Genomic DNA, 144179 nt, shown 5'->3' on the forward strand with positions numbered 1-144179 from the left:
GCATTTTTTCCCCCCTTTTCTTCCACCTAGCTGAAAATCCACCAAGCATAAACTTGTATTTCTTTTCATGTACTCATACTCAGCATATACTCAAGTAAGGATTATGTTTCTAATCACAAACAGGTACCTTGCTGAGACTTGACCATCATGAGTGCCATAATTCACAAGGAAGGAGTGCTCTCCATGGGGGAAAGTCAATTGGACATGGAAAGGGGGTGCGGTGGGCAGACCACTTAAGTTTACGAGAGAACATATGCTGGTGAGGTACAGAAATGGTGCACCCTCCCCAAAGAATTGGGCGGTCCCAACTGTGGAAAGTTGAAAATTTATGATTGTGGTTAATAGTAATTCTATCTGAGAATAGGTAGTGTCTATCTATGATCTGCATTGATTGATTGATCCATTTGTGCACATGAAGAGGTTCAACAAATCAAGAATGTGGCAATATACATTTCTTTGCTCAATTACCATTTTAAGGTACAGTGGAATTATGGGTGACATACACTCTACTATTTAATCCCACTCAGAGTAATTTTCTAACTCTCATCCAAATTGTCCCATACAACTGCAAGATTCACAAAAGAAGAAGAAAAAAGAAATAAAGAAACATCCTCTTAAGGAACAATGAGCTTCCGATTGAAATCCTCAACAAAGGAATTCCCATCATGATCATGATCATGATCATGAAACAAAAGCGTCAACACTCCAACAAGACAAAGCACTGAACCCACTAAAAGCTTGTCATACCGCTCCACCCAATGAAACTTGAGTTGGCTAGCGCCGTAGAATGAGAGCGCCACCAGTGAGGTCATCACAGTTATAGTGCTGTAGATACAAGAACACACCACCAAAATAAGTCAAGTAATATGTAGGTGAGACTTGAGAGAATACAGAATGGAGAAAAAAATGGGACAATTTCTAATTTACTCTTAAGAAGCAATTTAATCCACACAATTTTGACACGACTAAATATGGTTGAGTGTGATCTATGGTGCAACCATGAAATAAGAGTCAAAAACAACCAAAAATAAAATAAAATAATCCTTCTATATCCAAGATCACACTGTCTGACAGCATCATCTCCTCTCTAAGATGACCATTTTTCAAATTTTCAATAAGTACATACAAAGTGGATCAAACGGTTAGAGACAAACAATAATCAGCAAATTAATATTAATGTGACCATTTACCTGAATAGCAGCACTATGATGGCAAGTACCATCATGGAAGAAGAGTTTCCAACAGCAAGAAAGACTGGAAGTGTGGTCGCACATGGAGACAATGCAGGAACAAGGACAAGACCTGCAACAGCCATCTTCTCCATGGGCTGGTTGTGAGCATGACTATGACCACCTTTTCCAAGCAAAAACAGCAGAACATAACTAACCCCGAGAATTATGAGAAGCAGTGAAGCAAGTTTATGCACTGTTTCTTCACCAGCAATGGTGTTTGCCATGGTGATTGCTGTTATACCAAGGAGTGACGTTGACACTACATGCAGAACTGCTCCAAATGCAGCTGCAAAAAGGAAATTACACAAATGTCAAATCTGAAAATAAAACTAACTGGGCCAAAAGATCAAGTCCAAATGTTTCAAGAACATTGATGACAGTTTGAAACTGGTCAAGTTTCTGAGTTCTACTTGGCTAACCAGTGAAAATAATTTTCAATTCATAGAAGGTTGATTGAGCTTATCATAAAAATCCCCCAACTTCCCCAGATTTGAAGTTTGCACTTGGTATTTGGATGCCTGGCCGATGTGTGGTAACTATAGAAACTAGATTTAGTTACAAAACAATCAGCAGGCTTTTGAAAGTTCATGAAAGCAACTATTGTTGTAAACATCTCAGATAAGCCTATGAAAATTAAAGCCATCTATACAATAAAACAGGATAGTTGTCCTTCCCCCACAAAGAGGGGTTGGGATTTACTGTCTCCACAATCTCGAGGATAACTTACAACTTTATTCCTTTTTTCTTCTCCCCTTTCCAAGAATACCCTTCCAACTTTATTGCCTTTCCTCTCATACCCCCTTTCCAAGATACCCTTCCAACTTTATTGCCTTTCCTCTCATACCCCCTTTCCAAGATACCCTTCAAGTAGTAGATCAAGATGGCCTATGAAGGGAAAAAAAACAAGAAAGCACAAAAAGCAACAAAGAGCTACTTCTCCGAAAGAAGCAAAGGATCTGTCTATTACAGCTTCCAGCTTCTACTTCAGGCTTCTGTGTCTGGGAGAAGCAGAAGCCCAGAGCTTGGAAGCTGCGTCTGGAAGAATCTTGTTTGTTACAGAAGCTACAAAAGTACTGGGCTTCGCACAGAAGCCTAAAAAGACTGTTTGTTTCATAGCTTTTATTTGCTAGATTTTGAAAAAATGACTAGAATGCCTTTACATGTAAAAAAACTGTAATATGCAGTATTTTGACAAAAAATTGATAATTGTTCATACAAATATAAGATAATATATAACATAAACCTGTCATCAACATGTTTTAGTTAATACATACCTTCAATCAAAGATGAAGTAAAAATTCTACTATTAAAACAGTAATCAAAATAAAAACAAACATTAAAAGTATAATATGGAGCAAAAAGCAAATATATAGCAATCAATTCTATCTAAGCAAGTATATAGCAATCATTGAACCCAAAATCAAAGTGAAGCCAAACCCATTAATAGAAGTGACCCAATTTTGCTCTATCAAAATACATGAATGCAAACAAAGCCATAAAAAGAAGGCCTAGAAAAAGTTTGATGATTTGGGTTTATTCTCTTGTTCGTATCAAATTGGTTGGATTGGTTTGATTTATAGTAAATTAGGTGAATTTTGCTTAATGGATCTTCAAATTGTTGCTTGGTTGTTATGACTTTAGGATAACAAGTGGTCGGTGGACATGTTCTGTTCTTTTCAAGTGCCATCTAATTAACCTAAAAGATCGACTCCCAGCTCATAAATTGGGTTACTAGACCTTGATTATCAAATATATCCATACAGATTATGTTCTTGTTGGTTTTTCAAGTGCACTCTTACTGGTTTTAGTGTTGTAGATTCATCACCCCACCACTTAAAAAATACTTTTTTACATAGAAGCAAAGTCTAATTCAAAGCATGGAATGCTCTTACAGCTGGTAAAAAAAGAAAAAATTCAATAAATTACACACACACGAAAAAGAAAACAATGCAAGATAACAAATGGTAAGAAAGAAAAAAACAAAATAAATATAACCATTTGATTGGGCAATGGAGACGATTTCTGGGTTGATCAAACAAGTTGAACGGTGGAAGATCAGCTCAACCTTCACTGAAAATAGAGATGGAGCTTTGATTCGGCAAGATCAAACAGACCTTAGACAGAGAGAGCAATCAGACCTTTGATAGAGGAAAACCAAAGAGAATGGGGGAGTCGATTCAAGCTGTAGCCCTAACCCCTCTCATGTCTCTAACTTTTTGTAGGGGAAAACCAAAAAGAAGAGGGTATTTTAAAAAATAGAAGAGAGCATATAGGTAATTTCCATTGAGCCGTTTTTCAGTGATGGCTTCCCGCAAGGGCTTTGGCGCAAAAGCAACCTTGGACCTGCTTCTATAAAACTCGGCTTTTTTGCTTCAAAAGAAAGTCGTGGAAGTAGAAGCTAGCCTAACAAACATGTCTAAAAGCAGCGAAAAGCTTTAAAAGCTCAAAAAGCCTGCAAAAAAAGCCGCAACAAACAAGCCCTAAGACTCTGAAATGTTACAAACAAAATCCTAACAGACTAGAAAGTCCTCGAAAAAGACCTTCTGAACTCCTTGAAGATCTTACACTCAAAAAACAAAAACCCCATAATCGACAAAAATAACTCTTGGGTTGATTGAGCCTTCCCCTCAAATGTTCTAGCATTTCTTTCCTTCCAACTTTATTGCCTTTCCTCTTCTACCCCCTTAATCCTAAAGTGGATGCTCGTGCCAGTAGACAAGGGCAACTCTAGTAACTTTTATAATACAAAACAGACACCATAAAGAAAAATGGTGTCTCTTGTGATGACTATCCAAAAATAGTAATCGTGAAGAACTACACAATAAATACATCACATGTAGCTTTGAATCAATCATCTATATTTTGCACTATAGTTGAAGCTTATCCTACTCCTCCACTCCACATGGTTAGAACCCCTAGCGTGTGCAAGTCTACAACATGGCTCAGGCATACCATTAATTAAAAATATCTCAATTTTCAACTTTAGCTCATATTAGTATCTTAATAAAATAACACCATATCTTAATATGAGTTAATATATAGTTTAGGTTCCTCACTGAGATGACCAAGGAATGAGCCAAGAGCTTTTGTTTTCAGTGGGAGTAATATAATACAGTTATCACTGTGATTATTCTTTTTGTTTGTGATGTCAACAACTTATGCGATACTACCATTTGAACCCATGGCCTTGAAGTTGCATTGCAACATGTTAACAAGGTCTAAGACTTATTCATTCAACGAATTACTAAAATAGTCTCACCAATAGAATGCCTTGTTGCTTAGGGGCACTTGTTCCTCACCTATAGGATGGGATCTTTGACTACAATGATAGATTAGAACATATAAAATTAATAAGAAATACAACAATGCTTACTGATGATTTAGATCAAGTGATACCCAAGTGTGCCACACAACAATCATCCATGTAACAAATAAATAATAATTAAAAAAAAAAAAAAAAAACAATATTGAGAAGAGAGAAGATAGGGATTTGTTAGGAATCAACATTGCACAAGTCTAGGTAGAATCAACACTACCAAGTAAAGCCTGATGGCATCAACACCACTAGTAACAAAGCTATGAAATTTCTATTAATCATCAAAATCATTGGTAGGTTCCCCCTTAAGGAACAATTGCAATCCTATAGGATAGGTACTCTTAAGATTTCACTAAGACCCTAACTCATCATCATCAAGCCTTAACCCAAAAGTTTAGGACCGGTCAAACCAATCTCATTCATCAATTCAATTCAATTCCATTTAAAGCCATGTCTTACGTTAATTCAAGACATGAGAATCTTATCACATAGCACCCTAGCAGTGACCATCAACCTCTAATTGTCTGAAAATTTTAAAACAACTAACATTAGCAACAAAATAAACTAAAGATAATTAATCTCAAAGAGGATACTATAATAAGCAAGTTGTGGGAAAGGCCCCACTTATTTCTAGCCAATGGCAGCATGGTATAAATTTTCCTGAGCTGAGATGAACTCGACTTTGTCGAGTTGGAAGACATGTACTGCCCCATACAAGTTTAGGTTAATATGTTATAAATTTATATCTCTCTTCCCAACAGTCTTGGCAATATCTTTCTTTTGGATGTCCAAATGAACCTTTTACTAAGATTATGTGACAAATTTCACTTTGGTCCCCATCGATTAGATTCCCAAGTAACCATTTTCTTTTTTACTAATTTTATTTTAAATTGATCAAAAGAAAATAAATAAAGGGTTTGTGTAGATGGTTTTGACAAATAAATAGAAGTATAATTCCTTGTTAGTTTCTAATTTGTTTTAAATTCATTTTTATTATTTAGGTTATAATTAGAAGTGCTTAAAAGTGTCCAATTTGAGTTCTAATAGGATTAGAAAGTAAATATTAAATTATAGATAATTTTTAGTATTTTAGTAGGATTCTAAGTTGTTATGATAGAGTTATCTATATAAAGAGCTTCAAATCTGAAAATTAATAATAATCAATCAATTCAATTATCTTTTCTCTCTTAATTACATTTTAGCTTTATGCTTTATTTTCTTTTAAGTTATTGTTTGTTTATCAATTGAATCTACTGATTCAAATTGATTTTGAGAGTTCTAATGAACGTAATATATTAATTCCAATTGGATCTATTGCTTCACACACTTCCGCAACCTCATAAATCAAGAGGTGAATACAAAAAAAAAAATTGTTTTTTTTTTTTAAATTATTTTGTGGTGGGGGTGGGGCAAGGATTCCTAACTAATACTACAATTTCCTACAGATGAACATGAATAATATACAGAATGAAATAGAAAATCAACTGGATGATTCTAGCATGCATGTTGTCCATCCCATTACATTGCAGATCTCATAAAAAAAAGAAAAGAGAGAAAAAAATAAGCACATAGAGAAGAAATGCTTACTGACTAGAAGAGTCCTAGAAAGCGTCCATTTCTGGGCGCGACCGACAATGGAGAACGGCAGCCAATGAGTTGGAATGAACGAGTGGAGAAGAGAAACGGTCGCGATTCCTCCAATCGTTGACAGATCTTTCGCGCTGAAACTCTCCATTTGTTCTATAAGAAAAAAAAAAATCATTAGAGATCTGATGAAAACAACGGTACAGTTTATAGGGTTTGGACTTCGGAGAGATGAATCAAACAACTTACTTCTTTGGTGGTGAAAGGGAACTAATTTTCACACCATTGGCATTGATTACTAAATACTATTTGCTATTTGCTAATGGAGAGTTAGAGAAAAGAGATCTAAAGCATTTGAAATAAAACAATTGGCAAAATCCCTGGAGAGAAACCTTCAGTTTCACTTCACCTCCACAGCCCCCTTTCACTTTCACCTCAAAAGTTAACAGGAAAACACTATCATCATCCCCCACATCAAACAGATGCTTCAGATGCTTAGTAATACCCGATCCCTATAAATACTGATAATCTGACTTAGGCACGTGGCAATTTAATCGACTTACATGATTGGACAGGCTGATGTGCTCTCCTTAAAATACAGAACTACGATTCCTCGTAAAAAAGTACAGTCTTGTATCCTAAGAAAAGCAGATCTATGATTTTCGAGCTTATCACATCAAATAAGTAGATTAATTATACTATGCACCTAAGTCAGATTACCGTGGACTCTTTTCCAAAATAAAGGATGCATGGCATTCTTCAGTGGCACCACTTAAACCTAAGCTCAATCGAAGTAGTAATCATTAACTTGAGCTCAACTCAATTCGATCATTCGGCTTTGAGCTCACTAACTCAATATCAACTAGAACTTGATCTTTTAAACTCGGGTTGAGCTCAATTTAGCTTGAGTTAAATAATTTTTGATGACAATATTAATTTTATTTTGATTATCAAATAAATTATATATCTTAAAAGAGAAATATAACATCGAAACTAAATCACTAATAAATAAAATTGTATACAACCTTCAAATTGGTCATAGAAAGAATACTTAGACAAATCATACTAAAGCAAAGCTCACATTAATAATATCCATTTTTTTTCAAACCATTGTAATAAGAAGGAATTAAATAAGAGATATACTATTGCCACACCAAATTTTAGTAATGCCATATCAACTGTGTTCAATTCTTTGGGGATTTACATATGGATTGGTGTGGCATTAGTAAAAGTTGGTGGGTAGTAACAACTCTCTTAAATAAAGGGACCTGCCAATTGCACATCACCTAGTATATAGATTGCACTCCTAATTACATATAATAAAAAAAACTCATTTCAACTTCTTTTTATTTTTCAAATTTTCATTGAACCCTTCTTGCTACTCTATTAAGAAGGAATTTTACTCTAATACCAAAGATAAAGAATCCATCGTAAGCAAGAGCTCCTACAAATTTTACACCAAATTTGCCATTAGTAGAAACATGAAAATTGAATTAAAAGTTTGCAAAGCTTCAGCGATGAGATTCCTCTTTGATTTTCAAGTAGAAAAAAAGCGATGCAAGTTTTTATTTTCGGAATGCAATGGTAATAGTGGAGTTTATGTGGTTTTTTCAAAATGATAAAGTGCAATTGGTACTGAGTGACATGCAACTAGTCGGTCCCTAAATAAAAAGTCGATGTAGGAAGAAATAATTTAAAATATATATAACTAGGATAAACTTTTTTATATATTAGTATATAACATCGAGTTCGTGTTGAGTTGGATTGCCCGATACCTCAACCCGAATTGAGGTCAAGTTGAAGTATTTTAACCCAGACTAACTCATCTTCTACATAATTCAGCCCAGATTCGTCTATTAATTGGGTTGAGCTCAGGTTGAGTTTGGGTCTGCCCACCCAGATTGCAGCCCTTACTTTAACCATTGTAAGTTTCTAAGCTATCAAATGTTTAAATTCATCATACATAGATTAAGATACACAAGATATGAATCCCTTTAAATATATTTATTCAAACTCTGCTACTTAGCCATGTGTTTTCTTAGTATGTTTGTTCAAATAAATTCCCAACTTACTTTTGTACAAAAACTAATAAGTATTTTCAACGATATCTGAGGTGAATTTGTGGTACATCAAGGGCTATGGTAACTATAGACGCTCCATTTTTGTCTAAGTTGAGTTCGAGAGTATTAAAAACTTTTCAAAAATGAACCTGATCTAAGGAATTTTTCAAAAAATTTGAAAACCCAACTTTCGAGAAATGAGATGGTCCGAAGGACATTTTCAGAGGAATTTTTAAGCATGGCCGAACCTTACCTTTGGTCTGGTTATTTAATCCTAAACTGACCTTACCCATGTCAAAGGCAATTTTTGGTATGATCGAACCTAAAGTTCAAGCAAACTTAATTTTTGCTAAACTATCCATGTGTGCTTGAATTTTATTAGGAAAAATGACCCCCTAACCCCCTTTTTTAGGAATTTTTTCCTCAAGAAATCTCTCATTTTTACTCTTTTACCCCTTTTCAACTTTCCAATAAACTCCACCAATTTGGTCTTCTCGTAATTTTTCAAATATCTTAATAAAGACTTTGTCTTGCTTGGTCCATATCCAAGGATAATTACCTTCTTTCCCACTTTTACTCATATGATATTCTTCAATATTCTAAGAGTTTTCATGGAATTCAATGTAAATTGACTATCTTCTAAAATCAATGATCATTTTTGTCCACCCTAGAGAATTCTCTAGAATCTGGGCCTAATGACCCTTTAATCCCTAGTTCATTAGAAATTCTATTAAGGGAAGTGACCAAAGAGGTCAAAAACTTATCATCTAATTACATGTCATTTTGATTGATTTCCTCATAATTGATTCAAATCCAAAGTCTTAAGACCACTTTACCCCTCCCAAAGAATTTTCTAGAAATCATTGGATTTTTACTAATCTATCCCTTGTGTAGATACGTGGATTTCGAAATCTTTGAGGATGTTTGAGCCCATCTACATGGATTTAGGAGTCGTCTCATTCAATTAAAGTATGAATGGATACTAAAAAAGGAATTTTTTTTAATTTTATTTTTTGTTTGTAGTGACTAACATATCTAAAAAATAAGGAAAAATAGTCTACTTAAAAATTTAAGATAAAGAGGTTCAATTGAAAGACAAGGAAGGTGTTAGGCACATTGTCCCTCCCATCCTAAGATGATTACCAATATATTGATTATAGGTAAAGATTAGAAACTTTTTTTAGATTTTAAAAATAAAGAAAATTATAGAGAAAATTAAAAGGTGAAAGAACTATAGTCTAACTTTAAAAAATTAAGAATTTGAATTAATAAGCAAGCTAAAATATAAATGTTACTTATTAGAATTTTTGTAAACTTAGGATTTTGGTGGAAATCTATATAGATTTCACTTTCTTAGATCCCTATTTTAGAGGGTTATGTGCTCACTTGGGAGCATCTTTTTATTGATTTAGCTCTTAGGAGGTATTCATGAGTTGAATACCACTATAAAAATATTAGGGACCTTATGCATGAGTTGTGTCCTCTTTGAGACTATTTTTTGTTAGCTTAAAGAGTTAGGAGTAAATCTAGGAAGATTTCTACCTTTAACCCATAGTCATTTTAGATAAGTATATTGCGATATTTGTACACATAGTATATACTTGTAATGGACTTAGAAAAAGAAGATTATCTCTAAGGAGGGATTACTCTATCTTAAGTCATTAGGAAAGAAAGTAATAAAATCTCTATTCTAAGAATTTTGATTTGCAAGGAAAGAAAATCACATCTAATATAGGAATAAAAACTTGTAAAGAAAGTAAATAAACAATAACTAACTACTTTAATGCTCTTGATGAGAGCTTCTAAGACGAGATTACTTCTAGGAGGTTTTAGTTTCTACCTCCAAGCTTCAAAATAAAACAAACTAAAATATACATTGCTTAAACAAAGAAATCATAAACATAAACTAGCTTAAATATAAATAGGTCAATAGGTAAAAGACGGAGGTTTAGAGGAGGATAACATGGGAAAAATCTGAAAATTATAACTACATCCCACGTTGGCCTCTTTTTCTTTTTCTTCTTGGTTAAAAGTTTATTGGGTAATTGGGAAGAGATTTGATCAAAGTTTTGGTAGGCTAAAGGGTTTTGAGGAAAGACTTAGACATAATTTTAGATTACTTGAGCTCTTCTTTTTTTTCGTCTTGGATGGGGGTCCTATTTATAGGGTTTTGGGAGATCCTTGGGGATAAACTTATCTTAAATCTTAGGGTTCTCAATATTTTCAATAGAAGCTTAATAAAAATCCAAATTACCTATCCTCTCATTTGTCTGGACGGTCTTTCACTCACTTATAAATCTCACCAATCATAATAATTAAGAGGATAAGATATTGTAAAAGCAACAAGTTCTAGAGAATTTTATGAAAGGATTAAAAATGTCTTAAGAGACTGGCTTTAGGTCAATCAAAAAGGAATTGGATTAGATGACATGTCAATATGAATTTAGATTTTGGACATTAAGATCATCTAGCCTAGCTAACTCTCTAAGAACCTAGGGTTAAGAGTGTCTTTGCTCACATGTTCTACAAAATTCTAACGATTGGTCAAAATTATCAAAACCTCTGAAACTTGATTAATTTACATTAACCTTCTAAGATTGAGGATAGACTTAAGGGGCATAAGGGTAATTTACCTAACTTTGATTCTAACAAGATAAGGTTATGATAGTAATTATACTCATGTAGGGGCCACTTTGACCAATGAGTCTTTGTTAGAATAAATAACTAATTATAAGAAAATCAAAGTGATGGGATTATTGGACAATTAAAGGAATGACAAAAAAGTAAAAAGTGAGGGATTTCTTAGGAAAAATTTATTAAGAAGGGGGTTTAAAAGGCTAATTATCCCTGATAAAATTCAAGCTCACATGGACTTGTAACTGCCTAATAGAATTGTTCTTGGGTGAATCAAGGCTTGAATAAAAATAAGTCTGGTCGTGGGTCACACTTGGACTAGGTAAAAAATGCTCCTAACCATAGGTCACCCTTGGCCAGGCAAAAAATAAGCGAGGCCAAGGTTGAGGTATGGCCATGCTTAAATTTGAGCTTGGCCAAGGTTGATGTATGGCCAAGCTTAAATCCAAAGTTTGAAAAATGGCCTTCAGGCCTTATAGTTATTTGAAAATTGGGTCTTTGAATCCTTTTGAAATACACATTGGGTCAAGTCCTTTCTCAGAAGATTTTTGGTACTCTCGAGCTCAGCCTAGGTAAAAATGAAGTGTCTACACCTTAATCATTATGATTGGTGAAACTCATAGGTGAGTGAAAAACCATCAAAACCAAGGGGAAGATTAGTAATTATGATTTTTCATAAAGATTTTAGTGAAATTATTGAGAACTTGAAGATTTATGACCAATTTATCCCCAAGGATTTTCCAAAATCTTATAAATAAAAGACATTTCCAAGGCAAATGAAGGAGCTCATTTAGTGACTCAAAATTTAGCCCAAAAATCTCCCTAATCTCTTTAGCCTCCCATGCTCTCAAACCCCTAGAAGAAAAATCTAAGAAGAAGAAGAAGTAAGAGGAAAAAGAATACTAAGGTGGGGTGAAACCCTCCATTTTCCCCATTTAACCTTATCTTTTTCTTTTTATTTTAAGCACTTTCATAAATCTTTAGTCTAGAGGCTTATGGAAAGGAAGTAATTCCTCTTTGATGTAATCTCTCCCAATAAGTCCTCAATAAATTTTTTGAAAACATTATATTAAGATGCTTTAATTTCATTTACTTTATGCAATTTAAATTTCATAGTGTAGATGCTTTACTTTTTTTTTAATTACTTTTCTTGCACTTTAAATTTCCTAGAGTAATAGTTCTTTATTTTATTTTTCCTTAGATGATAATAAAGTTAGAGAGTAAACCCTCTTGAGAAGTAATCTTTTCTTGTTAAGTCTATCCCGTACATACACTTTGCACACACCTACTTTAAAAATGATTACAAACAAGAATATAAGTCCCTATGACCATATATTCAACTTTTAGAGCCAACAAAAATAGTTAAAAAATGAACAAAAATTTTATGCATAATTTTTGGTTTCATTATGTTTTTGTTCAATCCATGAACATCACTTAAGGACCAAACTGACAAATAAAGTATTCTTAGAGAGCCTATAAACTTGTTTTGAAGCTTTAGGACGTTAAATGTTGAAATCAATGTGGATTTTCGTCAAAGTTCTAGGCTAAAAAAAAAATCCAGCAAGCATACACTTTGATGTATAGCTCGTTCATTAACTTAATTTTTCTAGTTTGTAAATTGAACTATAACTCTTTTATTTTTTAATTCTTCTCTATAATTTTTTCTACCTTCAAAACCTAAAAAATGAGTTTCTAATTTCACCTTTGGTCAATCTATTGGTAACCACCTTAAAATGGGAGGGACAAGATGCCTAACACCTTCCTTACCCCTCAATTGAACCTCCTAACCTTAAATTTTCTAGGTAGACCTTTCCCCTCTTATCTTTGGATATGTGAGTCACTATAAGTCAAGAAAAATAAAATTTCAAAACTCTTTTATGGTGTCCATTCACACTTTAATTGAATGGTAGCGACTCATAAATCCGTGTAGATAAGCTCAAACTCCCAAAGGTTTCAAAGCCCACGTATTTACAATAACCACACAAGTATATACACTTTGGGCCAGGCCAGACTGAGTTTTGAGTCATAGGACACGCCAATGGGTCCATATTTGGGGTTCATCCAATAACAAAAAGGTTCTTTTTGAACAAAATATCGACACATTATTTCTTAAAATACCATTTAAGTCCTAATATTTTAATTCTATCACATGGTATTGATCCCTGGTGTAACCATTGGAAAATTGGGAACATATCCTTTTTATCATATTTTCTTCTAGCCTTGTGTAACACTTTTTCTATAGTTGAGAGAAAATAACACCACAACACTCTTGAAATTCATGCTTTAGATCAAATTTAAGGAGGTGGGGGTGGCTAGGTGGGTGGGAGGCGCTTTTTTAGGCCTAGTGGAGAGCTTTGAAAATCGATAACCACTAAACTCTCTAATTTTTATTTGTTTCAATTTAAGTTTCCAAAATATGGAACATTTGAACTTTGGGTATCTCTTTGGAACTTCCCAAAAATATTAAGGAATCCATTTTTATTATATTTGTTTCATTAATGTTTTCAGAGTTTAATTCTTACTATTTTGTTATAAGGAGTCTTGGCCATGGTTTTAAAACTTGTTATGACATCTCATCTCGTCCATGAACAAGACCAAGTCTTCTCGGACGAATTTTTCGATACGTTTGAGCCGTCTTGTTCAACAATGAGAAAAATGAATTGTGATTTTAAATCTCATCTGATACGTTTGACTTGTCTGTCTGTCTCGTTGGTGGATGATACCAAGAAGTATCAGACGAGTTGTCTTGGTCTCGGACGAGATTTAAAACCATAGTTTTGGCTGAGTACTTCAGTGAAAATACTACTAAATTGTGTGATTTAGTACAACTAACAAAAGAGAGTTTTTTGTAAGTAGGTGATGAGTTGGCTGAGAACCTTCTTGGAGGAAGCAGATCCTCTATAGCACTCTCTCCACTAATGAGAAAGCCATAGTATGAAAAAGAATAATGATTTTCTGATGCCCACTTTGACATACACCCCCACCACAGAATCGTAGATCATTTTCATCGGGATACTTAGAATCATAAATCTTTTTTCTTGTGTTCCCGAGGCAAATGATCTACAGTTCTATGATGGGGGTGTATGTCAGAGAGGGGACGTTAGATATCATGACTCTATGAAAAACTAACATCACAACTATCTTGTGATCATGGTTTTGATCTAATTTAAAAAAAAAAAATTCAAAAAAGAAGTTATTTTTTGCTAGATCCACGCCTTTAAAAATGAACGGCTATTGAACTCTCAATTTTTTCAGGTTGGGTTTTTATCATATTGCTGATGTGGCACTCTTTCAACCGTCTAAACATTGCTACAGGATAGTTGTGCTACTGAGGATCCACTTCCTTTCTTAGAAAGCAAGGTAGGATATTGCGCTTGGAATCAATAGCGACGTCCACTACAATTGCGAAGATTGTCATGATGGACCTATTATGCACCTTTATGTTAGTTTCTCATACTTTCTCGCACATTCAATTCGCCCATGGTTGCTCTACTAGGGTAAGTCTAGAACCAAACCGAGGTTATAGATTGAAAACATGGTTTTAAAACTAAATGAGTAAGATTCATTTTGATTTGAGTGAGTTGAGTTTTGTGTTTTCAAACAGTGACTAATAAGTATTTCTTGGATCTTATTGCTCAAAACTTGCTGAATTCGGATGTGATACTGAGGTTTATAAGACATCGAAAGGAAATTGACGATTTTTACATTTTGTTGCTGTTGTACATGAATGTCTATTGTAATAGAATTTGGTTAGTATTTGGTTTTCAGGTATAGGATTACTATAGTGAAATAATCAAAAATGGAAACAAGAGTTTCACGGTTTGGATGTTTGAGAGAGTTATAATAGAAATCCTGCACTGTAATTTCTTTCTCAAGAATAATGAATCGCATTCATCTCATCCATGGACGTAAGTATTTCCAAATCACTTTAAATCTTGCTATGTTTTGTGTAATTTTTTTTTTCCTTTATCTTTGTCGCTTTCATTATTGAACTTGAGAAGATGTTGGCTGTCATTTCGAGGTGGGACATCCCATTGTTGAATTATCTAATCAAGATTTACCTATTGTTTTATTTTAAATTGTGAAGCAATGAAACATAATTTGATAGATTTGCAAATTTTACAGCTGATATTATAAAACAATAGAGCAACAAACTTCATTTATTTACCCTTTTTTTTTTTGTTTTTTTGGGTGGGGGTGGGAGGGGCTTATGACCATTTAATATAGTTAAGAATAATGATGAATGCATGTGGTCTTTCTACGTGGCTGATGTGGCGAGGGTAGAGAACCGCACATCTTTTTCCTGTGCATCCCGATGAAAATGATCTATGGTTCTGTGTCCTTGCCACGTCAGCCGCATACTCAACCATGTGCATTCATCACTATTCTATAGTTAATTAGGTTTCCTACTTACACCATCTCTACAAAAAAAAAAAAAAAAAGAGTAATGCTGGCATGGGGTGACAATGGGATTTACTGCGATTCTCACATTTCTGACGTGGAGGTGCATACAAAACCATAGATGATTTTTACTCATATCTTGAGGAAACAATCTATGGTTTTCACATCAACGCAGAGAAAAAACAAAGTCCCCACAGGATTTTCCAAATAAATTATATATAAAAAAAAAAAAAAGATGCTCACTTACTCTCAATAAACGTTATTTTCTTTCTTGGTTTTTCTTTCCTTTTCTATAAAAGAGAAGTCTTATCATTCATGATAAAAACAAGTGCCCCACTCCTAATATAGTATAAGCTAGCTAAATGTCCCTCAAACTCCAGTAGATTATACAAAATACAAGCACCTTGTTTGCCAATAAAACCAAGTCAGTTGTACTCACAGGCCATGAGATGTTCTTCTGTTGCATGAAGAGTAGGAACCTTGGTTCTAGCAGGTTTATCTGAGCTGTAAGAGTTCTCAACATAGAAAACTATGTACAAAATTCCATTAGGGTCAGTCTCTAAATGGTATAAATGCTTCCCAGCAGCAAAGGTACCAAGTAATTGGTATGATCGATGATCTGATCCATCCATTGTTAGGCATAAATCATCAGTACCTGTGAAACCCCACCCCACAAAATTAGATGCAGATAATCAAAGAATCTAGGATTCTTTTTTACAAGCACTATGCCCCCACATGGACCCTGTTCACTCATTTTATGAGTACTAAGAGTAGTCTCATGGACTAGATGGCTACAATCATCCAGTCTGGCTGATTTTTCACATAAAATATATGACTGAAGAAGTAAAAGTTTTTGACATAACGTGAATTACCATTTTGTGAGTTGAATTTGAAAAATTTACGGCTCACGGTTCATTTTAATTACCAAAACATGAACAATAACAAAAATTCAGAGGTTTAGTCACTTTAAAACCTTCAAATTTGTTACCATTCACATTTTGGTAATTTAAATGAACAGTGAGCCGAAATGGAAAACTCGTCAAAAGTTAATCACTTATTCGTAAATATCCATTGAATATTGTGTTTGTGTCCTCGGAAAGTTAGAGACGTGTCAACTTATAGTGCATGGACTTTTCTCGAAAACTATCAAATTCCAACACTCCACGGAATCTAGTGGGACAATGTTGATTTTTTAAAGTTTCCTATACAATAATTTAGTAAGTGTTTATCATAAATTATGGGTGAGCAGTCCATTATAAATAGAGATGTGGCCTTAATATCAGGAGAAGAAAATAGTGATTGTTCTTATTGTGATCCGTGAAAAACTTTGAAGTGAGCAGGCCGCTTCAAAATTTGAAGGAACCCTCTCCATGGGATCTCATGTGGCATTTCCAAGGAAGTATTTTAAATTTTGGCAGAAATGTAAGTAGTAAGGGTGTCAATGGGTTGGTTCCGGTTCGGTTCCTATGAATGTAAGAACCATAATCACTATATTTTATCAGTTTCGGTTCTGATTCCAATTTTAAAATAAGTGGAATCGAAATCAAAACCGAAACTGTCAAAATGAGGGTTCCTTAGTCTTTTGAAGCAGGCTGCCCATTTCAAAGTCGGAGTCTTCTGACCCATGGGCGAACCACATAAATTCTTATTTTTCGCGTGTTTATTCGTATGGGGATGTGCAGTTGTGTATCCCAAGGAAAAAGAAGCATGATTCCATGTGAAGATTTTCTAATTAGAAAATCAAGACTCATGTTCAACCAAAACGAGTGAAAATAAAACAGGGTGGGTGAATTAGACTCACATGCTGCTAGTTCCAATTGTGTTTGATAAATAAAATCCAGAGAAGCAGAAATCTGTTGCTCGAATTCATGAAAAGGTCCGCTATCGAAATTCATCTTCCGTAGCTTACACAGTCCTTCTCCCAACTCCATCATCGCTCCTCGATGGTTCTGATTAAAGAGATGATGAAATCCAACGGCGCACTGTAAAATTCCATGAATGAGTGTTCTTCTAGGTTCTTCTGCTTCGTTCCAAAGATCTTCGAGGAAGTCGTGACACCTGTGATAATCTCTGTTATTAAACAGAAACACCGCTGCATTGAAGCAACAATCATGATCAGATTCATTGTCTTCCTCAAAGAAATCTTCACTTCCTGAAAACCGATATGAGAGATTATTATTATTGTGATATTTGTTGAAATCTTGTTTGTAAATATGTATATTTCGAGAACCAAAAGAGAATGATTGTGGACGAGAATTTTGTGGTTTTAAAAGGATTTTTGAAGAATAATAAAATGAAGATGGAAGTTGCAGACCAATGGATGAAAACGCCATTGATAAATGATAAGGGAGTAGTAGGGTCATTGATCAAGTCTAGTGGTTACTACTGCTTAGCTATAGTGCCTATTGGGTAAGGTTGCAAAACGCCAACAAGAGTTGAGTATATGGTGGGGACAAAATATTTAGGGGTGATTTCATGGTTTTAAAACTCAGTTTCGCGTCGTGTCTCGTCTTGTCTAGGCCCAATACCGAATCGTCTCGGATGAGTTTTCTGATACGTTTGAGACGTCTCGTTCGAAAAATCAAAAAATTGAACGTGAGGTATTAAATCTTGGTAAAAACAGTGACTTGTGAGTTAGTCTCATTCAACTCCAATACTGAGTTAATTTGAGTGATATGTCTCGGTCTCGGACGAGTTTTAAAATCATGGGTGATTTTCTTGAATCTTAGAGATACCCCTATATTTTCAAACTTTGATGACATAGCCATTGACCTTGGTCTTCTCTAATAAATTAATGACATGACCAAAATACCCTTAACTTCGACGTTAAAAACTCTCCAAGGTCATCTTCAATCTTTTAAGAGACATTCTAACACTACACTAATGTGGCAATGTGTACATAACCATAGATTTATTTCCTCGAGATACATGGGAAAAAATCTACAATTACATGTACACTCCCCACATCAACGACAATATTGTCGTAGGAAGTTAGTCTAGGATTTTTTTATTTTTAATCTCATCTTCAATTATAATGTTCAATGCCATAAAGGATTAAAGTATAAGAATAGGGAGTAAGAATAAAGTGTCACAATATCAAATAACAACCAAGACTTATCTCAAATATTTGAGGTTAGCTAAATGGATATTTATCATCCATTTCATTACATCCAAAGTTAAGTCTTATGTTATTACAACTTCAACATTTTGAATAAGATAGACCACAATGATGAATCTAATAGATAAATTGCTGATTAGGATTAGGATTGATTTACATTTTTCTCATACGATATGTCTCCCAATGTTTCAAATTTGCACAAATTCAAAAGATTTTGATTATCTTGATCCCTTGGTGTGGGTCTCAAATCATTATTAGATTTGTACCAACTTATGGAATATTCCTAAATCAATATGAAGCAAACTAGTTCATGCTAAGATTTGTATCGGGTTCATGAGATATAATGAATCTGTACTAAATAATTGTGAAACCAACCATTCTCATTTTATTAATTTCATCATTGGATTTGCCAAACCAAAGGATGAAGATACTGGTAAGAGTATTAGGATTTAATGCATTGTAATAAGGTGTAATGTGATACACCATATCATCTTATTTAGACTATGATTTAGATAGAAATTGGTAGTGTTGATCTTGGGTGAGTTTGTCCATTCATATTTGAGGTGATTTGATTTGTTTCAAACTATGTGATCATTGGGAGATCTTCTTCGACAACGTGCATTTGGCTCTGGCGACTCTTCTTCGACATCTTGTTCTATGAGGCAATCGATTTCAGCAAACTCACATTGATTGTTGATCCCCAATCACAATGAGTTTGAGAAAGGGTGTTAAGAGTATTAGGATTTTATGCATTATAATAAGGTGTAATGTGATACACCATATCATCTCATTTAGATTATGATTTAGATAGATATGGTTAGATTAGATTTTCTTAGATTTTGATTTTATTTAGGATTTTCTATGATTTCTATATAAACCCTATTAGGATTCTTATAATCACTATGAAGAAAATCAATCTAACATCTAATCTTTTTAGATACATCGTATGCTTCGAAAAATTCAATTATGCATTGTCATCTTCTTTCTTCTTCATGTATCTATAAAAGAGAAACAAATCTATATTTTTTTTTTCTTTCTACGATAACTCATAGAACATTTATCATTATATTCGTACTTGAATATATATATGTTTGAATTTTATACATGCATAAACAAATCAAACTAGCACCAAGAAACAATTTATCCCTACCTACCCCTATAAATCAGGTTCATTATAAAGTGATGAATTGTGAACCCAAAATCTAATCAGAGGAAATCCACCAACCAGGTGACATGGGTTCACTCCCCTAAGTGATCTCCTCCCACACATGCCATGTCAAAAACAAATTAAGGGTTATGACCATCTAATTAGACAAATATTTGACCTGACTAACTCAATTTTTTTTCCTTATCATGTGTATCCCCACCCTTTCGATGAGACTAATCACACAGTCACATGCACCTCCCCCTCGGAAAGTCCTACGTGTAACATCAGACGTTGGAGGGTAGCCCCAAGGAATTCATAGATTCGTGAGGTTTTGACCTACCCTTCCTTAGGACCTTATCACGGCTCGGCTTACCACTAGACCAACCTCTTGGGGTTGATTAAAGCAGATAGGACACGTATTTTAGTGTGACAAGACAAGATAACAGAGATTGGAGGAGATCCACTGTTTTTTTTTTATCTTTTTCTTAAAGTGGGGAACATAACATGTTAATAAAGTTTAAAACACACAGTAATCAGATTTCATTAATAATATGAAGAGAGAATAAAGTGCAAATACTATTTAAATCATTTCAGTGTATCACTTGGTATATTCATGATTCTCATCACGACCAACATAACACTTAAACTTTCTAAGATGTGATCAAATTAGTCCAGCTTTTTCTTCTTCTTTTTTCCTTCACTCCATGTGTACGTTAGCAATGGCCCATGTGGTAGTGACTCATCACCTTGATTCCTTGTAAGCTGTCTGAGTGTTTTTTATTTAATACTTCCAACTAAACCAAGCCCCTTGTCTACTTTGTGTCAAGCATATAAAGAGAGAAACTTTACTACTTTGAAGCTTAATGGTCCACTCATCCTTCTTTCCTTCAATTCTTTCTGCCCTTTCTGTGAATTTGGTTCAGATTCCACGTTCACTCGTGTTGAGTCGTCCCTATCCGAAAGAAAAATAAATGAAAAAGAATCGTGATAAAATCACACGCTAGCACATACACGATTTATATGTGGTTGACATGGCAAATGCACAAAATCATAGAACTTTTTTTTTGGGACATACAAGGAAAAAGATCTACAGTTCTATGCACTTGCCACATCAATCTGCATGTGTCAATGCGTCATTTTATCATAAGTGCTGATTTTTTAATTCAATTTGAAAGGGTGACTCAAAAACTCATCGACGTGGCATGGGCAAAGAACCGTACATTCTATCCCTTGGGATACATAACCGACCTGCCAAGTTGTGTACAAAAATCATTAGTCTTTTATCATTAATCAATGAAAAATGGCATTGAAAGTTATTTTTGGCAAATAACTATTGGTAGGCACTATGCCAAGGTTTTAAAATGGGTACCAACCTACTTGACATGGATGATCAATCATCTCAACTGAATTTGATAAAATACATAACAATAATAATAATAATAATTTATTTTTATTATGAATTAAATTAAAAATTAATCAGAAAATCTCATTTTAATTAGATAAATCACTAATATTTAAATTCATAAAAAAAAAGAGAGTCTCAGGTGAGAATGACTCAAATTTTGGATGAATCATTGAAGCCACTGATTCATCACTATTGAAAAAATGCTGATGTGCCTTTATGGTGACAAAACCATCCACTTAAAAATTTTAATTAAAAGAGGGATCTTTTATCTTTTCCTTTCCAAATAAAAAATTATGTGAACAACTTTCAAGATTCTTGATCTGCCTTAATGAGCTTATTCTATAATTTTTTATTTGTTTATTTTATTTTTTTAAAAGTATTTGGGCATCCATGTAAGAATTAAGTTGGGGTCCCATCCTTAAAATTAAATATAATGGTTATGGAAAAAAAAAAAAAAAAGAGGAACTAAAGGCAACACTCCCAACTCCTTTCAATCTCACAAAGTAATACCATAATAAAAGGTAGGGTGATCAGGCTGATCTAAAAGTGCCTTTACTGTGATTCTTGAAAAGACCAAAGTACCCTTCTACTATTTTATATATATATATGTATGGACTTTGACCATACCAAGCCTTGGAGGAGAAGTTTTCATGGTCAGATTTGTGATTTTTTTTTACCACACCTTTTTCTCTTAAAATTGTTATTGTAATCTCAACTCATTATATTATATATATCATTAATATCTATGTAGAAGGTTAACTTAAATCAACTATATGAACAGATAGTCTAATTTTTTCAAACTCAAAGCACTATTTAATTATGTTAAGTACGTCATGATGGATTGAAACATTTGATGAGGGTGGGTTGTTTCTTACAATGAAGAGTAGGAATATTGTATAAAACCTCAAGTTCTGTCACTCCTTCCATTATTTTTCCTTTTTGTTTTTTTCTTATTGCCCTTGTCCTCTCATCTTTGTAAAGGGCCATTGACTTGATTTGAATGGATGATTGGGATTACTCACATTTCACCAACTCACAAAGCCTTATTCATACTTCTTTCAACAATAGAATTATATTAATATAGAGTCGTGCAGTAGTGACCTCAAGATTGGACCTCACATCGCACATCTCGAAGAAAAGCATCTATGATGATTCTTGCACACTTTCATGCCAAGGTGTGCGATGTGAGGTTTAACCTTGAGGCCACTTTCAACATTATTCATTAATATATATCATAGTGTCTCTTGTTTCATCTTATGTATTGGTATACCTTGAAATTGTATTGCTAGAAAGTTTACACAGATGCTCGATCCGTTTTTATCCTTCAAAAATATATATAAACCCATATGAAAGTATGTTATAATTGATTTAGAAAGTTGTTTTTCTTTAATTTTATGAATAAAAAATTAATGATGATATATAACCAAATGTATAGTTGCTCAACCTATTCATTTATTTTTTAAACAAATATATTTTTATTAACTTTATCATTAAAAAAACATCCTTGATAATTTAACAAACTTCTATTGGTAAGAATATAAATTAAGCAATGCGCGTGTCACAAATGCAATCCATAAAAAAACTTTCTTAAGTTTCATAATCTTTTTTCTCTAGTGCACAATCTTTATTATTTGGCATTGGCAACATTAATTAAAATAGGATAGCGTAAGAGATTGACAACAATAAAAATTCTTGTAATTTCTAGAAGCTATGATATTATGACCATAACATTTATTTATTTATTTAAAAGAAAAAAATCTTTTATCCAAAATCATTTCCTAAATAATATATTTTTATTAGAATATTTTATCAAGAATACTAATTTTGTAACTCAACCTAACAAAGTAATGCAAAAACTCACTAACGTGACAAGTGCAAGAATCGTAAAGGGATACACAATTGCACATGGGATGTGCAGTCGTGTATCTCGAGGGAACAAATCTACGCTTCTTGTAAGGTACACATCAGTTGAGTTTTTGAGTTATCATGTGAGGTTCAATAACAAATTCATTACACTTTTATCAATCACATAATATACTTTCTAAGAAAGTTCTCATTAAAATGTTTCAAAGCAATTATATTCTAACAAAGCAAACTCCTCTATATACCAAGTCAAGTGAGATAAGCCTTTTTTTCATCGAGTTATGCTGGAGTGACCTCAAGATTGTACTTCATATCGCACTTTCTTAACGTGGGAGTGTGTAGAACCATAGATGCCTTTTCACTCTTATCTGTGATTTACATGCTTCCACGTCAAGAAAGTGTGATATGCAACACAATCTTTTGGTCACGTTAGCATTATTTTTATTATTATTTTTTGTTGTCAAAGATAAAAAAAAATTGTATTGCTAAATGCCATACATACAGGGCGTATAGTTCTATAATTATATTCCAATTCTTATTCTACATTGTGTGGTACCATTTACAAACTACTTATTTAAAGTAGACAAAGTTAAAAATATTACTAAACGACACTCAAGACCATATGAATATGGGGTTGGATTTACGTCTCACATCGGTCCCATTGAATTTGATATTAAATAGATTAATTTATAGTAAAATGTATTTAAATAAAATACCCAACAATAAAATAATGTCCACTCCATTCGGGTTCGATACTTGTAGGCCAAGGGCAAAATAGTAGAAGTCAATAATATAATTTAAAAAGTGATTGAATAGAGACTAAATAAAGAGCATCTTATAAAAAAAGAAGCTGTATGGTATGGGTCCAATGAAGGGAAATTTATAGACCTCAAACATTGAAATTGCAGAGAAAGTATAGATTTCCTAGGGATCAATAAAGTTTTGTTATTTTAGTAATCGAATCAATTTCATGAAGATCCTTAGAGCTATCTTCTCATCTCAACTGTCAGTAAATTTGATGTCATAATATAATTTGGGTAAATTACACTTTAACCCCTTAGAGTTTGGCATAATTTTATTGAGATCCCTCTTATATTTTGATAATTACACTTACCTCCCTTATAATTATCTAAAGGTTTTACTTACCCCGTCCTGCTCTTTGTCAAATTGTCGTCAACTTAAGTCATACATATTAAATGAATAAAAGTGATTGATCATCAAGAGAAAATTTTCAAAGAAAAATTGAGTGTTGTTTAAGTGTTTTATTTTTAGTAATCTTTTTCAGTACACAAGATCTCATGCCATTGGTTTATCAGCTTAGCACGTATCTTTCAAAACAACAAATCTTTGTTTTCAGAGAAATGTAAGTGTAATTATCAATATGTTACAAGATTAAAATGGAATTATCTTAAATTATAGGGGTCAAAGTGTAATTTTCAGAAAAAAAACATAAATTTCTTTGAGTTTTGCCTATATGAAAGTGCCAAATAATAAAAAATAAAAAATAATTAAAGGGTAGTTTCGTGAGATTTGGCTTTTGATAAGGGTAAAAGAGGAAGAAGGGAATTTTCGAGATGGATTCGTCCAAAGATGGTCTAATGAAGAGAGAGAGAGGGCTCCACATTTCACACATGACATGATATGAAATGAAATGAGATGTATGTGTAAGAAAAGTCGATTTTATCTTTCATAGGGAGGGGTCTTAAGTAAGAAGTTGCTATTCTTGTTTTTGCATGATAGAGATAGACAGCCAGCCATGCCGAATTCCATCTGAAAACTACTTCCACTTGTTCTATGAAATTCTCTCTCTCTCTCTCTCTCTCTCCTCATCACCACCGACTCTACCAATTGTTGCATGTGGGGGGGTCTTCTCTGAAATCCATGACTCCCTTCGTACACCTTTACGTTTAATTTCCTTCAGGTACCGCAAATTACTCTACAAGTGAATAGTTTTACAGAGTTGGCTTTGTTTAGTTTAATTTGATTTATCTTAATTAGATTCATCACAAAGGTCAGTTTATTTATTTTTTAATTTTTAATTTTCTTCTGAGGTTAGCTTCAATTTTCCAGAATTCCGAAACAAAAAAAAAAAATCTTTCTATTTTGGTTCTGTTTCCGAGAAATTCTTTTTATTATACTGATCTGGACTGGACTTCGAATTTTGCGGATTTTAAGATTAAATTGCTTTGGAATTTTCTGAGATGTCTATTTTTCGTTTTTTGATATATATATATATATATTTCCTTTATTTGTTATTTTGATGGTTTTTTTTTTTTTTTTGGAATCGGAATTTAATAGTTTGTGGCACTTTTCATAGACTCGTCGAGTTTTGATCTTTATGATTTTGCTTTTTAAGTTTCCGGCGATGAAAATTTATGGTACTTGTTTTGTATTATTATTTTTTTTAAATTTGTTCTGCCTTTTAGTTCTTTTGGGGTCTCACACTGGTCTCACGGCTCTTCTGTACTGATAAAAAATTCTCAAATTTGGGTTTTCTTTACTTACTACGTGAAAAATCCTTTTTTTTTTTTTTAATTTTTAATTTTTTTTTTTAAATTCATAGATTTTATGTTTTTTTATTTTATTTTATAGATGGGATCTTGATTGGAACTTCCATGGTTTTCTTTGAATTTCTGAGATTCTTCAAGTAGTTTATTTTTCTTGTGTTTCTCCATGTGGGATGAATTTGGAAATATTCTCTTCTCTTCTCTCTCTTTGCTTTGGCAATAACTTGATTGATTTTAAAAATTGAGATTTTGATTCTGTTCTGGGATGAGTTTGTGTTTATGTTGTTTCTGTAATTAGCTTCATTGTTTTCATTTGGGTATAAACTAGTTATTGCTTTTGAATTTCTATAAGTAATTTTCTGCATTGATGTTTGTTGAATTTCTTTATTTTTTTCTTGTCTCTAGCTTCTGGAGACTGATATTTCTGACCATGATTCCAATTTTTTCTTTTTTTAATATGGGTTTGTGAAAATAAGGCATAAAGGTGATAGCTTTTCAGTAGATTTGGATTTTATTTCTGTTGATTCGGATGCTTATGGAAAATAATGTTGAGATGGGATCTATACCTTCTTACAGATCTGGATGCTTGAAGAAAAGGGGAAAGTGAGAATTGTGCTAGTGATTGTAATTCTATCTTTGGTTTGTTAGAACTTAGAACTATCAATTTAAATAGATAGTTTCATGGGAATTTCTTTTGGAACGAAGAGATTGATGGAGATTTAATTTCATTTTGTTTCTTTCCCAAATCTTAGTACAGTATTATTGGATGTTAATTTTCTGAATTTATATTTGTTTTTGAATGACTTCGACTCTTGGAGAAATGTAGTTCTGAATTTTTTTCGATAAGTTTAATTACTTAGTCCCGTAGTTTAGCTAGAGAGGCCTTTTGTTTCTTTCTGTATCAGTTGAGCCACTATTCAGTTGAGCCTTTCTCATTTCAGGAAGAAATCTCAGCCATAATCACTTCATTGAAGGAATCTCTATTAACTATTAGTGTGGTATTAGAAATGGGAAACTCAAGCTCTAGAATAGAAGAAGACAAGGTCATGCAATTATGTCGTGAAAGGAAACGGTTTGTTAGACAAGCACTTGATGGAAGGTGTTCACTCGCTGCTGCACATGTTGCTTACATTCAGTGTTTGAAAAATACCGGGACTGCACTTGCAAAGTTTGTTGAACCCGAAGCTACATCTGTGTCTTCCTTGTATACTTCCACAACCGCTACCCCTGAGCCGCTTGCTTTGACTGAAAATTCTCTTTCTCATTTCTCTTTTTCATCTCCGTCCCTTTCACAACACGTGGATGCTGCTGAGACCCTTTCTCTTACCCCTTCTCCCAACTCTGCTCAATTCCACACAAACTATGCGAAAACCGGTGTTAGCTCTTCTGAAACAGTTGAAGAGAGACCTCCTTTATCAGTAACCCGGACCTTAAGGTCCTCTTCGACTACTCCCCAAAATCTCACACCTCGATCCACTGAACGACCCGAAACCTCACAATTTGAAGATCCTCTTCCCCCTCAGACACCACCTTGGGATTATTTTGGTTTTCTTCATCCGATAGACAGTCAGTTTTCTTTTAATGAAGGGAGGGACCATGTTGATGATCTAAGGCAACTTAGAGAAGAGGAGGGAATACCTGAATTGGAAGAGGAAGGCGAGAAAGTTGCTTTTATTGGAAGTGTAGAGTCCGAAGATGAATTTGATGAACCTTCAAGGGATAATCTTGTTCGGAGTTTTGAGAATCGTAGGATATTGGATTCATACTCTAGTATGCCCACTAACATGCCATCTACAAGAAATATTGCTTCGGAAACCAAGTTCTTGAATGGAGGGAAAATCAATTCCCCTGATTTGACACCATTGAAAACTACAGATTCAATAGTTACACCTACTATTGAAAAGAAAACAGCAGAAAAAGAATCTGGTTCTTCTAATAAGCTTCAACCTAAGGACTTCTTATCAAGCATAAAAGAAATCGAGTATCTCTTTCTGAAAGCTTCTGAATCTGGCAAAGAAGTTCCAAGGATGCTTGAAGCAAATAAATTGCATTTTCGTCCAATATTCCCTGGGAAAGACGGTGAGACATCTTATCCCATGGTTTCATATATTTTGTGTCAAGTGGAACTTGTTATTGCATGTATCTATGTTTTTTCCTATAAATTTCAACTGAGTTTCTAAAGTTTGTGCCTAAAATGTCTAAATTCTCCATTTTTGGCCGAAGTTTAAGAATATTATTTAATATATCGAATCAATTTTTTATGTACTCATTACCAAATGCCTCTTTAAGAAATCCTTTATCTTAACTATATGTCCTTTTACTCTTGAAAATTCTGACGTGGAGGTGGAAAGATAACTTCTAACAAGAGTATCTCTAATGTCGCAGATGGATCACGGGCAGCAATGTTTTTTAAAGCATGCTTTTCTTGTGGGGACGATCCGATCCATGTTCCTGAAGGTAGGTTTCCCAGTTCAGGTTATTTTGTTACTTTTGGTGTTTTTTTAAAATCAATCTAAGTCATCAAAAACTTGCTACGACTGAAATAGTGTAGGTTAAATACCCCAAGTGTAGGGTTGTAGCGAACTAATAAAATCTCAAGAGTCCGAAGTCGATCTACGGGGATTGCGTAAAAATTGAAATAAAACATGGATGAGCTGAAAGAAGACATGACTTAAACTATGAAAAAGATGATTTTCCACACTTCCGTATGGAGCAAAAATTAAAGGATTTAAAACAAGAATTTAAAAAACACTAAGGCATCGGGGATCCACTAAAAAATCACAATTTTATTCATTCAACCTTTTTTTTTTTGTTAGGTTCGAATAAAGATTCTCCCTAATCGGATGATATAATAAGTAAACCAAAACTATTTTCTAAAATATTTTGGAAAATACAAGTTTGCTATGTGTAGGAAAACAAAACCCCAAAACTAGACTTAAGACCTAAGAAACAAAGCCTAATCATTCATCTAAAGTAACGTAATTATTTTTCCAATAATACTTAAGTACTATCACAATTGTCATTGAAAAACCTAATTATGTGAAGAAGATGAGAAAAGGGTATTTCAAAGACATTGTATACATGAGATGAAGTCCAGGGACCATAAAGAAAATAAAAATTTACTAAATAGACTATTAAGAGATCGCCCAAAACTTAGGGATTATTTAGAAAAAAATCCCTCCACCAAGGTCCTTTAAATAATTTTTCCTATTTTTTATTGTTTAAGTATTTTGTACTTATTACCACCATTATCATCATCATAAATATTCAAAAAATAATCAATGATTGATCAAATCTTGTTTCTCCATTCATTATGTCTACATCCTTCATCGTCCTCAATGTGCCTAAACTTTCAATATATTTTTGACATCCAAAATATTAAAATATGCACAAAATTCATGAAATAGTTGTATATCTCTGAATGTGCTTTACAAGGCATCTAACGGCTTCTCAATCAGACAGTTAAGCCTAGTGAGATTTGATAATCTGGACCTCTTTTCCTGGCATCCAGTAGTCCTGGCTGTTGATGATTATGCTCTATGATCTTTGCATAGGATCAAGATTTTGGACCACTTCTGCAATAAACCATATAAATTAGTGTATGGATGTGTTGAAGTTAACATTATATACAACCTCTTTTTCTAATACAAACCTGAATTCATGTTTAAGACATGTTAGCGTATATGTGTCATGTACACTGTGGCACACTCATTTGTCAACTAGTATTTGTACACTACTACATGCACATGGTATCTATGTGTACAGTAATTTGAAAAGAAGGGTGAGTGCTCATTATTACACTTTGGGTTCCCTCATTGAATGATTCTGTGCAACGAAGACAACATCTTTTTACTGACATGAAAAATAATAATCCCTTAATCAATACTAAGACAACTAATTACTGAAGCTCCTTTTATTCACGTTTTCAATCCTAAAGAAAAATAATTATCCCTTAATCAATACACAGTTCGCTTTTTTTCTTTTTTTCTTTTCTTGCAATCATTCAATGTCTGGATTTAATCTTGGATGTGTTTGGAAGCTAATTGAATCAGATCAAAATGAAGCCTCCAGACTACATAACAAAGCCATAGAAAAAAGCTAGGTAGTTTCATCACGTAAGACTGTAAAAGTATAAGGTTAATTCAGGTCTTATTGTGTCTTCTTTTGCTATGAAAATAAACTTCTTCATCTGGATTGATAAAAATCATATATCCAAGTGAATGTCATAACACATTTTAGGGTTTTGATTATTCAACTAATCCCTTGCTTATGTGTACTTAGAGCCTGCTCCAACTGCGATGAAGTACTTAACTTGGCATAGGACAGAATCATCCCGTTCCTCCTCATCCAGGAATCCTCTTGGTCCAACTTCAAAAGAAGATGTCGAGGATATTGGCAGTAATATCTTTGAAAATTTCTGCATGAACTCAGGCAGTCATGCCTCAACCTTAGATCGGCTATATGCGTGGGAGAGAAAGCTTTACGATGAAGTCAAGGTAATAACTTTTTCAAATATTGTCATTATTTAGGGCTTTTTACCAAAAATATGAAACTTTATGAAAATCCCGAAACTGAAAGTCTGGTGTGGGTGCCACATTAAAGATATTTACCGTTCAGATATTCAGACCCGACTGGCTAGATTTTCTCCACTGGAAAATGATGGAAATACCCCCAACACATGCTCTATGATGATTTCATCTTAAGGCCGATGTCTGAGATTTCTAAGTCTGAGATCATTTAGTATTTTAGTTAATGGATTTCAAAACTATACTTCTCATTTAAAGTTTTTAATTGTGAATGTAGCAATCTTTATTGTTATTCATAGACTCAACTGTTGACTTTTGAAATCTCATATACCACATGTATTGGAGAACCTGTTTATTTTTGTCCCCTGAAAATAACCTGTTGTTTTAAATTGTTTCATTTCGAGAAGGCTGATCAAGAGGTTTGATCCACAGAGAATATTAGGAATTCATGGAGGACTATGACCTACTGACTTTGGATGAGAGGCTTGTGGTGCTTGGTCCAGATGCACCAATTGAATGTTGCAACACTTCAAGAAGACCTGAATTTTTGTTTTGATAAAATTTTTTATACTGTGAGGCATTTAGTGAATGCAACAATTGCCTCTTTGTTACTGCCATTTATAGCATAATTGAATATAATAGCCCTTATAGAAAAGTGTGTCTTTGCATTTTGTGGCAAGAAAATCCTAAGAAAGCCAGCCCTTTGTAAACCCATCTGTTAAAACTTTAGTTCGATCTTTTCTATTTGTATCTTTAATGTCAAGTATTAAAACTATTTGTGCTAATAACACTAAGTATATATAATTACTTTTTCAAATATTTTTTATTATGAAACACTCACTTTTCCTTATTTCTTCCTCCCCTTCTTTTTTCCGGGCTTGCGACCAGTAATGCAGCGTAAAAAGACTACGCAGGCGAAGATTAGTTTCTACAAGTCTAGTCTAGAAAATAAAAATGTATTTAATTGGATATATGACCTATAAAAATGGATATATGCATTAAAAAATATGTAAATATTACATCAATGCCACCATTGAACAAAAAATTGGGTGCCTATCTGTGTTGTCTGGCTACTGTTTTGGTGTACATTTGATCCACTTGTCAGACATTGGATTTATTTAAAAGTGGATCATCCAACTTTCGCAGACATGTAGGGATTTTGTTTTCCAATGACAGACTGCATGGTTTCAGGCTGTAACACCTTTTGAGCTTTCTTGATTTCAGGCTAGTGAGATTATCAGAAGGGAGTATGACATGAAATGTAAATTGCTAAGACAACAAGAGTCTGGAGAAAATCCCAACAGGGTTGATAAAACTCGTGCGGTTGTCAAGGATCTACACTCGAGAATTCGAGTCGCAATACACAGAATTGATTCTATATCAAAGAGGATCGAGGAGCTAAGGGACAAAGAGCTCCAGCCACAACTTGAGGAATTGATTGAAGGGTATGTCTTCCTAGTGCCTTCTCATCATGCTTGATACATACAGCACATAAGTTGAAGGCTAGATAACATGGACATGAACAAATTTATCGGGCTAGAAACAGATCTACGATATTTGATAGGACAACCAAATGGTGTACTATCAAAAGATGTGGGATTAAACCTCTGACCTCTAGGTTGTGTGACAAAGCATCATGCAAATTGAGCTAGTATTTCTACTTCATATGTGCATATAATGTATTTAAGAAAGATTCGGTTCACCAAAAGAAAAAAAATGATAGAATTTTTTTGATTAATATACAAAATTACATAGGTTTTAAATATTAAAAAATAAAATCTTGTTTATTTCCTGAAAGAGGTGTGCTGTCCTCATATTTTCCCATGAGGGGCATGTGTAGTGGGTATGGTTCAAAATTCCGTGCCACTTTGGAATGTTTCTGTGGAATATTCTGATTTTGGCTAAAACCAAAATGAAACACTGAATGTTTCTGGAATGTCTCAATATGTTTTAGAATGTTTCAGGTTTTCTCTCAATTGAAACATTGCTTCAGAATGAAATTTAAACCTTGGGTGAGATTAATCATGTCAAATGACATTTAGGAGATCTCAAGTGGCATTTTTTTTTCCTTTTGTGGAATATAAAATATATTATGCAAGTAGGTCAAGAAGACCTACCTCATACAAATAAAAGAAAAAGAATGAAAACTGAGAAATTAGTTCAACACACAAAACGAACCCACCCCAAAGCTACTAAAGAGAAAGTATCCAAAATATACACCTTTAAAAAAGACCTTGAATTGATTGTACCAAAAGGACATGAACCCAAGAATAGAGATGATGACCCCATGAAGATCATGCTTTTTTCCATTGAAGACTCAACTATTTCTTTCCTTCCATAATGTCCAAAAAATAACGAAAGGGTTCAGTGACCAAAGGACCTTTTCCATGTGAGAAAAAGCCGTCGACTACCAAGACTGAAAAAATGATTTGATAGTACTAGGGATAATCCAAATAATGTGGAAAAGGGGAAGAGAGATGCTTGTCAACTTGCCTACTAACATTTTTTTTATTAAAAAAAATGCCTATTGAGACAAAAGATTTCCTCATATTTTCTTATTTTTATTGCTCAAGTTGTAGATGAGCTCATATTCAAGAACACGTACCTTGGTATATGTTATTTGCAGATGTAGTATTAGTCAACGAGCGTAAAGTGGGAGTCTGCAAAACTAGAATTATGGATAAATTTGTTGGAGTCCAAGGGCTTTAATATAAGTAGAACCAAGACTGAGTACGTGGAGTGTAAATTTAGTACTAACATACATGAAAAGGAATGTCCAATAAAAATTGATGGTTTAGAAGTTCCCTGAAATTACCATTTTTGTTACCTCAAGTCTGTTATACATAAGGATGGAGGGGTTGAGGAAGATGTTGCCCATAAAATCAAAGCTGGGTTGTTAAAGTGCATGTGTTTCTGAAATGCCATGACCAAATATCGGGTTTCAGCACAAGAAGCCTCTCCATGTTTTTGGAGGGGGAGGGGGAAGAGGGCATGTTATCTTTTTCAAAAATTTTCAATTTAAATAGTTGGGACTATGCCTCTTGCAACATGATTTCTTAAATGTGTTGGTTGAAGTGGCAAGCCCAGAAAGGTCCACTAGTGAGTGCAAACACGGATTAAGAATAGGGAGTGCAAACTGGTAGGTCCTACCGACTCATGAATGTTTAACCAATTTTTGGTCAACCTACACCCTAAAATCAAACTGATGGGTGATTCCTAGTGGTTGGATTTAGGTTTTTATTCATCACCGGCTTGGACTCAATGTTATCTGTCCGTGGGTTTACTCACATTTGAAAACATACACATATTCACTGTTACATTTTATATGTAATGCCTATACTTATAAATGCCTGTGTGTGTGAGTGCACGTGCATGTGCACGTGGGGGGGGGGGGGGGTGCTTGTGTGGTGAATTATTTATTATTTTATTAGTGCAAAATATGATTCTTCTATCTTTACTGTAACAGGTTAAGTAGAATGTGGCAAATGATGTTTGAATGTCACAAACTTCAGCTCGACATAATCTCGATAACATATAACAATGGTAGCACCAAAGTGTCCATACATTCAGAATCACATCGGCAGGCTACCCTCCATCTTGAATATGAATTGAGCTCTCTATCTTCAAGCTTCATGAAATGGATCATTGCTCAGAAGTCTTATGTGCAAGCCATAGATGGATGGCTCCACAAATGCGTCTTGCTTAAACAGAAATCGAAGAGGAAAAGGAAATCGCCAGACATACCCTTAAGGGATATAGGCCCGCCCATATATGTGACTTGTGGTGTCTGGTTGGATAAACTTGAGGTCTTGCCTGCAAAGGAAGTGGTAGACTCTATAAAGGTGTTGGTGGCTGAGACCAACCGTTTCTTACCACATCAAGAGAAAAACCGGGTTAAGAGCTTGGCCCAGTCATTCTCGTCATCATGGAAGGCTGTCAACAGTAGCGAAGGAGCAGCCAGTGCACCAAGAGATGAAGCGCCTGAGGATTGGACTTCGGGTTTCGACAGTTTTCGATCAAGCTTGGTGGGTTTTATTGATAGCTTGAATACCTTTGCATTTTGGTCGGTGAATATGTATGGAGATCTTGACGATGCCATTCAACTAGCTAAGAAAAGAGAAGAGCATCAAAATTCACAGAAGTCCCATTCATAATACAATGAGGATTGAGGAAAAAAGGAAATATAAAGGCAAGAAAAGAAGTTGGGCAGCAATTAATCACACCAGTAATGGGGTTGAACGTGTTTGAACCCATGAAAGATATCAAATGGAATGTTCAGTAGGCTGTTGCATTTGTAAATTGGAGAAGGAATAAGAGGTTATATTTCATTGGGCTATATGTTCTAGACATATTAAATTATTGCAAAGTTGGGAATAAATAAACCAGTTGAAGAGTGGTTCTGTTTTATGTAAAATTTTTGGGAGAGAAGTTAGTTATAGATTAAGCTGTGATCATTTGCGTAAGAGTTGAAGATGCTTGCAGACATGTGGAGTTGGTAGAGCTCGCCCTTTCTTTCCCCCACCAAAAATGTCTGAATTATGATCATTATAGTATATTACACCCTCTGTCCCTCATGTTTATGTAGGTGTAGATTCAAAAACAGGTGTATAAATTGGGGCATAAAAGTGAATGTACATTGGAGATTTATGAAGGAGCTGTGTGTTTATTTTGTTCAAATTCAAATAATTAATGCTCATACATTCTCTCTCTATTCTCTATTGGTTGATCAGCAAAAAGAGAGAATGTTTTACTGATTGACCGAAGAGGGAATCAAATGTGTTAATTCAATCAATTTGAAATTTGAAGAGGTCTTGCTGGAAAAATTATTTTCATTTGATTGGATTTTGTTAAATTTTCTTGAATGCCTCGAAACAAAAAGCTGCTTAATCATCTTAACATTTAGGATTTAATGCAAAATACAGGAAAAATGAAAAGACTTAATGATAAACTGACTCGCTAAATTGATACTTTCGAGATGGCATGTTCACGTAACTGTAAATCTTTTTTCTTTGTGTATCCCGAATAAAAAATCTATGGTTTTGAGCACTGCTACGCCAAGAGTCCGTTTAGCCCTCTAAGGGTTTCAAATACCAATACATTGGGCATTCATTGCTAATTACTCATTCTCGTATGTGTTAATTTAGGCCAATTTTCTCATGAAAAAAATGTCTATAATCCTGCTGTTGTGAACCATATTGGATACGTGTAGATAATAATCTTCATGGTTCTATCCCAAAAATTTGAAATCTATGAAACCGACAAGAAGTGCTATTTACAATTACTTGTCCCTGATATTGTCAAACCAAATAATGCCACGATGAATCTTCTAATAATAATAAATAAATAAAAATTGATTATATGATGTCCCCCTTGGACATACACCCTCATCACAGAATCATAGATCATTTGCCTTGGGATATACAAAGAAAAAAATTTATGATTATGCATATCCCAAGACAAATGATCTACAATTCTGTGATGGGGGGTGTGTCAAAACATTATTACAAAAAAAAATAAGAATAATGATTGATTTCCATGACTTGGGTTGGAGTATGTTTTCGTCGCGGCCTTAAAACCTTAATGCCATTTTACACATGCCTTTATTTCTTAGGTATCAAAAATTTATGAGTAGTGATAATCTGACTAACCTCACGTGGCAAACTCAATCGACTACTTGATGTGATAAGTTTAGAAAGTGTAAATCTGTGCTTCTCGAGATACATATTTTTATGGGAACTGCAGCCACATATCCTGAGGAGCGAAGATCTACGGTCGCCTAACTTGTCACGTCAGGTAATCGATCGAGTTTACCACGTGGGGTAGTCAGATTATCCTGATTCAAAATTTATGTTGTGACGTGGCAAGCAATATTTGCCTTGACCAATACGAGGGACAGGACTTTGTGGTCAACATCTAAGATTGACGTGAGATCCGATTAAATGAAACAATTGATTCCTCCAAAAATAGAATTAACTAACAAACAGGACCCTTTATAAGCAAATACAAGACCTCGAATTCTCAGTTGGCGACATATTAATGGAAGAGGAGGATCGAAGAAAACCCTAGAGTACTGTAGATTGATTTTTATTGGAAGAAACAGAGATGGAGATTCTAAACAAGCTGAGAAATCTAGACGCCTATCCGAAGATCAACGAGGATTTCTACAGTAGAACCCTCTCTGGAGGTCTCATTACTCTCGTTTCTTCAATTGCGATCCTCTTTCTCTTCTTCTCCGAGCTCAGTAAGTTCTCCTTCTTCTTTCCTTTTTTATTTCATGATTTTTGATTTTTGATTTTCGATTTGATCTTCCACAAAATCTCACTAATTTATATATAATTGGGTGCAGACTTGTATGTCCACGTTGTTACCGAGTCTAAGCTGACTGTAGATACTTCAAGAGGAGAAACTCTGCGAGTTAATGTCAGTAAGCATGCCTTCAAATTATAGTCAATTTTGTTGTTTAATTTCACTTCTTACTTCATTTAATCAATTAAAAAATTCCTCAAAACCCTACTTGTTTGAATTTCATACCAGGATTTTAGATCTTATACTTGACCTTGTTTGTTCGCCTTTAAATGGATTACTAGCCTTTTTTCGTGCTGGAAATTTGATCTTATGATGTCTACTCTGAGAAACTTAAATTTAATTCTATCGATCAATTCCTATCCTTATCAATGCTATCATAAAGTGAATTAACTAAAAGATTTCAAAATTTTCCATGTAGATTCGGGAACCAGTTATATAATTGAATGAGATAGTTTTAATGAGATCCTAAGATCATCTCCAATGGAGCCCTTAAAAATCTCACACTAAAATGTGCCACCAAGGCACCTTTAACATAGTCTAACAAACAAGCATCTCCATAGTACATGTTATTGTACAAAACAGGCATCTGTATTGGCATCAAAACTTTTACTTATTTTCAACCATTTACTTGTTTTCTTTATTGTTAATTGAGGAGTAATAAGTAAAAGTCGGGGGGTGTAATGGTGGCGTGGCTAGCTAAAGAGTTAGCCATAGTTAACGTATTCTCTAACATCTGACAAGCTAACAACAGTATATAGCCAGTCTGTTGGAGGGATGAACTCATTTAAAGTTAGCGGGTTTAACACAAGTAGACCCACTAACATGTCCATTATAAATGCTCTAAGAGGCATTTTTTTTTGTCTTCTAGTAAATTTGTTTTCTTTTATGATTTTGCAGTTTGACGTGACTTTTCCAGCCCTTGCATGTTCACTTGTTAGCATCGATGCCATGGATATCAGTGGAGAGCAGCATTATGATATAGTATGTTTTGTAAATTTGGGCCTTTAACTGTATCTTATTTTCCTTTCAGTTTCACTATTTGGATCCAACTCATTATATATGTTCTGAATTTTACTGCAGAGACATGATATAATCAAGAAAAGAATAGATCATGATGGTACTGTAATCGAATCAAAATCCGATGGCATTGGTGCACCCAAGGTCTGTATCTCGTCATACTTTTGATGTTCAACTTTTTGGAGATCATTGAAAATTTTATTTTATATTTTTGTAAGCATTGTCTGTTCTTTTAGGCGGCTATGGTCCTGGTTTTATAGTTTCTGTTTGGTTCTCTGAACTGTAATTTGCATTTTTTACTTGGAACTTGGAATCATGAGTATTGATATTCTTATGAAACATATCAATCTCAAGATTTTAACCTTCATTCTTTCGGATGAGATATGTGAAAAGCTGGGTTTCGACCCATAGTTCAGTTGGTTTGACACTTTGCAAAGAAACTTTGAGGTCGTGGGTTCAAGTCAGGTTTACTCATAAAAAAAGGGATATTTGAAAGGCCCCTGCCTAGATTTGTGAGCCAATGCCAATTATGTGATCATTGGCTCATTGCCACATGGCTTTGTTTAAAGCTTTGATTTGGATATTAAAATGCAAGCTCTCTTACAAGTGATCGAGTTATATGTTTGAACAAGATCAGGCTAGAGCTAATTTAATTCTCTCTGCCACTTCCTTTTTGTGTTCCATTATTGCTTCTGTTAAGCTTTAGGTATATTCGGAGATGTTTAGAGTGTTAGAATGGAATCTTCACTGGCTTATGTACTGATAATTCTGTAATCTGATTACTTTTAATGTGATTTAAGAACTGGTGTACTTATATTTGAAATGGAGAACCTAAACAAGCAGAGATTGTTGCTTATCCCACTCATAGTGGGAATTTTTGAGTGTGGGTTTTACATTATATTTACTCAAGTCCTGGAAAAGCAATCATTCAGATTGATAATGGAAATAATAGAGACTAAGTTGTGGATTTTAGTATGATCTGAAATTGTTGGTTATGCTCATCTAGAGCATCATCATGCATGTTTTAGCACTATCTGGGATAATCGGCACGCTGTAACATGACCCTTTTTTTGGAGTATAAAGGAGAAAGATAGGTTGTTTAAATTTGAAACAAAATTCTGGATCTGTTTGTCTTTTCTTGTTTGCTAATTCGTGTGGTCTTTGTTGCTGTTGTCTCGTCTGGAGAGCAGTGTTTTTTTCTTTTCCCTATGAAAGTGGAACGTGAGAAATATTTGTATAGAACTGTTGGAAACTCTGTGTACATAATGGTCTCCACTCCATTTTGAAAGTTCTTTCATATAGCATGAGGGTTGGACTTTTGTCATTAGATATTGAGTGCACACCTTTTATTTTTCTTGATGCTCAATTGCTTACTAAGTGCAATCTTTGTCCAGAATTATAAAAATGCTCAACCTAATCCTGATGGAGGTACAATGTACATAGGTTAGATAGTTAGAAATAATTTGTAACTGCAGTTACCTGTGCCATAGATTCTATATACGTAGTGTAGAGTATTTGATGGTTTCATAATGCTTAACATTAAACAAAAAAAAAAGTATGTTTTCGTTTTAGATCTGAATCTTTTACCGATCAAAAAAACAAAAAGATCTGAATCTTTTAATTCCTCTGTATTTTTTTTTCCAGATTGATTTACCTCTACAGAAGCATGGCGGAAGGCTTGATCACAATGAGACTTACTGTGGGTCTTGTTTTGGAGCAGAAGTGGTATTTTCTCTCTCGGACAGTACCTTTAGTCAAATATGCCTTTCTCTTACCTTTTGAAAATGCTTATATATATATACTAGTGGATGCCCATGCCTACGGCATGGATGATCATGCATGCATGTGTTTCTAGTCACACATGAGTGGGGAACCTATTCTCACACCCTTAATAAATGTCCAACTTCCTCTAGTCAACCATTGTCTTTAACCACTTGGCAAACCCCATTCTCAGACCCTTCAATATTTTGAACGGCTTTTCGTCTAAGTAACCGAACAAATGTCAAGAAGTTATATTAAAAAAAGACTCATTTATACTACAACACTTCTCACTTACATTTACATGATGCACTTGCAACTACTATATTTAAAGATTGGTGGCAACAACAATCAAGAATAAACCAAAAAGGGGTAAAAGAGGAAAGACAATAAAATTTTAGGAGTATTATTGGAAAAAAGGGTAAAAGGGTGAAGGCAATACAATTGGAGTGGGATAAAGGGGAAGAAGAAAAAGAATAGAGTTGGAGTGGTATTATTGGAAATGAGTATAAGAGAAAAGCCAATAAAGTAGAAGGGGTATTCTTGAAAAGGGAGGAGAGAAAGGGGAATAAAGTTGAAATTGTTCCTCAGAGAGTTTGAGAATGGAAAGTGATGAATCGAAGTATCCCTATTAACAATTTTTTTTTTTTGGGTATGGTGACAACCATTAAAGCATTTTTGGGAATAAAAATACTATGATCCTACCAACTTTAACAAAACATCAGAATAGAAGTCAGTCAAAATAATGAATTCTCAGACTTCATTAATAGATTAATAGAAACTAAAAAAAATGCTGATTTACCTATCAGTTAAAGTAGCGCAATTTGCATCAAGAATTAGTTTTCAAAATTTGAAGTTCTGATATTAGAAAAGATATAAGATAACGAGACCAATAAATATTCCATGAGATTAAAACAACCTCTAAGTACTATTAATTTAAAAAACCATCATTAAAAAAACACTACGACCATCAAAATTCAACAACCTCTAAAACTACATTAGTTTTCTAAAATATCCTTTTATCATATTATCTTAAAAATCACCTTAATATTTTAAATTACAAAAAGACACTTGCAATGAAAACAATCTCTCTTATAGATTTTCAAAAGAAAACTTTGACATTATATCATGTGAATAATTTTCAAAAGGAAAGCAATTAAGTGTCTTCCATTAATTGTCTAGGAAGAAAGACATACAAACAACATGTAGCTAATGACCAAATGGTTTGGAGCAAAAGCATAAAACCATGGTAATAGACTAACACAAGCCAACCACAATATGCATCCATAGATCAACATATATATATATATGATAAGATCTAGAAACCCAAGTTAAAAATTTACTTCTAAAAAGATATATTCATATTGTGCTCCTCTAGAGAGCAAGCAAATTATTAGAAAAGAAATCAAAAAGGACAAAAGATAAGGCAATTAATGTGAATATTCACGGTGTACAAAAAATATGTTACAATAACTATTTTATCTTAGTCTGATAACCAGATTACATCGCTGCCAAGGATTTGCTCTCTTCTAGCAAAATCGGCAAGCTCTTAAAATGTATTCATATCTATTATAAAGCCCATTCATCATGGATAAACAGAAAGTAATTACATACAATTCCATTAGAATTCAAGCCCTGATTTAACCATACAACTCCATTAGAATTCAAGAAATTAGATACATTGTAATAGCATAAAATAAACAAAAATAGAAACAATTAACTTTAAAGAGAGAGAGAGAGAGAGAGGGAAACATAGTAAAATTTGCATTTTAGTAACATTTGAAAAGAAATTGGAAGCCTAACCCAACCACAACTTTTTTCCCTTTTGGCACGTAAATGCACTCATAATCTTTTCTCACTTTTCAACCTTAATTGCAACAATAAAAAATATTGATCAAAACAAAAACACATTCTTTCAAATTTGATTGACGAAAAACCAACATACTCTAATTGAAACAAACTTGGCCTTCGTCGTTATGAAACTAATCAAAAAATCTGGTTTGCACCATCTAAGCCATAAACTCTAGTGAGGAACTCCTATGAATAATACTCTCCCATTTTCTTAGGTCATTCTAATTTTCTTAACCATCTCAGTAATATCTCAGCATAGAATTGTTGTTCACTACTGTTAAAACTTTTACCGTTTTCTTCACCCTAGGACTGGAGGAATCGATTATAGACATAAAGACTATGTAGTGAGTCTTTCTTTGAAACTGAAGAGAAAGTCTCAGTGTAATTGATACCTTCCTTCTGAGTAAAACCTTTGGCTAACAGTTTGGCTTTAAATCGTTCGATATTGTCTTTTGCGTCTTGTTTGGTCTTGAAGACCCATTTAGAGCCGACTTTCTTACTTTTAGGAGGCAATTCGACGAGACCCCAAACATGGTTTTGGTCTATAGATTTTAACTCTTCTTTCATGACATTCATCCACTTAGTAGAATCATTCCTTTTTCATTACTTGTGAAAATGTAATTGGATATTTATTTATCTTAATATCGAAATAAGATTCCTATAGATATACCACGTAATCATCTGAAATAGTAGGTCTTCTTGTTTGGAGAAATCTTATCAGAACTACCGATGGTGAATCTTCAATTACAATGGTTGAGTCCTCATGGAGTGATGAACCAACTTTCTCTAATTGTTGTCCATTCTTCTCAAGATTAAGAGGTGGTAGGATATCCATTCTTACTTCTTCAAAAGTTATTTTACGTGGTTTTGCATTCCTACTAATCTCACCATTTTTCAGGAATTTGGTATTTTCGATTTCAACTATTCTCATACTGTGATTAGGGCAATAGAATTTGTATCCTTTGGACTTTTTTAGATAACCTATGAAATATCTAAAAATAGTCTTGGGATCCAATTTCCTCTCCTATAGATTGTAAATCCTTGCTTCCGTTAGATAATCCCAAACATGTAAATGTCTTAAACTAGGTTTCCTACTAGTCCATAACTCAAAAGAAGTTTTAGGAACTGCCTTACTAGAAACCATGCTTAAGATATACATTTAGGTCTTTAATGCTTCTCCCTACAAGAACTCTGGAACTATTGAGTGACTCAACATATTCCTAACCATATCCATAAGTGTACATTTACGCCTTTCAGCTATACCATTCTGTTGAGGCGTGTTAGGCATTGTATACTGTGCACAAATACTTAATTTTTTTAAGAGGTTAGCAAAAGAGCCAGGATTCTAGCATGATTCATTAAATTTACCATAGTATTCATCTTTTCTATCTGATCTAAACTATTTTAACCTTTCTATTTAATTGTCTTTCTACCTCAATATGGATTGTAAATCCCACATTATAGAATGGACAGTCTAAAACAGTGAGGAAGGTTATAAGGGCCTTCGAATGCACACCTGCATAAGAAACCCCCTTGAGTATCCAATCTCTTTCAAGTATGTTATTTGTGAAGATAGTTCTAAATCACTTAGACCTAAAATTGTAGTGACAATAACACTCTAGATTAGTTGCCATTGTGATGATAGTTGTTCCCATTTTACATATTGATGTAGCGGGAGCGTGTGAATCAATAGATTCAATTGATAAATAAGCAATAACTTGAAACAAAAATAAAGCATAAAGCTAAAAAGTAATTAAAAGAGAAAAGATAATTAAATTGATTGATTGATTATTATTAATTTTCGGATTTGAATCTCCTTAGATAGATAACTCCATCATAACAATTTAGAATCCTACTAAAATACTAAAAATTAACATTTCTAACATATCTATTACATAATTCTAACTTTCTAGAACTCAAATTGGACACTTCTAATTATAGTTTAAATAAAAACGAATTTAAAACAAATTAAAACTATCAAGGAATTGCACTCTTAACATTACTATGAAATAGAAATCTTACTAGAACTAGAAATAGAAAAACCTAATAGAATTAGAAAACTGCTAAGAGTTGTAGATGTCCTACATCAGGCCCCCTTTCTTTGAAAAAAACTCATCCTCGAGTTGTTCTTGAAGGTCTTTTTTTTTCTATTTATCTCTCATTCTAATCCACTTCAGTGATATCCGTTCTTCAGACTTTGTTTAGAAAATTTAATTGACTATAGCATATCATCAGGTAAATCCATCACATAAGCATTATTGTTTATCTTCTTTAAGATATGAAGGGGTTCAATTTTCTTCAACTTGGTACTAAGATAAGCCATGACCAAGTCTCCTTTTTCATACTTCTTGAATCTTCAATCAACACTGATTTTGTACTTGTTAGGAGAAGTTTCAAGGTTCTTTTTCGGTTGTTCTTTCAATATGTCATGTTCTTTTAAACTCATCCCGTAACGGGGCCGATTTGGGAGACTTGTATCAGACACCAAATCGGTGTGTTGTATATTTCTCATACGAGACAATGAATTTGACATTTCTGAAGGAAGAACACAAGAAAATTCGTCAAGGAGAGGGATTGCACTTGATGAAAAACTTGAGTAGGAGGGTTGAAAGGTTGCACTACCATCGGGAACACTTGGCTTGTTTCCTTTAAGTCGTCATTGATGTTGGTAGAAACAAAGCATAATCCATTCTGTTTGGCTGGTTGGGTAACCTTGGATTTTGAATGGGAAGGGTGTAAGATCACTTTGACATTATTATGCATGAAAGAATAGGTGTTGGCTTTGCCTCAGTAGGTGACATCATTATCATAAGCCAAAGCCTTCCTAAGAGGATGTGGCATGCTCGCATTGAGACAATGTCACAAATAACCTCATCTTTATATTGCCCAATGCTAAAAGAAATGGAGCATTGTCTTGTTACATTCTTCTTGCATTCATCTTCCACCCAACTTATAGAATAAGGTGTAGGGTGTTGTGTAGTGGGTACCTTGAGCGCATTGATCATGTGACTTGAAATTATATTTTCTGAACTTTCACTGTCTATAATTAATTGGCACAACTTACCTTGAACCTTGCATGTAGTCTAGAAAAGACTATGTCGAGTTGAAGGATCAACATGTACTGATAATAAGTTGTGGATAATACAACTAAGATGTTCACCTTCTTCAAACTTCTCGAATTGGGCTTCCAATTCAGTTTTAGTGATGAATTATTTTCCACCAGCTATGAATGTGGATCATAACAAAAGTTTTGATACCACTTGACGTAGCGGAAACGTGTGAATCGATAGATTCGATAGGTTATGTTCAATGGAACACTCTAAATCAATTTGAATCAATAGATTCAATTGATAAACAAGCAATAACTTGAAAGAAAATAAAGCATAAGGCTAAAAAGTAATTAAAAAAGAAAAGATAATTAGATTGATTGATTGATTATTATTAATTTTCTGATTTAGAACTCTTTATATAGATAACTCTATCATAACAATTTAAAATCCTACTAAAATACTAAAAATTAACATTCCTAACATATCTATAACATAATACTAACTTTCTAATCCTATTAGAACTCAAATTGGACACTTCTAAACACTACTAATTATAGTCTAAATAATAAAAACGAATTTAAAATAAATTAGAAACTAATAAGGAATTGTACTCCTAACAGAACTATGAAATAGAAATCCTACTAGAACTAGAAATAAAAATAAAACCTAATAGAATTTAGAAAATGCTAAGAGTTGTAGATGTCCGATATCACATACCTCCCAACTCCCAACTCAAATGCAAGTAAATTTCTAATAAATGCTTGTGAAAAGAATCACTCAAGAGTAATGAGGCCACAAAAATCACCAAACTTTTAGCTAGTACATGAGACAAATACCGTATGGATATAACATTTACAATGAAAATTTGAAGGATTTTGGCAACATAAACTATAATGAAGGATACGAGCACATGCTACTCATAGAAGTTCAAGAACCTGACCAAGATCCCATGTATTATTCTTCTATATAGCATTATGAAAACATGTTTAACATGGTAACTATTTTCACTTCATCTTCATCAAAATTTTATCCCTAAGATTTGGGGTCGGCTAAATGATTAAATAAATTTTGATAGAACATCAACAGAAGAAAGATTGATTGGAAAAGGGTACAATTGAGTGTTTTTTAGAAACATAATGAGAAGATGATGATATGTGTAAGAGAATTTGGATATTTCAAATCACCTCCCGTGTATATTATTGGCTATTTGCAATGACTACAACATCCATTTCTTATGCATAACTCAGAGATCTAGGTTTCTTGATGCCACCATGTTTCACAAAGGAAGGTGAATTGACCAAGAAATGAGAAATTTTTATATATTTGAGTGGGCATCCAAAATGGGTGTCATAGACTTAAGGAATCACCAAATACACATGGGGAACTCCATGCATATATATTTGGCTACTTGTGAATGCTTAAACCATTTTGGAAGTTGCACTTAGGCATCTGTGCTTTTCCCTAATAATTGCAATGTATCAAAGCATCACCTAAAAATGTACATGCACAGAAATAAGATTTCACCTTTCAACCATCTTTTTGTAAATAAAATTGAGTATGAATCATATTTGATTACATATAGAGGTGCCTATGAAAAAAATGAAAGTTGTCAAACCTTAAGTTTTTGTAGGATTAACTTTTGGTCCTACCCATTAGGAAAATATAACTTACAAAAAAAATTAATTGAGGCTTGTAGACTCATGTAATATTAGTGGGATTCCAAATCTTCATAATGATCATTATTAAAAGTGTCAACACAATAGGTACACGTTTTGTATGACTCTTTTTACAAATATTTCAAAACAATGCCAACACCTAACAATAACCACATCCAACAAACTGATGCACGATATTTTTACCTGAAAAATATAATAAAACAGAACAATCAATTTAAAAGTCACAAAATACTAAAGTTTACAACACCTACACTACTCTCCACTGTATTTTCAAACTTGCAAGAGCTGGAATCCAAGATCAAAATGCCAAATATGTTGAAAATCTTAAAATTCACTATAAAACATCAGAAATGAAATCAATTTGAGGAAGAACAATGAATAATGTACATTAATTTGATTTAAATTTTGAGGTGTGCATGTAATAATCTGTTTAATGTTAACCTGGCTTGGTTAAAATGTTAAAAATCTGCAAATTCACAGTAACAAATCATTTAAAAATCTATAAATTTTATCCGAACCAATCATACACAAAATCTATTGTCAACTAAAACAAAAAAAAAGCAATTTTGGGGTGTAGCTTGAATTTAAATTTGTTAGTAACGTTAGGGTATAGGTGGTTGAATTTCATAGTTGAAGGGGGTTCACCAACCATGAGAACATATCTTGTCCCAATTTGGGGGTTGCTGGAAACCACGGAGAGAGTTCAAGACAATAGAGTAAAAAAATGAAGATCCGTATGAGATAAAAAAGAGAAATGGGTGGCAATAATGGGCAAGAGATTGGAATTTTTTAAATTTTTACATCTACAAAACTATAGCTGAGCTGCTGAGGGGACATTTATCCTGAACTCAAAAATACAAACTGCTCCAACTCAGTTGTGTTTTATAATATATATATATTACCTCTTGTTGTGTGCTAGCCTTCTGATGAGTCATTGAATGTCATAGAAAAAGTGAATAATAGCATAGATATTTGATTATGTTCTTTAAATTTGCATAAATATTTTAATGTCATTTTGGAGTATTTGATACTGCATAATGATTGTTCTTCACCCACTAATCAAAAAAAGAAAAACTCCATCACGTTGTTTTATTCATGTAAGGGTGGGTTGGTAGAAGTATGTGTACCATAGTTTTATCTGAATTTTATGGCTCGGTATGAAGATCTAGAGTGGTTAGAACATAGTTCGACTCTAACCATTTATTGGAAATGGATGTTTTGGTAAGTTGCATATGATTTTCCACAGACTTGGGTTCAATTCCCACTGTCATCGAGTTACTGGTCTCATTAAAGACAGGCTTACCAATCAATATAAAAGAAGTTGCATACAATTTTACCAAACCCATCAATTGATCAGACGCATGACCTGTATATAACTCAGCTTTGTTTAATTGGTCGATTGCTAATCATAGTTGTTCATATAAGAATGTAGATCATAAATTGGTTCATCCATGTTAATTGTTGTTCATTTCTTCCTCAAGGCTTTGGATTCATTTTTGTGGCTAACCATGAAATCAGAACAAATTTTACACCTGTCACCCCCAATGATTCAAACTTGGTTTAATACTAAAAATTGATGCAAGATGACATGGGAAGCTTCAAAATCCTTGTTGTACCCAATGATACAGTATCAATACTAGTATTGGATGCTTTATGGGGACTCATAACGTCTCATTTAATACTGTGAGAATTAAATTGGACCCTAAAACCATAAGGAGAAGGATTCGGATCAACTTAGGAACTTGGGATTCAAATAGTTGGATTGTAATATTAATAAAGATTTCTCGTAGAGAGTTAAAAAAGAAATGAAAAAATATTGAAAATTCAATATATGTATGAATGATGCATGTAGGTTAAGTGATGTTCTGTTATTGAAAATACAACTTTCAAAAATGTGTTTAAATCCATCTAGACAGCTTCCTTATTGTTCCTTGGAAACACTTTTTTCCTTAATCATTTGTTTAAGAGGATCCTTTTATGATGAGGGAGGCAAGATTCATGTGTAACTACTCCATAATCCATTATCTAATGACAATGTTTTGTACAAAAAATTAAAAGTAATTACAAGGAACTTGTCCTAGCAATCTTTATACGAAATATATAAACACAATCCTAAATTCATATTTATAAAACAAAAATCTTTCTCAGAAATAATAATCAAAATCATGTGTCACCACTTCATTGTGAAATGAAAATTATTTTTCCCTTCATTGAAAATCCAATTCTCTATATATCGAATTTCATGTATGGACGTGCATTTCTTATCATGTGTTAAGTAATCAGTAAAAGCACTCACCGATTTTTCATTTTTGCAGAGCTTTACCCTCTCTCTCTCTCTCTCTCTCACTTTTTTTGGAGAGGGGGGATACAACATAGGGCTCATTGTTTCCACTTAAAAATGTATTCCATGTTTTATATTATTCAAATTGTAAGATTTGATTCATTCAATAACAGAAGTTGTGGCCTTGGACATAATTGAATGGAGGAATAGGATTCATCTAGCTGAACCCCAAATCTTTGGGATTAGGTTTTGGTGATGATGATGATGATGTACGATTTGATTCATGAATGGTATTGAATTTTTAGATTCACAAAGAAACTGTAGGATTTTTGTCGAGAGGGATTTAGAAATAATATTCAAATAATTTAGTTTGAGGTTTGATTTGAATAGTAGGATTCAAATCATACATTATATATTTTTTAATAATATTTTGTTTAGTATTGTACAGATGCTGTTTCTATTTATTTTATATCTCGTATGACAGTTTCCTAGTGGTATTAATATGTACACTGGCATCTATATTGCTGCTGTAAATTTCTGAAAGAAATATTCTTCTTTCTGCTTCTTGCATCCATGTCCATGACCTTATCCATACCAGGCCATATTGGAGGATGGCTGTGGTGTTAATGAAAATAAGAAATTAATATGAAATTCAAGAATGAAGATGAGTCTATTTGAAACCAAACATTCCCAATTTCTGCTGAATCACTTCCTAGGCCAACGAAGAACCACTATTCTATCAAGAAACCAATCCTATTCCAAAGTTCAACAGTACTTGAAAGCAAATCCATAACAAGTAACTCTTGTATGGATGTGAACATATTCATATTACAGGCATAACTCACTCAGCTCATATTCAAATTTTTAATGTTGATCTCATTTGATAGCTAGATGAATAAGCTTACAAATTGAAGCATTAAGAGTGGGAAAAAATGATATTAGGCCCTGCTAGGGATGACCACAAAGCATCATAAATTGTTGTAAAACAAAATCTGCAGGTGTCGAAACTTGGTTGCATCTTCAAATTTTCTTCGGGTGCTTGGTTGCCTTCCATCGACTGCAAATTGCTTTAATTTTTATGTGTCTATCCAGTTCCCTTAAGAAATCACTGAAAGTTTTACTCCACTATTGAAATCAGTGCAAACTATTGCAAAGGTTTGGGCTGCAAAACTTTACAAAATTATGACAATTTGAGGGCATACCAGACAGGTTCTAAGTGAGGTGTTGGGAGTATATTGCATCCATTCCTGCCACGAGAAAGAAATTTTCCTTTCTTTGACTCTAGCAGACACTACTCTATTAAGCTCCCAATCTTTGTAATAAATTTAAATGCAAGCCTTGTTCTACTATTTATGTCAGGGCTATGGAAATCAATGCTACTTCTTTAGATATTCGTTGTTAATGTTGTCGTCTACCTTAAAAACTGGTTTAATTCTACAAGTCAGATTTCTCTTGACTTCGCCTTTGTGAGAAGAGCCAGTACATAAGTCATGGTTTTTAGATATTAATAATGTTTTCTTACTAAACTTAATATTCTGCAAATTGAATGGATGGTTTAGTTGCATTTTATGTTGTGACATGTTCTTGGATATTGATTTGGTTGGGTTGATAAGCATACCTTGAAAAGGAGCAACTAGATTGTGGGCTAGGAAAGAAATAGTTCTTTGGTGAAAATGTGTCTCCAGGCCAACATTCTTTTCGGATCCAATGACCTAATGCCATGCACTTGTTACCATACCAAGTCAGTTCTCATATTTTGTTTTTATTGCAGTCAGATGATGACTGTTGTAACTCATGTGAAGAAGTCCGTGAAGCATACCAGAAGAAAGGATGGGCAGTGACAAATCCTGATTTGATTGATCAGGTTTATTAAAAATACTCTCGTTACCTTTTATTTTCTGCAATATACATGGATTGGTATTGAACTTCATCAAATTTTTTACACATGGATCATGTAGGTCCTATTATTGTCAAGTTTTATTGTCCGTAACTGGATTTGGCACTAAGGGTTGGTCTGTTTCAGTGCAAGAGGGAGGGCTTCATTCAAAAAGTTCAGGAGCAAGAAGGTGAAGGATGCAACATCCATGGATTTTTGGAAGTCAATAAAGTTGCTGGAAATTTTCATTTTTCTCCTGGGAAAAGTTTTCACCAAGCAAACCTTCATCTGTTTGATTTACTGCCATTTCAAACAGAAAGTTTCAATGTAAGGATATGAGCTGATTTGTGCTATATATGAATTGAGGTCTTACATTTTATTTATTTATTTTTTGATAGGCTATTTGTAGATTTTATGGAAATGTAATAGATCATGAATTTATCTCCTTCCTTTCCATTACTCCAGATAAGCCACAAAATAAACCACCTGTCTTTTGGTGCGGAGTATCCTGGCATTATCAATCCTCTTGATGGGTAAGATCATTATAATGTCATATATTCAAATTTAGCCTACTAATTGGATAAAAGTTGCACCGATGTCTTTAAATTACTAGTTAGGGTCCTGTAAGTTCTGATCCACTTTAGGGCTCACTTGACCTGATTTTTTTTATTCCGTTCTCATCACTGCAACAAAATTTCTAACCTGCTTTAGTTTTTCTGAGAAAATTTCAGTGTTCACTGGGCGCAGCAAACATCTTCTGGGATGTACCAGTATTTCATTAAGGTGAACATTTCAGTCTGTTGAAGTGGTTTTCTCTACTTGATTCATTGTTATAATCTGCCTAGCCAAAAAAAAAATTCCTCGTTATAATCTGAAATACTAGGGCCAAAAACATAATTCTTTTCAGTGCAACTCTGTCGGAGGTTCTGTTGTAACTGATTTCTTTTATTCACATATTTACCACATATTCTATTTGCCTTTGTACTATTTCGCTATTTTTATTATTTTTATGCCATGTAAATTCTGCTGTAATCATGACTTCCTTTATTGGTTCAGGTTGTCCCAACAATCTACACTGACATAAAGGGCCGCAAAATCAATTCAAACCAGGTAAATAATAGTGCTTGAATAGCCCTTCCCATATCTGTTACCTTTCTATGTCAAGGTGATGCTTACTCCTAATATGTCCATGCAGTTTTCTGTGACGGAGCATTTCAAAAGTGCAGATGGTTATTCTAGACCACCTCTTGGAGTTTTCTTCTTTTATGATTTTTCTCCAATTAAGGTGTGAACTACTAAAATCTGCCCTCAGAATTGCAGCAAGCACAAACATGTTTGCTTCTTGTGCATTACCATGGAGACTGTACTAGTCTTTTATAGAAATGAGGAAACTTAGTTATCGAATATATATTTTGGTAATGCATAGATTAGATCGATCTACGTATTTACGCATAAATTTTTTTTTGCTCCTGTACCATGTTGTAATCTCTTCATTTTCATTTACTTGAATAGATCTTTTCATGGCCTACAAAATGGGTTGGCGAAGTAGTTGGGCCTTTTTTTAATAAGTCAAATTTTCTTAAAGAAAAGCTGGTGGTCAAGATAACCAAGACCAAAACAGAGTGAAACATATAATAGGGAAAACCAGGAAACATACAGAAAGAAAGAAAGGAAATTAGACCCAAAATTATAACTACAGATCTCTGATGTTACAAATTAAGTCCCATCTAAAAAGAAAGTCTTTGAAGCAAATTCCTTGGAGATTTTGCTCTAGAAGTTCAAGGAAGCACACGATAAATATAATTATCTCTTGAAGAGAGTGTTTACATCCCTCAAACACCTGACAATTAATCTCCTTCAAAATGATCCAACATATGGCAAAGGGAGTTATGATCAAAAGAGTCATTTTTGAAGCCGCAAAGGAGAAACTAAATGATGCCCTTCCTCAAACAATGCAGAGATGGAATTTGGGAAACAGCATAAAATGTTAAAACGAGACAAAAAGTGAGCCCTAATAGTAGGGCCATCCATTGATGTATAAGTGCATATCTGTAGTGCAACACATGGAATTTCTTGCGGAAGATTGAGCGCCGAGTGCATGCATGCCCTTTGGCACGTTTGAGTAACTAAAATGTTAATTCAGTCCCACTATAGTTTTTATCTCATTTGTCGAGTGACTTTTGTGACTATGGAAGGTGGAGCTACTCAGCCTATCAATTTAACAAGGATGTTCTCTTTTTCTGAGAATTTCCATGTCATGTTTACATCTGATGCATTTACACATTTTGATACACAAATTACAAACTACCACAAGTCATCATTATTCTTATTATTTAGTATATTTATGATTCAAATCTCATCTTTTAAATCTAATTTCCTTGTTCTGCTAATCTGCATATTACATCTTTATGAAATATTATTGTGTGGGACAAGATTTTTCATATTGTCATGTCACAACAATGCATGGCATTTAACCTTAAATAACTTATTTGATTATCGCCGTCCGTGGTCATCTAGAAGGATGTCAGCTAGTTTCTTAGAAGCCATGACAAAAAGGATGCTGCACAAACAAAAAAAATGTGAGGTATCAGCAGGTTGGATGTGCAAAAATTTACGTCGTCAAACAGTTATTTCCAAATAAAATGGAGCTGATCAATTTGGATTGGATGTTCCCATCTTAACCAAATGAAGTTAACATTTTTTAATCCTGTCAGTGGTTAACTTAAGTTCATATCTTGGTTCGTCATCTATGTATACTATACACTAATTGTCCTCTAAAGGTCCTCCATAGAGATTTGATTGTAGTAGTCTATCTATGTATACTATACGTTTCTGAATTGTTCTGTAATGGGGTTTCTTTGGATATTGATTTTAATTCTTATATTAACAATTTTGCAGGTGACCTTCACGGAGGAAAAGGTATCACTATTGCACTTCCTGACGAATATCTGTGCTATTGTTGGAGGTAAAGCTGCTATCGGTGTGAAATTTCTAATTTATTTATTTTGGTTTAATTCATTTAGCAATACAAAGGATGAGAAAAGTTAGTTTTTCTTTAGGTGGTTGGAAATTACCATTACCCTTGGTTAATGTAAATAAGGAGTCTTTGCATTAGGATCTGAGAGCAATAGCTGTCCTCCCTGCCTGCTGTGCGCATGGCAACATTTCCAAGCCTTGTTGAGTCCCATCAAGGATGCATTTTATTAGGTTGAAAACCAACTAGGTTAGATGGTACTGAACCAGTTGATCTCATATACATTTATTTAGGCCGTCGGAAAAGAATGTCGATTCACCTAGATAAATGGTTTTAGGTTGTATGGGTACAATCATCTGATTAGCTCGACACTCAAACCTGAAGATCTTGGTAGAATCCAGAGTGGTGGGTCATAGTCCTCTAAATGCAAATTCATTGCGAGAGAATAAAAGTAGTGTAATGATTTTCTAACACTCCCCCTCTGACACAAAGCCCCCATCACAGAACCATTGATCATTTGCCTCGGGATACGCAGAAGCATAAATCTTTTTCTTGTGTGTCTTGCGGCAAATGATCTACGGTTCTGTGATGAGGGCGTGTGTCAGAGGGGGGCGTTATATTATCACGACTCATAAAAATATATGCCTAACAAGTCTTTTTTTCTTCATATTTTTGGGGTTTTAGGCATATTCACAATTTCTGGGATCATTGATGCTTTTGTATATCATGGGCAACGTGCAATCAAGAAGAAGATGGAGATTGGGAAGTATGGGTGATCCAGTTTGGAAGAAGCCTATACATTTTCTGGTTCGAAGTAGAGAAGATGGAGTTCAAGTTGTCGTCGGATCAAGTAGATGCACACTAGCAGACAGTTTGTTGGGTGGATTACAAAAAAAAAAAAAGATTTTTTATTTTTACCAATCTTTATAGTTTTTCTAATTGTCCTTTTTTATTCTGTACAATTAAAAAGTGATGATTATAGTGAAATTGTTGAACAGCCAGACTATTTTCCTCACGAGAACACCCTCTACAACTCGCTAAGTTGATAGTCTTCACCCACTAATTACTAACTACTACTAACCTTCTTTAAATATAATATGAGTTGAACTAAGTGACGAGAGTCATCTTCTTGACAAAAATAGACTGGAGTTACCGTTTTGAGTCAGGTGGACCAGTCGGAAATTGGGTTGGTAGTCATCAAGGCAATTCCCACAATTAATTTGTGGGGACTGCATTCACACAACTTAACCTAACTTTGAGGCCTAGAAAGAAAGTTGATCATGAGTTTCAATTGGTAAAGTCTGTGTTTTCTTGTAATATTAGGTGTCAGCCTTCAATACAATGTTGTGAAACCCTTTCCTTACTAACATAGTAAGATTTTCCGCCTTACTAAGCGTTGTTTGCTCGAATGAATTACAACATCAGAAATTCAACACCACGGCCCTCTTGAGGGTTTTTTTTTTAAAAACAAAAAACCTTATTTTGAACTAGATCAAAGGTTTTGAAAATTTCCTTCTCTACAACCCTGGCTCATTAAGAACCCGTGGTAAGGGTGAAATCCTTACTTAGTAAGCTAGTGGACTCTACAATATTCCATCGTAATTAATAAAGCAAGGTATAACTTGGCACTCAATCAGCTATGGTCTATCTAAAATTTAATGTCTTATACACGGTTACAGGGTCTTTAATCTGTTATCTCACTTCATTGAGATATTACATAAATTACTAATCGATAAATTGATACATTTTTATTTTTTCCCTGATAAAAATGTTGATAATTAAAATATAAATCATTATTTTACTTTTACCTAAAATGCATGTAAGATTCATCAAGTTCTGTAAAAATGGGATTTCACTGAATTTTTCAAGATTGAAAAGTTCAATTCCCCAAAAATTTATGGAACAATGCAATTTATGACTTTAATTTACAATCTCCAAACAAATAATGTTCAAGAGAGAACTTTTAAATTGAATATTTATTTTGAAGAAAATCTTAGAAGAACCATCGATATTAGTTTCAAGGAAAGAAAATACTATGAAACATTTAATATCTCAAGATGGTGTAATCAACTAACTCGAAGGAGGAAATCGGTGCATCATCCACAAAATACACTTTTAAGCAACAATTTGGTGGCAAGCACACCTCAAAATGCAAAGAGAATACCGCCTCACATTTACCTGAACCATCACTAAACCCAAAACACAAGTAGATTCATGCATTAGTATAAACCAAGAACGTTAAAAAATTTATTAAGTTTAGTACTCTTTATGGAAAAAAAAAAAAACACAACCCAAGCAACTTTTACAACATATACAAAAATAGAAGCACTAGATGGGAGCCGGAAACAACTGATCCTAACAGCTCTAGTTGCAAACTTGCACCTCTTCATAACACTTAAAATATCTCGCTTTTAATGAAAATTCAGGTCACTTATCACTTAATTGATCAAAAACAAAGTATATTGTCCACTATGAAGAAGCAAGGTACCAAATGCCCGTGACTCTAGAAACCATTCATTTCCAAAAGATAAGTCCGCCGCTTCACCAATGCCTTCGCAGCTGCCTTGAAGGGTCCCTCAAACGCCCCACAGACAAATGCTTCCACCTCTTTCTTACTCCCCCCATTGCCTTCCCCGGAGGGCTTAATTGCCACAAGTGTTGCCCCTTGCATGCCCATCCCTTCTGGGAGCTCCAGATACGGTGCATATCTCAACTTCATGTTTGACGCTGGCACCTGAGTCCGTCTCGAAGACGCTGAAGTAGCAAATGGTTTCTCCCTGAACTCCTTCAGCTGTTCACCACCCATGCTTAGAGTCCCCTGTCCATCTGCATCGGTCAAAATTACAGTCTCCAATGTAGGATGATCTTTGATTATTGGTTGCAATAAATAATGTCTCGTGGCAGCAGCAATCAACGAGCTAATTGTCCATACAACTCGCAATTTCAATCCCCCATTTGTGTAAAATGATTCGGGTATGCTCCCGTTGTCCTCAACTGATCCTTGATCGGTAACTGGTCTCTTGTCGATTTGGGTACCACCCAAAATAACACAAGTCTGAAGTGAACTTCCAAATTCAGCTTTCCACTTTAGAAGAACCCCATCTTCAGTGCCAACATCCCCAGACGGTAATTCGATCCATAGGTTATGGATGTGATGGAAATTCTTGAGGACTTGGTCAGGGGTGTGTGAGGTGTGTTGCGAAACTTGGGGGAGAAGGGTTTTGTTTGTGTTGTTACTATTGTGGGGATGGTGGAAGGGTTTAAGAAGAGTGAAGAAGAGCTTGACAAGGTTGGAGAAGAGACTACGTGGTTTATGGGAAGAAGAGTATGGGTTCTCATTGTTTCCATCGATGGTAACGACCTTGTCAATCTTGACATAGATATCTTGGACAAGGGGTACAAGGGAGTTGAAGCGCTTGGAGACAGTGGAACAGCGGCCAAGAGACCTAATGTCGGCGAGCTTATTGAGGATTATGAGTAGTATGGAATCAGGAATTCCATCGAAGTGGTCTGGATAGAGATCTGCATCATGAATTTGGATTTTTGACTGCATTTTCTGTTTTGTAGCTACAAATTGACGGTATCAATTTCAACAAATTGAATGTTGGAACACTTGCTTTCTCAGATTTTAATTAGTAAACCAGCAAATGAAGAAGATAAAGAAGCAAATGTTCAGATATTCAACCTCTACCGCCTTCAAGTGAGAAGTTTTTGAGACCAAATTTGCTTCGAAATTTGATGATCTGAAGAATTACAAAAATAAAACCAAATTAAAAGATTATGTATGTTAGGATTAAAGCAGACTAAAATTTTCCAAATCCGGAGGCCAACAGAAGCAGAGATTTTCCGAATAAGAACACAGGAACTCCTAATGAAATTTCCAACCGGTTCAATTAGAAAACCATAAAAATTCCAAAATTTTCCCCAATTTGTTCATGAACAAAGCCTCAAGAAACTATAATGATAATCCTTTACATCATCACTAACATTTTTTTTTCAAAGCATCCAATGGAAACCCTAAAACATGAACAAAGCCTCAACTTCCACCCACAGAAACAAGAAAAAGGAGATCATTTGATCTAAAAAACAACAGATTAACTAAGAGAACGAAAGAACAATACCTATAAATCACGCATGCACTTGGAATCGTCGAAAGTGCTTCGTTCTACCCCAAAACAAAAACCATTTTTTTCCAGAACGTTGCAGACATCTAAAAGGAAATTTCTCTCCAAATCTTGTCGAATATCAACAAATTCTGATGAAATCTTCAATTTTTGTGAAAACTTCCGAAGAGAAATCTCGTCTGGTGAAATCAAACAGGACATTAGAGGGAAACTTAGGTTTTTTTTTTAATAAGAAACAGAAGACAAATACAGGAAATTTCTTATACGCGCTTTCGAAACAAATCTCAACAGCAAACCTCAAAGACTCCTTCCTCTCTTTCTGAAAGATTTTATTTAATTAAAACTCGCTTCGAACGGAGAGACAACGGCACCGTTACATAGACGTCTGGTGCTACGCTGCGGCGCATTAACTCAGTTAAAGATTGTGAGGGTGGTGGTATGACGCCGTTAAGTCACCTAACTCATATAGGTCGACAAGTGGGACATAGGTGCGTGAGATATTTTATTTTCTTTTATGATGAGGAGAGGAGAGGAGAGGAGTGGAGGTACTCGAAAGAAAAGAAGTTTGGGATAAACCTCCTTCGCTTTTTGTGCAGTGGATGGGATTAGAATTTGGTGTTTCTAGGGGAGATGTAAGTCTATGTGTCACACACACATGTCATTCTTCAATTGGGTGAGGATCTTTCTCCATATCAATCTTTGAGATTTGTGTGGTGGTGTTGATTTTGAATAGTAAAATCAAGCCTTCTTTCTTTGACTTTTGACTTTGATGAATTCTACAAGAATTAAGAGACATTGGATGTATTATTTGTATGAGTCGTGATAATCTGACATTTTTTATTGTTCTTCAGAAGTCCTTTCTATGCTCTCATCACAGAATCGTATATCCTTTGCTTCAGGATATATAAGAAAATGATTTATAATTCTATAACGACGAGGTTAAGGACTGTACGGAGGTGTTTGAAAAAAGAGCGTTAGATTATCATTAATCTATTTATATTGTAGGTATACCTTGGAACTTCAATTCTTGCATCACTTAAATAGAAGAGTGGAAGAGGGGAAGAGGGGTTGGTGGCATGTCACATCCTTTCGTCGTGTATGGCATCTTTACTCTCTTTAACTCTTTACTTTATTAGATATACATACCTCCACTATCTGCATGCGTTTTTTAGGAAAGATTTCATATGCTATAGTCTAGCATGTGTTATTGTCTATAGTTGTTTTATGTGAAAAGACATGTCAAAGATTTAAACTACACTTCTAAAATTGGCAAATATCATTTCATCTTCGATGTTTGAGTAGGATTGATTAAGTATAAGGTAACATGGAGTGAATTCTACTTACCCTTTAAGGAGGATTAGATATTGGTGTAGCTCTTACAAAATCATGAGGAGGGAAGAAGAGAGTCATCCCATCCCATACCACATGTCTGCCAAAGGATAATCCTACATTATATAGCTAAGGTGGTGCCACTTGATGCATGGCCACAGGAACCAAAAGTGTTAGGAGGATCAAAATGGGCATGATATCTCCTTCACTAAATAATGAGATGTTGTGTACAAGGAATGAGGCATGGAATGTTCTGAATCTTCCCTCCACGTCCAATCTCTATATGTCAAATTGTTTCCTTGCCAGGTAGGTGGTGCTATGTCCCTAATGTTACATTACAAGGGAACATCTTTTATTCTCTCTCTCCAAATCAAAGAGGGCAGATGTGTAATGTCCATCATGTGTTTACATATATACAAGCAAAGAAATATTCTGCTTTATCCTACAGATTTTCCAGATATGTTTGCCAGGCCAGCATGTTAATAATGAAACTGGGAGTTGTGTATAATGTGGATTGTAAGTACATTAATGAACCCTCACCCTCCCAAGTGCTATTTTGGAGACCCCCATAAACTCCACCTTCCCATTGGGCCATAACTCCAATGTATAGAAAAAGAGTCTTGATATTCTGACTCGAGAATTTTCACTCGGTATGTACTTGGTCGACATGGAAAGTGCACAGAACCATATATATTTTTTCTTCGAGAGACAAGGAAAAAGATCTACGATTTTGTGCACTTGCCACATCAACCAAGTGAAATTTTGAGTCGGAAAATAATTATTAGTCATAGAAAAATATCTCGACATGATACGACACTGATATTTTTGTAAATTAATCATACCATAATGATGTAGTAATATCACAACCCTTTAAAAGTTCACCTCCCGAATTTGGTGAAAACTCAAAATCCAGTACAGAGTGATTTTTTGCTCATAGAATTTTCTGTCATAATGCTCACAGAGTCTCCAGTGATTGGTGGACTCTCGGATTTTTGTGAGCACCTTGAGCAAAATTCTGTGAGCAATTTTTTTTTTTCATCTAGTAAGGTGTCCCATTCCTATAAAATAGGAATAGTGTCTATGCGGCATGCTTTTATTGGACTTTAAAATGCCTCAGACTCCTAACTAAGTTGTCCAATCAAAATGTGCCAAGTAGACACCGTCACGACTCTTTGGTGAATACTTGAGACACCTACTTTCTTTCTAAACTATGACATATTCTCCTATTGCTCTCTTCTAAAAAAATAAAGTAATTAAATGCTTTCATTTTCAACCGTTTAGAAAAGTCATTTGATGGTTACCAAAATTCATTCCTTTTAAAATTCAAGGAAAAACACTTGGATTTTTCTTTGTAAAACCCATCATCTTCAACCTCTATTAACTTCACGATTTGACCTATACTTCCAACCTTAGGCGCAAAATAAAATTTTCCAGGAAATTAAAGATGATGATTATTTGGCAATAAAAATAAAGGATTTTCAGCAAAGAGTGGAGATAGATGGACTTGGTTAAAAGAATTTATGGGAGGTGAGTAATGGGTATCTCAAATATTCACCTAAAAGGGGTGTATATGTCTAAATCAGCCTATTGGTTGGTTTTATTGACTTGAATGACACTCCGATCCAAGGTGCTTTCTTACCCCAAAAAATACGAAAATACACAATAGTTTGAAAAATATAGAAATTAGTTAAGAGTCTTCTACCTAACCCTTTGATACGTTACACCATCAACTACCAAATACTTCTTTCCATTAAACAAATCAACAACTATGCTGCTTTCCTAACAATTTCTCTCTTTAATTTTGAAATTATTGGTTCAAATTTAGTTTGAATGTGTGATGGGTATAGATCCAACACCTTTTCCAAGAAACTAACACACAAAAAAATGATTAATTTGCTGAGTGTTTGTTGGCAATCATGAAGATATTATGAATTAGGTGAACCATAATTTTGATGACCTTTTAGTCTGGTGTTAGGGTAGAGTTTTAGTTGATCATCATAATTCTTTGTTGCTTGCTTCTCTAAACAGATAAATCCACAACACCATCCATAATGCAACTACAACAAACAAAAAAAAAAAAAACAACTTTGCAAGCCCTTGAATTCAAAATTTTTCCTAAGTTTTCTCTTTTTTCTACGTTTTTTTTTCCCTGAGTGTATAGTAGTTGATCCACGCGGGTATGGATTTAGCTGCATATACCTTGGGCTGGGCTAATTGTACATAGTCAACTTGAGGCTTGAGCCTACGGTTCTAAAGGAGGATGAGGAAGGTCCAAAATAATGGGGATTGAGGCAATAAGAAAAGATCAGAAGAAGCATACCTTCGTGAAAGTGGAATGGAGGAAAAAGATTCATATTGTGGAAAAGATCTGAATATGCATGCCCTCAGAGAATTTGAATGATCGATAATATAGGATTCATGTTTTCGACCGCAATACTTGCAATAAGGAAAAAGATGTGATGGTAGTACACAAAATAATTGAGTCGTGATAATCTGACTTAGGCACGTGGCATACTCAATCGACTTACCTGACGTGACAGGCTCGGGAACCGTAGATGTGCTCTCCTCAGGATAGAAAACTGCACCTTTTATGGGGAACTGTAGGGGCATCGATTGAGTATGCCAAATGGGGTAGTCAGATTATCACGATTCAATAATTATATTCAAATGACTTTCTGCGCATTTCGCATGTGTCATGAACAATCCATGCACTCATCTAGGATTGTTTATGGCACTACGGTACTATCCTTGTTCACTCTACCCTTGGCATAATGAAATATTACGGAGAGTTTCGGTGAAGCAGCCATCCTACACATAGAACAAAATATTCTTTTTGACATTCTCTAATGTAATTTTGTTCAAATATGTTCAGAAAAACGAAGATCACACACTATTTGCTTGTCCATTTGCAATTAGCATCTAGGCTTGTAAGTTCATTTATCGGCGAAAAAAGAAAGTTCCAAGACGCAATTTACATATATATTGGAAGAGAGAGATTAAAATTCATCAACAATGTTAAAATGCATCATCATCATGTGGCAACATACATCTTTTTAGTTTACATTTTTTTTTTCTTCTATTATATTTTTGTTTACACCTTTTTAATGGATGCAACAACCATGATCTCACTAACTATTGTTTGCTTCATAAACGTGGAAGTGATACTTCGTTCATTTTGACCTCCTTATGTGCTAATATAGGAAATTTTGCCAATCATACATCCTCTACATGTGATATTTAGTTGGTGAAGATTAATTGAGATTCTCATTTTGTCCTTGAGGAGGAACATTGGCAATCTAGAATCTTTTAAGAGCTTATATACCTTTGCTCTTCTATAGCTTGAGAATCACCAAAAGGACTTGCATCTACGAGAACAATTTCTCGTAGCTATGAGAGATGATAATTATGAATTGGCTATCTTGGTTTAACTTAATTATCGGATTCTAACATTTTTATAGTCATTTGTCTCTACAGATTAGTTTAGTTATGAGTAAAATGGATCAAGAGATCATATCACTTTTTTTTTTCTTCAATTTAAATTCTTTCAGTACATATTATTTCGAGACCAAAGCTTATTATAGATTCGGCGATGTGTGGTGAAGATTTTGAGTTGATTTTGCTGAATGAAACTGTGATAGTTCCCTATTGGTAAGTCTTACTTATTGCTCAAAAACATACATTGTTTCCCACTTTTGACAAGTTAAATATTTATCTACTCCTCCAATTTGAGGTTTTTTGTTTTTTATTATAAGGAAATTCTGAATAAATGAATATAGTCATCAAAGTTCACCCTACTCTCTTTTATCTGAAATACTTAAGATGAAAAGAAGAGGTGGAAGCCTTATAGGATTCTCTTGAAATTTTGCATTGGAGATGATTGTTTACAAATGTTACAGCAAACAAACTTTTGCTGTTCTACAAGTCATCCCTTATGTGAAGGTTGTAGTTAACTCAACATATTTCTTTGAAACATCTATTGATGTTTGTTTCATCTTAATGACAGATTACTTTAATCCTTAAAGTTTAGGATCTTTATAAAACTTCAAATGTTTGTGGATAATGAAAATTTTCTTTTGGCCCAGTCCGGACACTCGCTGCCTTGTCTCCCTCCTAATAAGCTCTTGGGCTATTCCACTCATTGCCAATTGGTTTTGAGTTGGACCTTCGAACTTATCATGGTATTAGAGCGGGTCTTTCTCTCTTTTACATCACCCATTTCATATCTTCATGTGTTTTGACTAAGTCCGGCCCACACATGTAGGGGCGTGTTGAGTTTATTCCCCCACATCAACACTCATTGCCTTGTCTCTCTCTCCTAATAAGTTACTAGGCCTCTCCACTCACTGCCAATTGATTTTTATTATCATGGTATCAGAGGGCCTTTCTCTCCTCCACATCACCCAGTTCATATCCTCATGTGTGCTTTGGCCTAGTCCGGCCCACACATGCTGGGGCGTGTTGACACTCATTGCCATGTTTCTCTCCTTATAAGCTTACGGGCCTCTCCACTCATTGGTAATTGGTTTTGAATTGAACCCCCAAACTTATCAACGAAATTCCAATTCTGTCTCACTGTTGAGTTTAGTTCCCAAAACAAGAAGTGCGAGATCACTGATATTTTTTTCTAAGTGACAATCTCGATATGGTTTATGTAGTAATGATCTTGCTATTTTACAGCAAACCTGCAAGATCGTCACTTTTATAATCAGCGAGATTGTCACTTTGAAAAAATAAAATAAAAAATCAGCGATCTTCCTATTTTATACCAACGAGATTGTCACTTTAAAAACCTGCCATCTTGCATTTTATGTTTTTGGAATTTAAATGAATAGTAAGCCAGAATGGGAATTTCGTCAAAAGTTGATCACGATTTGGAAAATTTATCTCTTAAAAAAAAAAAAAAAACACCCTTGCTTGAAAGTTATTTTTCTCACAGGAATATTTCCAGAATGGTCCAATATGTATTTTATGAGCTAAAGACACCAAAAAGACTAGTATATGGGGGTATTCTCCCTAATCTGAAAAAAAAAAAAAAATTAAGAAATCAAATTATTTCAAGTGCACGTGTGTGCAGGGGTGGATTTAGAGTGGGGGCACTTGCCCCCACAAGAATTTTCAAAATCTATGAATTGCGACGGCTTTTAACGGCCAATAAAAAAATGGCCACCAATGCCCCCACAAGTGTTTTTTTTTTCCAATCTTAGTTGCCCCACAACTTTTTTTTTTATTCACTCTTAGTTGTTCCCACACAAAAATTTCTACTCAAGATTGCCCCACACGGGCAAAATCCTGGCTCCACCCTTGCGTGTGTGTTACCTTTCTGTGAGTGGTGTCGTAGTTTCACAGTCCAAGGTGCAACCTAAGAATTTTCCATTACCAAACCATGAGCAAGTTGAAGTGTTCCAGAAAGTCTTGAAAATATGTACAAGGTTCTCAAAAAGAGTATAATATTTTAGAAGACTCTTTAATATCTTATTAAGAATTGTATGTAATCTTGCACACTTTTGAAGTTTTATAAGATAATGATGTTTTATGGTAGGTCTAGGATAATAATAGATGTATCTTACGGAGATAGTGGAAATGTAATTAGTGACATAGTTCTCTAGAAAAATAACATTCAACTCTATTTAAAAGGGAGAAGCCCTTATTTGTAATCATCCCCTTTAAGATCATCCAAATCACTTAATGTAAGTAAAATAACTTTTCTTCTTGAATCATTTGTATTCTCTTGAGTGGGTGAGTTTTTGGGAGTTGAGAGAAGATTTATTGGGTTAAGGATGACTTGATCTCAAGGGCAAAGATTTTTTTTATAAAGAAGATAACGTTTCTGAATTAGGTGTACGTACGGAAAGAGAGGGATTCAAACCCTCGATAAACAAAAGCCTACATAGCAGTTTCAATGCTACGCCTTGAACAACTCGGCCATCTCTCCTATAGAATCTTATGGTATAGAGCAATCCATCATTTGCAACATTACCTTAATCTCTAGTAGAAATCCATTTCTTTTTTTATTCAAATTTCCGTTAATAAAAAAATATCATTTTTTTAAAATTAAATTTGTACTTTTATTATTTACAATAATTTTTATAAACCTTTAAAATAAATTTATAAAAATAAAGGAATTTGGATTGTGTAAAGTAAATGCATTTTATTTGTATATGTATTTCTATTATATGGTGAATTAGTAATACTAGAAAATGTTTTTATACATCACTTACATTTCAATCAATAAAAATTAATTATTTTACATAAAATCTCCAAACCCAATTGACTCAACCAAGATTTTCAAAATATTGATTTAGTCATCTTTAATCTCAAACAATTCAATCATGTGATGGATAATTCTCATTGACCATCTAGCTCATTGGTTCTCACATGAACCACTGACATTATGTATTAGTTCATGCGTTCATTCCTGCATTAATCACTCACATTTATTTATAATTCTAAATCTCAACATTTAATCTTATCTTATTCCCCATTAATATCAAGTTGACTTGTTATTTCATCTCGGATGAGATATATTGTTTAATCAAAATATAATTATTTAAATATATGTTATAATAATTTATTAATTTATATTATACTCAAATATTATATTTTTCTAACAAAATGAGGTGAAATTAGAAGATGCTTAGTCACAACACAATTATAAAGATTATTAGTCAATCATTATTTGCAATGACGGGCTCAATATTGACGTAGAAGGAAAATACGACTATTAGTCGACCATCTTTACCACTTAGCCCCCACTGACATAAAATTCTGGCTACGCCCTTGTGTGTTTGTGACTGGAAAAAAAAATTATAGGGGCAATAGTGATGGATTTTTTTATAAAGTTTTATTAACGTATGTCTTAAAGGCAAACATTATAAAGTGCAATAAATACACTTTGAAAATTAGAATATGAAGGTATTTTGGTACAATAACTTTTTTTAAGAACATTATGTATACAAAATCGAATTTTCAAAGTGTAGTTATTACACTTTAACGTGCACCCTTACGGCACACATTAACGAAATCCTTTTTTATATGTCGATATCTGTGGCAATGGCTCATTATTCATGGACTTTGAAAATTCTTGTGTGTGTGTGTGCGTCTGTGTGTGTGGTGGGGGTGGGGGGCAAATGCCCCCACTGTAAATCTGCCCTTGAAATGAGCATGACTATGACATCTGACTCACACAGAGAACAATCCTCACAAACACCCAAATCGAAGAAAACAAAAGATCTTTAAGATAAGAGAGAAAAGTGTGAAATGAGGTTATATCTTGAGGTCACTTGAGCATTATTCTTGTCTAAATAGAGATAGTCATTCAAGAAGCAGACCCATCACATATATACATATATATATATATATATATGTTAAAGATGTCAAATATATTGAATATTTCCAATTTTGAGGAGTGGAAACAGTAAAAGAGAGGTTGGAAGAACAGTATAAAGCTGACGCACGCAACCGTGCCGTGCCTTCACGAGTATCCTTTCATTTAATCAAACCCCAATCCAATCAGTTCCGTGTGGACCCTACACATTCTACTTCATTACCTTTAATGTGAGAGGGCCCACATTTCCTTCTGCGGTAAGCACTGGCCGCTCGAGCACTCATCATCCTATTGCCGGCCCACCATTTAGGTCCGGATCAAATTAACAATCGAATCAAACTCATAATTTTTTATTCATTTGACTTGATTTGTATATAAAGAAATAATTATGCAGTGATTTAAGTCGTATATATGTCCAAATCGATTAAGTGATATTATGCGTAAATCAGTATACGAGCGTTATCCTTCAAGCAGGGCAGGTCAAGGCAGAGACCTCTCTAACCTGTCTGAAAGGGCAACACAACATTAAATAAAATCAAGCTAGATAAGTAAAGCATGTCAGGTCATAAAATAACTGCAAATCTGATAAACGAACGTCAATCTCAAAGATCTCAAAGGAGATCTATGCAGAATAGTACAATCAATCCAAAAGATCCTCGTTATGTAAACAATCCCGCAGAGTCAAGAGAGATCTCAGGGATTGTCGTCCGAAAATGGAGAAATCCTGATTCATCGTCAGGAATTATCAATAGCACAATAAGCATTATTGAAGGATCAGATATCTAATCAGTTTTTTTAGACTATTCTTTACTTCTATAACTTAAGCATCGGAGTGATTTTGACAGGTACTACCTCGCCGCGGGGAGGGAAGTGTTAGGAACGACTTCGAATCAGTGAGGTAGGGTCTATCAGAGTCATCCATTGGATTCTGACCACACAATTTGGAATAAGTTGTAGTTCAATTCAGAGTTTAAAAAATGAAGAATCGATCAATTTGATTTGATTCAGTTCGAGATCATGAACGTTTACATTCTGTGTTGTAATGTTAAATTGACAAATATTTAGATCAACGGTCTGAATTTTTGAAATAAGACACAATCAATATCAATTTATCATTTAAACTATTTTGATTTGATTGGTGGGGCCATACGATGATGGACCTGTATTCGAGTCTATCCATCCAACAAATTAACAAAGCTTTTGTCTTTAGAGGAGAACCGTTCAATAACTAGGTGCAATGGCCTATCGAAGGAAAGATGGAGTCATGATAACTTGACTCGAAGAAAGATACTCAAATGACATGGCATGTGCATAGAGGCATAGATTTTCCTCGAGATGCATGAGGAAAAATATCTTGGTTCTGTGCAATTTCGAGTGACCTTTTCCAAGTCATTTTATCACAATTCTAATAATAATGCCACCTATATAATTCCAAGCCAAACAACAAATGGTGGTATGTGGTAGAATTTTTCTAATCTCATATTCAATTGTTTCTAATGTAAACAAACACAACATGTGCTGAGCAATTTATATGTGCATTTTCAAACTAAAGTTTAGGCCTTTTGTTGTGGCTTTTCCTTTTTGTGACAATTTGCCAATCTCAATTGACTTTGAGCCCAACCACGTATGAACAAGAATTTTTTTGCTCATAAATTTTTTCTTAAAGATGGAATTTAGAGGGCTCTACACTACGTGACACGTGAAGCCTAGCGAGGAATTTTTTTTTAAAATTGGGGATGCCCTCTCAATACACGAGAGCTCATGTGATTGATCAATCTATGAGAAAAAAAATCTATGAGCAAATTTTTTTACCTATAAACTTTATGCTTGTGGAGGGTCAAATCTATAGGTCCCAAGATATTGACACATGTCACATAGAGATATGTGATAGGTGATCTAACAAAAGGCACCGAACTCTAAACTCTATGAAAGGATAGATCAAAGCTCGAGGAAGATGATAAAACTAGAAGGCATAAGATCAGAGGGTTACCCAAAACGATGTGCCAGCGTAGATAACCCCAAACCCTTGATTTTTAGGAATTTGGGCTTTTTATCGTTAGATAATTAAAAGGATTCTAATTGTATAAGGTTTCTAAAAGGATAAATCTTAATTAAGCCAGGATGATTTAATTAGGATGATGATAGAATCAAAAACATCTAAAATGCAGGATCCTTTTCCTATTCTCTTTATAAAAGGGATATGCATATTTAAAGAGTGTTGATTTTTTAACTCAACTTGATAAGGGGATGCAAAATTCACCATTATGGCATGGGCAAAGAATCGTAGATTCTATCTCTCGGGATACACAACCGATATGATCGACCTGCCATCCACAATTGTGTATCTCGAGGGTACAATTGTGTATCCCGAAGAAAGAATCTATGGTTCTTTACGCATGACACATTAGTGAGTTATTGAATCCAAATGTCAAGTTGACTTCAAAAATCATTATTCATATATAAATCAAGGATAAACAATTTTCTTACACTGAAACATGGTGCAAGCACACCTAAGAGGATTCAAAGGAACAAAAGAGCACCAACAAGAATTAGTACAAGATTTTTACTTTTACAAGGCCCTTTATGTTTATGGTTTATACACATGGGCATGTTTGCTTAACCATAACTTCTAATATTACATTTTGTTTATTACAAATAAATTAAGAGATACTAATTCCACGCCAATTTTTACTAATCCCATGCCAATTCCTATATAAATCATTGAAGAATTAAGCGCAATTGGTGTGGCGTTAGTAAAAGTTGGTGCGGCAATAGCAACTCTCTAAATAAAATAACTCTAAATTTTGATACATTAAAAAAATGGAAGTTCAGTCGTAAGAAAGGGAAAAAAAGAGTACGGAAGAAGAGACATATGTAAAATATGGTTGGTGGTAATAAAATAATTTGATAATATTATAAATTTAGAAAATTCAAGGGATTGTATCAAGTTATCTTCCATAAAATAAAAAATTAACTGGAGTCGGTAAAAGTGGCTTAGAAAAACACAAAAATCCAACAAGTTGGGTTAAATACTGACGTATGGGCAAATTAAAGTATTTTTATTCCAATATTTGGATTACTAGTCAGTTTTAGTTTTACAGAGTCAAATCAGAATATGGGTGCTTTTGAAAACAATCCAGATTGGTGAGTTGGGGCTTAAGAAGAACATATTATTTTTAAGGGAAAATCACTTAAAAGACCTTGGTGGAGGGACTTAAATGTCCTAACCATTCGAACAAATTGTTTTTATTTAAAAAAAAAAAAAGAAAAAAAATAGAAAATAGATTTTTGATATTTCAATCGAATTTTAGAGATTTCATTCCATCGAAAAGTATTTAAGAAGAAACTATTTTCAAGGGGTTTTTTTCACTTTTATATCTTAGTTTTTGGATGAATCAATCAAGAATGATTTTTTTTTATTTGAAATCATCCAAACAAATCGTTATTTCAAGTTTTTAGTTGATCTTTCCATGTATGTTAGTCTAAAAACTAGAAAATAAAAAAATGGGTGGGTTTTACTAGTGTTAGACAATAAGTTAAAGAGCCGTGTTGGAGTAACATTGAAATTGGCATGATTTCATACATTGGTGTGCGATGATTTTGTACACACATCTACGTCAGCAATGTGTGAAATGATGTCAATTTCAGTGATAGTTCAGCATCTTTCTAAATAAACAGAGGTGACTTCACCTGTAACAAAGGGCCATTAAGAAAATAAAAAAAATTTACTAAATAACCTACCAAACTATCATCCAAAACTTAGGGATTATTTAGAAATAAATCCCTAGCCAAGGTCCTCCAAGTAATTTTCACTTTTTAAAGTATAATAGTTTGGCCATTTATAGAAGAAATACAAGACTTTAAAAAAAAAAAAAAAACTGTAAGGGCCAACAGAGTAGAGCATAAAATGGGTTGTACTCAAGTTGGATCTAAGTATATCCATATTCAAATTAAGATTTGACTCAAATCGTGGTTACACTAATTAAGACCACATCCAAACCCATCGGGTGTCAATCAATCGAGTTGGTTTTAATTAGCATTTCACATCATGGCTTTTAAACTCGGTATTGCGTCTTGTCTGGTTCAGTTTCGATATCGAGTCGTCTCAGACAAGTTTTTCAATACGTTTGAGACGTCTCGTGAGACAAAACAATAAATTGAACTGTAACTCGTAAATCTCGATCAAAAAATGATTTGGTGAGTTGGTCTCGTTCAACTCTGATATCGAGTTAACTCGAACGATACATCTCTATCTCAGATGAGTTTAAAAACCATGTTTCACATTGAGAAATCATCCCTCCTCGGGTCATCAAATCAAGTGGAGACGTTTAATCATATTCGAACCCATTTCTATTTGGATCTAATCTAAGGATCCAAACCCGTTAAATTCGATTTTTAGATGGCTCAGATTTCGGGTCAAGCTGGACTCATTTCATGCCTTAATGTCTTATTAATTAGGTACATTTCCACACACGCACACGTTTGTTGTGTTTAGGGTTTAGGGGTGTTGTTTGTCTCTAGGAGAGACCGCGTCCGCGGTCCGCGTCGGCTGTCGTAGTCGCCAACTAGGTGTGTTCTGTAATCCTTAGAAGAAGAACATATTTCATACTATATAGACAAAACATATTTCATATCTTACTCTTCCAAGACTCATTCTTACCAAAACAAAAACCCTTTCTCACATCTCCAACAAACATAAATAATCAAAAAAAAAGGAATTCGATTCAGAAACTTTCTCATTTCTTCTTCTTCTTCTGCTACAGAGGATTTCCATTTGAAGTTCATTTCAGGTTCGTTTTCTTTAATTAGTTTCTGGGTATCTCTCTATCAGAAACAGAGCATTTTAAATCTCCAAAATTTAAGTTTGATTTCACTGTATGATTCTAACAGACAAGTTTTCTATACTTCTCTATCCATTACAAATAGTTTGATTGATTGATTTTTAGCCCTTATATATCGTTATCCATGTTAGTCAAGTCTTTGAAACCTGCGTGATTGGTGCGCACGTTTTTAGTGACACGTACACGTTCTCTTGTTCTCTCTTCTCTGATCTCTCTTCTCTATTTCTAATCTCTCTGTTCATTCTTCTTCTTTACTACAGCTCGCCATGGCAGACCGGATTCACCCAAGTCACTCGCCGCCCAGTGAAGAGAACCTCATCACTAAACCATCGGAAAACAGTTCACTCCCGGCCAAACCAACCCTTCCGATGCCTGAAAAACCCATTCCTCCGCCAGGTACTTACGTGGTCCAGATCCCCAAAGACCAAATCTACCGTCGCCCACCGCCGGAAAATGCTCTCCAATACAAAAAATACACTCGCCAGAAAGTACGCCGGAACCGCTGCTGTGGTTGTCTCTGCTGGATTATCGGTATCATAACTCTCCTCATCATCCTCATTGCCATCACCGCCGGTGTCTTATACCTAGTGTTCCGTCCCAAAGTTCCAAGTTATTCCGTCGAGAAGCTCTCCATTAAAGGCTTCAACCTCACCTCCTCCTCAGATCCGATACTCTCTCCTGAATTTGACGTCACCATCAGAGCAAAAAACCCTAACAAGAAGATCGGAATTTATTACCAGAAAGGAAGCTCCGTCTCCGTTTCTCACTCCAACGTCAAGTTATGTACCGGGGTCTTGCCTGCATTCTACCAGCCTAGCAAAAATGTGACGGTTTTTCAAACGGCGTTAACTGGTTCCGGGGTACAACTAACGACTGCGATTTATCAAAAGTTAACGGAAGAGCAGAAGAGTCGGGCGATCCCGTTAGACTTGGATTTGAAGGTCCCTGTTAGAATTAAGTTTGGGTCCGTTAAGACTTGGACGATTACCGTTAAGGTTCACTGTCATGTAACGGTGGATAAATTAGCGTTGGACACTTCGATCGTATCGAAGAAGTGCGACGTCGATGTGAAACCTTGGAAAGACTAAATTAAATTATACAGAAATACAGATTGTAGAATAATGAATGAACAGTGGTGAAATATATTTTGCTTAGTTTTCAATTTTTTTTTTTCTCTCTCTTTTATTGTTTAATTAATAATACTTTTTTTTTAATGAAATAGATATTAAAAATATCAAACAAAAATAGAATTAATTTTAAAGAGTTTAAAACTCATTTCGAACGATCAACAATGAGAAAAATGAATGTGGGGTTTTAAATCTCATCCGATACATTGATTTTTTTACTTGTCCGTCTCCTTGCTGGGCAATACCGAGACGACTCGGGTCATACGTATTGGTCTTGGTATCGGACGAGTTTTGAAATCATGGACGCAAGACTATATGTAATGAGAATTCAATATACATACAATGAGAAAGTATAAATTCAATTTTAGAAAACCAGATACTATGAGAGCTATTGAATCAATAATTTCAATATGCAACCATGTCTAATGTCCATTCTAGTTATTTTTTAAGGTGTGATATACAATGAAAGCCAGAATAAACTCCTCGAATTATCGGCCAATCATTTTAGAGAAGAAATATTTTGCAGTTTTGTGAGGATTTACAGATATATTGGGCGAGTATCAGAAGCGATCGGTTAAACAACAAAAGAAAGTGGTATATGCCACCCATGAGAATAAAAATCAAGAGAAACATCATTTAATAAAAAAAAACAAATCAACAAACAAGCAAATTAAAGAACATCATCAAAAAACCATGTCCTTACCTTCAACAATTCTCAACTACTCAAAAGAAACAAAAACCCAAGTTTTAATAAGCTAATAACATAAATATTGATGAAAAGAGCAAGAACAAATCCCACTGGCCTGAAATTGCAGCTTCATGGTCTGAAAATCTGAGACAGGAACGTTTAGTTGAAACCAACAAATTGACCTTCGCACTATCCTTTTGCCTGAGTTTCATAGAGAAATGGTGAGGCTATCATCCATACCTGACCAGGACATGTAAACAGAAGAAAAGCGAGGAATAAGGTGAGAATTTTAGGAGGCTCGTAATCATATCTCATCAAAGGCTTTATTCGGTCTCTTGATTTCCCCAAAGAAAAATATAACAGAAAAAAGTGTTTTAAGTTTGTGAATTAAACATCATTGTCATCATTCTTCAACACTCAAATCACAAATTCTCATTGAAAAATATAATTTACAATATGCATGCATAAAACCATGTTCTCTCCCAAGAAGCTCAAACTACAACTCTCAAAATATGGAAGGAAAAAAAAAGAACCCACATACTTCAAGGAACCTAATAACCACCACCCAATCCTTGAAGGAATCAATCAGCCAGAAAAATTACTCAAAATGATACCTACAAAGAACACAACTATCACTGCCACACACAAAAAAAACCCATAACCAGCCACCCAAACTGGAAAAGCAGAAAACTCATCACCTTGCTTCTCATGGAAATAACAGAGGAACAAAGAAATAACTTTTGTTTCCCTCCTCATTTTTTTTTTCTTTTAAATTCCTCCGCTCAATCAGAATCACTAGAGCTGGAGCTGGAACTGGAGCTCGAGCTCGACTTACTGGATTTCACTTTCTTCTTTTTAACACATGTTGTGTTCGAACTTGAACCCTTGTATGTCCCTTCACCTTCAGGATTTAATTCACCAACATTAGTAGTCTCTTGAGTAAAGGATTCTTCAAAACCTGAAGTGCTCTTGTCGGCCGATTCCAATGCCTTCGTTAAAACTTCAGACGTCCCAACTTCAGATTCAATTGGTTTTGGCAGATTTTCCATCGTATCTTCTGCAAGAACTTCCATTGAATCTTGGGATTCTACAACTCTTGGCATCTTGTCAACAGATTCAGGAATGGTGGGTTTTTCATGATCATCACCTCCTTCACTGAGCAGCTTAAAAGCCAAATCAATGTCATCAAGAGACCTTGCTTCAAGCATTGGGAGCTCCAGATTGAAGTCAACCAAATTCGCATTACTTCCTGTTGGACTGAGATCAGTAGACTGAACTTTAGCTTCCTCCGATATTGACCCCTCGTGGATTGATTCAAGAACTATAGACTTCTCAACTTCTCCATCACGGAGTTTCTCAGAGGCTGAATCAATACCATGGAGAGATCTTTCTTCAATAACCGGCACCTCTAAATTAGAGTCTACCAGATTTTCATCTTGGTTTTGTAGCTTGAATTCGGCAGACCCAGCCTTACTTTTCTCTGGTATTGACTCATTGTGGATTAATTCAAGAACAAGAAGCTTATCGATTTCTCCCTCATGGATTTGCGTCAAGGCTGAACCATCGTTTTCGAGAGATGTCGCTTCGAGAACTGGCAGCTTCAAATCTGTCTCCATTGACTCCTTATGGATTTGCTCGAGAAGAGAAGCATCCCCAATTTCTCCCTCATGGGATTGCATCAAAGCTGAACCATCATTTTCGAGAGAAGTTGCATCAAGAACCGGCAGCTTCAAATCTGTCTCTATTGACTCCTTATGGATTGGTTCGAGAAGAGTAGCGTCCCCAATTTCTCCTTCATGGGGTTGCATCAAAGCTGAACCGTCATTTTCAAGAGATGTTGCTTCAAGAACTGGAAGCTTCAAATCTGTCTCTTTTGACTCCTTATGGATTGGTTCAAGAAGAGTAGCGTCCCCAATTTCTCCCTCATGGGGTTGCATCAAAGCTGAACCATCATTTTTGAGAGATGTTCCTTCAAGAACCGGTAGCTTCAAATCTGTCTCTATTGACTCCTTATGGCTTGGCTCAAGAAGAGTAGCACCCCCAATTTCTCCCTCATGGGATTGCATCAAAGCTGAACCATCATTTTCGAGAGATGTTGCTTCAAGAACTGGCAGCTTCAAATCTGTCTCTATTGACTCCTTACGGATTGGTTTGAGAAGAGTAGCATCCCCAATTTCTCCCTCATGGGGTTGCATCAAAGCTGAACCATCATTTTCGAGAGATGTTGCTTCCAGAACCGGCAGCTTCAAATCTGTCTCTATTGACTCCTTATGGATTGGTTCGAGAAGAGTAGCGTCCCCAATTTCTCCCTCATGGGGTTGCATCAAAGCTGAACCATCATTTTCGAGAGATGTTGCTTCAAGAACCGGCAGCTTCAAATCTGTCTCTATTGACTCCTTATGGATTGGTTCGAGAAGAGTAGCGTCCCCAACTTCTCCCTCACGAATTTGCTCAATAAAGGAATCAATATCTTTGGGAGACCTTGCTTCGAGAACCAGTAGCTCCTCTAAACCAGTCTTCATTGGATTTGAATCTTGGCTGGATACCTCAAACACGGCATATCCAACCTCAGTTTCCTTCGTTGGTGGCCCATCATGGATCGATTCAAGAATGCTAAATTTCTCAATCTTTTGGTGGAGTTCATCAGAAGTGGTGCTTGCTTCATGAACTTGTGATTCCGAAATACGTTCCTTCACTTCTGGATATCCATCACCCGCCTCAACATCAGCAGACCCATCCCCCGATTCCAGAGGTTTCTGCGAGCCCACAACTTCGATCAATTGGTGGGGTTCCTCTTGAACATTTTTAGTAGCCTCAGATTTAAGACCATGTAGCCCCAACATAATGTCTTGCACGCCCACTACCCACTGCTCTTCAATTTCGTCTGTGTTTGCTTCCAATTCATCAACATTGAAGTCACCAACTGCATCCAGTTCAATCAGTAACCTTTCATCAATCTCTTTGATTCCCTCAGCCACCTCACTGAATTCTTCCCCAGTGACTTTGGTCCCAGATGATTCCTGTGAAACATCAAGATGCCCCAAAACCAGTGATTTTCTATCGTTTTGGATTCCGTCATGGACGTCGTCTTCCAAAACCATTTGATCTGTAGTGAGATAATTCTCAGAAACCTTAGATGGGATAGTAGAGGGAACGGAAATTAAGGGAGAGAGATCCGAAATATCCTTATTATGCTCATTTAAATTGTTAATGACAGCCGCCTCTTCAATAGATGCCAGAAGAAAAGATGGTACCTGGTTAAAATAAGAAGCAAGCATTGTTAGTCACTCCTAGTTATCTTTTTTCCTCTACATATGATGGACATAGATTCTGATATTTGAAGTGGATGGCTAACACCAATAAAGACAATTCAAATTTTACAGCAATCTGGAATGACCATATTAGCTCAAATATGCCTATAGATCGAAATATCATTACTATCCAATTAAGAGCCATCATAGGAACAATCATAAACCCATATAGGCCACAGTCCGGATAAGGGGATAAAATTAAAAGGAATGAACAACGTATTTTAGGACAGCTGCCTTACAATTGGGCATTGTCTAGATTGATGAGCAGCCGAAGGCAAGACTACCTCATAACTTCCAAGTGAAACAAATAGAACATGAGAAAATTAGAAATGTTATGGGAAATATAATGATTCAATAGTAAGATGAGAAGGGTGGGCCAGTAATGTTTTCTCTTCCAGAAAAAGATTCTTATGGGCTATTCTTCCCTTGGCTATTGCTTGGGGGGTGTGGAATGAGAGAAATAACAGGGTGTTCAATAGTAAGATGAGAAGCTCTCACAGCATTTTCTTGGAGACCTTGGGTTTGTTATATCTTTGGGCGAAACAGAACATTGATTTCATGGGGATTACTTTTGATGATTTTGTTTTTAGATGGAACTATTTATGTAGTCTTTGATGCTTTACTTTTTCTTTGCTTTGTTGCTCTTTAAGAGGCCTCCTCGGCCTCCTTGTACTTTATTTTATTGCCTTCAATAGATTACACTTATCAAATATATATATATATATATATATATATATATATATATATATATATATATATAGATATATATATATATATATATATATATATATAATGATTCAATGACATGAAAGAATGTTCATAGAAATCATAACATACATGTGTTAATAATTCAGAAATATATATATATATATATATATCAAAAATATATATATATATATATATAATGATTCAATGACATGAAAGAATGTTCATAGAAATCATAACATACATGTGTTAATAATTCAGAAAATCATCAAATAGTAGGAAAAGGGAAAACAAAAGCTAGATTAGCAATAAAGTTTTTCTAAACCTACTTTGTCCAATTGAAAATATCTTCTTTTTTTAATGAACTCACAATCTTATATTTGCTTATTTTTCTTACTCATTTGTACTCTATATTTTTAATGTGTTATTTATACTTCTATCATCTTTGAGTGGATGCCTTAGATCCTCTCTATAATAAAATTAGTACTACTGACCTGAGACTCTTCATGATCACCATTAGAGGATAACTGACCAATTGATTTCTCCAGCAAGGGTGGGGACTTCTCTAACATAAAGTGAGTTAAATCTTCAGATGACAACTCATCTGAATAAATAGAAGCCTTAGGGTCCACCTCATCTACATTAAACTGGGGAAACCCAACATTGATATCTGGATCCAAACTTGATGAAGGGGCTGGATGCTGATCATACTGAAGATTTGCTTTCTCACTCATTGGAACCTCATCTACTGATTCAGTATCTAACACAGATGAACTTGAGTCAAACAAAAGTTGCTCAACCACTCTTACATCATGCTTACTAATCATGGTTACTTCCCTCGACCTTGATTCATTCTCGCCAACTGCACACAACTGAGACGAGGCTAACATCAGCCCTTCATTGCCAGAGGTTGTCTCCTTTTCTAAGCTTCCCACATGAAGTGAAGATTGTCCATCTGTTTGTAAAATGGCTCTTTCATCTGATGCTGGAGTCGAACCCTCTCCCAAGATGTCTACTTGCATGTTAGACACTATGGAGGGAACAGAGGTAAGAACACCTTTATCCACATAACATAAAGCCTCTTCAATAATTGTCATGCCAGAGAGTGTCTTCTCCATAGCTGATGGACTCCCATCATAAATGGGTTCCTTTGTTTCACTTTCATCCACTCCTTTGATCCCATGCCTAAGACCGGAATCCACGACTGATGTTTGCAAGGAATTGTTGGAGTCATCTGTAATGTCATCAATTGTTGGCTCTGTATTTCTCAATCCTTCTTCAGTGTTCAAATGAAAAATGCCTTCATTCACTTCTGACGATGAGGATGAGCTCAACCCGGTATTTTTCTCTTTGAATACTTCTGATTTCACGTAACAATCCATTGCTTTGGATCCCATATGTGAAGCTACGGATTCCATATCGGGCAAAGTTGATTCTCTTCCTTGGGCATGTTCCTCGTCTGCTCCTTTCTTCTCATCCCTACTGAGATCAGCATCTCTTCTGTATTGATCAATTTCCACCGATTCTAGTTCTGCATAGGATTGGCTTTCTTGTTTAGCATGATCGACAAGGGAGATCCGTTGACCCTCTTGAGATATTTCTTGTTCAATGAGATTCTTGTGATTATCTTGATCCACAACCGATGAAAGTGATTCAGTCTCAGTAATGGAACTCAGCTTGGAATCACTCCTCTCACTCATTTGTCTTTGAAATTCGGGATAATCCATCCCTTTTGATGCCTCTCGTTCAGGTACGAAATGGGGTCTGGAAATATTTTCATGTTTATCTTGCTTGAATTCTCCAAAATATGAAGATCCCAAGCTAAAGCTCTCATGCCTTCTGAAGTACATATCATCATGACTAGTCACGAACTCTTCCTCAAAGCTTCCTCCCGTGAGATTGGGTCTCTCTTCAAATGGATCGTAAGGAAGATCAAAAGGGTTTCGTCTTGCTAACAAAACAGAAGGAGCTGAATCAGGAATAGGTGGTAACCCCATGGCCTCATTGGAATCATAATGAAGATCAAAAGGGTTGTGCCTTGCCGTTGATATGGGTGCAATTTGAAAAGGAGGATCACTACCATCCAAGTCTATTAGGTTTTTCTCAGCCACTATCACTCTGAAGTTTTTCCTGGCTCTTCGCCTTGCTATTAAACTCTCCAACCGCCGGTTTCTTTCTAGCTCAGAATTCCCAAGATCCATGACATTTTTTTCATCGTCCCTTGTCCATTTGACTACTTCTTTGGTACCATCATCTTGCTCCCCCAGCTGCTCTTCATCATCATCGTCATCGTCGTCGTCATCATCATCATCGTCATCGTCATCTTTTTCATGGTTTTCAACCTCCTCTCCCGACCCGGAATTGGATTCTTGGGACCTCTCTGAAGCAGCATCAGAGTCATCAAGGGTTATATGAGCAGGCTCAGATGGTTCTGTATCTAAGAGTGGGTGGAGCTCATCCAGCATTGGAATGATATCGGCCATGGAAGCATCTGGAGAGGAACTCTCCGCTCGATCAGAACTAGAGTCGGAAGACTCGTCACTGTCTTCAATTTCTTTCCAGAGCGAAGAATCTTGATCAGTCTCCACTTTGAGCCCACCATGGGAAGATTCACCTCCGACGACATCATCACAAACAATGGACGGTTTCTCCTCAATGAATTCTCTCTTCTCGATGAATCCGTGATTATGCATTTTTGTCTCCTCTTCAATCCCATCCTTCTGGGTGTCAAATTGTGTTCCTTCTTCCTCGATCTTAACAGTCCTATTACTGATCAAACCATCATCATGGGTTCCCGCGAAGACCAAATCATTCTCATCTACTTCCTTCTCTTCGATGTCTCCTCTCATCTCGACATGGGTTTCTATAGAAAAACTCTCATCTTTCTTAAAAACAAGGTCACCTTCAACAGGCCCAGATTTGAGAGAAGAGGTTTCATGGTGAACCCCCATTGTCTTCTCCCCTTCTCCTTCTCCTTCTCCTTCTCCTTGTCCTTCGACTTCGACTTCGGGGATATTCGGTTGCCCAAAACTCAATAAAGTGCCGAGAAGAACAAATGTACAAACAATAACAGGGGAAGCAGAGACCAAGAAACCAAACACAGAAGGAAGAAATCTATAAAGAAAAAAGAAGAATAACACAAGACCCATAACAAAAGGATGATTACAAGCCGATTTATAACAAGTCCTGGTAGTAAAAATCAAACCTTTTCTCATATAAACTCCAATCTCCATTGCATCAACACCCATTTCTTTTCTCAATTTTGATCTTAAGGAACAAAAGGAGAAGAAAACTAATTATTTGAAGATAAATTCACACAACTCAACTCCTCAAAAAAACAATAAAAATCAGATCTTTGATGATAAAACAAAATCAGGATGATCAGTTTCACACTTCTGTAACTCAAAAAGGAAGGAAGGACACAAATAATATTTAAACTTGAAACTAAAAAGAAGCAATAAGAGAGATTGAGAATTGACTTACTTCAATCAAGATCAAACCAGAGAGAGAGAGAATAAAGAAGAAGAAGAAGAAGAAGAAGAAAAAAAACAGTCCAAGCTCCAAAGTTTTCCTCTTGTGTTTCCTTTTTCTCTTGTCTCTGCTGTTGGTATCTGATTTGATCTCAGAGAGCTTTTGAGATCCTCTAATGAAGGGACCCTTTCATTTGGCTCACTGAGTTTCCCATTAACTCAGTGAGTTATTATTGAGGGTGAATATTTGAGATACCCCTAAAATAAACATTATCCTTGACCTGAGTCTACTCAAAAGGACTAATAGAAAATGACCAAAAATCCCTTGAGGTTGAACAAGAAGGCAGAAAATTTTACCATAAAGAATGAAAATGGATGGTTTATTTTAGAGGTAAAATATCAATGACTTTTGGCTTAGCCAGAAGATGAGTCCTTTTAGGCCATTTTATGCTAATCTTCCTAAATATATTGAGGTGAAGGGGTATGGCATCAGTTTTAAAATATTGAGGTGAAGTGGTATGTTTAAAAAGTTTATTAATTGGACAATCAAATTACTGTAGAGTAGTTAAGGTTTGTGTCTATCCATGAGGGTTCATTAAGTAATTTTCCTTAAAAATAATAAGTTTAACAACACAACCCCATAGACTGAAATGATGGCTGTAATAATAATCAGTATTTAAGAAAGGTGAGAGGGCCTACCACTCAAATTAAGGTTATAATTATTATTTAGGACCTTAGATTAGGACCTGCTTTGTTAACCACAAAGAAAGGTCCAGCTAAGGCTACTTTTACTTTATATTCAGTTATTTAAAAGACGTGTTTGGGTACATGGCTCCACGTTAAAGTAGGTTGGATGTTAGTTTTTTTTAACAATGAACTTATAACTTCTATGTCAAACCTCTCTCTATCACAATGTCTCAATATGAACGTTATTGAAGGGCAATTCTATCATTTAGAAAATGGTTTTAGTTTGGAAGAAAAGAACATATGCCCTTATAATATCTTATTTGGTATTTATTTTATTGACAATGTTACTCACCAAAAAATCAAAGTAAGAATGAGAGGAAGACTTGTTAAAATACTTCATCCACCAAGCCAAGCCGGGTGCCGACCCACCAAGGAAATACAATTTTAGAGCTTTGTAGGTCATCTTGAAGAAATCCTGTCCGTTCAAAATGGAGGATAAAGGGGGTGTCTCCCTCTTTATTTTCAAGCAAAGCTTCATAATATCTTGGGATTGAAGTTTTTTCGATTACATATATCCACTCTGATATTGTGACTAATGGCAACGCTCACCACATTTTTGTGTCCCTTCTCGGTAGTTTGTGCTTATCCATAATCCATAGATGATTTTGTAGCTTTTATGAACATATGGGATTTTTTTGTACATGATGTTCAACATGTCTCAGAGGCTGATAGATACCACCAGATATTACTCCCTCTCAAGTGCCATCTTGTTCAGTTTTGATTCCTATAGGCAGAACCTGTATTATACAAGACGAACTCGATAGATCATGCTTTGAGGGAAATATGAGCATTGTTGTCATCATGTGCACAGATCGCTTCCACTTTGACACACTGCACAAAATTAAAAGAATTCATATCTAGAGACCTGTTTAAGAAGAAATTAAACAACTAAATCCATCTAAGGATCTTTATTTCCTTCCCCAACTGTTCCAAGGCAATATTCTCAAGATCAGTTGAGAACTAAAGGTTAGACCCAAACAATCAATCAAAGGGGAAAAAAACACAATGAAAGAAAGAAAAATTAGGTGACAAAAGGTGATCAATCAATGGTGTTAGTACCAAAGACAACTTCTGTTAGGACTTTTGGGTAAATCAGTGATGAATACAGATTTACAAGTGGGACCCACTTCAGTTCTTCTACAACACTATCGAGGAAAGAACTTCAAAGATCGTTCTCATATCAGGTCTCTCTGATGCAGGAAGAGTACACCTTAGAGCCACCTGCAGCATGTCGCAGAGACCTCCCGGTGGACTATCCACACCGGGAATCAGCCTGTCAAAGCACTCAGTCAAACGATTCTCCTCCGCCAACAATCTCACCCAATCTGTCAAATCAACCACCCCACGATTCCCAGAAACTATCTCCCCGGCACTTTTTCCGGTCAGGAGTTCCAGCAATATCACCCCAAAAGCATAGACATCACTCTTTAATGAAGGGCATGGCTTACTTGAGCTGGCAAATTCTGGTGGTCTATATCCAAGAGCACCAGCATTTAAAACCTGTTCGGCCGTGCCAGCCGGAGTCATTATTCGGTGGAGACTATAATCAGTAAGGAGAGCATTCAGGTCAGGAGGTTGTAATAAAATGTTGGTTGATTTGAGGTTGCCATGAGGGATTGCTTTTTCATTATGCAGGAAATTTAGACAGCGAGCCACATCTATGGCGACCTTGAGCCGCTGATCGCTAGATAGTGGTGGGAGTTTTCTTGGCTCATTCTCTGCGAATGACATTGAAAGTTTCAATTGAGCAGAATAATTATGTATAACCATAGTATTAAATCTCAAGACATTTTCCATGAAATATTTCAATTTGTACAAGGCTTGACACAAAATTTAACCAACAATTTCTTTTTGTATATACTTTGGTAGATATCACTATTTATTTCGCTATATATTTCGACAAAAAGTAAATTTTGACAGAGAAACAGGTTTTATAAAAATGCAAGAGTGGTTTGATATATTTTGATAAACAGTAAAAGCCGACAAAAATTTATTTTGAAAAATAAAAAATAAAAATATTGATAAAATTTAGTACATTTCAAAAATTACAATATGTATATAAGTAAATGCTAGTTTCTTCGTGAACACAATTGTTCTACATGCTGTGGTGTATCTCATCCATGTACAATATAGTTGTTTTAAGTGGCCAGATTCTCAGAACATGTGTTAATGTGTAGCATAATGATAATAATCTTCATTTCCACATCCCATATGGTTGTTAGTTGTAGACTAATGACTTATGACAGTGTTTTCTAGTATGCTTTATCATTTCCTATCATTTCTAATGTTCATGAAAATTGTATTAATTATCACATCAGTAAAAATATTTTCATGAAATGTTTCCATTCCAGGCTGGTCCAAACAGAAGCGAAACCCCAATTCAATACCTTGGATATAACATATTAGATGAGGAATATTCAAGTCAAACTGACAGGAAGTTGTCTTGCCTACAGCTATTGTATATGTGATTCACATCATCACATGCAAAGGTTAAGATGTCGAGACCACCATTCAACAGCTACATTAGGATATTTATCCAATTGAATGATCCTAATCATATGTCACAAGTTACAACATATTATTTCAGACCATCAGAAAAATTATGGAAGATTCCAGAAAGAGTCTATGGGTGTATATGTTCATAATTTTGGTCTAAACATCTCTCCTTGGTGAAACCCCGCTGAAGATCTTACGGATCACATGTTTTATGTCCATAATTTTGGTCAGAAATTCCCTCATTGATATATAAAAAAAATGATACTTCATGGCCTAAGCAAATAAATTAACTTGCCGTTAACATAACTGATGTCATATTTTACATTAAACCTCAAATCAGAGCCCACCAATGACAGGCCCCAAGTGAGCTAAGATCTTATAGATTTCATTCAGAGTTAAGAATTTTTGGAACATGGAATTAAGAAACAAATTGCAGCATGTCGAATGTATACAGGAAAGAAGGTCTGCCAACAGCATACCAGATACTTTTTACACATACAGGGGGTGGGCCTCTCATTAGACGGTCCCAGATGGAGATCTAGAAGGCCAAAAATCAACCATATCGGATGTCTTAACCATCTTATTTATTTAACTATTTCTGGAATGCTCAGGATTTTTTTCTTTCTGACTAAAATAAGATAATAGATTGGCTGGTTATAATCATCCACTTGAGTCTATTTTTCGCTTAAAAGTTATCCCATGTGGAACGTAACATATGGTGGGTCCCTTATAATGTGATTGAACCCCAAGATACTCCTATACACCTGGTAGATTTTCTGGATGAATGACTTGAATGGGAAACAAAAGTAGGGAGGAATCATACCATAAAGATGGAGGGACAAACAGGCTGCATTGATGTAATCTGATATAATAAGCTTTTCATGGTCTTTCGGCCCCCAATAGAAACCACGTAATGAAACTATATTTGGATGTCTGATGTACCCAAGCTTCTTTGCTTCCCTTGCAAATTCCTTCTTACCCTTTGCTATCTCTTCCCTCAGCCACTTCACAGCCAATACATGACCATTGTCAAGTGTGGCTTTATATGACGTTCCATGACAACTTCTACCAATTGCTTCTGCTGGAGCATGTGAAAGCTCCTCCGCCGTAAACAAAGACGAACTGTTAAATAAGTGCAGATCCCCCGACAATTTATCAGGAGAACTGACCTTCAGCACAATAGAATTCTCAGACAGATACGGATCACTAGGATGTGGATTTGAAGATGAGAAGAGAGAGAGAGGAGAAGGCATCCCTTTATCTCTTGTTGTTGACTCAGGAATGCCTACTTCTGTGGACCCTTTTACAACTGATGAGGTGTTTCCATACTCATGTACAGATGCCATTTCTGAAGCAAGCAAGCGATCGTGAGAGAAGTTTAATGAAGCTGGAGAAGGCTCCATATTTTGTTGATGATCAAAAACATGAGAAAGAGACCCCCCTTGTGGAACACTTTTCCTTACAACATTTTCACCGGAATTAGTCCTCCCGCGTCGAGCCATATAATAAACCATTACAGAGAAGAGAACAATCGCTGAGACCCCAACAACAATACCTGCGATCAGGGCAACTTTAATAGATAGCTTCGCATGGGTCCCATGCTTCTCTCTAAAAATAATCTCTGGAGCATCTTTTGGTGATGACGATGGATGAGGGAAAATGAGTAAGGAATTCCCTGGATGGAATGAGGAATCTGGGAACCCCCTCAAGTTTTCAGGTACAATTCCCGAGAGATTGTTATAAGACACATTGAATCCTTTAAGCTTATCTGAAAGATCATCTGGGATGCTACCTTCAAAGCGATTGTTAGATAGATCAAAATACACCAAATCATAAAGTTCACTAATTTCTGGGGGTAAAGAACCACTTAATGAGTTGTCTGACAGATCAAGAGAGACCAGACTCAAATTCTGAGTGGAGCCTATAGAAGGGATGGGGCCGGTAAAACTGTTGCCTGAAAGGTTTAGCTCGGTCAATTTCAACGACATGAATAAGCTCTGTGGGAGGGATCCATCAAGATGGTTGAGGCTAAGATCAATCGTACTTAGTTCAGGATAAAATCCTAGTATGGAAGGGAGAATCCCCTCTAGTGAGTTGTTGGATATCTTTAAAGATGTCAGCCTCAAGAACTGAGAAGTACTGTTTAGAAAGGTTCCTGTCAGAGAGTTGGAGCTTAGGTGAATAACCTCAACATAATTCCCCCAACTCTGAATTCGGAACAAGTTCCCCGAAAGAATATTATTACTCAAATCTATGATAGCACAATGTCCTACCTTAGCAGGCAAGGAGCCTGACAGCTTATTTGAAGAAAGATTAAGATTCTTTAGAGTTGAAGAAGTGATACTTGCAAGTGGACCTGTCATAAAGGTAAAGAGTTTCAATACGATAAATGCAAGTATTCCAAAATCTGAAGGTCAATATAGAACCATAATCAACATAAACCACTTGAAACATTACACCGTACTAAAATATTGTGTCGGTATTACTCTGGAAAAATTAAGTCTTGTTGCAGAAGTTTGAAGTACTCCACATGATTGTCTGTTCTGTAGTATGACAATCAGACCAAGACATATCCATCTACCATGAGAAAGGACATGGGACCTCACAGACTATCATATAACTAAGGTGTTTAAATGCTGAAGGTCTTGCAACAAGTGGAAGTTGCACACACATTGAACGTATGCGACTCAGTGGAACCTAGAAATATATTGAATAATTGTATCTATACTGTGTCCCATGTCTATACCAGAACACATTGAAGTCATTATTACTTTAGTAAAGGTAGGTGCCCATAAAAAGAATATTTTATATGACATAAAATATTAAACATATTTACACCATGTGGATGACTTGATTTAAAGAAGGCTTTCCACAGAACCAGCTTGATTTACAGTTATACTTCTCTTGGCATGAGACAGAGTACTAAATATTCTGGACTTAGTAGTATGAATGTTACTGTCCATTCTGATAAGTGGAAGTTACACACACACTGAACATATGCGACTCAGTGGATATCTATCCTGCATTCCATACCCATACCAGAACAAATTGAGGTAATAGATTACTTTCTTAAATGAAGTTACACACACACATACATGCATGCACACACATGCACATACACATCAGTTACACACACGCACACGCACACACATCTGTTACACACAACACTTAAAACTACTTACATCACACGGATGAGTTGATTTGCAGATATGTTTACTAAAAGGATTCTTAGAAGGTTTTAGCCTAGCTGGCATGCATAGAATGGCAAAGTTCCATGGAAAAAAGACTGCTAGTTGTGGAGTTACAATAAAAGATTTGCCCTATTTCTTTATTCTCCCAAAATAGTCTTAATCAGTATCCAAAGAGAAAGTACAATACACATAAAAATATGACAATAATAACAGAAAATGTGAACAGTCTATCATTAGAAATCAATTTACCTTTTAGTTGGTTATGGCTCAGATCAAGCTCGGTCAAGATCATTGAACTTTCTTGCAAAAGAGCTTCAGGTAGAGACCCTGAAAGTTGGTTGCTTCCAAGCCGCAGAATTCGAAGAGAAACTACAAAATTGAACGAAGGGATCTGACCAACAAGCTGATTATAACTGGCATCCAACACCTCCAAATTGTCAAAAAAGGGCATTCCATCATGAGAGAAGAGCTCTCCAACCAAGGAGTTGTGGCTAACATTTAAATACTGAACCATGGATACAAAGGTGGAATTCCCAAGACCCAAATCGAGAGATCCAGAGAACCCATTGCCACTGAGATCAACGTACACTACATTCCGTAGTTGCAATAAAACACCCCCGATATCACCAGAAAAGCCATTATATCGCAAATCAAGATACTTCAACCGCTCCATCTTTCCGAAACCAGGTGGTATTGTGCCTCCCAAACTGTTTGAGGAGAGATTCAGAAGAGCTAAACTCTTCAACTTCATCATTTCAGAGGGTATTGAACCATTGAACGAATTACATGAAAGGTCCAAAATTTTCAGGGACCCAATGGATCCGACATCGTGAGAGATAATTCCCCTAAATTGGTTGTTTGAAATAGATAAATTTTGAAGCATTTGAAGCCCTATAAGAGCAGAAAATCGGAATGTTCCAGCCAATCCCAGATCGTTCAGGGCGATTGATGTAATGTGCCCCCCACTACAACCAATCCCATACCAATTCTGAGGGCATCCATCAGTTGATGCTACATTGTTAGCATCCCAAGAACTAAGAACATGACTCCTTTTTGGGTCCTCCTCAATACCTTTTTTTAAATCCAAAAGAGCATCTGAGTCCAAATTCCCACTCACGAGTGGTATCAACAACAAGAAAATCAAACTGATGAACTGCATTCCCTTCCTCCAAAACCCAAACCCCAATTCTTATCCCAGAAAACTTATTGAATCGAATTTTGACAAGGTTCACAACTCCAATATAGACAAAAACATAGACATTGTAGAGAGTTGAAGAAAAACCCTAACCCTGAAATTAAATTCTAATTGCATGAAACCTACATTTCCAAGAATAAACACAGGAAGTAACTAAAACTTGAAATCCAAAAAAACCCAAACTGAAATTTCACCTATAAAAGCGCAAATGGAGAAAGGCAGACAAAGAAAGTAATGATTTAAGAAACAGAGCTGACTAAATCTAGTGTTCAATCAAAACACCAATAATGAGATCGAAAGAGAAAAAAAAAAGGGGGGGATTCTACAATTTAATGCAACAAAACAATTGAGATAATAAAAAAGACGACTTTTTTGGAAGAGTAAAGTGGAAATGATGACTTACTTTTCAACTGAATCCTGAAAACCAAACAAATCTTGAATTTATTTTCTGAAATAAAAAAACACACACACACACACACATGGTAACTGTTCTTCAGGGTTTGAACATTGAACAATAAAAATTAGGAGAAATTCTCACAGAAATGAGAAAATTGCAGAGAGCTCAGATTCAAGAACATAGTGTCGGTCTTTTCATGCAAACACAGTACACACTACAACTAAAAAAAAAAATGTCTTTGGTTCAGTTTGGTCAACGGCCATCCTGTCAAGCTCTATGGGCTTTAATTTGGTCCGTTTGGGTCCAGAATGTTTTGCCTTAAATGATGTCACAACAGAGTGCTAAGGCCCAATAGTCTCTCTCTCTCTCTCTCTCTCTCTCTCTCTCTCTAATAAATACTTTATCTTGGTCTGGGCATTGAAAGCATCATCGTCCTCCAAGCCTTGCCCTTACCTAAAGATTTGGGTTTGGTTTAATGACACTTAATCCTCACTTTTGCATAATCTTCTTGTCAATTATCACCATCTCAATCCACAATTCTTCTAAGATTTTTGTTTACATATGCCCACTTAAAATGCAATAAATACACCTAGAGAATAAACATCTGAGCGTATTTTAGTACAAAAATATTTTGTTAAGGGCATTTTTTTATACAAAACCTAATTTTCAAATTGTATTTATGGCACTATAACATGTGCCCTACATTAACAACATCAATTGATTCAATATTTCTTCTAACTAGGACTAGATCGATATTTATTGATTTTCGCCCAAATCTTTTTGATCAACTTTTTCTTCTTTTCTTTTTTTTCTTAATTTATCACTTATGTGAGAAAAGACTTTGGAGACCCATAGGCCATAGCTCAGGATTGAAAGATAAACATACAAAACAGGGATGATAAGTAACAACAAAATGGGGAAAAAATTCTACAACCCACGCATAATAATTAGCGGCTTACATGGTCAGAAAAACGGTGGTCTAGAGACAGAGAAAACAACTAAAGGATTTTCTTACAACAAAACAAAAAAGAGGAGCTAAATAATAGCAGCAAATGGACACCAAAAGTTTGCATTTAAGGCTGCAAAGTCGATATTGCAACTGAGTCAAGTTCACGGCCGTGCACCCTCAGCCGATAAATGCACGTGTGAGGACCTCCATGGTTAGAAGTGAAGTCAAGCCTGACCATGTTGACAATGCCTGAATCTGTAGGGTCTACATTGAAAGTCTGAGCATTGCTTCTCTCAAGATCATAACTGAACTCTGCCAATAGAAACTTCTTTTTGGCCTGTCTAGATGGATCCGCATCATGCCCTTGAAACCATCCAGAGATTCGACAGTCCTTTGGAGCACTTGACCTGTCATAGGCTACACTCTGCATTATTACAAGCAAAACAAAACAAAAAAGGATTAGTAGATGGTGATGTGTGGAGAGCCACAAATAAACTTGACAGAATTTTACACAATAATGAAGGTGCCAACTCGGTGAGTTCGTTGCCAATTTAGGGAAATCATATTATGAAGGACATTCAAAACAATCTCTATTCGATTAATGTCTCCTAACAACGACCACGGTTCCATGCTCAATTTTCTTTGTTACAAGTATGTTCAGCTTTTTCTTGCTAACTGGTTAAAGCCTGTCAGTGTTGATGCCACAACGTCAGGTTGTCCAACCCACCTTTACTGACCCCACCAACTCACTTGCTTATCCAAAAAATAGTTCAGCTTTTCTAATTAATTATGATGTTCCGAAGGACTCTGACTTGGCAAAATTATAACATCATCATGACAGATATATTCCCCCCATCCCTCCAGAAACCACCTCAGAACAGTGGGTTCCCACCACAAACCCTGATTGTAATGACTAGAAATGACACTGGATGACCTATGTGCATATTGGGATGGATGAGTATTGTGTTGATGGCTTCCAGATAATAACCCACAAAAATGTAAATTCCTATCCACCCATCTTAAGGATAAGTTTCAGAATGCTCATCAAAGGAAGTTCTCTTTCAAGAAGTTAGCAACTATGAAGTCTGTTTAACTACAGTCAAGCTTGTAATGTCTAGATACCATGTCTTCCCTCGTGCCAATTACTTAATTCAGTCCCCTTTTCAGAGGAAAGGAAAAGAACTATTCAATAAGAAATGAACCGACCCAGGGAACACCTGATCCAAGTGTCACAACACAGGTGTGCCAAAACTTAAAACGAATAGTGAAAACCAGCATGTATGTATTAACAGAGAGAGAGAGAAGTGAAGGTTCTGAAAGCAACCCTATTAATTGAGGAGATTCTGAAATGCACAAATAGAGAGCATAGCCCAACCAATGATTTTAAATGCTAAGGCGTGAAGCGAGGCCTAAGCCTAACAAGCAAGCATTTCCCATAAAGCGAAATAATTAAATATTTGGATAAATAAATAGCAAAAACATCCACAAAGAGAAAATCAGGAAAAATCATTTTAAAAGACCAATCGCAATTTAACATTCCAAAGTCTATTATCCAAAATTCCATAGTTTCACACTTACAACTGTCAAAGTTTTAACCCCTCAAACTAGAATCAACACAAGGTTATAAGAACCAACCTCTCTAACTATAAAAACAACCACTATAAGACTGGAAGTGGAGGGGTAGGCTCAACATAGAGAGAGAAATTGAGATAGGGAAGACAGAGAGCCATGGTGGAAATAAGAAAAAGAGACAAAAATTGCTAGTCTTGCAAATAGGCTAGGGTTATGTAATATGTACTAAGGACCTTTATGCAAAATAAATGTTATTATAACAACTTCACAATTATAAGGACTATTATAGTATTATATGATGAAAATACAAAAAAAGAGATGGAAAAAAATAAAATATAGTCCCATAAGGTGTACGCCTTGCAGTAAAAGAAGTCAAAACGGCATGTGCCTCAATAAAGGCATAAGCTTCTTCAACGCTGCTTTAAATATAGCATGTAACCTGAGGCAAAAGAGCTTTTACTTAAAGCCTCAAGTCCCTTTTTGATAGCCTTTCCCTAAGAAAAACTTCAAGGTATAAGCCTCCAACATTTTTAAATAAGTAGGAAAACCCATAATAATGAGCTTTCTCAAAATCAAATATCTTTGGGAAATCTAACTCACCCACGTGAAATATGATGTTCATTTTAAAATCAACATTAACTTCTTTTTTTATTGATGAAGGAAATAAAAGATTCAGGCTCTTAAAATCAACATTAACTGTCATGGCACTCTTCCACACTCTTAACCCAAAAGAAACAACCAAATTATTTTCTTATTTGTTATTTCTATAACTATGTTTACATTGTCTTTGCTCCAATTTTTTTATAGGTCATTATCTTTCCTCCATAGTTATCTATGGTTTTTAACTTCAATTGGACATTTTTTTATCACATCCCTTTTGAGTTTTCATTGGCTCTCACTAGTCACTATGATCAAAGATGGTTGAACTCAATCCCATACCACGAAGGCCACTTACTAAGACTAAAGTATCTACTTACCCTTAAAAAAAATCATAAGTGTACTGATTCCAATTCACTAAATGGCATTTAGGGGTTGTCCAAACCTTTCCTGAAAGAACCCCAGTTAACATCACCAATCTGTTAGCAATGTTAGCTAAGTACATAGTTACCAAGTAGAGGTTTGAAAATAAACCGACAAGAGGAAGTTTTGGGAAAAATTAGAAGAAAAATCGAGAAAAATTGGGGCTAGGTTAAGGTTGTGTAATCTTTCCTACAAAGTAGCATTCTCATATTATATCATCAAATCCCATTTAAAACTATAATAATAAATCACTAAACCCCATATTGACATCATCTATATATCCAAAAGGCAACCACATGTCCATAACACATTCAAGGTTTATATTGTTTAAAATACAAAAAATACTATTGCAGTAGTGATTTTTACCTTCCAATCACATACACTTCAAGATTACTCCTTAGACATCCAAATCTACTTTTGCTCCTTATTTAGTTACTATCTCCCAACTGGGGCACCAGTGTGGTACTTGCCAAAGAGTCTCTGATGGCAAAGTTAGATTTCTAGCAAAGATTTTTCTTAAAATTACACGATATTCTCCACATCAAAGGCCAAAAGTCCTTTTACATATATCATTCCATCTCTATTTATGAGGATATCTCTCTTAATGCCTCAATTTGATAGTTTTCTCATACCACACCTTCTTTACATGATCACAAAAATCTTATCCATGATCATAAGAGTTTATCTCCATCCAACCCCCAGATATCAATTGGTGGTTATATCCTTATATTAACTCCCACTGAGGCACCGTCTTTCCCAGAGACAAGATTAACTCCCATCTAGAATCCAGTCCTCAACTCCTGAGCGCCCTACCGAGCAAGGAAACACCCATTGTCAACCTTCACCATTAAAAACCTACTACGCATTGCGCCTCGACGGGATGAAATACTCCTCTCATCATGCACCTCAAGCTAGACACGTGCATGAATCAAATTCACTTCACATTTACCTTATACAACTACAATCATGAATCCAAGTTAGAATTCATCAATTGATAAAAATCAGCAAATGCACGCCATCCTTATTTGCATCCTTATTCTTTGATACTTCACCAATAAAATAGTCACCATCATCTTCATCAAGGTCATCTCCTCTTAATAGAGCATCATCTGAGATTGGATCTGAGAAGGGTAAAGTTTTATCTAGGTCATTTACACCTTTTTTTTTTACCAATTTAATCGCAAAGTTTATAAATTTTGTAACTTATTGAAAAAAAGTCTGAGATTAAATTGGTGAAGGAAAAAAAGTCCCAATTTAATCTCAACTTCTTCAATTAAGCGTCAAATATGGTGATTAAATTTGTTATCGAGTTAGCATCGTTGATACACATACGTTGATCCACCTCTATTTCAACTAATCTCTCCTATCAAGCAAATAGTGGGTGAACAAATTAACTAACATGGGCAAAAATCATTTCTACATCAGTTTTGCATATAATTCATGATTTTATTTTCTTTTTATAAACAAGCGGGTTAGTGCTTAGGAATTAATTGGTAATGATGGGTTTTGAACCCAAGTTGTGGTACCAATACTCACAGACTTTAACCAACATAGCAAGCTGGCACCTATAAGCTATATCCACAATTCCCCGTGCAAACTTTAAAACCAATAATTCAATCGGCTATAAGAAACCAATTGAGTTCTTAACTTGACAATCACTTTAATATGGAGAAATAATTGCGTCTATTGTCTCTTCAATTAGTGCCTAGAACTTTGGAAAGTACCTTATATGCACTACGCATGAAACCGATTGGCAACAAGCATGTAAGAGCTATTTCCTCCCTTTCTCACGAACAATGTTTCTAAACATGGAGGTGTGAGGCAATGTGATTCAATTACCTAAAGCATGAAGGATAATCCTCAAGGAGTGGGACAAAAGCCCTTGTGTGATTCGATAGCAAATGGATATCTAATGAAGATTATACATAGAAAAATATCGATACAGACAGGAGATACCAACTAAGATCAAGATTTCAAAGAAGAGATAATAAAGCATAAACCCCCATAATCAGTGGAAAAAAAAATACCTTTGCCACATGTTCCAATGTAACGGCTTCTGGAATGATTGCTGTCCTGAGCTTGATCTCCACAAACCCACAGCTTCCTTTGAGGGGAAAACACTCACCAGGTTCACCGAAACTCGGCTGCAACATCCTTCTTGCTTCAGAATTTACTATCTTTTGGCCCTTGGTAAGCCAATTAGTACCCTTCACAGAAAAGTAAGGTTCCGAATGCCCAACTACAAAAGCCCCACCAGAAGCCAATGCATAATCAACCCAAGCAAGTCCATCGGCTGCATGCCTTTCAATCTCCTTTTCAACAATCTCCCTTGCAACTGCCCTAATCTCGTCCAAGCTCCAATCTTTATTGCTTCCCTCAGGACTTCTACGCTTGTTCAACTCATCCGAAAATCTATCCATATCTTCCTTTGTAAGGAAACCGCTAGCTCTCAAGTCACCCAAAGACTTGTCTAAACCATCAGTCCTCACCCCCAATTTCTTCACCTCGTCCTCAATCACCAGACCTCTTTCTTCGACTTTAGCCAAATCCATTCTCAAACCTCCAACTTCATTCTCAACCTTCTTATCAACCATGTCCACTTGAACCTGCATCATTTTCGTCGTCTTCTTTAAAAAAGATTCAACCTCTGCAATCCGACCCTCAATAGTCAAAATTTCCTTCGGTGAAACAGCAACATCTCCAGATCCAGACTTAAGCGCCAATTTTCGAATCATCTGAATCAACCCTAAGAGAACAAGAAGAAGCAAGAAATTCTTGGTGAAAATGCTAAGTAGAGTTTGCCAAAAGGGTTTCTCAGGTGGTTTCGTAACGACTTTCCTTCGTCGAGGCGAAATGGTGGAATTAATCAGACCTTTCTTTGCTTGTGAGGACGATATATCTTTCGGTTTCTCAAGAACCATCTCTCCTCTAATCGAATGGCTCAGATCCCTTCCATCACCATTCGCAGGTTCAGAAACTCCAACACCACCACTGACTTCGTTAACCATTTCAATGTTGGATGATCTCTTCTCTGTAACAGAAACATTTCTCCTCCTCGAACCTAAACCCAAAGAAGGGGTATTGTTAACCGCCGGATTTGCGGTAATCGGGACCGTTGAAGCAGACATTGTTAACCCTAGATGCCCAAAAACCTAAAAGATCGTAAAAAAAAATGCAAAAAGAACAGAATCCCTGTTTTCGTAGAAACCCTAGATTTAAAATTTGAAATCAGAAACCCTAGAATGCCAAGGAATGGTGGAGATCATGATCGGTTTGATGGTAAGTAGTAGAAGAACAGAAAGAGAGAAGATGAGAAATTTGGTGGTTTTGTTGGTAAAATTTTCAGATTTGAGCGCGAATGAAGAATTCTTGTTTAGGGTTTTGATTTTCTTGGAATGAAAAAGAGCGGGGACACAGAAAGATTCTACTTTTTCTTTGTTCGTTTCGTTTGTTTGAAAAATTCAAAATGGTTCTGCGGTGCGGGTAACCAGGGTTAGCAGTTCCAAGTCTGGTGTGCGGTTAGCGTTTGTGGTGGTAATGCGCACAACGCACCCCACGATTTTTCCTCCCTACTTCACTGAAAGTTCGTTGAAAGTTCATTTTAACTTCTACATTAAAGATCATACTTAGATAGTAAGCTAAAAGGCACTTTATTAGAATTCATGAAAGAATTTCAAGACCTTATCCAAGCAAGTATTCATCAAAATTCTTGTCTCGACAACTATGAAATTCGGTCCTGATCATAATCAAGATGTCATTTCCACGAATTTTCCTCCCTACTTCAATGAAAGTTCATTTTAATTTCTATATTAAAGATCATACTTAGGTAGTAAGCTAAGAAGCACTTTGTTAGAATTCGTGGAAGAATTCCAAGACCTTATCCAAGCAAGTATTCATCAAAATTCCTATCAACGATTATGAAATTCGGTCATGATCATAATCAAGATGTAATTGTTTATCTAAGCATCTATTTCTTTTATAATAAGAAAGACTGCAATGAAAACCTCCCGTCCTTATTATTGGACTTGGGCCACGTTTGATCTTGAAAAGCAAAAACTAACATGTCAAATAATATGGTAGTTCGAGATGCAACCGATGTTTGCTAAGGGCACAGAAAGATTCTACTTTTTCTTTGTTGATTTCGTTTGTTTGAAAATTTTAACATGGTTCTGCGGTGCGGATAACCAAGGTTATCAGTTTGCAGACTGGTGTGCAGTTAGGGCTTGGGGTGGTAATGCGTACAATGCACCCCATGATTTTTCCTCTCTACTTCAAAAATACACATCGAACCTATACGGTCTTTAGCCTTTGGGTCAACCTTAAAAACCTAATCCAAACCCGACCCATTTAATAATGGCCCATGGTCCGAGTCCTATAACAAGGATGGGAGGATTTCATTGCAATCTTTCTATCACTCTTTATATAATGTTGGGGAGTCCTCTCCCCCCCTCCCCCCCACCCCCACAAAAAAAAAAAAAAAAGCTATTTGGGGCCAAAAATTCCTGTTGAAGATTGTTTTTCTTTCCTTGAATCACAGCATTTGGTAGAATTCAGCCGGTGGATCTCTTGATGTGAGGGGGAATGTGAGGGACTTGGGCATATTTTTGAGAGATGAGAGAGTCACCAAATCATCCTCTTCTTCATTATAGCTTCACTTCAAAGATTTGGGCATATTTTTTTAGCTTATTCGGAGTGTCAACCTGCTTGCCAAAAATAATTAAGGTACCTTCGTCTCATGGCTTTCCCTTGGGTATTCTTGGTGTTATATATATAAATCATTGAAACATATTGAAAGCTACATCCAAATCATTAAAATTATGATTATATCATTCTCAATTTGTTATTCAGTATCACAAAATCACAATCCCCATTGGAAAATTCAAGTTAAAAAATGGATGCCTAATTGTCTATGTTAGTCAAGTTAGAAGCCTTGCTAAGGCTGATGGGCCCGTCATGTGGAGGGAAAATTGGTTAAAGTTAATTACTCCAACCGGGTAAATGGCTAGAACGGATTTTCTATTGTTGGAAGTTTAACTATGTTAATCAAGTTAGCGCTACCGAAGAAATGAGTGATTTTTTTGCTCACATTGCTCACAACCCAACAGTCATCTAAGATCCTTACCAACTATAAGACCACCTTTACTTTAAAATTTCTTAGTAATTATGTAGTTTAATTCGTAAAGGAAGAAGAAAGTACCATGAGAGGTAATCTCCTCTTTGTAAGATCATAATAAGTTCCTTAGGGAACCCTTGCATGCATACACCTTTTTACACAATACATACTTTTATTTCAAAAATGTAAAGAGTCAAAAGTGTTGTCCTCATGGATTAGAACTCACAACTCAAAGCATACAAAAAAAAAAAAAAGTCCCTGATGAACACATTTTAAACACTCTTGCACCCACTCACATTCTTTTATTTCATGCATACATGCATTGTACATTTTTCTAATTAAAAAATCAATAAAAAAATAATTTTAGGTTTTTACTTTTGGCCAATACATAGTGACCATCAACTTGATGAGTGAGGTGAGGTGCCTAACACTTTTCCTATCTTACAACTAAACCCCATTACTCGAACCTCTAAGGTTAGATCAGATTTGAATTATCAACTCCTTTAAAAATGGATTTTCAAAACTTATTTTTATGGTGTCCATTAACATCTTAAACACTTTGAATGGTGGTGACTCTCAAATCCAAGTAGATGAAGTTTAACTCTAATGACCTCACATGTCTACAATTTGATCTTATCATTTGATAGTTCGTTTAGATAGAAAGTAGTTAGGAATAAAACTGGAAATTATATGAAATACACCAGAAGTCCGAATTGGTCTGATCCGAAAAACATGAAAAATTGGATTTTTTTATTGAAATCGTAAATCCTATACAATTTCGGATCGGATTCGGATGTACCTCAATCCTCTTTGAAAAAAATCTAATTCGAACACATTTTTATATTTTTATAATTCATAATTTCATATAAATACATATAGATAACATGTTTTAGTCTTTTTTGATTTCCCTCTATATTTGTATTGGAAAGTAAATTATTTTAACAAAAATTTATCATTTTATATTTTTAAATTTTTTTTTAACATTGATAATTTGAAAATAAGGCATGTGTTCGGATCGGATTAGTTTTAGATTAAGGATGAAATGAAACGGATTGGATTCAGTTTGCATGTTCACTAGTTTAATTGGATTAGGGACAAGTTTAAAAAATTTCAGATTGATATTGGAGTGGTACTAATTTGGTATTGAACCGATCCATTGCCAACCCAAATTAGGAAGAAAGTAGCTTTGGGATAAAAACTTTTAAAAAGTATAAAGCAATTTCATTTTGTTTCTTAAAAAGTTAAGATTTTTTACTTTTTAAAAGTAGTAATTTTTTTTTGTGTATTCAAACAGGTTCTTAGAAAGTAGAAAGTAATTTCATTTTTTACATCAAGATCAAATTTCATAGTTGTCGATAGGAATTTCAATGAACACTTGCTTGGATAAGGTCTTGGAATTTGCATCATCTTCAACTAATTCTAAGTAGTAACTTTTTAAAAGTAGTGAATTTTTCATATCTTGGAATTCTATCCATAATAGTTTTTGGTGAATTCATCGTAATGGTCAAATACGTGTTACACCGTTCTAATAAAGTGCATTTTAGCTTACTACCTAAGTATGATCTTTAATATAGAAAGAAATTAAAATGAACTAGGAAAAATCGTGGGGTGTGTTGTGCACATTACCACCCCAAGCTCTAACCGCACACCAAACTGCGAATTGCTAACCCTGGTTACACCGTTCTAACAAAATGCATTTTTTGCGTCTTTTACTACCTAAGTATGAATATAGAAATTAATGGCCTATTTGGATTGACTTCTCCAAGTACTTTTGACTCTTGCAGGGAGTCAGAAGTAGTTTTTGTGTGTTTGGACGATTTAGTACTTCACAAAATTACTTTACTTAAGGTCAAAAAGAGGGTTTTTGGCGGAGCAACTAAATAGGTACTTCTCAAAAACGAAATTGCAGGGAGCACTTAAAGTCCGTCAAAACAATGGCTTTGGGACAAGTATGCCCCTTGTAAATTTTAGAAATTACGTACAATGTCTCGATCAAATCTTCCTTCTTCTTTCTCTCTACTCAATGCACAACATGACTACTTCGAACTTCCAACCCTCTCTCTCACACACATAGATTGAAAGACCTTTGAGAGTCTCTCTCGTTTGGAACCCTCAATAGTAGATTTCTCTCCCTCCAAAAGTATCTCCTCCTTCCAACGATTATAGTGGTGATTTGGTGTCGATTACAATACAGATGATGGCATTGAAGTCTCTCTCTCTCTCTCTCTCTCTCTCTCTCTCTCTCTCTCTTTCTTTGATATTCTCGATGTCTCTGTAACATACTTTCTCTCTGTTGTTGCAGGTTCTCAAATTCCAACCTAGTGATCAAGATGGGCAAACAAGTGAAATTAGATACCTAACCTAGTCATCACTTAGTTCTATTTTGTTTGTGATTCCTATTTCATTGGTTTCTATTGTTCCATATTTTATTTTCTTGTTTATGGTTGATCAACATATGACGTGTTTCTTTAGTTTGTGGGTCTGATTGAGCTATGGCTCAATGTTTAGATCCTATCTTCTGTTACCTAAAAATACAAAACCCATATCTGTTTTCCTTAAAGGATTTTTTCGTTGAATAATTTTTTATTTAAGAATTAGTCCAAAACCCATATCTTATATTTTTATTTTTATTTTTTAATTGATTCATTGTCGTCGTCGTTGTTGTTGAATCGAAGGATGTTTCTTAGTTTGAGTCATTTTCTATTTATGAATTAGTCCAAACCCCATATCTTAAATTGAGTCCAAAATCTACAAATTAAGGATTCTACCTATTATACACCATCCCCTTCTTCATACGATTCAATTTTTTAGTTCCTCTCTGGATCACAACAGTCGATTAAAAAAATTTCTCCAATTAAAGAAATTTTGTGGGGTTACTTTTAGATTAGCGCATAGGTTTTGACATTTTCCAACTGATTTAGGTTGGTGTTGAGGTAGACAAGGGCTTGGCTCACATGTCATGAACATTGAAAATACGTGCTTCGTACCATATCTAGTCCTAGAGGGGGGGTGAATAGGATAATTAAAATTTCTTTCGATTTATCCAATTTTAACTTAGATTGATAATTTGACTATGTGTTCTAAGTCATTCACCTAGCCTCGATTTGGCACTTATGTCTCTAAGATGCATTTAATGAAATACACTTGAAATTTAATCATGTCATTCAATGACACATTCATATACGATTTACCTATTCGGCATTTTATGGCATCGTATGACATTCAAAACATTCAAGTGTAAATTGCGGAATTATAAACACATGCACAAAACATACGTCATCTAATGAATCGACAATGTGCTTACATCCATTCTTATGGCAAGTCTCTAGTTTGTAATGCAATTGAAATTTTCTTAGAATATAAACATTCATCGTATGACATACTTATCATAGTATTCATTCATAGCATACATTCATCTAAGTATAAACTAATAGAAGCATTTTCACAAACACGAGACAAGCATTTTATAGTGGTTCGGCAACGTGCCTACATCCACTCTCAAGATTCCTACCTAGGAACTTGGTGTTCACTATCAAAGGGGTTTATGGTTCACCTCAAACCTTTTACATAGAATTTTTATATATAGGCTAAATTCTAAAACCTTAAGATCGAGAGAACGCATTCTCTCGAAATTGTGAGTTTTGTTCATCGGAAACTCACAAACCTCTACTCTTGTCAAGAATCCTCGATTCTAATCAAGAGCTTGGTTTTTGAGGGCTGAACCAAGTAACCACATACATATATTTTTAAAATTAAAAACAAAGTCAAAGACTCACTCAACTTCATAAGATTTGTCAATGGAGATCTTGAGTTCTTGGAGTCCTTGAGCTTACAAGTACGTCTCGACGGTTGGATCTTCCAATCAAGCTTTCGAGTTCGTCGGCTACTTGTAATTACTCCTACCATCATCTCCTTTTTGCTCTTTGCTCTATGAATGTACCAATGTGTGTGCAAGGTGACGTTTGATGGGCGGAGAGGGATCAAATGAGAAGTCTAGGAATGTTGAAGGGTTCACCTAAGTTAGACTCTCATGAAAGTAGAGAAGACTCTCAAAATGTGGAGAGAGGAGAGGCAATCTTCTCTAGGATTGATCCAAAGGAAGGGCAAAGGGTCAAAAGGATTTTCAATGAAGTTTGAGCCCTTCCATGGCTAGAGAGAGGGTTAAAAGTATGTAGAAATGAAGGATTTACTTCTCTCAAGCTTCAACCAACCCAAATGAAAGAGTTGGAGTTGTTATATATGAGAAGAGAGCAAATTCGAGGCTCAACGGTCATAAATATGACCGTTTGAGCGCTTGCTGTCGGTGGCACCGTCAGGACTGTCGGTGGCACCGTCAGCCACAAGTAAGGCACATCAGTAAATTACCAAAATGCCCCCGCAGAGTGTTTTGACCATAACTTTCAAATGGTAGCTCCGATTTGTATACCGTTCGGGGAGCTGATAGATATCACTATTTAGAATATCCCCAAATTGCCACCAAGGGGTGGGCCATGATAAAATGGATAAAATGACCAAAATACCCTTTTTATCATTTTTGGTCAAAACGAATTTTCGGGAAGTCCGACGTCGAAACGGTTCGAAGGTGTGCTAGATTTTACCTATATAATGACACCTATAAAACACCAATGACTGAAAATAGTTTTAGGGTGGTCAAATCTTTAATGTCCCCTCTATGTCCATATTCGATTCCCAAAAGGTCCGATGAGCGAACGGGTCGAGGAAAGAGTTTTCCTAATTACAACGGGTCGACCTATCAATCATCTAAGTGTTGGAAAATGGTATTAGGTAGTCTCATTACCTCTTAGGCTTTGTGCACACACATGGAAGCTTTTTGTCGAGGTATGAACGGTTGAGCAGCTTTAACGGAGTCTTCATATGTCTTCAATGGTAAATCGATCCGACACTCAACATGTGTCTCAGGATTGACAAAATATGGAACTTACACATAGTAACCAAGGTAGGATTCAACAATAATTTGATGGTTTGAAGGGGAGGGGTACGGTTCAATTTGACTTTTTTGTTTTATCAGTCATTCAATTCTATTTAATTTGGATGAATTTTCAATTTTATGAAATTAAGTATTTTACTGATTTGGGCAAATAGTAACGAAGTTTGGATTAGGTATCTATTCCTCAAAGTTTCAGTTCGTAAAAGTTTCATTAAAAAATGGGAAAACTTTGTGGATTATACAAATGATGTTTCTGGTTTCTATTCAAGACCATCATTTTCAACCTCCCTGAAAATCCTACCTTGTTCTTGAAATTTTTGAGGATGAAGATGTCCTTTGAAACAATAAATATGGTAGCTGTCATGTTTTTATACATGTTTTATTTTTCATTTGTCCAATATTTATGGGAGGTTCTGTCGTTTTTTTTTTTAAAGAAGTATATTTTGAGTTTAAAATGATAGTATAATATTTTTATTGAATAAAAACAGTAACTATTACTTATTTGGAGCATAAGTTGTTGAGTTATAATATTAAAAACAGTAATTGTTACATATAAGGGCTTTCTAGTCATTTTAACATAATCCAGAACAGTTTCCAAACACAAAACTCTGTTAGAAGTACTTCTGACAATACTTCTTAGAACTTGCATCCAAACGTACAATACATATTTAACTACTTCACACAGTACTTCAAAATGTACTTCTGGGAGTACTTATGTTCTAAGTACTTTTGGCTCCTGTATCCACACGGGCCCTAAAATGAATTTTAACAAATTTTCATAACACGTTTGATCTTGAAAAGCAAAAGCTAACATGTCAAATAATATGGTAGTTCGAGATGCAGCCGATGTTTGCTAAGCCTCTCAGGGTGGAAAGCCTTTTCCCAAGTCAGCTTGACAAAAGTCAAAGTACTTTGAAAGCCACATCGCCATTTGACCTAATCAAAGTGGGGGCTAGTCTACATGATTAAGACCCATTTTGGGCTCCATGTCCTCAAGATACAAATTACACATCTAACAAAAAAATTGAATGACGAACCACGACACAGTCTAGGTGGGGCAAAATGTATAATTAGCATAAGGACTTAATGCAGAAGAATTAATTTTATTAAGAAGTCTTGGATGATCATCACATGAACCCTAATAGGATATCTAATCTAAAAATTGTAATTAACATAAATTATTCCTAATTCTTAAATTTAAATATGAGTCGTGTTGGAGTGACATTAAAATCGACATCGTTTCACAAATTGCACACTAAACCGTATATGCTTCTCACTTGTATCTCAATGAAAAGCATCTATGGTTCCGTACACATATCCACTTCACCAATGTGTGAAACGATATTAATTTCAATGTCACTCTAACGTTTTTCTTTAAATATATATTTTCTTGATAATCTGGTATTATCCCTGTAGACAATAGAACGGACCTGTATCTGGGCTTTGCCCAATTCATAGACCATGGTCTTGTCCAAAGATTAATCCCGAGGCACACGCAACGCCGCCCACATTTCTAATATAGAAAATACTGATCAATCTTCATCACAACCACCCATTTGTGATGAAATATAGTGAAAATGATCCAACGCATCTCATGCACCTTAATACAATGCATCTTCCATGAATGTTGTTTTTTAGATCACTACAATGTACATTTAGAATCTCTACCCTTGACTGAATTATACTAGTCCAAGTAGTGGTTGAGCACTACTACAGAGTATGAAATAGGTTGGAATTAAGGATTTACAATTTTATTAATCAAATAATGAAAATGGAATTGAAGTTAGTCAATCCAAGGAGAAAACTGTGATTTCTTCATTCTGTCCTCATTTTTCAACTGTCTTAGATTCTAATCTAATTATTATCATAATATGAGTAATGGGTTAGGGATCATATTCAATTTAAATCCAATTCGTTGACCATTGACTCCCAAACTAAGAGAATGGATGGATAAATATACAAGAAAGTATTTTATAATATCAAATGCAATAAATGATAAATAATAAAAAAAGGAAAAATTACTTAACTCTCCTTGGTGCTAATTTTTCTTTCAATTTAATCCTTGTTTTGTACGGGTTATCAAAATAGTCCATTTAGTAAATTCCTCTTTTCAAAACAGTCTTTGAATCTCACTCTAGACATTTTTCATGATTGAAATGTCGAAATTGCCTTAATCATTCAAATTCATCATTTTCGTTAAAAAAAAAAAAAAATAGATTTCTAGCATCCCGATCGAGTTTTGGAGACTTTAGTTTGATAAAAAGGATTTGAGAAAGAAGAAGAAGAAGATATTTTCAAGTATTTTGAAGATGTACGTAAAAAAACTAGTTTTCCAATAGTTTTGCTTCATTTTTGGATGAAAATTGATTAAGAGTGGTTCTTTTGATTTGAAATCATCTATACAAGTTGTTATGTCAAGTTTTAAGTCCATCTTTCTATGTATTTTAGTTGAAAAAAATCAATTTTTTTTTATTATTGTCAGTCTCACTAAGAAAAATTATCGACCTCGACACTGTAAAACCCACCCAATTTTGTAAGAATCAAATTTTAAATTTTACTTAATCAATTAAAATTTTATTAATCAAACTATGAAAATCAAATTGTACTTTAATTAATTAAAATTTGTTTCTTACCTAATTTTATTCTAGATTGAATGACTTGTATATTCTAAAAGAGAAGACGGTGATTTCTTCTTTCTTTCCTCATGTTTCATTTTTCAACTGTGTTACATTCCAATCTAATTATTATCAGATTAGGTCACGGACCATATCCAAGAGAATAGAGGAATAAATGTAATAAAGAAAAAAAAAATGGGGCACCAATTGATTTTTGTTATTCCCAAAAGTTACTTTTGAGAGTAAAATAAGGGTGTGCTTGGTTTTAAGAAGACTCAAGCGCTGGGGTGACACAATGAGTTGGTGGCGCGCACATAATTGTAGTTGCTTTTCCACAAGATACGAGAGCTTCTACGGTTATACACGCGTCATCACGCCGTTTGTGTCACCCTTGTGCCTCTGTTTGTGTCATTGGGACAAACTTTATGTTTATTTGACAGAAAGGGATTTAGAGAGACTTATATGAGTCCTCTAAAAAAAGCCTATAACTTCCACCATCAGAGAAAGTGGAGTCACTAATTCAAGGAATATTTTCACATGCCCCTGGTAGCCAAACACTGTAATTTGAGAAAAACATAATCCACTTCTTTCCCCCAAGGGGAACAAAGGGAGAGGATTATCTTATCCAAGAAAAAAAGATGCCAATTCTAGCAATGACTTATCCCTATTCCCAAGTGGAAAACATGCTTTCCTTGATAACCAAGTTATTGAATGGTAAATTCAAGGAAATTTCTTTCATGATTCTTAATTTTATTAATGTCTATTCATATTAATTATTGCACTCAAGACCATGATGTAAAAACCAGTTTTGATTTCTCATCTCATCCATGAACAAGACAGAGTCATCTCAGACAGGTTTTTCGACACGTTTGAATCGTCTCGTTCAACAATGAAAAAAATAAACCGTGATTTTAAATCTTGTCTAATACGTTTTACTTGTCTATCTGTCTAGTTGGTAGACGATACTGAAACGTATTGGACAAGTCGTCTCAGTCTAGGACGAGATTTAAAACCATCTTCAAGACTTTTTATTTTTATTTTTAAAACACTGATTTTAAAGTTGATCACTTTGTAGATTTTAAGATGAAAACCAGTACCAATAGTAAAGTTGTGCTCATGTTCATTTATTTTGTATAACATGTGAGCTGAAAATCAGTTTCTGTGAGAATTTGATGGTGACCATTCAATCAAATAGTAGATCTTTGGATTATGATGGTAAGGGAAATCCAATCAGGTTGATATTTACAGCTACATAGAATCTAAGAGATGGCCCACTTTTGGAATGACTCACATGTGCAATGTGTACAATTTGATAACCAAAGGTCATGTCCAAGTAGTGTAACATCCTTTCTTTTAATCAAAATTATCACTTAAAATAGCAATATTTGTACATGGGTCCCTCTACATTAAATGGTTTGGCTTACCCCAACAAAAGATCAACGTTGGTTACATAGATCCAGTTAAGCAACTTTTTCACTATCAAAAGTTGACAGACCTCCAAATGTTTTGAAACCCAATTTTAAATAGAGTCCTGATAATCTGACATATGCCCCCCATCACAGAATTGATCGTAGATCATTTATCTTGGGATACACAAGAAAAAAGATTTATGATTCCACGTATAATGAGGCAAATGATTTACGATCCTCTGATGGGGGACATCAGAATATCATTATTCTTCTGAATAATAGCCCTAATTCTTTCTCATTACCTTATTTATTACATTTGACATGATCAACAAAATATTATTCCAAGGAGTAATAGCCATCTCGTGCTTCTATTCTATTTGTTGAGAGCCACCTCTCTTATTTTAGGTTGGTTTGATATTAAAATTTATATAATAAAATATAACAGTGGGTCTTACTCTCTTTTTATTAGTAGACACAGATAAACATCGATTTATATCTATATAATAAAGCACAACGTTGAAGCCTATTTTTTTAATCCCCATATAAAGAGTGATTGAGATTTAATCTCCTTACGAATGTCAAGGATAATTTTTAACTTCCTTTTTAAGAATACTTACATTTTTCATTTTTATTTCTTCGGTTATTCATTTTTCAAAGATACCCCTTCAATTTTATATATTAGTTTTTCTCTTATCTTTAAAAAAAAAATAATAATACTCCTCCAATTTTATCATCTTTTCTCTTTTACTCTCTTAATCTACGGCATAGGCAAATCCTCATATAAATGATTCATAGATGTAGGACATATATTTTTTACATTATTAACCCATTTTGACATATCTAACCTAATGAATAATTGAATAATTACAGATCACTTTTTCATTATTTAACTTAAATTCTACATTTGACAGGTAAAAAGTTTTAGAGTGGACTTTATATCTTTATGAGGGTGATGTTCATAGAATGTGGGTAACATGTACCCTTTTAAAAACATTTTTTTTTCATTCTCAATAGCTGGCACACCTCTACATTTTTAAGCTGGCACACCACTTCATGTTTGATTCCAATAGTTTTTTTAGAAATAAAATCATAGCCATTTGTCATTGCCCCATTTAACCTATAGTTCATATGCTCGGCTCAATATATATATTAGAATAATGATTTTCTGACACCCCCCTTGACATACGCTCCCATTACAAAATCGTAAATCATCTATCTTGGGATATGCATAATCATAAATCTTTTTCTTATGTATCCTGATGCAAATGATCTATGGTTGATGAGGACGTAGGGGGACGTTAGTCTGAGGGGACTTCAGATTATTACAACCCTATATACTATACTCCAAAGATCATGGAGGGGACCTTAATTAAGAAAGTTAATACCAAATTACACATTTACCCCTATTCATTTTCTTGCCAAATGATCTAATGTGGGGGTATACTTGGGAGAGACATCTAGGTCTACTAGTGTATTAGATATGAGTTAAACATGGGTCTTGATACTTGGAGGATTGTTCATGGTTTAAGGACCAGACCCCAAAATCTGTAGAAGATATCAAGAGAACTGTCTGTTAGTCAGAGAATCATCTTTTCTTTTGAAACCTTCCCACTGTTGTGTTGGGTACTTTGTATTTTCGAGACGGCTCGTGGGGACATTTGGAACACTGGACCATCTCGGCAAACAACAGATACAGAGAGATAAATAATAAAAAAAACACTTTTTTTTTTCTTTGGTTTGGAGAAGAAAACAAGGAGTAACAGACGAAGTACGGCATTTCCCAAGACTTTTGAGAACCAAAAAAGGGTGTTTGTTTGTTTAATATTTCTAAACGGTTGACTACTTTAGACAAACTTAGGCTTTCTATAAGAGATCTCTTCATCACGTCAACTTTTTTAGACAGATGTTTAAGAGGAAGAAAATAGAACATAGAGTTCTAAGATATCGAATATCTCAGGTTCTCTTCTTTGTTTTTTCTTTCGTTTTCTATGTTTTGGAGAAATGGGTTGTCGTCTATCTCAAGAAATCTCATTGGGTTTTGTTGATTTTATGTTTCTTTGATTGATGGGTAGTTGTGCCTTTTATGCATTGTTTGATGGTTGACTCAAATCTATGACTGTGCTTTGTGTTTGATTGCAGGGCTTTGGTTTTTGAGTCTTTGTGAATTGTGAGAGGATTTGAACAGGTCAATATGGGTCTACAAATTGGAATTTTTTTCATTTTGAGAAAGATATAAGATATGTAATTGGATTCTAAATTCTAATTCATGATCACTCTTGCTTTCTTCTTGATTTTCTTTTAAATTTTGTAATACAGTTTTCTGGTTAGGAGTCATTTGTTTTAATTTGAAACTTGAACTTCTCGATCTATTCCATCCATCGGAGTATTTCGATTGAAGAAGGAATAATATAGCAGATGTTTTAGAGATGACCCTTAGAAGTGAAGACAGGAAAAAGAAGGTTTGTGGGGTCATTGTAGCTATGTTTTTATTCTATTTCTTGAATGTGTTCCTGCTTCTCTCTTAATTTCTATCTTTCATTTCTAGTTAAAAAAAGAATCAAATGTAGGGGACCATGTGCTTTGATTATTCCTTTCTTTTAACATGATTTTGGTTCTTCTTGTTAATTCAGTTTTTCATCCCAAAACTCTTTTCGACGAGGGAGAAGAAAGGAAGGACACCGAACGAAGTTTCTTTCGATTCCTCAGGTATTTAGTTTGTCACCTCTGTTTTCAAATTCTTCTATGTTTTCAAACCCAACAAAATATTTCTTGTGTATTTGTGATTGATATATGACAATGTAATTTCAATAAATTTACTGCCACGAATTGTAGAATTTGAAAAATGTTCCGTTTTTTTTTCTTCCTATATAAATTTAACCAAAACCATACTAGATTTATCTAAAGTGATGAAAATTTACTGATTTAATGGTAGAAAAGGAGGTCTATTGTCGAAGTACAGACAGGACCACGGCATCTTACCGAACTCGTTTGGGACTTAGCTTATATGAAATAAAGATTGATTTTGACATTATAACAGCAAAACTGGTCCCAATTTTGTTATCTTGAACTGAAGTTACTACCCTCCTTTATGGGTGGTAATTTTCTTTGCTTTTATTCGATCTTGAAGAGAGTAATAAAAATCCACCAAGAAACTTGAAGAAGATAAGACATGGATTACTTCCTATCTAGAAGAAAACATATGGGAAAGGAACATAAAAGGAAGTTATGGTCAACCTTTAGGCCATGTAATATGACTTAGTATGCAAGAATAGAATATGCTACCACATTATTTGTTATACTTTTTTTTTTTTTCTCGATTCTTCCCAATCTTCTCCTCTACATATATTCTGATTTTAATCTTAAGCTTACTGCCAATCATTAACAGTAGAGCTTGAAAGGGACTTAACTTTCTCAGACACATCTTCAGTCCTCAAGAAAAACTTTTCAGGTAAACTGATCAATCAAATAGGTTTTAATCATCTTCTCCATGCTATTTTTCTTTTCTTTTGTTTATTTATTTATTTTTCATTCCTAATTCAGATACTCATACTACTTCGAGGCTTGGGGAATTGAATTTCTGTGGCATGGAATCTTCGATGTCAAATGTTTTAGACATTCAATCCATCCGGTACTCTGACTATGTCAATTTTTTCAATCCTCCCCTTTTGATGTTCTTTCCTTAATTTTTTTCTTACACTTTCCACCAATCTTTTTCGGGTGTTTCTTTTTCTTCCTGTTTGTTTTTTTCTAGGGTTTTTGTAGCAACATGGAATGTAGGAGGAAAACCTCCTCATAGGGGATTGAATCTTGACCATCTTCTTCGAGTAGAAGAAGAATCAGACATATATGTTTTGGGGTATGAATTTTTTCTCTCTCTCAAGATTCACCTACAAATTTGTATATTATACTATGTTTCTTTTCTCCTTTTAAAAATATGTATTTTATAATAACATGCAAACAGATTGAATAAACCTTTAATTTGTTTTAAGTTTCGAAAATTGATAAACCTTTGATTTTAGTAGGTGTAAATTAAATTCCCTTCCCTTCACTTTTCAAATTTTTTGTTTATACTTGAAGAATTGTGTAAAATCATGGATATTTCAACAATTTCTTAGATTGCAATATTTCTTTTATTTATTTGGTTTTTGAACACTATCAGTTTTCAGGAAATAGTCCCCTTGAATGCTGGAAATGTACTAGTTATAGAAGACAATGAGCCTGCAGCGAAATGGCTAGCTCTAATCAACCAAGCGTTGAATAAACCTCTAGGAGTTGGCAAGTCCAACACTCCAAAGACCACATCTGGCTTTAACGTGTCGATCACTTCCCAATCTTCCAGCACAAAATCCTTCGTTTCTATAGACTCAAAGCCCACTAGTAGCTTACTGTTTTTTCATAAGCCTTCCCTCAAGACAGTCAGTAAGAATTTCAAGACAGAGAGAGGAAGGCGGCTCAAGACTTGCAACTGCCCTTCTGATCTGGAAAGGAAGAATAGTAAGGAGTCATGTTTTAATTGCCAACAGGCATATGTTAGTGAGGAGGAATCTTCTTCAGAAGAGGATGAGGGTTCAAATAATTTCTTGATGACGAACATTGACCAGCTTAAATATAGCCTTATAGCAAGCAAGCAAATGGTGGGAATCTTCGTTAGTATTTGGGCAAAAAAGGAGCTCGTTCAACACATAGGTCACTTGAGGCTCTCCTGCATTGGGCGCGGGATCATGGGCTGGCTTGGAAATAAGGTAACAGTTGATTTGATTCTTATATGCTTGAATGGGAAGTTTTTGAGCCAAATATGATGATATCTGTCAATCGAAAAATAAAAACCAAATGATGAGTGCCTAATACCACTAAAAAGTAAAAATATTGAATTTTTGATTGGTATCTTCTCCCATCGAGTGAACGATGTTAGTTCCTAGCTGATTCCCTCTCCCATGGCTGTCGATTGTTCATTCTATCTACCACCCTCTTCTCTTCACCTGAAACAAGGCGACTCATCTTTCATAAGATAAGTTTCCCCCTTTTGACTGCCCTAGAGACGACTCTCCGCCAACCGAGAAGGAGATGGTATTGAAATTCATTCCATGGGCTGCTTTGCTTCTATCTGATGCAAGGAATTTCAGCATGAGAGGAAACTATCTCTTACCAAAAAGGGGGTAGTGGGAAAGAATTTTAACTTTTCTTTACGAGCTAGAAGCAAGAACCTCGAGGTGAGCTTGAAGGGCTTCCTCAAGTTGGTTGCTTTAGCTCTTCAAGTTAGAGGAAGAAAGAGATAAGTTCAGGGTATGCCCTTAGGGGAGTTCAAAGTCCAACCCTTTCCTGCCAAAGGAATTAAGTGAAGGCCCGACCTTACACCTCTGTTCTTGATGGAGCACATAAGAGGCCTTCTTACATTTTTCCACTCAAGGGTGTGGGTTAAGCTTTCATCAATTAATGTCAGAATTTCGAATATCGTGAAACTAACTGCATGATGCTTCCTGCAATCCTAACCACGTTTTCATGCTTCTCTAACATCTGATGGGTTTAACGACCTTTATCATCCTCAAATGACTTTGGTTGCAGGGGTGTATCTCAGTTAGTATGTCTTTGTACCATACAAGCTTCTGTTTTGTCTGCAGCCACTTGGCTTCTGGGGAGAAAGAAGGGGATGAACTTAGAAGAAATTACGATGTTCTAGAGATACTGAAAAACACCCAATTCCCAAAGATATGCAAAATTCCTAATCGTTGGATTCCTGAGAAAATTCTTGAACATGAGTGAGCATTCCTTTCTCTATTTAAATAGTTATGCATCTTTATAATGTTTTAGAATTTCCCCAATTTTTTAGTAAAGTGGATCACTTAAATCTCTCTTCTTATTTTTGTTTCTTTTTCAAATTTTTTTTTTTTAAATGTACAGTCGGGTCATATGGTTAGGGGACTTGAATTACCGGATTGCTTTGAGTTATTCAGAAACCCGAAAGCTTTTGGAGGAGAATGATTGGGATACCCTTCTCAATAAAGATCAGGTAGTTATGTCAGATCACAACCACCACCATGGATGAATCGAATTATTTGAGCAAGTTTCGACCTTGACTTTTAAGTATAGATGATATAAGTGGTTTTCTAGAAATTAAGATTTTACAACTCCTATATCTTGAAGGCATCTGAAATTTTGAATATTAATAGTGATTACTGTCTTATGGTTGATTTTCTCTTATTGGGTCTTTTCGATTTCTCTCTTGCTCATTACACTGATATGTAGACTTGTACCTATTTTTGACAGCTTAAGATTGAAAGAGATGCAGGGCGAGTATTTAATGGATGGAAGGAGGGGAAGATCTACTTTGCTCCCACATACAAATACTCAAACAATTCGGATGTTTATGCTGGAGAGACCATAACATCAAAGAAGAAAAGGAGAACACCTGCATGGTATGTGTGGATCAAAAACTATTTTCATTTGACGTGAAAACCATATTAATGGCAAAGCTAAGTAGTTTTAATAATGCAGGTGTGATCGAATACTATGGCATGGAAGTGGAATTAGGCAACTTTCCTATATACGTGTCGAGTCGAAATTTTCTGATCACCGACCAGTTTGTGCAGTTTTTGACATAGAGGTTGGGGTTCTTGAAGGAAGATCAAAGAAGGGATTATCTAATATGAAAGTTGAAATTGAAGAGCTCTTACCTACAAGTAGTAGATATTTGGTAAAAAAAACTAGTATGTTTATGCATTTTGGATAGCATGCACATGCAAGGGGGTTGGGTCCACCTAGGATATCTCCATCTTCAGAAGTTAATGTGATTTGATGATCACAACCATCAACTGGAGATCTCCAATAGGATCCATCTTATGGTGGATTGGATGCCCTGCATATGCCTTCTATTTTCTCATATTTTGCTTTATGTGGTTGTCTCCTTCAATGATAGATACACCTAACATCGTATCATATGTCGTACAACCCTCACATGCATTAAACAACCACACCTGAATCATACACGTAGAGGTTTCAGTTTTTCGAAATGCTTCTTCCGAGGCTAAGCTCCCTTGTAAAGGTTTGGTTCAAGACCGACATGTAAAACTAATGAAGGTCTAACCCAAGTCTGAGCATGAGTTCATCATTTGTTTCCAACACTCAATTTTTATTCCATTTAAGTTCACATGATTGAAATAAAAAATATCATCAACTAATTTATTTATTTTTTTCTTTTTCTAGCTGTGATCAGGTATCAACCAATAATTAAGTCCATGTAGGAAGAAACCTTATGATTTTTCTGATTACATATGAAGCCTATGAGAAGAAAAGCGCATAGATTGTCGCAAATCAATGTGGGTTGGTTGAGTAATCTGTACAGTACATTGCACTGACATACAAAGGGTAAGCTGTGATAGAAGTTAACCCAATTGAGTGATTCATGATTCATGATTGTAACCATCAAACATAGAAGGCTCAAGAATGGTTATGGTTATATATGCAATTTATTGTCCCAAACTATGGGCTCTAAACACTTTCTCTTAGATTTTCCTTCAAATTTATTATTATTCTTATTTATTGGATTAAAAATATTTCGATCACTTATCCTTGTATATTCTCTTCTGCAGCAAGTATAGGCAAACTAGCCAAAGGCTGGCAGTGCCTACTATTTATTTATTTTTCAAAATCCCGACATTCAGCTATGGATGACGGGCAAGGAGTAACGAAAAACCATACCATGGTATTTGTCACTTTTGAAGTCTTATAAATTTTTCTTATGGAGTGGAGTTATTAAAATGTAAGCATTTAACTTACTACACATTGGATGAAGGCTATAGAGAATTAAAGAGGATCAAAACTATTTATTTGAGGTTATAGAGTTGAAGAAAAAACTCATATTTCTGCTTTCTTGATAATTAGGTGGTTTGCATGTAAGCTTTGTTTAATTGGATTAAGGACATGTATGTGTTGCTTGGTCATGTACATACTAAGGCTGAATGAATGCACGGCTTCGATATCCAAAATATATCGAAGGGAGCTCAAATCTTGCATCACAGATTGGATAAGATTAGAAATGGTTGCAAAATCGTTGTGTGCAAAGATAATATCATCAACATATAAGGAAATAACAAGAATCCCATGTAAGTTTTGCTTGGAAAAGGAGAGGACACAGTTCTTCCCATATCACCTGGTTACTATTGGGATGTGCTATGTATAAAGTGAGGGCAACCCCTGGATTTCAAGAATGAGTTACGCCCATGGGGGAATATGGTATCAGAGCATGTGTACCTCAAAGAGGGGTTGAGTTAGTATCTCCATCTCTCGTAGGAGTTGGAATTAATCATCATGGTTTTGGGGTCTACCTATTTAAATGTAGAATAATGATTTTCTGACGCCCCCCTCTGACATACGACCCCATCATAGACCGTAGATCATTTGCCTCAGGATATATAGTATCAAAAATATTTTTCTTGTGTATCCCAAGGCAATTGATCTACGGTTCTATGATGGGGAGTACGTCAAAGGGGAGCTTCAGATATTATCACTGACTCTTAAATGTAGCGGCTCATCTAAAGTCATCGTTCAAGATAGTTCAATCTCTAAATTGAATTGGAGCCAATGTTTCTTGTTCCCATTTAGTTTGAAATGGATGCTATTATGATCAAAAGATTTTCGCTCGGCCTCGAAAAAAGTGTGTGTGTGTGTGAGTCTGACTAGCCTTACCGTAATAGTGAGGAAATTAAAAAGGCATTTCTAAGCCCCATCCACCATAAAAAAAGACCATGAGATGCGTAAAACAAGTCCTTGAGATTCGTAACAAATCTCGAGGTCTTTTTGACAGTAGATGAGGTTATATAACATTTTGTTGTTGTTGTATAAATAAGATTTTTGTGATCGTACCTCATAACATTTATTAAACCCAATCTATAATATGGAATGAGGGAAAAGGATTGACTCGGCTGATCCAAACCAGGACTCGGAATCCACGGATCCGTTTCCAAAATCCGATTTTTGAACCCATGGTTGCAACTTGCAAAGCAACTACTGGGAGGTGAGAGTAAGTGGGACCCACCCATACTCGTGACAATGCTGTATGGCCTTTAACCTAACTGACACCAAATTCATTAGAGATTGTCTGCTGTATTTGGACCTTTCTTGGCTATTTCGACACGAGTGGCACTGAAAAAGACCTTTCTATTTTTTGGTTATTTAGAACAAAACCCCTACAAATCTTAGTATCCCCCCTCCCCACCCCTATTTCTAAACTTATGATAGACGCCCCTTGACCTTCATGCATAGTGACAAACATCAACGATTAAATCATGTTTTTTTTTTTTTTTCAAAAAATCACAATTAATCATAATTTAATCGATGACTTTGTAAAAAAATCATTCTTTTTAAGTGTTATTTGTCATCTAATATATAAAATACATCTTTCATACTTAAAAAAATATTACTGTTAAAGTGTGGATGATTTGAAATATATAATTGAAAAGATATATATGGTTAGGTTCCATTTGTATATTTAGAATTTAGCATATTATAATCAAACCCTTTGCATGGATTCACCGTGAACTTGTATGGTTTGGAGAGGGCTAATGATGAATGCAAGCAGTAAATCATACGTGGTCTGTACATTGTTGATGTGGTAAAGGTACAAAATCAGGTATCTTTTTTCTTGTGTGTCCTGAAGAAAAAGATCTATGATTTTGTGCCCTTGTCACGTCAACCGCATACAGATCTTGTATGATTTACAGCATGGATTCATCACGACTCTTTCGAGAGGTTTAGAAATTTGCACTTGTCAAATTATTCTTGAACCCCTCTTTTGTCATTATGCCTCCATGATTTGTGAGAGAAATAGAGAATAAGCCTTGACCATGGTCTTTGGTAATAGATTGATATGGTATGACCTAACTACCCCCTTCTTCTACCTATCACAATCACTTGATTATTATTACTTTTTTTTTTTTATAAATATAAAAAAATTATTGATAAAAGAGACCGAGGTTGGCCCCAAGTACATGAAGATGAGAAGACAAAACTAAAAACTAAAGAAAACAACAAGTCCAACTGTTACTACACAAGGCACAAAACATCCCACCTAAAAACAAAATTTTCAAGGAACACCCTTGCAAACTCCTTGCTTGGTTTGCTTTGATGGAAGAGCCAACCCAAATTATCCAGAATTACTTCTTGGATAGACTTCTCTTTGCCATGGATCACCTTACCATTCCTCTCTTTCTAAGGAGCTATTATCTTCAATCTTTATGTTAAAAAATAGAACAATGCTGAAGTGACCTCACATTGGAACCTCATATCACATTTCTTGACATGAAAGTATATGGGAATCATAAATGTTTTTCATTGAGATATGAGCGAAAAAGTATCCATGGTTCCTATCCGCTTTCACGTCAAGAAGTGCGATATGAGATTCTAACTTGAGGTCACTCTAGCACGAGTCTAAAAAATATATCCCCCCTCCCCCTAAAAGCTCTTGATTTTCTATCCAAAACCTAAGGTTGAAAATGAAGAAAAATTTTAGACAAGAAAAGAGTTAATTTTCAGTTAATCTCGTTTGGAATAACTATGGTCAAGCTGTCAAGGGGTACATCATCTATTTGAAAAGGAATGAATATATGTTAGATATTCACCAAAGACTAGATTTTATCCATAAATGATCCATTTTTTATTTTTGTTTATTTTTGTTCAATTCCTTCCTCTATAATATATAGATATAAATGTTAGAAAAATAAAAGCTAGTAAATTATTGAGGTCCATTCAAATCTGGCGTCTGAGGACTTGACTTTCCACATATTTGATAAAGATGTTTGATATTTGAAAGCCCCACTAGACTCTTCAACTAAAATATGATAATAAAGCCTCAGGATATTTTGGAGTAATTCACACTTGTCTTGGTCTTTGTGGCTGTGTCGTGCGTGTGTGTCATCTTTATCCACATTACAGTACAATACAAAAGACATCTGTGGGTTGTGGCTTCTTATCCACCATAGAGAACCCATCAAAGTGAGTGTGAGATTTCGCTTTCCACGCCAACCCAACTCCCGTGAGGAAACTATTTGACCACCTCGCCTGCTACTTTTTTTCTTTCTTTTTTTCTCTCTCTCTCATGCTGTTGCCATCCATTATTCAATTCTTTTTCCATTGAAATAGATACTTCCATGAATCATCCAATTGGGTCGGCTCTAGTCTTGTCAGTCAAGTTTTTGGCCCAACAAAGGGTTGGGGACAGAAAATATGTAAATGGTTTAGAATCAGTAAAAGTTGGGATACCAATTGAAGCACTTGTTGCAGTAAATGTTTTGTATCCAATTTTTTAAAGAGTACAAAAAAGGCAATCATGTAATATTTTTTTTCAAAAATTTTTATTTTTGAAGAGATTTTTGTTTTGGAGAGTTCTACATATTTTGGTAACTCTGTTATATAAAGAAATCTCTCTAAGATTATAAAATTTATAAGAAAATAATGATTGTTCTTACTTTGTTCCGTGGATGTGAATACACTACTAAATCACGTAAATCCTTGTATTTTGTGCGATTATATTATCTTTGCTATTTTGATTATTTTACAAAGTTTTTTTTTTTTCTTTTTTGATTAGATTTCTATTTGTTGGGATTTAAGATTTTATGAACCTAATCATATTTGTAAACTACTGAAATTTTTTGAACTGAGTGTAATAAGATTTTGTAATGTTGAGAAAATAATTTGAGCCAAAACCTATGTAATGTTTTTATGGTGTGTTTTGATATTTAATTGGATTGTGCTAAATAATTCAAGAAATTAGGGTGTAATAAGTAAAGGTTGGAGCTGCTATTACTCACAAAATCAATTTTCTGCAAATATGGTTCTGAAAATGTATGCAGGTATGCACCAAGGACAATGTCATAAAGAGATTTTTTTTTTCTTTTTCTTTTTTGAAGGTCTTGATGAGAAAATAAATAAATTTCCTATTAAACCATTGTCCTGTATTTTCAGATGCAATCATACAGACCCTCCTAAAGGTTTCGTGTCTTTCTACATTAACCACAAATACAAAAAAGTATAAATTTTAGAAAGAAGGAAGTAAACAAAGAGTAACTACATATGCAAAGTATAGCATCTCAATTCAGAAGCAAAACATGATAATCAGATCCAACCATAATTATTCATAAATATATGCAGAGCTTTGACACCATAAGAGGGCCAACGAAACAAACACAAAGTAAACAAGCATAACACAATACACACCATACTGAACATGTTTAATTAAACAACTACATTTTTGTAATTTAACTTTGACACACAATATATATATATATAGAAGTTTTTGCAGCACCTAAAGTCTATAAAAGCTTTTCAAAAACAGGATCGAGATCGGACGCCTCCCCCACTTTTCCATCCATTTTCAAACCTGCAATGAAAGCAAACCCCTAAAAATCCTACACCAAAGAGTTTCAAGTCTGAAGAAAACAAGACCCTTATCAATAAAACCCCATATTAACTAATGCAAACCACTACCTCCAAGAATATACTGCAATGGAGCTCAGACAATTGTTTTAATCATCTTCACATGTACCATACTGAACTTTCCTGTTTCGACAGCATTTCCGTCGTTCCTCTTGGTAGAAACTCTGTATAATCGACCGAGGTCAAGTTGAATGGAGATCCAAATCTGAAGTCGGCAGGAATTTCACTAGGATGGCTCTCAAATAGCGAATCAAACACCTTATTATGCTGATCAAACTGAATTTCCTCTCTTGGGTACACTGTTTGATTAATGGGTATGGTGGCTTCTTCAAAGATGTTACCTCCCATTACAACCCCTTGCCCATTAAAGTTCTCATTAAATTGAATCTTTGGCTGCAAATACTTCTTATCTTCCACAGCTGCTGCAGGGTTTGAGTTTGAGTCCTTGTGCTGAAGATTAGAATCGTAAAACGACATAAGATCACTTATCATCTTCTGTCCATCCTCAGGGAGTCCAAGTCCTGATAGATTAAAAGATGGTGGGGGGCTTGGATTTTGCGTTGGTGCCACCTGTTTGGGTTGCACAAAGGGCAATGAGGAGAAGACCGATGGTTTCTCTTCGTTAATATGGAAGTTTGCTGAGATTCCAAACCCCGGAGAAGGACTTCGATATGGGCAACTTAATTGGTGATTGTTCCTTGAAGTCCTGTCAAGAAAACCGAAGCCATAATCGCTGTATGGGCACCGAGGGTACTCGCAAGTATAGATATTTTGTTCCATTACCATGTCTGGCTCATCAGATGGCTTCCTCTTCCTGATGAAATCAGTATTCATAACCTCTCCCTTGATCGGAGCAACATGTGGCGGTTGAACCAGTAACCTCTCCTTCATTTCCCCCATACCCGAATTGAACAAATTGATATCCCGGGGCTTGCATTCCATTACTTCAATATTAGCATCATCTTCAACCCCGTCAACATCATACTCGCTCCCATCGCACATGGAAAAAGATCCACTCCCACCGACTGACGACATTGGTGGGCAGCTCTCGGGATAGAGCTTTCGAGACAAGGCCTCCTCTTGATTAATGATGGCTAACCAAGTGGCGCTCTCCTTGGCCGTCATTTTGTCCTGCAAGCACTTTGACTGCCTCACAAGTTTGCGAATCTTAGTAATATCGGGCGACATATGCTTGATAACAGCTGTGAGGACACTGACCTTCCACGCCTTCTTCAGATCATGAGGCTTTTTGTAGGGCGGAGGGCCTTGATCTTTCGGCAAGCCCAATTGAGGCCACCATTCCTCATTGCTAGTAGGCCACCATGGTGGGGCAACACCCTTCTCTAATGGGAACCGCCTCTGGGGTGGGTCACAATGCTGCATCAGAGCCGATAGGAGCGATCCAAGTGTGGTATCTTGGAGTTCTTGCAAGGTGTGAGGAGTGGAGGCCACTGAATTACAATCTTGGCTTGTTCCTGGGATGGCATGATCTGCTTGGTACTTGGCAATCGCAGCGGGCCCATTACGATCAAATCGGACCTTCTCCTTCCACCAAGCTCGAAGATTATCGGAAGCCCCACTCACGGGTTTCCCCTTCTCTGGGATGATCCCATAAACAAAGCCCTGAGCTTTGCAAACCTCCATCATCTTCAGCATGTATTTTAGGATCCCGTCTTGAGCCCGTGACATCTTCTTCCTTCGTGCCTGTTCTTGCGATTGTCGCTGCTTCGCTGTGTCAACAACTCCATCCTTCCCCTTGTTCTGTTCTTTAAGTCGCCTCAAAAGCATCCGATCCCTCCACATCCTCCTCTCTAGCTCATCGACGTCCATTTCTTCATCACTATAGTCCTCCTCCACGGTTGCCTCTGGCTCAGCTTCCCGGCCTAGATCTACTTCCGCTGGTGGAGCCGAAAGAAAATCGAGATTCCCACAAAAACCCATTTCTTCAAACATGTTCATTATTCCAAAGCTACACCCAAAATCCACCCTAACTCACAAACAGGACCTCAATTATATTGTATCCCAGCTAGACTTAATTAACTCTTGCTATCTTGAATTTCTCAGAGGATTCCCACAAAATATCACTTGGGAACTACTAAAACCCTTGTGGTTTCCTGCAAACAGAGAACCCAAATTCGCTATAAGACCCTGTAAGGTAGATAAGAAATAATTTCCTAAGAATTTTAAAAATAGTAGAAATTTCTCATATTTTCACACATCTCAATATTTATCAAACAATCAAAAAAAAAAAAAATCTAACAAAAAAAAATAATTATCACATAGAAAAAAAAAATTTTATAAAATTTTATACTTATCAAAAAAAAAAAAAAAAAAAAAATATCACATAGAATGGTGAGAAATTTTTTTTTTTTTTTTTTGGGGTGTGTGTGTGGGGGGGGGGGGGGGGGGAGACGAAGACTTTTTCAGCTATTAAAAATCAAAGAAATAAATTGACACCCATGAGATTGCGTCCAATTACAACCACTTGAGAACTGATCAATGGAAAAATTAACTCGAAATCAGTCCTAAAAAACGATAGAGAGAACCAACAATCTGATCTATCTACAGTGATTTATAATGCTTAAAATAAAAAAGAATCATATCGGCAGGAAAAAAACGACCCAAAAATTAAACAAGAAGGGCAAATTTCAACACTAATACCTGATTAGACCGATTAAGAACAAAAAATCATTAAAATTAAAATTATTTTAAAAAAAAAAAGAAAAAAGAAAAGCTCTGAAAACCAAGAACCTCTGTGATTGTGAGTATATATTGACACGTACGAACTACTACAGAAATGAAAGAAAACCCATGGAAGACTTCAACAAAGTACCAAAGGACACATTTTTCAGCGAAACCAAAGCCCAATACCGCTGCGGATCCAGCGAATTCTGACATCGATTCGCTCAGAAAAAAAAATATAATTCCAGAGAAAAAGAACTGTAAATGAAAAAAAAAATCTTATTTTTCTCTAAAAAAACTCGAGGAAGAGTTGCAACGAGAACAAACAGAGAAGACAAAGGTCAAACCAATTGCAAAAGCTTCAAAGAATCCATTAAAATTCCTCATCAAGCTACACAGTAAGAACTTTTCTTAACTGACGCAAAGAAAAAAAGAACTAAATATTTGCAGAATAAAGGATCGAACGAAGATGTACCAAGAAGAAGAAATGAAAACGCATCGATAGAGTAGTACCAATCTGTTCAAGTTTTCTCTTCCGCCATTAAAGCTTTTCGTCAAGTTCTGCAACTCGAGAGAGAGAGAGAGAGAGAGAGATGTTGTTGTCTGTTCCGATCCTATCTAGTTGTCTAAGAAATAACGTCGGTAACTTTTGGTGGGGGTTTTAAACCATGGTTAGATTAAAACTTGACTGTAGTTAAGCCGTGGCTTGGCTGAAGATGAAGTAAGTAGAAACAATTTTACTACTTATGGGGGCGTCTGAACATTGTACAGTAGCGTCGGTTACGCGTCGATTAACGTTCTTTGCAACTTAACTTTGGCGTTTATCTTTATATCTTCACAATTACCAAACTACCCTTATTTTTCTCTCTTTTCTTATTTATTTATTTATTATTATTATTTTTTTAATTTTTAAAAGTCTTCAAATTAGCCTCTTTCCAAGTTAGCAAATTATTAGATAGTAATTGAAAAATATAGTAAAACTTCATTTTTTTTCTTGTATGCTTGCTAAGCAACTTGTAACAAACTACAGTATCGACTTTGTTAAATCAACAACTAGGTAGGATGGCAAGAAAACGAGTTTCCTAAGTAAAATTGACATCGTTTCACACATTGCTAACATGGATGTGTACGATACCATAGATGTTTTTCATTGAGATACGAGGGAGAAGCATTTACGGTTCTGTACACTCCAATGTGTGAAACGATGTCAATTTCAATGTCATTCCAACCTAACTCTTTCATAATGACAAAATCTTTGATTTTTGGGAAAACTTGCGATTAAATCACTATTTAATAGTTATCACTTCAATCACGATTTAATATTTATCGATTAAATTATGATTTGAAAAAATCTTTAACTTTGAAAAAATCACGATTAGTCACCCTTGATTCGAGTGTTTCATTAAAGACTTACTAAAAATTTCTCGTGTCTTCTCGTTATTGTCAGATCTTATTTTCTTGGTACAAATCAATTACTTAACTCAATTTTTTAAATTAAAAGAAAAAAAAAATTACATTCAATGACTTCATCAAATAGATCAAGGGTTGAAGAAGATGAATTTTCAAAGAAAGAAGAAGAATTTGGACTTTGGTGAGGGGATAAAGGATTGCCAAATGATTTAAAGTTTGATTAATGTTGAAATGACCTCAGTGGTGGACACACGGGGGACATCTTGACGTGGTATCGTGTGCATGCCCGTAGATGCATTTTCTCCAAGATATGAGTAAAATGCAACTACGAACATGAGCGCACCACCACGTCAAAGTGTCCCTCGTGTGTCTCTTGTTGAGGTCATTCTAGCACTACTCTTAAAGTTTTCATCCTAAATATTGAAGAGATTAACTATAAGGATATTTTGATCATTTTATTAATTTCTCATGGAGGGACTATAGTTAATGAATATGTCATAAGTTATCCATCAGAGAAGGGCATCTCAAATATTCACTAAGTTATCTTTCTTTCATTTTTAATATAGTCTTATGGGGTATTTTATATCTCTTCTATGTAAACTAGAAGATCTAGACTTTGTCCTTTGACTTTTGATCATTCAGGTTGACTAAAGGAAAAATGATGAGAATGGCCTCATCCTTTTTGCACCTAATCATAGTACAAGAAGATTAGATTAGGTGATAGAATACTAACAAGGCAATAAATCTATTGACAATTGGATAAATTGCAAAGATCTTAAAAATGTCTTAATATATAGAAAAACATACTAAATCTATCCTAATCCTCATCCTTATTAATAAGGAAACAAATATATTAAGAAAATTATAACTACCTTAATGGGGTATAAATTAGGGGTGGCAATCTCAACATGACCCATGAACACGACTCAAAAACGATACGAATTAAATGGGTTTGGGTTCTGGGCGTCAACCCACTTAATTATTCTATCATTAATGTGTAATTTTAAATAAATTAACAATTACTTAAGAATTTTTTTTAATTACTCATTTTTTTTTATAGAATTTCTTAAATTTTTTTTATTATCAAATTCTATAAAATATAAATGATGTTTCAAGATATTTTTAAATTAATAAATGATTGAGCTTTAATTTAGGAAAGAAAAAAACGCTTTCCCTAATAAGTTATTTATTTATATTTATATTTTTTTACTTCATTTTTTTCATTAAAATCTAAAGGTATGTAGTGTTTGATTCCTATTAGCAAAATGTATTAGGCAAAATGACCCTCTATAAGATTTAATATTTTACTAAATAAGACTACTATGTTTAATGTGATAATGAAATACCCTTTGCTTAGCCAATAATAATAATAATAATGAAAAACATTTTCCTTCTGTTTTCTGGCTACATCACCTTATGGCATCCAAGAATTCAATCTGATGCCACATGGTTGTAAAGAAAAATATTCTAAGAACTTTAAATTTTTTTCAAAAGAAAGTTGTTTTTCACCATTGAATTTAGTTTACGGTTGTGTGACTTTATTTTTAATAATGATATTTTATTTTTGGTGGTGGAAAAAGAATTTATTTTTTCCAATAAAAATTAGAATTTTATTAAATAGGTCATATATGACTTGGGTTAAGGTATACCTATTTATAAATGGGTTAAGTTTGAGTTTAAGTTTTTGACACGATTATTAAATGGGTTAGGTTTGGGTTTGGTAAATTTTCATAATGCTCTTACCTCAACACGACACGAACATGACCAGACCCATTGCCACCCCTAGTATATCTGGTAGATCTCAGATCTCCACTCCTTCCTTCTTTGATTTGGTAACAATGGTCGTCAAATTTCTTGGCTCCTACTACTTTTTACAGAAAATAATTCAATGATCAAGTTAGTAAGCTGTTCAACTGAGTTTCAACTTAAAAGAGTGAAAATCCCATAACTTTTCTTTCAAAGCATTTCCTATTTACAATCTTAGGATTCCTAGTTGTAATGCAAAAATGGGTATACTATTGATAAGATGATGACATGTGACAATATGAAAGCTTAGTCCTATCGACCACGAAATGCGAAGCTACATATGATCTTGGCCAATGTACTTGAAACGTTAGTAGGTGGTCTGGCATCAACAAACCATTAAACACTTGGGGCGGGGTGGTTTATTGGTATTAGCGTTGATCATATAAATGCATATGGTACCTTGGTTCCTCCCTTACTTTGTGTGGTACCTTCCGAGTCTCAACCTTCTTCGTATTAGATGTCCCTGTTTTGTGATATCGTTGTGAGTTCCCATCTCTTTGCATCTTCCTTGCCTGTTTCTCTCTTACAACACCGTTTAATTCTCTATATCCCCATAACAATTAATCAGTCATAGTATAGAAAGTAATTAATTGAAAATATAAGGGTATCTCAAATTAAGTGCAAAGGATATCTAAAATCATCCAAAGAAGTTTTGTGGGGCAATTGCCCCCATTGGCTCCTTACTAGCTTCACCTTGTTAATCAAATTGTTTGAATCATTTTGATTCAATTAAATTCAATATGAGGTTGATCTTAAGAAAATAAGTGCAACAGAACTAAGAAAACAAATTGAGAAAAAAAAAAGATACAATTACACAAAGATTTTATGTGATTTCCTCAAGATTTCGGTATGTCCATGAATCTCACTGATTCCACTATAAGGAGAAAACCCATAGTTACAGAAAACGTCATTGTGTTAAAAGATGATGAATAGTACTCCTTATTAACCAGTACCATCAGGCTCCACAAACAATAACAATTTAGTCTATCCATGTGTTAATTGTTGATTAATTAGTAAATGTTCTATTAATCTAAGCTCCAAAAAATCAAATCTTTTTGGTAAATTAGATTTTTTTATTATTGAGGATCTGTTAATTAGAGATGAATTCAACCGTTTGTTTTTATGAATTAGGGTAATTTACATTTTGATTTAGATTGATCAAAACTTATTGTTCATTAACTTATATTGGAGAAATAGGTGGAAAAAAAGTTGTGTACGAGATTTTCTCTATGCCATTGAGATTTGTTGTTTTACAAATTGACCAATTTCGTATCATTCAAGAGAGTTGAAATGAAATTGAAAGCCATCGGCCTATTTCTATTCCTCAGACATCCTATTAATAAAATAGTTTTTGTTTGAGCCAATTTTGTTGCATATTTTAGCTCCTTTGACCTTTAATCATAAAAAACTAAATTGGATTTTTGGAAAAATTAAAGACAATAGATTTTGAGAAGAAAAACTAAAGATTTTTATAAAAGGATAAAGATAATGGAATATTAAAGACAAAAATAAAGGGATGAACAATGTAAAGAGATGAAATTATGAGCAAAGCCAGTAAGAATTCTGTGAGGGAATGAGGGAAAATAAGGAGCTAGTAAGGAGTTTGTGAGGGAATGAGGAAAAAATAAGGTATGTAGTTTTTTTAAAACTACATACCTTATTTTTCCCCCACTCTCTCCCTATTTGCCCCCACCCCTCACCTCCTTCCAATTTTTGCCCACTCCCTTCTAGTTTTTGAAGATGACATTGTCTTTCAAATGGATCTTCTCTCATAAACTAATTGGAAAAATACCTAAATATCCTTTTCTTCAACTTCCTAATAAAAATCTCTAAATTTCTCCCTAAAATTATTTAGTTTCAAGCTTTTCAACTTACCAGTAAATATAGTTTGCCCACACTATAATAAAATCTTGACTCCACCCCTAAATGAAATAATGAAGTAAGAAAAACGAAATTGGGAGAAAGAACAGAGAAAAAGAGATGAGAGAAAGAAGAAAAGAGTTGAAAAAGGTGAAAACTTTCTAATTTTTTCTTTAAATTAACACAAGTGGGAAAAAGTCAATGGTTGAAGACCAAACCTTGTATTTGGGGATAAGGGATTTAATAGCTTATTGGAGGTAAACCTAAGTTTTTCTTTCAAAAGTAAAAGTACTTAGATTGAGGTTTTGCAAAATATGGGAAGAACTTGAATCCCTTTATGGCACATCATCATTCTATATGAATCAGATACAAATATCTTCACATGGCCAAGTCCATTAAAGAGGCTGAGTGGATGACTTTTTCTTACATCGGATTGGATAGAATTACTTTATAAAATCCATAATTTTCTAAAGAATAATGATTTTCTAACGCCCACCCTCTAACATATGCTCCCCTACACCCCCCATCACAGAACCATAGATCATTTGCCCTAAGATACATAGAACCATAAATCTTTTCTTGTGTATCCCGATGAAATGATCTAAGGTTCTATTATGGGAGCGTATGTCAGAGGAGGACGTCAGATTATCACGACTCTTTTCTAAATAATACTTTAAAGATAAATTACTTGACATTTGTCAAATTCCAAACCTTACATGTGTCAAACACCATGTTGTCACCATGTTGTCTGAATAAAGCTTAGCCATAGAGTGGTGTCCTTAAACATATCAAGCATAAAATCATTTCATTCGATTCGATTGCAATTAGGCATATTTTACTTTAAATGACGATCATACAAATAAGGTTAAATTCTCTATCGATACTTTTAATTACATTTAGTTTTGAATTTTGGTTAGACTTTTTTTATTTATATATATAATAGCGAGGGTGTTTTGGTCTTTAGAAACGATATTATTCTTTTATTTAATACTTTAATTTAATTGACTTAGATATTAAGATAAATCGACGCGAGGGTGTTTTGGTCTTTAGAAACGATATTATTCTTTTATTTAATACTTTAATTTAATTGACTTAGATATTAAGATAAATCGACGGCTTTCGATTCCGTGGCCCCCGCGTCGGCCGTGTCTAGCCCATGTGCGCCTTCTTTAATTGGCGTCTATATGTTGGCCACGTGTCTTACACTGGCCCACACCCCATGACGCCTTTTGATATATATGCGTCTTCTTCCTTATCTCTCTCTCTCTCTCAAATGTGGGAATTTTAGATAAGTCAGCTGCTATTGCCACACCAACTTTTACTAATGCAACACCAATTCCTAAGTAAATCACCAAATAATTGCACATCGCTGTTGTGGTGTTAGTAAAAATTGGTGTGGCAATAGTAACCCTTTGACCGAAATAGTTGCATAAAAATATCTTGCTAACGACATCCAAAGCTCTTAATTTTTTACCCTTAATTCTAGAGAGTCGCTATTGGAATCCCAACTTTTACTTATTACATCCTGATTAAAATTAAAGAAAATAAGTAAATGATGAACATTAAGTAAAAGTTGGGGTGCCAATAAAAGCTCTCTCTCATTTTTTTTTTTTTTTTTTTCTAAATTTCTATTTTTTGGATTTAAGATTTTATATGAGCATGTAAACAACTGTTGAAATTGTTTGATCATGTTATAATGTTTTGTAATTCTTATATTGTACTTTGAGATAAATCTCTGTAATATTTGAATGATGTGTTTTAATCTTTAATGTGATGTAATAAGTGAAAGTTCAGGTGCCAATAACAACTCTAATTCTATCTACCAACTTTGGATTTTGACCACATAACCGCCTTAATTTCGGTCTTATTTGAGACATAATTGAAAATGACCGATACATGTTGCCCTGAAAGGAAAAAAAAAAAAAAACTCTTGATTCTCTTCTACAAAATATAACTTTAATTTTGGATTTTGCCAATAAGATCATGACTTATTATCTTTATGATTTGATTAATTATCAGATATTTTTTATTATATATTTTTAAAATAAATAAATAAAAATAAATAAATAATATTTTTTTTCTTATATAATTTTATTAAAAAAATTTAATGATTGAAGATGATGGATTCCAGAAAAATTCAAGAATAAGGATTGTCAAATATATATATAAATATTATCTGAAAGATAAGAAGAGTCATGGATTTTTTGTTAATTTAAAAAAAAACTTTTTGGCAAGAGTTCAAAGATGGGGTAATTATTCATTTAATCTCTCGTAGACAAGTGTAAAGGTATCTCATATATTCATTGAAAACGTAGAGTGGGGAGTCATCGATTATTTTTTATTAAAGTCGTGATTTTTTTTATTCGAATTTTTTCACTCAATTTGTACGTGGATAACATGGCAAGGGCACAAAATTATAGATTTTTCTTTGAAATACACAAAGAAAACGATCAACGGTTCTGTACCCTTACCACATCAACTGAGTATAGATCGAGTAAAAATTTTCGAGTCAAAAAATATTTCATTTTTTTATTAAAAGAGGGATAAGTGTGTAACATGGAAAATAAAATAAGTACATGTGATGAAAGATTCTTCTAATTCCATTTCCTCCACATAGACCATTTCTTGATTACCTTTATCGGAAATAAATTGAAAGATAATTTCTATTTATTGTGGAATTATTTTCTAGAAAATATAAAACGAGTAAAAATTATTTTCTTGATCCCTCTTTTATAGATTTTTATTTGAAATACACAAAGAAAACGATCAATGGTTTTGTTCCCATACCACGTCAACTAAGTACAGATCGAGTAAAAATTTCAAGTCCGAAAATCATTTGTTTTTTATTAAAAATGGGATAAGTGTGTAACGTGATAAATAAAGTAAGTACATGTGACGAAAGGTTCTTCTAATTCCATTTCCTCCACATAGACCATTTCTTGATCTCTTTTATTGGAAATAAATTGAAAGAAAACTAGATTTATTGTGAAAATATTTTCTAGAAAAACAAAACGGAGTAAATTATAGAGTGACACCGAAAGTTGTGGGGACTTGGTAATGTTAGGATTGTGGGGCACAACATGAGTTGTCAAAGACATCTCGTCCGTGCGTTAACTGATTGAACGAATTCTGTTCGTGGATTATGTCTTCGCATGACATTCATAATTAGAATTTGTAAGCTAGCGGTTCAGTTTGTCGTTTACTTGACTATCAAACTAAACGATAAATTTGAAGCATAGCGCGCCACGTTGCTATTTACTGTAAGATGTACGGACAGTTTATTAAGAAAAAAAACTAATAATAAATTTTAAATACTGAAACATATTTTCCAGAGATCAAAACCATTAATTAGAACATTTCTAATTTAGTTATTAATTTTGAATTTTTTTTTCTAAATAATTTTATTTTGATGTAACCCTCCTTGCATCCTCTGAAATGGGATTAGTCCTTATAATTGCGCATTTGGACCTCATGATACAATAATATAAGTTGAGGACATCTAATTTAAAAAATATTACGATCAGAGAGAACAAACCCTTGTCGTAAGTTTTGCCATTGAACTAACTTTCTAAGGGTAATACTCAATTATTTTTAAAATTTCGTTTCATTCATTAGAGATAATTTTTTAATTAATTAATTAATTTTTATTAACTTAATAAATATCTTACGAAATATCAAGTAGTAATCTTGTAGGAGTGGAGCCAGGATTTTCTCATAGAAGGGACAAAATATAGTTAGTGGTATAGTTGAAGAGTTTGAAGATGAATGATTTTGGAAAGAAAATTAAAGATTTTTTATTAGAAGTTGAAGAAAATGATATTTAGGTTATTTTTAAGGGTTGGGTTCTGTCGACTCCTAAGAATGACTCATAAAAAAAACACATTATCCCAACTCTTTGTACACAAAATCCAATGGTTGAGATTTATGAGTATATTAATAACACAAATCTCATAGATATTTATCCCGATGATAAATGTCAACCATTGGATTTTACATTTAAAAACTAATAACTCTTTACTAGTTTCTCCCATGCAATCTTGTCTTTTATATTTTTAAGGAGAAAAATCAATGAATTTTATCTAGAGGTTAAAGATGAAGGTCATAATTAGGTCATTTTAATGGGTTGATTTTTAGTGAGTATGAATTTTTTTTTTTTGTGAGGAGATCATCCTTAAAAAAAAAAAAAAAAAAAAACCAGTCCATTCCAAAACTTCTAATCCCATTATAAGTGATTTATAAAAAAATAGATGATTTACTATTCTTTTATTTATTTTAATTGGTTTGGAAGTTTTGAATTTGACTGATTTTTTATGAGAATGATCTCTTCACCATATGGAGCTCATCCTCACCAAAAATCAACTCATTCTGAAACTTTTAACTCATATAAGATATAAAAAAAAAAAAAAAAAGACTATGGTGTGAGGTACCCTTAGTAATGATTGAGGTGCCTGGAACACTATCCAACTAAAAATTGAAGGAAAGAATCTGAATCACTTTAAAAATAAGAAAAATATTGAAATGACACAAACGAAAACACAAAGATGACAAAAAAAAAGATGTGATGTCATGCACATAACCGTAGATGCTTTTTACTTGTATCTCACGAAAAAGCATCTACGATACTATGCATGACACCACATCATTTTGTCACACCCCTGTCTTCGTTTGTATCACCCCAGCACGACTCTAAAACTAATCATGTCATATGCCAGCAATATGATAGCAACTCATGTCAAGCAGATTCTCAACGCCTACAAGGCATCTAGATTGTTTTTTATTTTTATATTTTTATATACCCACGTGATTAATTGACTTTGTTCTTGTACTTTACCGAGGGCAAGAAGCATTAGGTGTTGGCATATTCTTCATGGTGGCCACTCACATTTATACTTTCTATTTTCACTATAGTAATAAGTGGCTTTTCAGCCCACCATACTTCCTATGTAGAGAGAGAGAGAGAGAGAAAACTTTGTGACATATTTCAGGTCAGATCTACAAAAAGAGTTAAATATATGGATTAAAAGTTGGTTAAATTAATTATTTTTAATGAGTCGTGATAATTTGACTCTTTTTTTTTTAAAATAAATAAAAAGAAAGATTTAATACTTTATGAACTACCAACTTAGAAAATGTACGAAAAAGAGTGTCGGATTATCACAATTCTTTAAAAAAAAAAAATAGTCAATGTGGTTCTTTATTGTTCCTTTAACAACTTAGAAAACTTATTTCTTAATAAAAATTTAGGATTTTTCTAGACCATATAATACATTAATATTGATTGTTAGTGGACGTGGCTTTTATCCAAACGTGATTTCAAGAGAAGCAAATCTCTTGTATGGCACTTTGTAGTATGATTTAAATGACTGAAGGAACACTGCATCAACCATACAAATCATTCAAATGTTGAGTGTTCAATGGCCGTCCATTTTCAAGGACTTGGATCAGTGGAAAAAATGTTTTTATTTTTTTGTCTAAATTAGATCTAAAGCATAAACAATAGAAGGTTAAGATATATTTTTTAAAACACGACTCTCTCTCATCTGTGGAGAAAGTGCTACAAGATTGTTGTGCTACAGAGTATCCACTTCCGACTTCAAGATGAGAGCTAACAATGAGTTGGCCACGTTGGAGTTTGATCCATGACAATTACCTTCATTGTGAGGTGGGAGTGATATAATACTATAAACTATTAGATGGTATGTTAGAGAGGAGCCAACCACACACATGTCTCCTTTAATCTTGGGCTATAAACCAATAAAATTAGTCAAGTTAAAGGCCAAACAACAAAAAAGAGAAGAAGAAGCACTTGACTTCTCTTTGGTATAATTTTTTTATTGAGTCATGATAAGATGATTTGCCAGGTGGCATACATAATCGACTCTCCGACATGACAAGTTTAAGAATCATAGATCTGTACGTCTCTGGATACACGATTGCGCTTCACTATAAAAAAGTGAAAGTAATTGACTTCATTTGGGTATAATTTTTTAATGAGTCATGATAAGATGACTTGCCATGTGGAATACTCAATCGTCTCTCAGACATGACAAGTTTGAGAACCATAGATTTGTACGTCTCTAGGTATACGATTGCACTTCACTATTAAAAAAAAATGCGTATGTGAGGGAGTCGATTGAGTATGTCACCGGGACGAGTCCTATTATGACGACTCTTTTTTAATTGAAATAATTGGAAGGTTTGATTTATGAGACACTTTCAACGTGATTGAAAAATTAAATAAAAAATATGTGTCATTGAGAAGACTTTATTTTAGTCAGAAAAATATTATATACAGTAACAAAGAGTACAAGACATGCAGATTTGAAAATGAACGGTTTTAGTTAAATACCTGAATTCAGGTTATTTATTTTTTTGCCCTTCAAATTGTTCATTTTAACAGAATCTCTTTAATATCTTTGCTGTGAAAAGGAGTACTTTTTGATAATAATACATAGCTTGTTAGGTGGGTTACAGGTACCCTTTGATTGTTGGGTTATCATGTCTTATGCGAGAATGTGGACAATTTGCCAAGGTAGGGAATCTATCGACTTGTACATTAGTGTCAAGAGCTATATGATTGTTCATAAAATATTTTCTTAGAAAAATCAGTTTTTAAATAAATAGTAGTTGAAATAGATATTCTAATGAAATATATAATCAAATAACATTACTGTATAGGGTAAATTTGAAAATCAATCTAGACCCTACACATGTACAGATTTGAGAGAAGTTCGAAGGTCGAGTTGATCCAATTTTGCCCCAAACTCGGGGTATCTGTAAAGATCGATAGCTCTTTCGACACAGCTTGGTCAAATGAGCTGAGTGTTTTCTCATCCTTGAGAATGAAGAGTAGATTTGAACAACATAATAGGATAGGTTTTCCTGTTATGTTTATGTCTCATTAGAGAAATATCCCAAGATTCTAGGAGTGATTGATGCATCAATCAATCTTTTTTTTTTTTTCAAAGAGATAATTTCATGTTTTATAGGATTTTTCTTTTATCCATCCAAAGGATTTAGAATGAAAGAAATCCCAATCCCAACTAATAAGGAAGGGTCCCGTTCAGCACCAAACATTTTGGCCAACATTTTAGCCAACCATTTTTGTCCTACATGGGTTAGAAGTTTTGGAATGGGCTGATTTTTGATGAGGATGATCTCTACGGTGAGGAGATCATTCTCCTCACAAAAAATCAGCCAATTCCAAAACTTCTAGCCCCATGTTTGCAAGTTGAAAAATTGTGGACCGTCCATTTTTTGTAAACCATTTTTGATAGGGTTAGAAGTTTTGGAATGGGCTGATTTTTGGTGATGATGATCTCCTCACCGTAGAGATCATCCTCACCAAAAAGCAGCTCATTCCAAAACTTCTAACCCATGTTTTGAAAAATGTTTTGCCAAAATGTTTGGTGCTGAACATTTCCCAATAAGGAAAGGGGGTGATGTGTTGAGGTGAGAGATCAAGAAAAGATGAGAACCTATAAATAGGGGGGACGATTTAGAAGGAAAAGACTTTTGAGACTTTGCTCTCTTTGGAAGAAGGAGAATTTTGGAAGGCCAATTCTTGAGCCAATTTTTGAGATTATGAAAGTTTTTCTATTATTTTCCATAACTGAAGTGCTAACTTTAGTGTTAGATGGTTTTTGGCAGACACTACAACGATGCCCCAACGTGTTCGAAAGGAAGGAGAGGAACCATCATCAAGGAGATTTGAGTTGTTTGAGATAAATCAGCCAAAAAACCTCCATAACTACTCGTAGAAGAAATCATTTTCTTAGGATTTAGGTGGAAGAATATTCTTTCCCACACCAATGTTTGATGGTCATTTTCTTCAAGAAAATATTTTTCTACGAAAGAGCTAATCATGCTCTACAAAACACATCTTTCTAGAAAACCTATTTTCCTATGCATGCCCCACATGATCACATAGACGCTAATTACTATGAGGGCATTTCTCACCATTTTTAAATTCAAAAAATTACGTCTTACGTTAAAAGATCGTGTGAAAGTAGGCAAAAATTATCTTGAGTTTGGAAGTGCATTGACCATCAAACCAATAGGAACAATCCAACAATTAAAAAATATGCAATAAAAGTTCCCATCTAAGTATTGATTTAGGCTCCTCGAAATAAAGTGACGATGAGAGTGTTCATCGATTAAACATAGGCGAGAAATAATTAGATAGGTCGTAACATCTTTTTGGCATGTGGTTCTCATGTAAAAAAAGGTTGTGTCCAGAACTTCCAAATGAACTCATATCAACACCTTTAGAAGCAACATAAATAGTACACCATTTGTTACAATCAACCGAGATGAGATCTTATAAATAGTTGACAAACAATGACAAAGAGACATAACTCTCCCTAAAATTATCTCTACATTTATAAAATTATGATTGATTTGATCGTCGAAACGCATTGAAGAGACATCGAGAATAAATTATTAAAGGTAGAGATCACCAAAAAGAGGATCTTGAGGAGGAAGACCACCAACAAAGTCTATAACATATAAGTCGAGATCCAATATCATGAAAAATACGAAATCCTAATTGTGGTCAAATGAAACATATATCCTCTATGGGATAAATCTTGATTATTAGATTACATGTTTTGACAGTAGGGTTAATGGATCTCAACCCTTGGTTAAATGTGCCTATTTTGCTCGTCTTTTGCAAGTTAACTTAATTCAACGCAAAGTAATAGCTTAATGACTAACCCTGCAATGCATGTTTGCACCACCTCTAAATTTCAGTTTCCTTGTGTTTTTGACTTTTTTGTGTTCATACCACTCTGGTTATGAAATATAATGACATAATAAATGAACGTTTTTAAGAGCATTACAAATTTGAAGAAGTTTCATAGTTAATCTCTACATTTGGAGAAGATTCATTTAAAGGTTAAAGTGCATAAAATAAACCCAACAAATTAGCACTTGAGGGTATTTTTGGTAACATCTTTTTTTAGGGTATTTTTTTATAAGAAAATAAAATTTTAAAGTGTATTTAATGTAACTTAATGTGTGCCCTTAAGGGGCACACGTTAAAGTGCAATAAATACACTTTGAAAATTGAAATTTGAGGGTATTTCGATAAAAAGTAATTTGCTAGGGCATTTCCAGTACAAAATTCAATATCCAAAGTGTATTTATTGCACTTTAACGTGTGCCTTAGGGCACACATTAATAAGATCCATTAACAAAACCTTTCATTAAAGAGTCGTGTTGGGGTGACATTGGATTTACTGCGATATTTACATTTCTGACGTGAAGGTGCACACATAATCGTAAATGTGATTATGTGCACACTTTCATGTCAAAAATGTAAAAACCACAATAAATCCAATGTCACTCCAGCATCAGTGTTCATTTAAACCAACCTCAAATACTTAAAAGTGGTCACTCTAAACGCTTTAATTACCTTAAAGGTAATACACAAGCACATGGGATCCCCTTGCCTCACCTCGCCTCGTGTCATTGGTAGACATAGAAGTTAGAACTTCCAACATAAATTAGGCATCTCCACCTAACTTTTATTGCCTTATATGTATTTTGTTTCTTAAGTTAAATTATTTGGCACCGTACATTTCGAGTACTTAGGCCATTAAATCTGTAACATTGACTTGTATTGCCAAAATTTGGCCACATTTCACGTTCGTATGGCCCATTTACCCATTATTTTGGTTCATTGTACCATAGAGGATGATGAGTTGAAGGCTACTCGTGCATGCTTAATGTTCCACGAGGTGGTGATCTTTGATATGACCAAACATTTGGTGATTTGAAATATTCAAGTAAAGATAAAAGAGTCCAACTAACCTTACTAAGATAATGAAGAATTTTTTTTTTTACTAAGTCTCATCCACCATTAAAATGACATTGAGATTTGTAAAGAAAATTATTGAGATTCATAACAAATCTTGAGGTTAAGTTTCATGCACATCAAGGTATTTTTGACGGTGGACGAGACTTACTAAGCCCTTTTTCCTAACTATCTTAGTAAGAAAAAGATTTCTCTGAAGATAAAGAGGAGTATATTATACTATTCTCAATTAATAGGATATAGGATGGGCAAAGGAGAAGGAGAACCTAAGATTATGCCTTGAGCTAAGCTTTAGGATAAATTACTTAAAGAAGCCTGAGAGAGGGATTTATTTTTAAATATTGCCTAAGTTTTAGGCGGCAATTTGATAGTTCATTTAGTAAACTTTTTATTTCTTAATGGTCTTTTATTATTGGCAAACTTATTGTTTTTTTATTTAGTATCGAGTTTACCGCCTTTTAATTTATTGTCAAGTTTAAAAATTTTATTGTCGAACTTATCACTTTTTAGTTGTTGTCAAACTCGATAGTAAAAAGTGGTGAGTTTAGCACTGTAAAATACATGGAAAGATCGATTAAACACTTGAGCTAATGATTTGTTTAGATGATTTCAAATCAAAATAATCATTCTTGATCGATTTTCATTTAAAAACGAAGAAAAAAAACTTACTTTTTACATACGTCTTCAAAATATTTGAAAAAATCCTTGAAAATGATTTCTTCTTCCTTCTTAAATCCTTTCCGACGAAATGAAGTTTCCAAAACTTGATTGAGATGTCAAAAATCCAGTTATTTTGGATGAAAAGAGGATTTAGGAACTGATTAGAAATAAAAAATTTTAGTAAATGAACTATTAAGAGAGCCCTAAAATTTAGGGACTAATTAGAAATAACTCTCTTTACTAGGATCTTTTAAGTAATTGTCCCTAAGTTTTAAGCACAAGTTGCACAACTGGTAAAGACCATCGTAGATTAGACCATTCAATCCCAAAATGTAGCTCATGTCACATTCTTGAATAATAATTATAGTAGATTCCAGCCGAAGCATAAATTCTTGAGTATTTTAGAAATACCCCCTTGTTAAATTAGTGATATTAGGTTTATCCCATTTTAGAGACGTCTTCAAAATATTTGAAAAAATCATTGAAAGTGACTTTTTCTTCCTTCTTAAATCCTTTCCGATAAAATAAAGTCTCTAAAATTCGATTGAGATGTCAAAAATCCAATTATTTTTAGATGAAAATAGGGTTGAGGACTGATTAAAAATAAAAGTTTTACTAAATAGACTACAAAGAGAATCATAAAACTTAGGGGTTAATTAGAAATAACTCCCTCCACCAAGATCCTTTAAGTAATTCTCCCTAAGTTTTCAGCACAAATTGTACAACCTTTAAAGAGCATCATGGATTAGACTATTCAATCCCAAAATGTCGCTCATGTCACATTCATGGAGTTTGATAGTGGGCCCCAATCAAGATAAATAATATTTATAGATTCCAACTGTAGCATAAATTCTTGGGTATTTTAAAAACACCCCTTTAAATTAGTGATATTAGGTTTACCCCATTGTAAGATGCAAGATAAGATTTACCCCCTTTTATCGTAAGTCAACAATACTTTTTCTTGACATTTAATAATGAAATTTGATTTTTTTTTTTTCAAATTTTGATTTAGTAATTTCAGTATTTGGAGAGCATTTTGAAAAAAATAAAAACCAAAATTTCATCATTAATCATTAAGAAAACACAATGTTGACTAATCGTCAAGGGAGTAAACCTAATCTTGCATTTTGCAAAAGGGTAAACCTAATATCACCAATTTAATAGGGGGTGTCTCTAAAATACCCTAATTTCTCTTACAAGACTTAATTAAGAGAGTTGGTATTGGCACCCCAATTTTTTCTTACTACACCCTAATTTTTTAAATTATTTATCATACCTCAATGAAAGATTACAACACACTCTTAAAAATTACCAAGGTTCTGCTCAAATTATAATCTTAGCATTAATTTCAGTTGTTGTTTACAATTATGATTAGGCTTGTATAAAATCCTAAACCCAAAAAATAGAATTCTAGTTATCCTCAACAAATCACTTAATTTCTCTATTTTTACTTGGGGTGTAATAAGTAAAGATTGGGGTGCCAATAGAAACACTATAATTAATTAATGATTCATTTTGAGAGCTTCTATTAGAAAAAGTTTTACATCTAATTGAATGTGGCACGTACGCATACTAAAGTCTTGGGAAGAGCCAAGCCAAGAATATATACATATATATAACAAACTTAAATTATTTAACTATTTTGGTTATCTTTTTATATTTCTTTATAGAAGCACTTTCACAAGAATCAATATTTAACACTAAATTAAACGTTAAGCACGTTGAGTTTAGGGTTGAACAAACTCATCCGAATCTCAACTGTCGAGGCAATTGTTTTGGTCTGCCAAGTGATTAGGTGACATTACAAGAATAAACATTAGGTGCTCTTGGTACTTCCATAATGATCAAATGGTTTTTTGAAACATCGAATATCAAGGAGATGCATTTTTTAGTCGTCTTGGTCATCTAACGAATATGCAAATGATTGATTCAAATTTTAAAATTAAAGTGAAACTATGTTTTAAGAGAGATGAAAGCAAATATAGTATTACGTAGTAATGAAATTTAAGCAACTTAAGAAATGGTTATATAGATTGTGATGGCACGATAAAATGTTCAGTGTCCACATTGCAATGTATCATAATTATATAGCCCATCATCATAAATTCCCAGGAGGGGTTAATTCAGAATCTTGGATTTAGCCTGAAGACCAGTAATACACTATTACATATATATAGTCCTGAGCATGTGCGGAACTAGGATTTTACCCATGTGGGGGCAACTAAGAGAAGAAGAAAAAATTTATGAGGACAACTAAGAGTGAAATTTTTTTTGTGGGGATAGTAGTGGTAGATTTTTTTATCCGTCGCTAAAATTTGTCGCAATAGCTCACTAATCCATAGACTTTGAAAATTCTTGTGGGACCAAGGGCTCCATTGTAAATCTGCCCCTGGTCCCAAGCAAAAACATAAAATCCCAATGACCCCTATTTGATTAGGCAAACACATGTCTTCAAATATTTATCTTTTTTGGTATCTCTTTTATTATGAAAAATGTAGTGCAATAGATTTGAGGGATAAAAGAAAAATAGGGAAGAAATAAAAACAATCACATGAGACAAAGATTTATGTAGTTCGATAAGATTGCCTACATACACAGGGTAGAACAATAGAAAATCCAATCTTAACATAACTCTCACTTGCACCGTACAACATCTTTCAATATCAAAAGACATGATTTCGGACAAAATTTCATGGAGGATCATTTAGCTGACACCAAATCTTTGGGATAAAGCTCCGATGATTGTATATCAAAATTTTCTCATTCTAGGAACTATATGAATGTGATAAGTAGTGAAATGGAGTTGTGTAAATTAAAAATGCAATAATAGACACCATTGACTAATGTGAGTGGATGGTTAGTATTTAGCAGTCAAGATAGACATTAGCTATTATTATGTTTACTTGAATAGTGTTTAAAAATTCATTAATTTGGGGTTCCTTTTCGGTTCTAGAACAACCCCCTCCCCCCCCCCCCCCCCAAAAAAAAAGTTTTTTTATCAAAAAAAATATTGTTTGGTAATTGACATTAGAATTGTTTCCACAACGGAAAGAAGCTAAAAGTATCTAGACACACTTCTCGCATTTATGCAAGAATCTGATGGAACTTAAAATTACTTCAAGTATACCTAAGGTTTTCATTTTTAATTATGAAAATATTCAAAAAAATTACCAAAAATACTCTCACCAATTGGTTGATTTTGTAAATTAATGAAGCTTTTTTCATATATATATATATATAAGATTGTTCTACATGTACTTACACTTGAAGATTATTAATATTAAACCATATATGAGGAGATAGATGAGGGAATCTAGACTCTAGACAACATGAAATAGAGAGAGTATCTAGGGAAATCTAATTATGTACTCGAGCTAAGGTGGCAGGTTCTCTTCTTCCTTGGTTCATTGTATGTATCTCTCAAACCTATATCATAAATTTAATTAACAAAAACCCAATCTTATAAATACAGGCTGTTTCGTCTAAGTTCAAAGTTCAAACCATCTTGATAGTTGGATCTTGTTATTTGGGATTCCTAAATTGTCTCTAACAGCTTTTGTGTCTCCTTTCTCAACCCACCATGCATGAGCACTGACTCTAATGAGAGCTAGATTTGTTACATATTATCTTTGTTCAATTTAATTTTAAAAATTAATTGAAGGTTGAGAAAAACAATGTAGGCCTTATTAATTGTCTGGATCATGGATTAAATATTTTAACTAGAAAAATATCAATAACCCACAATTTTACCTGACCATAGCTTTTATTTCTTCGATAGTTCAAGTTATATTTAGCTTTCATTATTTCTTTAGACAAGTAGCTGATTAAGGCATCTAATGTTTGTGGAAATATGAAATCAGAGTGGGAAAATGTTTTTTTTTTCATGAGAAAATATGATTTCCAGGAATTGCACATTTTTTTGTACGAAAGTTATATTTCTCTAAGAAAATATTCTCCCACCCCATTGCCGAGGGGAATAATTTTCTTCCTCAAACTAAAAACCAACTCTCCTTTTGACATTTTTCCTAAAATCCGCGCGTCTAGTTTTATAGAAGAAACCTTACCTATCACTAATCTAAATTGAACATAATTATAATGTATATGAGGTCCCATGCCTTCTTAATTATCACTAAACTCAAATCAAATTTATCTCCTCGTGGTATCTTTTTTAGTTAGTCAATCTAATCATTTGTTAGATAGCCATGGATGTAATGCTAGTGTGTGAATTACATTTATCTTTGGGTAGAGCTTGTCGTTGGATTTGTTTTATTCCCTCATAATTTGTTTACTTTTTTTGCACACAATTCTTGATGGGTATTTTTTCAAGGATCATCTAATCAAATTATATATTGTTGTGTAAATGTCTTGTATTTTGTTGGGTTTCTACATCATTGAACAACATGGGTGCAGGTGACAACGTGCCCCTACCTGGGGGCTTGAGGTGCCAAGCCCCCAGACCATTTTTTTTTTTTTTAAAGATTTTTGAAAAGCCAATTATGTAATATTTTCTTAAGGATTTTCTATTTTTATTAAGGATCTTTAGAACTGTAAAACTCAATAAGAAACTAGTGATTGTTCTTGCTCTAATCTGTGCAAGGGTGGAACTACATAGGGGTGAGTGGGAGCTATAGGCCGCACTAATTATTATTTTTGCCAATAGCTTATCAATTTTGATTAATATTAGAGATAGCTCTTGTGTATTTCAAATTGACGACAGAGCCACATAGGTAATATGTGATTTAGCCCCTCTCTTAATTTTGATAAATATTAAAGATACACCACTCAATTTTGATTGATATTGGAGATACCCCTGATTATTAATCCTTATTAATTAACAATTAGCCCCCACTGACCAAAAATCCTGGCTCCGATCCTGGATTTGTGGACATAGGCACACGTCTGAATCACATAAATCCTTGTCTTTTTGTGTGCGATTTTTTTTTCTCTTTGTTGACTCATTTTTCACATGTACCACACATTAAAATATCCAACACAAATTTCACTGCAAATTGTTATAATTTGTCCAATTGATGAGAGGTAGTAATCATAAGGTACCCAAGATTGATCGATTGTTGGCATCGGCACCAAAAGGTTGCACGAACGCCATGATCAACTTTGGGTGGCTAATTGGACATGATCGGTATGCATTTTTATCTTTTACTTTTCTAGTAAGGAAAGGGGTTAGTGTTCAGCAGTGTTGAAGGGATCAAGACTTTAAGCCTTATAAACTTGGCTAAGACACCTTCGCCTTATAAACTTACCCAAGTTGGCACCTTCATAAATCATAACAGTTAGGTATGTATGGTTCCGATTTCAAGGTTGTAACTTTTGTTCTATATTTTATCACTTGTTAGGTCTAGTTAAGTTACAATATAGTTCCATTAAGAAAGTGAGATTATTTCAATAATTAATTCAATTTAGAGTTTGATCGTACCATGGTTTTAAATCTTGTCCGAGACCGAGATGACTGATCCGATACATCTCGGTATCATCCACGAACGAGGCGGATAGACAAGAAACGTATCGGACGAGCTTTAAAACTACAGTTCATTTTTTCTCATTTTTGAACGAGACTACTCAAACATATAAGAAAACTCATCCGAGATGACTTGGTCTCGTTCATGAACAAGATGAGACGTCAAAATGAGTTTTAAAACCATGGATCGTACATACGAGGAGGGTAAAATAGAACTCATAACCCTCCTTTTAGTTCGTAAATGATCCAGAGACACCTACAACATTCAATCAGGCTGGGTTTGGGCTTTGTTTATCTTTATTAAGAGGTCAAATCCTAAAGTGACTGCGCAAGACATTGCATTCAACATTGAGCTGCAGTGGAGGTGAGCAAGGAACCATAGATGATTTTTCTTGAGATACATGAAAAGGATCTAGGGTACCATGCACACCTCGACGACAGTTCAGTGTGAAACACAGTATCATGCACAGTCACTATAGCAAGACTCATTATCATTAGGTAAACATTTGAGAATCACGGCCAATTTTTGTGGAAAGCCAAAAATGGCCAGAAGTGAGAAACAGCTCAGACTTACTTATTGCCTATGGTGTTTGCGGGACAAGTCGACTTGAAGTATATGAAATTTTTTGGATGATTATCCCCTTATTTAAAAGAGATTTTTTTCTCAAAACGTGCACAACTTTTGCAAAAATTTCGATTCTAGTACACCATTCATTTTAATTCCCAAAACATGTTTTCAAGCGACTTCGCTGGTAGGTATTCTAATTTAAAGTGACGATCTTGCAGATAAAGAAGTGACGAACTCCTAGTAAATTTAAAGAACAAACATCCTTGATTTTAAAGTAACGATCTCGCTGATAAATTTAAATACAAATATCCTAATTTTTTAACGATGAGATCTCTAGTAATTATCAACGAGTTCATCACTTTTTATCAGCAAGATCATAATATTAAATTAGAATATCTACTAGTGAACTCAAGCGAAAACATGTTTTGGAAATTAAAATTAACAATGCACTGGACTCGGAACAAACTTATAATAAATTCACATGGCGCAAAGCAGCTTGAAGCCCATAGGAACATTTGACATTGTCACATGGGCCTAAGTCTAGGGAATTGGGTCATAAATGAACGGAAAGTAAATAAAACCTATAATTGATGGCCTAAGGCTGTTGAATTTCATAAAATTTGATGGACCAAGGCATCAATTTTTTTTTTTGACGGATCGAAACCGTTAAATTAATGGAGGATGGGAGACATTAGATGGCACTAAGCTGTCGAATTGGGGATCATAAAAAATTTCAACATCCTTACGCCATCAAAATTCACTTTCTAAAATTTTTGGGCTTTTGCCCGTTGAATTTTCTTGTCAAACTTTTCAGTTTTCACATAATGGAAGCCCATCTTCAACTTAAAGTGGGACTAGATGGAGTACCACCCAATAGCCATAGAGCTAGGGTTGCAACTTGGTTCAGTTTGATTATACAGATTGACAATATTCTATAAATTATAAGTAATATTTTTTAATGAAAAAAACGAATATATAATAAATATAAAATTTCATACAATAATCAATAATCTATTTATAAAAGTCATTAGTTTATCCACAAAAAATACTAAATTATGTCCTAACTCCTAAAATAATTCATAATAATTATTATTTACATATTTATTACATAGGGGTTTGATTTTATACAAGCTTAATCCGAGAACTGAATCAAATTGATCGGTTCTCCTTTTTCGTAATTCAAAATTAAACTGCAACTTGTTCCAAACCAAATCAAACCACCCCAAAGTTATCGGTTTGATTTGGTTCTCAGTTTGAACTTGGACCAAGTTGCACCCCTATATAGAGCTGACCATGTCCACTCATCAAAATGTATTTATGTAAGATTGGAAAAAATTAAAAAGGTGGTTGGCAACCAACATAGCTATGATTATTAAATTGATTTTATTATGTTTAGTTGGTCAGTGGTGAGTGGTGACATGTGACGAAATTAAATTCTGTCTCTCAATACAGTTCACACCTCCATACACACTCACATCTGTTAAGCATGGGTGTGCCATTAATGCTCTCATCTTCTTGAAATTAATAGAGATTTTTGTACAATTTAACAATCACAATAGTTATATATATATATATATATTAATCAATTGGATTATGTTTTGATTGATTTTACATGAACCAATCAAACACACCCACACATGGTTTTAAAACTCGTTTGGACATCTCGTCTCGTCTAGGAACGAGACCAAGTTGTCTCGGATGAGTTTTTTGATACATTTGAGAAAAAAAAAAAAAAAATGAACCGTTTAATACATTTGACTTGTACATCTGTCTCGTTGGTGGACGATACCAAGACATATTAGACGATACCAAGACGTATCAGACGAGTCATATGGGTCTCGGATGATATTTAAAATCATGCACTCACACCCAAATAATAATCACATTTTGAGACTAGTATAAGAAATAATAAAAATTATGAGATTTTAATAGAAACAATAACATACTGTGAATCATACTAATAGAAAAGTATCAAGCTATAACAAATGACATTTGTGATGAAGAAATTGAGATAATTTTGAAGCGAAATGTTCGAGACTTAGAACAAGATTGCAACCAATGCACTTGATAAGCCAATGTAGAAAATCATACCCAAGTCTCTACTCCTTAAAACACCATTACCACTGCCCTTTGGTGTAAGAGCACTTTCTGGAGCACCTGACACCATACATTTAAAAATAAAAAATAAAAAATTATCAAATTGTCAACATTACGTGATAACTTTATCAACATTAATTAATAACACTTTAAAAATATCAAATACTTTTGTAATTATTTGGGAATTTACCCTTTAAACTAAACATAAATACATTTTTGTATGA

General features: G+C 34.5%; 11 protein-coding genes and 1 pseudogene across 23 annotated transcripts in view; 4 read left to right on the forward strand and 8 right to left on the reverse strand.

Moving 5' to 3' along the window:
- Positions 1 to 421: 421 nt before the first annotated feature.
- Positions 422 to 6603, reverse strand: LOC147383702 (uncharacterized). The gene is made up of 4 exons (XM_086426466.1): positions 6382 to 6603; positions 6136 to 6288; positions 1191 to 1518; positions 422 to 825 (listed from the first exon to the last, which is right to left on the reverse strand). The coding sequence occupies exons 2-4, from the start codon at positions 6281 to 6283 to the stop codon at positions 615 to 617; spliced, it is 687 nt and encodes a 228-aa protein (XP_086282592.1). The 5' UTR covers positions 6284 to 6288; positions 6382 to 6603; the 3' UTR covers positions 422 to 614.
- An 8867-nt stretch (positions 6604 to 15470) lies between these two features.
- On the reverse strand, positions 15471 to 17655 carry LOC147383703 (DUF309 domain protein). The gene is made up of 2 exons (XM_086426584.1): positions 17029 to 17655; positions 15471 to 15882 (listed from the first exon to the last, which is right to left on the reverse strand). The coding sequence occupies exons 1-2, from the start codon at positions 17588 to 17590 to the stop codon at positions 15653 to 15655; spliced, it is 792 nt and encodes a 263-aa protein (XP_086282710.1). The 5' UTR covers positions 17591 to 17655; the 3' UTR covers positions 15471 to 15652.
- Positions 17656 to 24467: 6812 nt separating this feature from the next.
- On the forward strand, positions 24468 to 34444 carry LOC147383704 (bZIP transcription factor (DUF630 and DUF632)). Of its 5 annotated transcripts, none has more exons than XM_086424773.1 (6): positions 24468 to 24771; positions 26209 to 27344; positions 27648 to 27724; positions 29549 to 29763; positions 31018 to 31238; positions 33260 to 34444. In XM_086424773.1, the coding sequence occupies exons 2-6, from the start codon at positions 26275 to 26277 to the stop codon at positions 33945 to 33947; spliced, it is 2271 nt and encodes a 756-aa protein (XP_086280899.1). In that variant the 5' UTR covers positions 24468 to 24771; positions 26209 to 26274; the 3' UTR covers positions 33948 to 34444. The 5 variants fall into 5 exon arrangements, with proteins under 5 accessions (XP_086280899.1, XP_086280898.1, XP_086280897.1 ...); XM_086424772.1 differs by having other exon boundaries at positions 24469 to 24681; XM_086424771.1 differs by lacking the exon at positions 24468 to 24771 and adding an exon at positions 25120 to 25138.
- A 1333-nt stretch (positions 34445 to 35777) lies between these two features.
- Positions 35778 to 53597, forward strand: LOC147383705 (uncharacterized). The gene is made up of 13 exons (XM_086426486.1): positions 35778 to 36034; positions 36140 to 36213; positions 36997 to 37080; positions 37180 to 37260; positions 38761 to 38841; positions 49504 to 49596; positions 49756 to 49935; positions 50074 to 50141; positions 50340 to 50391; positions 50665 to 50718; positions 50804 to 50893; positions 52507 to 52573; positions 53267 to 53597. The coding sequence occupies exons 1-13, from the start codon at positions 35896 to 35898 to the stop codon at positions 53356 to 53358; spliced, it is 1155 nt and encodes a 384-aa protein (XP_086282612.1). The 5' UTR covers positions 35778 to 35895; the 3' UTR covers positions 53359 to 53597.
- Positions 53598 to 54803: 1206 nt separating this feature from the next.
- LOC147383706 (F-box protein At4g18380 pseudogene) lies at positions 54804 to 57249 on the reverse strand (annotated as a pseudogene). 2 transcript variants are annotated; one of them, XR_015172982.1, is made up of 3 exons: positions 57003 to 57249; positions 56704 to 56885; positions 54804 to 56325 (listed from the first exon to the last, which is right to left on the reverse strand). The product of XR_015172982.1 is annotated as an F-box protein At4g18380 pseudogene, transcript variant X2 (transcript). The 2 variants fall into 2 exon arrangements; XR_015172981.1 differs by having other exon boundaries at positions 56704 to 57249.
- A 12660-nt stretch (positions 57250 to 69909) lies between these two features.
- LOC147383707 (Late embryogenesis abundant (LEA) hydroxyproline-rich glycoprotein family) lies at positions 69910 to 71362 on the forward strand. Of its 2 annotated transcripts, none has more exons than XM_086426786.1 (2): positions 69910 to 69928; positions 70461 to 71362. In XM_086426786.1, the coding sequence occupies exon 2, from the start codon at positions 70467 to 70469 to the stop codon at positions 71286 to 71288; it is 822 nt and encodes a 273-aa protein (XP_086282912.1). In that variant the 5' UTR covers positions 69910 to 69928; positions 70461 to 70466; the 3' UTR covers positions 71289 to 71362. The 2 variants fall into 2 exon arrangements, with proteins under 2 accessions (XP_086282912.1, XP_086282911.1); XM_086426785.1 differs by lacking the exon at positions 69910 to 69928 and adding an exon at positions 69988 to 70149.
- On the reverse strand, positions 70826 to 79592 carry LOC147383708 (uncharacterized). 2 transcript variants are annotated; one of them, XR_015173093.1, is made up of 3 exons: positions 76526 to 79592; positions 72714 to 75269; positions 70826 to 72255 (listed from the first exon to the last, which is right to left on the reverse strand). XR_015173093.1 is itself a non-coding variant. In XM_086426784.1 (2 exons), exons 1-2 carry the CDS (start codon positions 79277 to 79279, stop codon positions 72798 to 72800), a joined length of 5226 nt encoding a protein of 1741 aa, XP_086282910.1. In that variant the 5' UTR covers positions 79280 to 79592; the 3' UTR covers positions 72373 to 72797. The 2 variants fall into 2 exon arrangements, 1 of the variants encoding a protein (XP_086282910.1); XM_086426784.1 differs by lacking the exon at positions 70826 to 72255 and having other exon boundaries at positions 72373 to 75269.
- A 1536-nt stretch (positions 79593 to 81128) lies between these two features.
- LOC147383709 (Leucine-rich repeat protein kinase family protein) lies at positions 81129 to 87853 on the reverse strand. Of its 2 annotated transcripts, XM_086425089.1 has the most exons (4): positions 87534 to 87853; positions 86185 to 87252; positions 83568 to 85100; positions 81129 to 81966 (listed from the first exon to the last, which is right to left on the reverse strand). In XM_086425089.1, exons 2-4 carry the CDS (start codon positions 87092 to 87094, stop codon positions 81386 to 81388), a joined length of 3024 nt encoding a protein of 1007 aa, XP_086281215.1. In that variant the 5' UTR covers positions 87095 to 87252; positions 87534 to 87853; the 3' UTR covers positions 81129 to 81385. The 2 variants fall into 2 exon arrangements, with proteins under 2 accessions (XP_086281215.1, XP_086281214.1); XM_086425088.1 differs by having other exon boundaries at positions 86185 to 87853.
- Positions 87854 to 88396: 543 nt separating this feature from the next.
- Positions 88397 to 94653, reverse strand: LOC147383710 (SUN domain-containing protein 1-like). Its single transcript, XM_086425090.1, has 2 exons — positions 93096 to 94653; positions 88397 to 88900 (listed from the first exon to the last, which is right to left on the reverse strand). The coding sequence occupies exons 1-2, from the start codon at positions 94194 to 94196 to the stop codon at positions 88601 to 88603; spliced, it is 1401 nt and encodes a 466-aa protein (XP_086281216.1). The 5' UTR covers positions 94197 to 94653; the 3' UTR covers positions 88397 to 88600.
- A 12456-nt stretch (positions 94654 to 107109) lies between these two features.
- Positions 107110 to 113007, forward strand: LOC147383711 (type I inositol polyphosphate 5-phosphatase 10-like). 3 transcript variants are annotated; one of them, XR_015172685.1, is made up of 13 exons: positions 107125 to 107338; positions 107470 to 107612; positions 107784 to 107859; positions 108539 to 108601; positions 108694 to 108781; positions 108905 to 109009; positions 109313 to 109895; positions 110716 to 110909; positions 111052 to 111160; positions 111418 to 111566; positions 111646 to 111844; positions 112354 to 112515; positions 112740 to 113007. XR_015172685.1 is itself a non-coding variant. In XM_086425747.1 (12 exons), the coding sequence occupies exons 2-12, from the start codon at positions 107580 to 107582 to the stop codon at positions 112357 to 112359; spliced, it is 1605 nt and encodes a 534-aa protein (XP_086281873.1). In that variant the 5' UTR covers positions 107125 to 107338; positions 107470 to 107579; the 3' UTR covers positions 112360 to 112687. The 3 variants fall into 3 exon arrangements, 2 of the variants coding, with proteins under 2 accessions (XP_086281872.1, XP_086281873.1); XM_086425747.1 differs by lacking the exon at positions 112740 to 113007 and having other exon boundaries at positions 112354 to 112687; XM_086425746.1 differs by lacking the exons at positions 112354 to 112515; positions 112740 to 113007 and having other exon boundaries at positions 107110 to 107338; positions 111646 to 112347.
- A 4248-nt stretch (positions 113008 to 117255) lies between these two features.
- Positions 117256 to 120936, reverse strand: LOC147383712 (protein ETHYLENE INSENSITIVE 3-like). Of its 2 annotated transcripts, XM_086425370.1 has the most exons (3): positions 120775 to 120936; positions 117631 to 119693; positions 117256 to 117523 (listed from the first exon to the last, which is right to left on the reverse strand). In XM_086425370.1, exon 2 carries the CDS (start codon positions 119536 to 119538, stop codon positions 117679 to 117681), a length of 1860 nt encoding a protein of 619 aa, XP_086281496.1. In that variant the 5' UTR covers positions 119539 to 119693; positions 120775 to 120936; the 3' UTR covers positions 117256 to 117523; positions 117631 to 117678. The 2 variants fall into 2 exon arrangements, with proteins under 2 accessions (XP_086281496.1, XP_086281495.1); XM_086425369.1 differs by having other exon boundaries at positions 117256 to 119693; positions 120737 to 120890.
- A 22821-nt stretch (positions 120937 to 143757) lies between these two features.
- The window catches only part of LOC147383713 (non-specific lipid transfer protein GPI-anchored 2-like), a 1324-nt gene continuing 902 nt past the window's right edge, over positions 143758 to 144179 (reverse strand). The window contains exon 3 of the mRNA XM_086426893.1: positions 143758 to 144015. Within this exon, the coding sequence (XP_086283019.1) occupies positions 143897 to 144015 (119 nt within the window). The 3' untranslated portion in view covers positions 143758 to 143896. The remainder of the gene's footprint in view (positions 144016 to 144179) is intronic.

This window comes from Akebia trifoliata, chromosome 15 (genome assembly GCF_017979445.1).
Source record: "Akebia trifoliata isolate Shusen 1 chromosome 15, ASM1797944v1, whole genome shotgun sequence".
Lineage (NCBI taxonomy): Eukaryota > Viridiplantae > Streptophyta > Magnoliopsida > Ranunculales > Lardizabalaceae > Akebia > Akebia trifoliata.

Coding starts and splice junctions, on each gene's coding strand:
- LOC147383704 (XM_086424769.1), top strand. CDS start 25,850: ATGCTTGAAGAAAAGGGGAAA. Junction 25,871..26,208: donor TGCTTGAAGAAAAGGGGAAA/GTGAGAATTGTG, acceptor TTCTCATTTCAG/GAAGAAATCTCAGCCATAAT. Junction 29,764..31,017: donor AGCTTTACGATGAAGTCAAG/GTAATAACTTTT, acceptor TCTTGATTTCAG/GCTAGTGAGATTATCAGAAG.
- LOC147383707 (XM_086426786.1), top strand. CDS start 70,467: ATGGCAGACCGGATTCACCCAAGTCACTCGCCGCCCAGTGAAGAGAAC.
- LOC147383703 (XM_086426584.1), bottom strand. CDS start 17,590: ATGACCCTACTACTCCCTTATCATTTATCAATGGCGTTTTCATCCATT. Junction 15,883..17,028: donor ACAATTGGAACTAGCAGCAT/GTGAGTCTAATT, acceptor GGGGTTTCACAG/GTACTGATGATTTATGCCTA.
- LOC147383710 (XM_086425090.1), bottom strand. CDS start 94,196: ATGTCTGCTTCAACGGTCCCGATTACCGCAAATCCGGCGGTTAACAAT. Junction 88,901..93,095: donor CATTGGAACATGTGGCAAAG/GTATTTTTTTTT, acceptor GTAATAATGCAG/AGTGTAGCCTATGACAGGTC.
- LOC147383711 (XM_086425746.1), top strand. CDS start 107,580: ATGACCCTTAGAAGTGAAGACAGGAAAAAGAAG. Junction 108,602..108,693: donor CCTCAAGAAAAACTTTTCAG/GTAAACTGATCA, acceptor TTCCTAATTCAG/ATACTCATACTACTTCGAGG. Junction 109,896..110,715: donor TGGGCTGGCTTGGAAATAAG/GTAACAGTTGAT, acceptor CTTTGGTTGCAG/GGGTGTATCTCAGTTAGTAT.
- LOC147383712 (XM_086425370.1), bottom strand. CDS start 119,538: ATGAACATGTTTGAAGAAATGGGTTTTTGTGGGAATCTCGATTTTCTT.
- LOC147383708 (XM_086426784.1), bottom strand. CDS start 79,279: ATGGGTGTTGATGCAATGGAGATTGGAGTTTATATGAGAAAAGGTTTG. Junction 75,270..76,525: donor GTGATCATGAAGAGTCTCAG/GTCAGTAGTACT, acceptor TATTTTAACCAG/GTACCATCTTTTCTTCTGGC.
- LOC147383705 (XM_086426486.1), top strand. CDS start 35,896: ATGGAGATTCTAAACAAGCTGAGAAATCTAGACGCCTATCCGAAGATC. Junction 36,035..36,139: donor TCTCTTCTTCTCCGAGCTCA/GTAAGTTCTCCT, acceptor AATTGGGTGCAG/ACTTGTATGTCCACGTTGTT. Junction 50,719..50,803: donor GCAAAATCAATTCAAACCAG/GTAAATAATAGT, acceptor ATGTCCATGCAG/TTTTCTGTGACGGAGCATTT.
- LOC147383709 (XM_086425089.1), bottom strand. CDS start 87,094: ATGCAGTTCATCAGTTTGATTTTCTTGTTGTTGATACCACTCGTGAGT. Junction 85,101..86,184: donor GAGCCATAACCAACTAAAAG/GTAAATTGATTT, acceptor CCTTTATGACAG/GTCCACTTGCAAGTATCACT. Junction 81,967..83,567: donor TTTGTCCCTCCATCTTTATG/GTATGATTCCTC, acceptor TGTCATTCGCAG/AGAATGAGCCAAGAAAACTC.
- LOC147383702 (XM_086426466.1), bottom strand. CDS start 6,283: ATGGAGAGTTTCAGCGCGAAAGATCTGTCAACGATTGGAGGAATCGCG. Junction 1,519..6,135: donor TTCTAGGACTCTTCTAGTCA/GTAAGCATTTCT, acceptor TCCTTTTTGCAG/CTGCATTTGGAGCAGTTCTG. Junction 826..1,190: donor ATCATAGTGCTGCTATTCAG/GTAAATGGTCAC, acceptor TTGTATCTACAG/CACTATAACTGTGATGACCT.